The sequence below is a fragment of the Triticum aestivum genome, chromosome 3A, assembly GCF_018294505.1.
Source record: "Triticum aestivum cultivar Chinese Spring chromosome 3A, IWGSC CS RefSeq v2.1, whole genome shotgun sequence".
Classification (NCBI taxonomy): Eukaryota; Viridiplantae; Streptophyta; class Magnoliopsida; order Poales; family Poaceae; genus Triticum; species Triticum aestivum.
In genome coordinates, this window is record NC_057800.1 from 741,572,346 (window position 1) to 741,716,524 (window position 144,179).

The 144,179-nt window shown below is 45.0% G+C and overlaps 2 protein-coding genes, 3 long non-coding RNA genes and 1 other non-coding gene across 6 annotated transcripts; 1 reads left to right on the plus strand and 5 right to left on the minus strand.

The window, feature by feature from the left end:
- Nucleotides 1-20,137: 20,137 nt before the first annotated feature.
- On the minus strand, nucleotides 20,138-20,208 carry TRNAG-CCC (transfer RNA glycine (anticodon CCC)). Its single transcript has one exon. It is a non-coding gene; the product is annotated as a tRNA-Gly (tRNA).
- A 725-nt stretch (nucleotides 20,209-20,933) lies between these two features.
- On the minus strand, nucleotides 20,934-25,231 carry LOC123063673 (protein FLX-like 3). The gene is made up of 4 exons (XM_044487558.1): nucleotides 24,933-25,231; nucleotides 21,674-22,202; nucleotides 21,376-21,515; nucleotides 20,934-21,295 (listed from the first exon to the last, which is right to left on the minus strand). Exons 2-4 carry the CDS (start codon nucleotides 22,192-22,194, stop codon nucleotides 21,153-21,155), a joined length of 804 nt encoding a protein of 267 aa, XP_044343493.1. The 5' UTR covers nucleotides 22,195-22,202; nucleotides 24,933-25,231; the 3' UTR covers nucleotides 20,934-21,152.
- A 1,696-nt stretch (nucleotides 25,232-26,927) lies between these two features.
- LOC123059648 (uncharacterized) lies at nucleotides 26,928-28,735 on the minus strand. Its single transcript, XM_044482161.1, has 2 exons — nucleotides 27,425-28,735; nucleotides 26,928-27,213 (listed from the first exon to the last, which is right to left on the minus strand). Exons 1-2 carry the CDS (start codon nucleotides 28,627-28,629, stop codon nucleotides 27,096-27,098), a joined length of 1,323 nt encoding a protein of 440 aa, XP_044338096.1. The 5' UTR covers nucleotides 28,630-28,735; the 3' UTR covers nucleotides 26,928-27,095.
- A 20,339-nt stretch (nucleotides 28,736-49,074) lies between these two features.
- On the minus strand, nucleotides 49,075-57,530 carry LOC123059649 (uncharacterized). The gene is made up of 5 exons (XR_006427521.1): nucleotides 56,649-57,530; nucleotides 55,791-55,946; nucleotides 49,888-50,280; nucleotides 49,733-49,795; nucleotides 49,075-49,302 (listed from the first exon to the last, which is right to left on the minus strand). It is a non-coding gene; the product is annotated as an uncharacterized lncRNA (long non-coding RNA).
- A 14,364-nt stretch (nucleotides 57,531-71,894) lies between these two features.
- Nucleotides 71,895-74,459, minus strand: LOC123059650 (uncharacterized). Its single transcript, XR_006427522.1, has 6 exons — nucleotides 74,170-74,459; nucleotides 74,001-74,083; nucleotides 73,809-73,919; nucleotides 73,500-73,654; nucleotides 73,031-73,167; nucleotides 71,895-72,707 (listed from the first exon to the last, which is right to left on the minus strand). It is a non-coding gene; the product is annotated as an uncharacterized lncRNA (long non-coding RNA).
- A 29,507-nt stretch (nucleotides 74,460-103,966) lies between these two features.
- Nucleotides 103,967-106,980, plus strand: LOC123059651 (uncharacterized). Its single transcript, XR_006427523.1, has 5 exons — nucleotides 103,967-104,321; nucleotides 104,608-104,851; nucleotides 105,629-105,877; nucleotides 106,143-106,192; nucleotides 106,695-106,980. It is a non-coding gene; the product is annotated as an uncharacterized lncRNA (long non-coding RNA).
- Nucleotides 106,981-144,179: the final 37,199 nt, after the last annotated feature.

Consider the following 144,179-nt stretch of genomic DNA (forward strand, 5'->3'; position numbering starts at 1 on the left):
TCCTACCCAGCCGAGGAGGTGAGATGCATCATCTTCTTCTTTATTTTGGATCACGTTTCATCTGCTCTTGGCAGAGTTCAGTAGAGTGGTGAGGATGACAAACTGCACGTGAGATCCATCTTCCTTCTTCATTTGATTTTGGGTTGAGAGTGCAAGCGATTTTGGCCTGGTGATAAGGAGTGGATCAACAATTGAAGGGGCTCACGAGAGGGGATTAAATTTGTGGAAACTGACGAAGAAGCTGAGAAGAAAGAGGTGACGCCATCTTCAATGCAGACTCCTGTTTGTGCGCTTGCACCATAATATAATAAACAAAAAATTAATAAACATGCAGTGCCTTTCCAACGCAGGAGTGCCTCCGTTATGTTTGCTGGTAAGGCAGTAACGGAAGCTGATGTGGCAGTGATGTGGTGGTAGTCGGGCCCATCCGTAAGCCGGTAATGTAATGTTGATGTGGCAGGCCTGCTGATGTGGATAAATTGCATATCAAGAGAAATAAGATAATGGGGATGAACTATTTAGGTATTATAGATTATAGATACAATATACAACTACGTCAACCCTTGTAACGGAGGAGGAGCACTTTGTGTTGCAGAGAGATACCAAAACAAGTTGAAGTTTCACTCCCTAGAGCCGCCCTCATAGTCCATGTTCACTTTCATGTTGTGAGGTTCACTTGCATTCTAGATGTACATAGTCCGCCCTTCTTCTTTCATGGCATCTTTAAGGTGGACCCACAAACCGCCCGCATCCATTCGGATCGCGCTGACCGGACCAAGCAAGCCATCCAATGCGGTTCTGTATCAATCCGCGGTGCGGTCTGGACATGATTTCTCCCGTAAATTGGAGAAAAAATGGTGGACGTTTGCCGGAGTCCAGACCGACCCATGCCCTCTTCTGACCGCCCTAGCCCACCAAAAACCCATCTCCCGCCCCTGCCGCTTTCGTTCCGATGCACGCCCCATTTACCGCGCCGCATTCATGCAGAACCAGAGCACGCGGAGGCCGGCATCAATGCCGTGATTTGACCCGAGGGAGGGCGGCCTGTCTGACGTGACCTCTCGGCGGACGCCGCTTCAATGCGGACGCAGGTTCCCGAGGAACCAACTCCGGCCGCTACACCGTATTGAAGCGGCTTACCAGCCGTTCGCATGGCCTATCCACGACTATTTAAGCCATGCTCCGTCACCGTCCAAATCGCATCCTCCTCCTTCTTCTGCTCCTCCTCTCCTCGCCCATCTCCCTCCACATCTCCGGTGATGGGCAAGTTTTAGGCGCGGGCGTCGACATGTGGTTCTGGGGCAGGATCTAGAGGATCGTGGTGACAGCCCTGATGCTAACTATAAAGCTAAGAAAGGAGTGCTAACCAATCCACCACCAAGCATATCATCCTGGTGTCCCATGAGGCGGCAACGAGGTCAGCCTACCAGCTCCAGCATTGTGCTGGATTCAAGGTCTGCGACATACATGCGCATGTCATTGATGTGGTGGACTCTTATCATACCTTACTCTGAAATCAATAATTGTGTGTGTTTCTTGTCAGGACATTTTAGCTTAGGTGTCTGAGTGCAGAGTTGAAGAACCGTCCACATTATTTCCAAATCATTAGCTTGGGCCCTTTCCTTTGCATACAAAGCAGTAAAAGGGTCTCATCGGTGGCGAGGGTATGGTGGCACATGGTGCCTTCAATCAGGAAGGGTATCCTCAAGGAGACATTGGCAGTCTTTGAGTTCACAACAACGAAACACATCGTACCTAAATCATAACCGATGCTCACATGCCTGCCCTATCTACGAAAACCGAGGGCAGCATAAATAGCAATTTCTTAAATAACAAGGATAGAAATTCCCCCAAATGATAATGCTCTTACATAAGATGAATGAGAAATCAGTGGTGCAACGGGGTTGTCTAAGAAATACTCTGTTGGTTAAAAATCTGGTGGCAGAAGCCACAAGCAATCTCGCACATCGATGTAGTGATGATATCCTTTTGATGTGATCCTCTCTGAGGAGGACGGATGCACACCATCGTCCTTTTCGCAGCAGTGGTACACGTGGCAATTACCAAGGTCCAACCTTCTCAAGAACTGGCGGGTGAACCCCGGCACACCTTCCTTTTTACAATGGTCGCCAAGGCGGCATTGCTTGGAGTGGTAGATGTGGTTCTTCTCCACCGTGCCACGCCGCGTCGACACATGTACCACCCTGCAACACATTTCTCCTACAAATAAGGTGCAGTCTCCCAAGCTCGTCACCTCTACCCACACAGAGCGATGCGGTGCTTTGTGGACAAGCTGGTACACCCTAACAAAATGTGTTTCCTTATCGTTGTAGTATGAATTGAACTCGACCGCCATCGCTAGCTTGCCGTGCAGCTCGAAGATGTGGCTGGCCCAGTTGTACTGTGCAGCGGTGCGCTATGAGGGCGGCCAAGCTTCAGGAGGCTGCTTTGTCTTCTGGTATGTCCGTCAATCTATCTAATTCCTTATTGCATTTTTCTAATGAGGAGATTATGAATAATGCAAACCAATTAGGAGTTTCACTAGGGGCTACGGATAGTGAGATTTCCAATTCGGTGAATGATTTATTAGATTTGGAGGCGGAACGTGCCTTAGAGACTATTCGTAACCTTGCAGCCGTTAATCCAATGAAGGATGATGAGATTGATGCGTTAGGGGTCAGAGTGCTAGATAATCTATGTGCGGATTTAGCACCACCCATTCATGACTCTGACGAAGATGATGTACCCCTAGAGATTGATGATGGTAATATTTATGAACCCGGTTATGAGGACCGGGCGACAGCACCTAGTAAACCTAAGCGTAAGTGGAATCGGAAGATCTATCCCGATTCCGCAGTTCGTAGGAGTGCTAGGATTCGTACCACTAAAAAATTCCATGATGAATTATGAGAGGAATATTTTGGAATAGCAGAGGTCTTAAGGACTTGGCTAAAAGAAGATTCCTTGCTGAGGCAGCTTTAGAGCAGAGGTTAGATTTTGTTGCTCTATCGGAGACGGGTAGAGATAACTTTGCACCCCAGTTTCTCTCTTCTTTGGTGGGTGGTATTGATTTTGATTGGCATTGCCTCCCTCCGCGAGGAAGGTCGGGTGGTATCTTACTGGGTGTGAGATGCGATTCGCTTGAAGTCCGAAGTGTAGTGATGGGCGACTTCGCGGTGAAGTTTCGAGTCAGGACTAGGATATATGGTTTTAACTGGGCTTTGGTGGCGGTGTATGGTGCCGCACAGCCCGAGCTTAAAGCGGAGTTTCTGGCGGACCTGATTCGTATCTGTGGGTCAGAACAGCTTCCAATTTTAGTTGGGGGTGATTTCAATATCATCAGGAGGAGAGAGGAGAAGAACAATGATAATTTTGACGGCAGATGGTCATTCATGTTCAATACCATTATTGAAAGCTTGGATCTGAGAGAGATAGAGCTTTCGGGTAGAAAGTTCACCTGGGCTAATGCTCTGCCACACCCAACCTATGAAAAACTTGATCGAGTGCTTGCGAGCGTGGAGTGGGAACAAAAGTTCCCTCTGGTGACGGTGCAAGCTCTTTCAAGGGGCATATCTGATCATACCCCATTGTTCGTGGACTCAGGTGAGCCGAACCATGTGGGTAACAAGAACACCTTCTCCTTCGAGATGTCATGGTTTGAACATGAGGGCTTCTTGGATTTGATTGCCCGGGAGTGGGATAGAGGTCTTGGAGGCAAGACTGTGTTAGAGCGTTGGCAGAATAAAATTAGGCATTTAAGGAGTTTCTTACGGGGCTGGGCTAAGAACCTCAGTGGTGTGTATAAGATGGAAAAGGATAGACTCCTTGCTCTTATACAGGCCCTGGACATACAGGCCGAATCCAATATCCTAACGCCAACTGAGCTTCAGGCTAAAAATGAAGCGGAGACGAGGTTGAAAAAACTGCTCCGCGAAGAAGAATTGAAGTGGGCTTTGCGTGCTAAAGTCTGCAAAGTAGTCCAAGGGGACGCGAATACTCAGTTCTTCCACTTGATAGCCAATGGCAAGCACAGAAAGAAACGTATCTTTCAGCTTGAGCAAGACGAGGGTACCATTTTAGGCCAGGACAACCTAAAAACATATATTACCGACTATTATAAGCAGTTGTTTGGACCTCCGAAGGATAATTGTGTGTCCCTCGATGAGTCCAGGACTGAGGATGTGCCTCAGCTATCGGCTGCCGATAATGATATTCTGGTTGCCCCGTTCTCGGAGAAGAAGGTGTTTGATGCTATTGCACAGATAAAAAACAATAAGGCTCCCGCACCTGATGGATTCCTGGCAGAGTTCTATAAAAAGTGCTGGCACATTATTAAGGGGGATTTACTACCTATGTTCAATGATCTGTTTTGTGGCCAGCTTCAATTATTTCACTTGAATTTTGGGACTATCACACTGCTTCCTAAGAAGACGGACGCAGTGAGGATTGAGCAATTCAGGCCGATCTGTCTCCTCAATGTTAGTTTCAAAATTTTCACCAAGGTCGGGACAAACAGACTCACACAGATTGCGCATTCTGTGGTGCAGCAGTCTCAAACTGCCTTCATGCCGGACAGAAATATCCTTGAAGGGGTGGTCGTCCTGCATGAAACACTCCATGAAATCCATTCCAAAAAATTAGATGGAGTAATTTTTAAGGTGGATTTCGAGAAAGCGTACGATAAGGTCAAATGGCCATTCCTCCAACAGTCATTGCGTATGAAAGGTTTTGATGAAGCCTGGCGCCGACAGGTTGAATCATTTACGCAAAAAGGTAGTGTGGGAATTAAAGTTAATGATGACATAGGTCATTACTTCCAGACACATAAAGGCCTAAGACAAGGAGATCCGATGTCCCCTATCTTGTTCAACATTGTGGTGGACATGTTAGCAATTTTGATAGGAAGAGCTAAGGAAAATGGTCAAGTAGGTGGATTGGTACCTCATCTAATTGATGGAGGTGTATCCATCCTTCAGTACGCTGATGATACAATCATCTTTATGGAGCATGACTTGGCCAAGGCGAGAAATATGAAGCTGGTGCTATGCCTATTTGAACAATTGACCGGGTTAAAGATTAACTTTCATAAGAGCGAGCTGTTCTGCTTTGGTAGGGCCAAAGATGAACAGGAGGCTTATAGGCAATTGTTTGGGTGTGAGTTGGGCGAGTTACCATTCTCTTACCTGGGGATTCCAATCCACCATCGTAGGCTGACTAACATAGAGTGGAAGTGCATCGAGGATCGGTTTGAGAAAAAAATGAGTTGTTGGAAGGGTAAGCTCATGTCATACGGAGGCCGATTAATCCTGATTAACTCGGTGCTCACGAGTATGCCAATGTTTCTCCTATCGTTCTTTGAGGTCCCAGTTGGGGTTAGAAAGAGACTGGACTTCTATCGATCGCGCTTCTTTTGGCAGGGTGATGAGCTTAAAAGAAAATATCGGCTTGCTAAATGGGACATCATCTATAGACCGAAAGACCAAGGGGGCCTAGGTATTGAGAATCTAGAAGTTAAGAATAAATGCCTTCTTAGCAAGTGGCTGTGGAAGCTCTCATTGGAGAATGACGCTATGTGGGCTCAAATCCTTCGCAGCAAGTACCTCCAGACAAAAACTTTGTCCCAGGTCACTGTCAGGCCGACCGATTCGCCTTTCTGGAAAGGCTTGATGAAAGTCAAACAGTCGTTGTTTAATAGGACGAAGTTTGTTATTGGAAACGGCACGAGTACACGTTTCTGGGAGGATACTTGGCTCGGCGAGACACCCTTGGCCATCCAATATCCGTCGTTATACCGTATTGCGCAACGACGTGAGGTGTTCGTTGCACCGGTCTTTCAATCGATCCCCCTTCATATTCAGTTCCGATGAACGCTAGCGGGCAATCGTTGGGAACAATGGCTCCTTCTAGTTAGGAGACTGATGGAAGTCCAGCTTTCACAACAACCCGATGAATTACGCTGGAAACTGACTAAATCTGGAGTATTTACGGTTAAATCAATGTATGTTGATGTTATTAACTCAAACTCCATCCCTACGTCCAAGCATGTTTGGGATGTCAAAGTTCCTTTGAAAATAAAAGTGTTTATGTGGTTTGTTCATAAACAAGTTATTTTAACTAAGGACAACCTCATGAAGCGTAATTGGACAGGACCTACTAGGTGTAGTTTCTGTGATCGGGACGAGACTATCAAACATCTCTTTTTTGATTGCCCGTTAGCCAAGGTACTTTGGCAGACGATCTACATTGCTTTTAGTATCAATCCACCGAATTCTGTTTATGCGTTATTTGGGACATGGCTTAATGAGATTGAGCCTAACTTAGCGAGACATATTCGGGTTGGAGTTTGTGCTTTGCTGTGGACTATCTGGACTTGTAGAAATGATTTGTTTTTTAACAGACTATCATGTATACATTTTTTGCAGGTCATATTCCAAACTACGGCATTGATCCGCTCGTGGTCGCCACTCACCCAGACGGAGGCCAGGGAGCATTTGGTTACTGGGTCTTTCTGATGGAAGATGGTAGCTCGGGATATTTTCAACCGGTTTGGATGGCGGTCATGTAATAGGATAGGCACTTAGATTTCCTATCTATTTTTTAGCCAGCCGGTTGTGGCGTCTTTTCTTGGCTAGTTGGTGTTTCTAGCCCCTTTTTTGGCTCTGTGTGAGCTGTCTGTGCTTTATTATTATTTTGAAATCTTTGGAACCATGTTGACACTACTTTTTTGGTTAATAAGAGGGCCGTATGCATCTTTCTGATGCAGAGGTCGGGGAATCACCCCTTTTCAAAAAAAAGACACCGGATAGTCATGTCGATGTTGGCTAGCCAGTGGACGGAGGTGACCTTCAGAGCCCCATCCTTGTTCAGGCCGGTGTCGAACTTAAGCAGCCGCATGTAGCCGAGGTAACATTTGTGGCCATATAGCTCACCGTTGTAGACCAAGATGTCGTCGAGGTCGTCGTCGTCGTGCCCGTCTGGATAATCGGCTAATTCTCGAGCCATCCACCCAAGCTCCGGGCAGTCAATTCTACATAGGCCGACTGCGCAGTCGCCGATGATGGCGGCAGCGATGCATCCGCTCGAAGTGGGGTCGTCCGAGAAGATGATTTTCCTAAATTCTATGAATTCATCCGCTACGGAGAGGGGGAGCCGAACCTGGGCGCCGGAGAAAGGGTTCACGATCAGGATCTCGCTGTCGACCTTGCTGGCAGCGATGATGCAGCTGCCGTGGTGGGATGCAAGGAGCTTCCAGTGGCAGCCCAGTGCGAACAACCGCGGCAGCGGCACGCGCAGCGCCCTGCCGTCCTCGGGGCTGTACGCCCGCGCCTCCCGATCTCGGTCGCCGTTGCCCGTGAACGGGAGAAGTAGCGGCAGAGCCGGCAGCGGCGGGTGCCATGACGCGACGGCCCGCCAGGAAGCGCAGACGGCGGCGAAGCGCGCGCGTTCGTACGCCGTGAAACAGCTGAGGTACACCGTGTCCAGGAGGTCGTCGGGGAGGTCGGACCACCCGCGCTGGATGCCGCCGTCGCTGGCCATCGCTTCTCGTTGTAACAGAAATATAGTTTTAAATAGCGCGCTAAGCATCTTAGCGGCGGACCTCTTCCAAATACTATAGCGTGCTATAGCGGAGCTATAGCGCGCTATTTGAAATGTTTGTTCATTTGTTTGGATCAAAGTCTCTTAGCGCAAGCTTTTTTGTAAACGCTATAGCGTGCTATAGTGAAGCTATAGCGGGCTATTTAAAACAGTGAACAGAATCGTAGCGTCGATCGAGTTGTACGTCGGGACTCAGGACGATCGGATCGGCTGTATGTGTACTGTATATGGCAACAAACCAAACATACTAGTAGTACTACTAATAGTTTTTTCCCTTGAAAAAGGAACTATCTGAGTACTAGTATTTTTGGGTCTCTCACTTGTTGTTCGCAGATGACAGCTTAATCTTTATCAATGCAAACGCCCTGAGTGCGGAACGACCGAACGAGATCATGCAGATATATGGTGTCGCCTTGGGTCAGTGCATTAACCGAGAGAAGAGCTCGGTATATTTCAGCACTAATACTCTGGATACGGTGAGGCAAATCTTGAAATCAACTCTGAACATCAGCGAGAAATACCTGGGGTTCAATGAGAAATACCTGGGGCTCCCCACTGCTGTTGGACGGATCACTAGTGGTACCTTTGACCACATCAGCGAGAGAGCTTATGGGAAGATGCAAGGGTGGTTCGAAAAGTTGCTTGCATGTGCAGGACGGGAAACTTTGCTCAAGTCTGTGATTCAATCTATTCCGACCTACCCTGCTTTTCTACTCACCAAGAAAGTTTGTAAGAGCTTGACTTCTCCCATGGCAAAATATTTTTGGAGCAGCTCCCTTGACAAAAAAACAATGCATTAGGTGTCCTGGAAAGACTTGGCTACACCAAAGTGCAAGGGAGGGATGGGGTTTCGCGACCCGCATCTCTTTAATCTGGCCATGTTGGGCAAGCATGGCTGGCGCTTCATCACCAACTCAAACTCGCTTTGTGCTCGAGTTCTAAAGGGTCGGTATTTCCCGGATACGGACTTCATGCATGCTACAATTCCCAAACCTGCATCGGCCACTTGGAGGGCAATAGTAGCAGGAAGAAGTGCCCTAAAGACAAGTTTGATATCCAGGGTAGGAGATGGATCCACCATCTCACTATGGGAGGACAAATGGATTCCGGGGACGGTCTCCATGACACCTACCTTGAGGCCTGTGGATACAGTCATTGACCGAATATTGGACCTAATTGATACTGATCATTGGACTTGGAAACATGACGTGATTACGGACAATTTCACCATCCAGGATGCCGCCGCCATCCTTAACATTCCAATCAGGCAAGGTGGATGGTGAAGATTTTCTCGCATGGGCTTTTGAAAAATCAGGAAACTACACTGTAAAGACGGTGTACCGCGCTCTAGTGACTCAAAACGAGCATTTGGCTCAAGAGGAAGGGACGGCTACCGAAACTTCAACGGACGATCAACAGTTGTGGAAATCCTTGTGGAAATTGAAAGTTATTCCCAAAGTGAGGGTATTCTGGTGGAGAGTTTTGCGTGGCATTCTCCCGAACGAGGCCACCTTAAACTACAGGCATCTCGCAGATGTTCGACAATGCAAGGTGTGTTGTTCCATGGAGGAGGATCTGAAGCACGCACTAATTCACTGTCCACATGCTCAGCGCTTCTGGGAAGAGGCGTGGACTTGGCTAGGTCTTCGCCTGACTCCTCTTCATTCGGATACGTGGGCACGCAATATAACATGTCACCCACAGTTCACCTCAGATGATCGTGCTAAGATCACTACTACTATGTGGTCCATCTGGCACTCCAGGAATCACATTAAGCATGGAGACGAGGGGAAGGATCCCACAGCAACCATGAGATCTATCAAGGAAGCTATTTCCCTCTTACAGCTGCCAAGGAAAGACACCCTGACTCTTCCAGGGCACAGCTGGCGGCCGCCTGATTTGGGCACAATCAAAATCACGACCGACGGAGCCCTAAACTTTGATGAAGGGCGAGGTGGTGCGGGCGGAGTGGCCCGCTCCTCTACGGCCCTTTTGGGCTCATGGTGCAAACCATATGTGGGGGTTTCAGACCCCTTGATGATGGAGTGCTTGTCCCTGCGAGATGGAGTCGGGTTTGCTTGTCTTCGAGGATTCCCGCATGTGATTATGGAAGTCGGCTGCTTGGAGCTAGTGAAGCTCTGGCAAACTCGCCACAATGCTCGGTCTATTGTGGCTCCTTTACTTCTAGAAATAGGAGAGCTATGTAATACTTTTACTTCTTTTGATATTCAGCATGTAAATCGGTCGGCGAACCTCCCGGCGCATCTATGTGCTAAGCGTGATTGCACATTGAATGTTACGGAAAGCTGGCTCGATGAAACCCCCAGCTTCTTGGTGACCAGCCTTTTCGCTGATTGTCCCAAGAATGTGTATATTGAATAAGAAGCTCTTTGATTTTTCTGCAAAAAAAAGAGTACTAGTATTTTCGGCTAAAAAAATACCCAATATATACTTTCCATATACTGATTTTATTACCATACTAGTTGGATGCCCGTGCGTTGCTATGAAACAACAAAAATATATACAAAGATCAATGAAATAATTATTGAACTGTCTAAATGCACATGCCAAACATGACCAATGTGTTGTTTCTGACCATAACGTGATAAAACAATGGCATCTTCCCATGTTGCATTTTTCATCGAGCACTACATATCCGTTAAATATCTTCACCCAAACCCCCACCCAGGAGGAGATAAGTCATTGCCATTTACATGGAGCGAGGCGATATGGTGGACGAGCTCCCATGCTCCCGCTAAGTGGACCAATGGGACAGTTTGGTGCTAGAGTTGTCATTTACTGCTTGGTAACGGAGAGTTGACGAAGCCGTGAGTGAACGTTTGGGTGGGCTGCACATGACAGGTGTACAGTTGGTAGACGCTGCTATTTTGTGGGTACTTTTTCGTGAGTAAAAAGGGCTAGCAACATACTTCCTTTATTTCACAAAATAAAAAAGCAACATGCATCCTTTATTTCACAAAAAAAGAAGCAACATAGTTCCTCTAAAACAGATAAAGTTAGCAGGACACTCTCGTAAAAATGCTAGTGGGGTGAACACTCTATTATCATTATTTTCCTTTGGTTCTCTTTACATTTTATTTCCAGCTTTACTATTCTATTGTGTAAAATACAAGAGCTAAAAAAATAAGTGTTCATGTACATCGAAGGAATGTTCGCGGATATAACAAAAGTTCTTGTGTATTACAAAAAAGTGTGGTAAAAAATGTTCATCATGTTAAAAAATCATGTTGTATTTAAAATCTTATCTGCCATACACTAAAAATTATTCATACCATAGTTCAAACATGTTTATCATGTGATATAAAAATACCCATCATGCGTTAACACTCTTTATTATAGTTACATGAATTTTTTTTCTTAAATGTGTGAACAATTTTTAAAAAGTGTTCATCCTGTAATAATAAAATTCATCAGCTAATTTAAAAATTGTGCCTCATGTATTTAAAAAATTCATTGTGTTTGTCAAAATTGCCCATAGTATAATTCAAAACCTTTAACAATACATTGAAAAGTGTTCATTTTGTATTAAAAATGTTCAGCCTGTATTTAAAAAATATTCACCGTGTATTGAAAATGTGCATGATATATCTTTAAAAAACATAATGTACTAAAATATATCTGTTGTGCATCTTAAAAAAGAATCATCATGCATTAAAAGTTTATTATTTGTGTATCATAAAATGTGTGTACTTTAAAAATGATTTGCTCGGTGCGTAAACCATGTCATGAGTGCGACACACGCCACACAGGGCCCACACACATCTATCCCGAATCTTCTCCCCACTCTCGTCTTCTCTGAATCCTCATATATCGACGCGCTCTAGTCTCTCCACCTCCTTCTTCCAACCACCTTCTCTAGCATCTGTGCGCATTGCTGTGGCCCAGATGTCGCCGCCGACGGAGCTCCAATGCAATGCCGCCGGTGCTGCGACCCGGGCCTCGCCACCGGTCAAGCTCCAATGCAACGCCGCCGGTGCTGCGAACCAGGGCCTCCCCGCCGATGGAGCTCCAATGCAACGCACTGCTGTGACCCGGATGCCTATATGTCGCCGCCGGCGGAGCTCCAATGCAACACTGTCGGTGCTGCAATCCGAGGCCTCACCGCCAAACGGAGCTACAATGCAACACGATGCTGTGATTCAAATGCCCAGATGTCACCGTCGGCGAAGCTCCAATGCAACGCCACCGGTGCTGCGACCTGGGCCTCGCCGCCAACGGAGTTCCAATGCAACGCTGCCGGTGCTGTGACCCGGACCTCGCTGCCGATGGAGCTCCAATGCAACGTGTTGTTCAATGTTTAATGTTTGTTTGCAAAATGTTTGCCATGTCTTTGAAAAATGTTCAATGTTTGTTTAAAAAATGTTCAATGTGTATTTAAAAAATGTTTGCCATGACTTTGAAAATTGTTCAATGTTTGTTTAAAAATGTTACTGTGTATTTTAAAAATGAAAGGTAGTTGAGTGTGCAACTGTAGTTGCACGTGACCAATCGATATACAGTTGTGCGTCACGGACGTGCAACTTCAGTTTTGCTCACGCAAGATGACTTGTTGTGCGGTGTGTGGATAAAATAAAATCAAACTCAAATAGATATAAATCAATCAAACGAAAAAGATTCTTATAAACCTTCACGCAAAACCAAATGGCATAAGAGTTGGATAGACTTTGTTAATTCATTTCTAGGTTAGAATTAGTAAATGATGTTTAAAACTACACGAGGATATTTTCACAGCGATGAAGATTTGTTTCCGTTAAATGGAGGATTTGCTTTCAAAATGATTTACGAAGCACTGAACCATCAATAGAAAAAAGAACAATACAAATCATAGTTCGTCCATTCATTCAGAATGAATTAATGATATGTGCAACTCAACAGAAAAAGAGTAATGATACATGGAATCCAGTTCCAAACTGATGCATTAGTCAAGACTTCATATGTGCTTCACGCTTGTCACCTACGTGAGAAACTTTCCTTGTGGGCCAACGGTACATGATGGAATGAGTCACCTGTACTAGGACGGTCTCATACGACCATGCACTGCGCAATGGGCCCCATGATTCCTAACATTAATAGTATACTCCTGCCAGTTCAGATCTAGAGACGAACATGCATCGGGGATAAAGTGTGCAGGCGAGGACGAGCGCTCCTTTCAATTTTCGCATTTACATGTTCTTTTCTTCCCTTTACTCTATTATCGTTGCTTCATCACTTTGCAATAACATTACTGCAGGTCGTATTTGATTTGTTCTTGAACTCCAGCTATGGGCAATATAAAGATTAACACAGTTGTCGTACTTCGGACTCTGGGTTCACCGTCCCACACTCCTTGACCGCCTCTCCGCTTCATAGCCACTGCATTGTCACTTTGCTTTGTAAGTCCCTATAAGTCCCTATAAGTCCCATCTAAACCAAACAGGAAGAACTTATAGGGACTTAAAGTGGGCATTTGGGACTTATTAAATAAGACTCTCAATGAGGGACTAATAGGGACTTATAGTTGTAATATGGTCAAACAAGAGACTTATAAGTCCCAGGAACCAAACAGATAGAGACTTTTTAGGGACTTGGGACTTATAAGTTAGGATTAAAAAAAGTCCTAGGACTTATGAACCAAACAGGGCCTTAGTTGCTTACCTGAAAAGTGGCACTTTAAGCCCATTTAACTTTTTTAGAAAAGGAGGATGCACCCCAGCCTCTGCATCTGGGTGATGCATGCGGCCATTTTATTTATTATTCACAAGGAGTTACAAAGTAATACAACAGTAAGCCCGTAGCCACCATCTAGACGACACATGCCGCTACTCCTATCCTCTTGATGAAGAGGTGCCTCAGTGTGCCACCACTGGAGCTTGGGAGGAGGGCTCCCACCCCACCTCGCCAAACCGCGAGAGCCGTCGAGATGGATCCCCCACGCTCGGCACCGTCTCTGATCTGCCAATCCATAGCAAAAACCACGAGATCGCTGACACATATCCACCTTGGACAGGGGCTACACCACGCCATGTCGCCGCGGGAAGCCCGAGCTTCACCCACCGCCACCTTCCAGGGCCACCGCTCCGGGATCCAGACAGAACATCACCGCTGCCACCAGCCATGTTCCGCCGTCGCCGACAGGCCGAAGCGCCGGCCACCGCGACCAAGGCCGCCATGACCCTGCGAGCCCACCGAGCGGCCGGTGCAACCAGATCTTCCACGAAGCCCCGCAACTCTGCCGCCTCCTCCCATCACCATGCCATCACCTTGCGTCATCGCCAAAGACGAACAATCGCGCCGCCGTGACGTAGATCAGGGAAGAAAATGCCCCGGCGCCATGGGTGACCCGCCTCACCAGATCCAGCGCAAGAGGGAAGAAGGACTCTGCCGCCGCCGTCAGCCACCCGGGGCTTCGCCCGGCAACCTCCTCCAGCGGCGGCGGAGCGGAGGATGGGGATGGATGTTACCGGCGGCGGGGGTTAGGGTTTCCGCCCGAGCCGCCTTAGCGGGGGCGACGCAGGGGATGGGCCAGTAATCCTTTAAGCCCATTTCATAAATATGAATAATTTAGAAGGACATGCGATCAGGTTATAAAAAAAGACGTGTAGCAGCAACTTCCACACCCATTTGTACCAGAACACATTTCACATGTATTTTACACTTTCTTTGTGAAATCATTTGGAGCATCATTAAACACAACATAAAATCTAATATATGTAAGATGAAAATTGAAAGTGTTTTACTGCACTAAATTGGACAAAACCACACCTGGATGGAGGATATTGATAGGTTGGAACAGTGTGAAGTCTCACCATATTGATCTGCCTTGATTTCCCTTTGCCTTACCATATAGTCCCTCATTGATCTGAACGGAGATATTTACCAACCTAGCCAGAATAGTGATGGAACTGGGGAGCTTTGTCTAGTAACATTAGAATAATTGTAAATTGTTGAAAATTAGTATCCTTTGTATGCATGAGAACATATAAGACATGTGGACTAAATTTCATATATGGACTATACCTTGATTTCTGTTATGACCATTCATTCGTTCACACAATGATTGTAACAATGATCTTATGAGGAATGTAGCACTATCGACTACATGCATCAAAGATTCATACTTGTACCAGTGGCAGACTGGCAATTCAACCTCTTCAGCTCCCATGTCATCTTGGACATCCATCTCCTTCTCATCGAGACAATGCCCTCGTTGCTTCACTGGGGATCGCAGTAACACCACCATGGTTCGGGGATACTATGGAACACCCTCAAGAGCATAAGTTATACAGGGCATTCATTAATCCAAAAAAAAATAGCATAGCCCCTAATATATTGAACCACGTTGGTTGTTCAAGCCACAGAACTGAGCTGTACAATAGTCTAATCCAGCACAAAAATGATCCAAACTCACACAAGAACCAATATTTAGGCTGTAAAAAATACAGAAAGATCCACCACAACTGGAATGTTTTCTTCAGCTAGGCCCTGACTGCAAAACTCCAGGACCAAAAAATGATGCAAAATACCCGTGCATTGCTACAGAGCAACAAGAGACATGTACCATTCATGCATACATTCATCTAAATTTCATTTTACTGTACAAACTTGTGTCTTTTATCCCCTTTGACAATTTTCATGTTCAAGAGAGAAAGGAGAGTAGAGTGGGATGTCTTGACATGAGCAAACAGAAAATAACTTCACATACAATTGTCAAGTCACAGGCTGGATGAAACAATGATTTTGTCTTATCCAGCTCCATTAGATTTGCAAAAATACGAGGGTTTGAGGAGTAACACATAATACTTGTGTACAGGAAATGGAAAATAAATATTAATATGATTCAATGGTACGATGTTGTGTAGCAGCCATATAAATGGACCTGGAATTATTACATGTTGTGTTGCCTTATCCATATTCCTGCATTTCTCACTGTAAGAACTGGGCGGCTAACTCAAAACTTGTTACTTATATATTTTTGCAAGGAAACAAAGCTCTAGATTACGCTATCAAAGAATAAAGGAAGCAACATCATACCATCAGCATTCCCAATGGTTCACCCCAGCAAATCTTCCGTGACCTAGAAATATTACAGCTAGGTTTAAAGCCAGGCAATTGCTTATTTCTCAACATGTATGAAACCAAATGACAGTCTGATTTACGTATCCTGAAAGTACAATGTTAGCCTCGGATTAGCTAACTGGTAAGTAACATATCAAGATTAGTTACAGAAAATTTCCCTAAATTTATGTTACAGAAACAAGTAATAAATTATTGCCTGGTCACTGCCTTTTTGCAGTCGGAAGAGTTGTCATCTTTACTCCTTAATCAGGTGCATCTCCATGAGCAAAACCATGGCAGCCCAGAATTTATGGGATATGCCATATGAGATGTATATAAACGTTCTAGAATATATTGACTTTCTTGCAGAAACTGAATATTGGCCTATGAACTAAAAACTCGAAACATTACCAAAATGAGTTAGCAGTAATGTAGCAAACATATATACTGTTGTGAGAGGGAGACATGTGTAATACATAGGATTGTAAATTATATTATGTATATAATTTTCTTTCGAGATGTTAGAATAAATTCGAGGCGCTCCGTCGATCTACCGAGGACGAAACAATCACACGAGCACGACACCGAGATTTGTTAACGAGGTTCACCGATATGGCTACATCTCCGGGGCCTGACTATGGGCGCTCCTCCCCATGACACCGCTACAATACCGCACCCCAGCCGCCTGGACGCCGGCTCCCCCTGCGTGCATGTGCTATTATGTTGGCATAGGTTACATCGTGTGCCTACCCCCGATATATGTGAGAGGCCTAGAACTCTTACCATGTCTACACACAGTCCAAACCAAGTCCAACTGTAACCTACCTTGTACAATAATATTCGACACAACTCTAACATGAGAGATGTATATGGTTTATGAAAACAAGTCACCAAATGAGATAGAAAGAATCGTGTAGTCTTAGAAAAATGCAATACACAAATTTGCAACATAGAACCGGAAATCCTTGTAGTCCTGGAAGTTTGTCTATATACACATATATATGTTATTTTTTTTGCAAATGGTAGTCATTATTGATAGAATCTTGTCTATATAAGTCAATGGTTAGGCATAATGATCATCCCAAACACAAAATTTAACTTGAGAGATAATTAGCTCAATCAGATTACCCTTTCTTCTCTGGAAATTCTAGAAGATCCGCAACAAGATGCATAGCTGCATAAGGTTACAACTTACAACCTGATACTTTTACTCCATTACCTACACAATTAGAAGAAGGGTTTGTCAAAAAGTAACATAAAAATGTGCTAAGTTGGATGCTAATGAGTTATAAGAGGGAATAAATATAAGGATACATTTACTCGAACAGGGGACATGCATGCACCAAGCGACCAAGCCTAGATACAAACATTGGATTGGCGCCATTGTTGTCGCTATGTTCTCGTCGTCCTATCAATCCCATCAGATCAACATGCACTGTAATTCATGATTGTTGAACCCACAGCTTTCCCACCAACCACATGCCACAGCTGGAGTCGTCACCTCACTGCCTTTGTCTCCGCTTCCTCTCACCTCTCAGGACATGCCACACCTTGCCATCCTGTGAGAAGATCACGGACCGTATATGTCTGATGTATATATAAACTAGGGCTTCAAGCTGTTGCCGATGATGTTCCCGCTGGTGAGTGGAATTAGGGGTGGTGTAGCAACCTGAAGGAGGCGGGGGAGCTCCTGCATCACTTCCCATCTTAGTGGTACAGCCAGGGCGGCGCCGCCATCGCCTTGGTCACCTGGCCCCACATGACATGCCACATTGTCTTAGATCTCGGCGAGGAGCTCCTCATCCCACCACCACATCGTGGGTTCCTCAGTTCCATGCAACAAGGAAGAAGAAAACCCCAGTGCAAAAGAAACCATGGAGACGTGGGTAAGCCAATGGTCTCTGTGGGTAAATTCACGTGAGGGAGGAGCGGGCAGCTTGAGCATCTGCCCAGCGCCATCCAATCTCAACGGGGGAGGAGCTGCAGTGTCGCTAGCGATGCCCGCCTCCGGGGCCGCCGCGGCCAGACGGGCCTTCTCCTTCTATGGCGACGGGGTGTACGGGTGCTGAGACGAGGCGGAGACACTGACACGAACGAGGGGGAGGAAAGGATGAGTTGTCGATGGAGGGGGGGAGCGAGGGATGAGCCGAAGATTTGGACGAGTAACGGTGGCGGTGGTCAGAGGCGGGCACCATGAGCACCATGGTCCATGGGGAGGCGCGAGAGGATAGGAGGGGAAGGGGAACGAGAAGGGAGGGGCGCTCGGCTACGAGGCGGACGAGGAAACTGCTTCCCTAGCCCTGCAATCGGGTGGGTTGAGAAAGGAGAGATCGTGGATGGTGAGGGAGCGACGGGTTTGGGAGAAGAGGGGGGCCTTTATATACTACCAGCTGAATGCCCGTGCGTTGCCACGGAGCAACAAATTTAGGCAATGCTAGCATCCTCTACTGATGGCAGTGATAGCAACAAATTTAGGCTCCACACCACAATCGTGCCCATCACCATAGAACCTACACTCTTCTAATCTGACAACATTTTCTCTGCCTCTACCACTATCGATAATGCATGAATTAGTGAATCTAATGATAGCTATTGCTTTGGAATATATTTACCATCGAAAAGATTATTTCCCTCTGAAAAGAAAGAATTTGAATACTGTTGAACATACATATACTATTCGGAAACATATAGTACATATACTATTCAAAAACATATTGCAGAAACATATCGAGGGGTGGGATGCGTCGTACGAGGCGGGGGGTCGAACGGGGTGGTCGAACCACGAGGGGAGGTCGAACCATCACGACGTTCGATCCCCCTTTAATAGTAGAGATTGCAGAAACATATCGAGGGGTGGGATGCGTCGTACGAGGCGGGGGGATTGAACGGGGTGGTCGAACCACGAGGGGAGGTCGAACCATCACGACGTTCGATCCCCCTTTAATAGTAGAGATTGCAGAAACATATCGAGGGATGGGATGCGTCGTACGAGGCGGGGGGATCGAACGGGGTGGTCGAACCACGAGGGGAGGTCGAACCATCACGACGTTCGATCCCCCTTTAATAGTAGAGATTGCAGAAACATATCGAGGGATGGGATGCGTCGTACGAGGCGGGGGGATCGAACGGGGTGGTCGAACCACGAGGGGAGGTCGAACCATCACGACTTCGATCCCCCTTTAATAATAGAGATATATAAGGATGTGCAACCGTAAAGGTCCTTGTTTTTAAATTAAAAATACAAAGAATCCACGTGAAAAAACTGAAAACTCAAAGAAAATAGAAAACATTAGGAAAAATATAAGAAATATGGTATGACATGCGCTAGGCAGCAGCCGGCCGATTTAAATGGGAAATTGTCGGATTGCTTCACACATAGCCGTCCGATACTTCCCCACATAGCCGTCTGATTTGGTTGCTGGCTTGCAGCAAACGGGTTCCCCCTCCTCCATCTCATTGCTTCGCATCCCCTCGCGTCACAGCCTCCCGCGAGAGCCACTCACAGCAGCGCCGTCCACTCACAACGCACACCACCGTCATTCTTCTTGATGTTGCTGCTCTTGGTGGGTCCATCCCAGCGACTGCATGCATGACCGTGTTGGAGATCAGGCCTCTAGAGCCATGCCCTTTCTGATCCTGCACCAGGAGAAAAGCGATAAGGGTTTTTTTCGACCGTCTTCGCACGATTGTTCAATTCCGTCTGCGTGAACTGCAACTTCTTCGACGACTTTGACTACTTCCTTGATTATGCCATGGGTGACAACAGTGGTGCCACGAAGAAGGTTGTTGCAGCCGTCACGGCCCTGACCTTCCCGACTGGAAGGTATGATATGTGCATCCTTCAACTGGTTCATGCATGTGCACTACTTGTATATCCTAGTTTCACACGCTCTATGTCTAGTACACAATAGTTTTTTTGAAACGGAATCTAGTACGCAATAGTATGTATAGCTTAAAGTGTGTCATTGATCTTGCAAGTATTTTTTGTCGTGTTTTTCGTCAGGATTAAAATAATCAAGAAAATGATAATATATCCAACAGTATCCTCGCTGCTTCTCCACTTTCCATGACAAAGGTGCATGCATGAGAAACTATCTTGTGCCGTGACTGAGCCTGAACTCCAATGGAACTTAACAAAAATGCAGTGTGGCCCTTTCAAGGAGTAGAGATGGCGAACTCGAATGGAACTTAACAAAAATGCAGTGTGGCCCTTTCAAGGAGTAGAGATGGCGAACTCGAATGTAACTTAACAAAAATGCAGTGTGGCCCTTTCAAGGAGTAGAGATGGCGAACTCGAATGGAACTTAACAAAAATGCAGTGTGGCCCTTTCAAGGAGTAGAGATGGCACTGTGGCCTTGTACAGCCTCCACGACAAATAATGCATGAGAAACTATTACTATGTGTATGTGTTGTGCTCCATAATTCATTATATTTTTAGTTAAAACCTTCGCAAGGAACATAAGGAAAAAGAAAAAAAAAATTAAATGCGCATCCAGGGAATCGAACCCTGGTCAGTACCGTGGGAGGGTACTATGATACCACTACACCAGATGCGCTGCTCTGTCTTTGCTGAACAGGGTATACTTGTTATAGTTTCAGGTGAGCAATACAATATGAGACATTTTTTTTTTGAGCATTACAATATGAGACATAGGAAGGTACGAACTTGACTCAGCTTTGTTTATACCTGTCTGTAAATTTTAATGAAAAGGTATACTCTGGAAATAAAAAAAATCCTAGTGTCCTAGAACAAAGGTAACTTTTTTAAGTATCATTTCTCTTAAGAAGCTACATAACTTGACTTTGCCTTTTCTTCATGAAAACCATACATGATACATGTACATAGATTCAGATTTTGACATCAAGAAAATCAAAGTTTCACTTCGGGCGCGTGGGGCTTTAGTTGATAGCTCGCATTAGGGCTTATCCATATAGATGCATACATGAGAAACTTGCACTACCGGATCGCATTGAGAGTAACAAACCTAACTACTCCATATCGCACGCAATTCTGAGGCATCCAGAGCATCTTGTGCTTCAACACCTGAAGCAGGGCACCTCCACCAAGAAAACTTGTGCTGTGTACTACAAAAATTCTCCATTCGAATTTGTATAAGAAACAAAAACAGCGCAAGACCGGTGAATGCAAGACACTAGGTTGCTGTTATCCTTATTCACCACCTTCAGCATTAAGAAAGCAGCAATGCAGGCTTGCAGCAGCCCTCGCTTTTGGCAGGCAATAATGTTCACCAATCAAAACGATTAGCAACAGAGTCAAACAGTATCAAAAGGGTGCACAGCCTGTTAAGTACAATCTTAGAGTTTACATTATATTTTCCTAATACGCCAGCCATGATGAATTGCTTCCTAAAGTGGCCAATGCGCATCCAGGGTTACAATCTTCTGAACAAGGTACCAGCACCCACAAGCTTCAGTACCAGAGATATCAGGTAATTTGTCCCGACAATGAACGCCGACTGACAAGAACAAAAAGCCCAAATCAAGGGCGTGGGTAGCTAGGGGGGTCCCATGGTCCAGCCCCCGTACCGTGGCGCCTGTCTGTGTAGGTATTATAGCCGCTGTCGTACATGCCTTGCAGGCCCATCCCAGGAGGTGGTCCGTAAGCTCCATAGCCGCTGACCCCTAAAAGTGTGTATTAAACATACCGGTTAGCCACAACTGATTTTCAGTGACTTGGATGCAAGTGAGGGAATGAAACCTACTAGGTGGTTGTGCCCTTCTCTTCTCAATTTCAGCCCTAAGCTTCTCAGACTCCTGAGCCATACTCACAAGATCCTTCTCCACTGCCTGCACCTGTGCCATCAGCTCTGGCTTTGCATTCTTCTCATAATCAAGAGCCGCCCTGCAGTGATCTTAATAGTTAGCTGCTACTCCACTAAAATAAAATAAAAGGGGGGGAATTCATCGAAATACTAAAATAAATTCCTCGTGGGGCCACCAACTTAGACTCAACATGCTGTGTCTACTGTAGCAGAAACATAAACCAGGATGGTTCAATACCTAGCACGAATTAGTTCCTGCCGCAGATCATCACGTTCAGCTATCATGGCAGGTATGCGCTGGTTTTCAGAGCTCTGTTGCTCAAGCTCCTTTGTCAGACCCTGCACCTTTGCGTTGAGCTCTTGCCTCAAAGACTCTAGCGAGCCTGCTTCAGATCGTAGCTGAAGGGCATCCTGCCTAAGGGGTTCTAAAGAGCGTAGCTCAGCTTCCAGCTTCAGATTCCTCTGAGTCAGCTCCCTCGATTCAAGTTCTTTCTCAGCACGGAGCTTAGGTATAACCTGACTTGAGGAATGGAGATCTTCTTTCAAACGAGACATTGCTTGCCTGAGTCCAACAATTTCATCCACCAGATGTTGGTTGTCGTCACGGATTCTGCGGAGCTCACCACGGCGGCTAGACAGCTCTCCCTCGAAGCGCCGTGGTGAGACAGACCTTTCTCGTGCAAGACGAGGAGGAGGGCCATCACGAAACACTCGTGGTTCCTCATAGTACTCGCGACCTATGCGCTGTCTCCCTGCCATTTATAGCCCTGTAAAGAATAACCAGAATGTTAGACAAGAGAATAAGAGCTCAAGCGCCAGAACTGATTTTTAAAACCACATAAGTGGCTGGTTTACTGTTTGGTTTGTTTAGTGAAACATGACGTATTCCACTACGTATTTGTCCAATGATTTCGTTTTCTGATGTTATTACTTAAAAAAGAACATCCGACACACAAGTGTGTTGCCATAAATGAAACAACTTACACACAGTCCCTCAGTCGCCTGTCTCAATTTCAAACTGTGAATGGTTGTCAACTTGGCACTAAGAATGCCGCTAATTGATATTTTAACATTTCGGCACAAGCCTGGCAAATCCGAGAAGTGTTGGCCGTTGGATATTCTCTTCACTATATCAGGTGTTGCCACGTGTACGTACTATCTAGAATATTCCACGCTTTGTCTTAAGCACAATACATAATATGCACAAACCTCAGAAAAGACACTTCTCCTTTGTTCTAGAATCCGGTACTTTAATTATCCAACATTTTCTCCTCTTAAAGAATCGAGTTTTGTTTTCAGTTTAATATTTAATGCAAAGTATGCACAAGACACATACACTTCTCATTTATTCAAGACTCTTCCATACCTTAGTTCTCCTATGTTTTCCTTCCAAAAGAATTAGCATTATTTTTACTTTCTGATTTTTGATTTGGTCCACGCAATGGTAGAATCTCCTGAAGTACATTCACTTTTGCAGATGGAGTACATAGGTATTTTTATATATTTCAAATGTCTTTTTCTTGTTAAACAAACCGGAATGTTAGACAAGAGAATACAAACTCAAGCGCAGGAAATGATTTTTAGAACCACGTAAGTGGTTGGTTTCCCCTTCGATAAACTACTTGTCTCATTGGGAAAACCCTCTTATGGAGAACTAGATTCCATATTGGAGTTGACTTGGCTAAATTAGCGATTTTATCGATCTGCTGCGGCTTTTCAAATCCACTCTAACCGATCTATGTTAATTATGGAATACCGCCTACCCTTAGAAAATAATATTGTCCTTGTACTTGCTCTCTCATTCCTGGGAGTCCTTTAAGGGTACCAGGTCTTGAAACCCCTCCATTTTAGGTCGAGCTCAGGAAAGAATTTATGGAAGTCATATCTGCGAGATAAGCCTCTGACAGCTCCATATTGATTTTTTCCAAGTTTTCTTTCAGAAGAAGTGGGACCATTTTGCATTGAAACTTGGTATGGTTTGTTTGGTGAAACTTAACATATTCCACTACGTATTTGTCCTTAACTAAGAAGCACCTATACGGGGATACAGACACAGTTATACAAGTACAGGGACACGAGGTACGGCAATTTTAAAAAACAACCATTCGGGGATACAGCAGGATATACAAGTATTAAGAAAAATAAACAGCATATAGTAAAGATATGGTAATAAATTTTAGATGAAAGATTGTTTAGTTGCTGCGGGACATATGTTGCCTCATTTTTAGATGCAAGTTTAGTTAGTACAGGACCCTCCACTCAGAGCCCACATAAGGCCCAATTCCAGAAAACCCTACCTACACAAGTCAGCACCTCCAGCCGTTCCCCATCCCGTGCCCCTCTTTCCTCCAGCCACCTAAGAATTGTAGAGAGGAGATGAGACGACCGCTCCGCCACCTGTACCTTCTTGCTCATCGGCGGCTAACCTTCCAATCCACCCAAATCTTCTTCCTTGCCAGCGGCTGCAGTCTCCACCGTCCTCCCTGCCCGGAGCTTTTTCCTCGTCGGCGGCCGTCTTGCCTTCTACCTTTCTGCCTGGATCTTCTTCCTTGCTAGCAACCATTGTGGTTGCCTGCTCGAGCATGGTAGCCGAGAGCTAGGCAGTGGTGTGGTCGCTGGAGGCTGGCTCCCGAGTGCCCACCATACTGCGACATATCCCAATTTGTTTCTCTTTTTTTTATTGAGAGAAGATGGGATACTGCAGGATACGTGTATCCCGGCGTATCCATGCATGTCCCCGTGCCCCCCATACTAGGAAACCAATATGGCAGTTTCTGCCATATCCATGCTTTGTAGGTCCTTAATTATTTGGTTTCCTGATTATCATTTTTCAAAAAATAACATCCGACACACCAGTGCATTGCCATAAATGGAACAACTGACACACAGAGTAAGTGCCTGTCTCGATTTCAAATTGTTAATGGTTATCGACTTGGTAGTAAGATTGGCATTAACTGCATTGACATTTTTAATGTGTCTGCACAAGACAGATACCGCTCGCTTCTGAAGAATGCATAACTAGCGGACATTTAAGGAAACTTAACCTCCACCTCATCCAACCTCTGAAGACAGCAACGATTACTTCTTCTGAGCTTAGTGATCACTAGAAACAGGCTTATGGATTGCAGCGGAAATAAGCTACAACGGGGGATAGCTCCGAGGAGTTGTTTTTCATATTCTTTTCGTCTTACTGAATTTGGAGCTTCTTTTCCGTGCTAACTAGTGTACAGTCTACAATGTTCCTGAACTTAAATCACATTCGTCTGTTAGATAATTTCGTTTTTTCCACTGTTCAGCCACAGAAATAAGAAATAATAACTAAATTCTGAGCAAAGCAGATCATCAATTGTTTCCTGTTTTGAGATAAACAACATGGCAGACAGCATCAGTAGCTCGGCGACATCCCGGCATCGACGACATCTCAAAATCACACGCAGCAGAACAGCTCTGCATCGACGAAAACTGAAGGGAGGGGGGAGGGATCTGGCGGAGGTCACCTTGGGAGAAGGGGAGCGCGACGGCGGGGTCGAGGAAGGGGGCGACTGTCGGCTCGGAGTAGGTGGCCGCGGGGACGGCGGACTCGGGGGAGGGCGACGGTGAGCTCGTGGCAGTGGACGGCGGTGGGGTCGGAGTCGGGAGGGCGGTGATCTCGTGGGAGCAGCCGCTGGGCGCGGCGGGGGGGCGGGGGCGAGAACGACGGCGACGGCGGAGCGGCGTCGTGTGGCGGCTAGGGTTAGGGTGTGTGGGTGCGGGGAGCTCTCAGGGGAATGGGCCGTCTCTCTGCTCACCTCGAGGACGCGTATTTCCGTTTTCTTTTCCCCTCATGTCAAGAAAAAAAATACTGCTTCCTCCGGGTTTTTTTTATGTTAATACATGTCTCATTTATATCATATAACAATCTTTTTTATCATAAGGATCATAGTACAAGTCACGTATATACCGACCTGATAAAACTGAAAAGGCAGTAGAATACTACCCTTTGCACACAGGAACATCAGCCAAGAAGTAAAATTACAAACAAGATTGAAGAATTCTCCGAGCTTGACACCAACGTCTGTCACCTGCCACTGGTACCACCATAGCAGCCACCAAAGGAGAAAATGACGGATCACCTCCACACCCGAGCTCGATGTGGCCCCATCGCTGATATGCAGCTTTGCTGACCTCCAAGGTGACTCGATAATAAAGACGAAGCCATTGCCGTTGAACGAATCAGACCGGGGCAACACCCGGACACGCCATAAAACTTCAGATCTAGCATCCCGTCCAAATAGGACGTTGGAGGAGGAAACCATACCTGCCTGCCACAAACCACGAACCCATATCCACCATCTTCCAGTTGCCGCCGATGCAGACCACAATCTGCATCCGCTCCTGGACTACCTCCCAAGCTCCGGCGCTGGAGCAAACACCGATGCAATGGCGAAGCCCGAGGACACAGGTCCACCACGAGAATGCCGCCGCCACACCATCCTTACTTGAACAATCTGGGTTCCAAATCCACCATAAAAGCGGATCGCCTTGTTGGAGAAGGATCTGAAGATTTATTAGTTGGCGCCCCCATCGCCATCATCGAAGCCATGACAATGAACAGCCCAAAACCCTGAGAAACTAATGCCTAAAACAATCCACACACGTGGATCCGGCGACCACCCTCACCACCGACGACCGAGGTCGTCAGCGGAGGGGAGCCGCTAGAGGACGGCGGCGGAGGAAGGCGCCCTGGCGACAGGAGGCAAGATCGCCTTTCTTTCTTCTCCTGGAAGAAAGAAAGCTCACGTAACTTGAGTTGCTGCCTCATTGACTTGAGAAATCTACTGCCTCCTCCGTTTCATAATATAAAAGCGTCTTTGCAGAGAAAATACTTGATTTTTATTTTTATTTTAAAATACTACTTTATCTCAATAAAAATTTAATACAATGCAAATCCATGTTTTGCAATATCCTTTTCTTTCTTTCTAAAACAACATTTTGCAATTCCTGGGATCCCCAAAACATCAGTTTCAATATTATTTTCTGGCTGCAATCAGGACAACAAGGCTGGCTCCGGCCCCGGATTCGGCTGATCTCAAAGATGAGGATGATGTGAGGAGCTGCCCAACATGTCCTGAGTATGAGCAGCTTCCCGATCTCGACAATTTGTTTGGCAGTGAGGAGGTAAGAAAAGAAACGGATGCTTTTAGTGCATGAACAACATGAGTTCTAATGAATGATATAGTTGTAAGACCCGACTACGAACTCGTTGTGAAGAAAGGTCCTATGCTAAATTTCCATGTATCCATTGTTCTTGCCGACAATCATCATGCCATACTAACACGGATATATTTGATATTCCTAAGGTGTGCTTTTTGCCACTTATATGTCTCGTTCGCATTTTCCTAGATCACTACCTCCGGACATTCCCATTGCATATAGATAAGCAAAAGCGCCCCATCTATGGCAAGCATATTTATTGAGACTGCCTTGGACAAACCGACAAAGGGTATGCCAAAACGCCATTACAAAACCGGCATGTTTGTGAGAAATGCGGTTACAACTTGGTGATACACTAGTTTGAAATAGTACTACCAACTTTTTTTTTACTGGTACCCATAATGAGCTTCTACATAAGAAAACATAGACAATCTAATAGTATCTCCATGTGGAGCTAGTATCTCGTTTCATCCATCTGTCACCTCGCCGCAGTCACGAGTCTTTCCGCCGCCTCCTCCGCCGCATTGCCCTCTTTTTCTTGAACTTCCCTCTCCACTTGGAGATGACACAGGAATGTCGGAGTTGCTAATGAAAACACAAAGGCAAAAAACAAAACCCAGACATTAGATATACTTTGTTGGGGAGGAAGCATCAAATACATGAACATGGTAAAATAAAACAGCATTGACTTTGAGTCATCTAACCATAGAAGAAACGCTTAATCATCCTAGATAGCTGATGATACCATCAGTTGTGCAACACAAACGAAGAAAGATGAATATCAGGCTGGCTATACCTAATGGTACCGAGACGAGAAACAAAGAAGGCCGCCCAATCCAACTCCAAGGGCATGACATTCGGAGTGCTGGTGTGGCGTGTGCGAGGCCAGTCTACCACCTCCTCCATTGCCCCAGTCTGAAGGTCACCGGTGTACACACGTTCGCGCGTGTCCTTGACAAGCAATTTGCCACACTTCTCTGCGAGTATGTAGAATCTTTCTCCTCCTTGAGTGTCCTTCCTAGGATGCATTAGCTCGATCCTCTGTGTGAAGAGCCATTCTGAGGTAGTATCCGCACTCTGTTGGTCCTTTTGTAGTTTCCATATCTCTAGCTGGGAACTTGTCTCTTTCATCTGTAGCACCGAGAGCGTGCCATCAGTGGCTAAGCTAAGGCACGGGTAACCTACTCCAGTCATCAACGAGACAGGGAGCCTCGTGATCGCGAGGGAGACATGGTCGTCCTGGTTCTTCAGTTTAAGAAGACAGAAATTCCGTGCTCTCCCATCACGAAATAACCAGTGCGCGGTTCCGTGGCGCATAACTGCATCGCTATGACAAAATGACCCGGTGGCATGTATGGTACCCTTGAAGCACACTGTGCCCATACCCCAACTCGCTTCATGGGAGGAGAACATGTTAACATGGAACGTCAGATTGTCCGTGTAGTTGACGGTGATGATTATCACTTTGAAGAAGGACGAATTTCCCGGTGGTTGCTCGTCGTCGCCGGAACAATAGTCCGTGCCAGTCACGATGGCGTAGCCGCTACGCTCACCGGCACGAGACTGGCAATCTAGCTGTATAGGAAGGAGCACGTCCCATGTGCCGGCAAGCAGGTTGCACACCGCCAAGTGGACGGCGCCCGCGGCACTCTGGGAGGCGAGCCGCACGAGAAGGAGACCACGACTTGAGCACAGCGGCACCGCATGGTGTAATAGGTCTGCGGAGTCACCGGGCACGAAGGAGCTGAGGGCACGGCGCCGAGGGCCCAGCTCCGACGACGGCATCGGGACCAGCACCTTGGCCCCTTGATAACGGCCCCGGTCCTTGATGAACAATCCAGCGAAGGATGGGCGGGCGTGCTCCGGCCACCGGAGACGTAGGAAGGATGGATCGGCGACAAGGCCGCACCATCGCTTGCACGTGGTGGCGCAGCGGAAGAGGTCGGCCGCGTCGTTCAATCGGACCAGGATCTCGCGGAGGACGTCGTCGGAGACCGCCATTGCCGCCGCCAAGTATTCCGTCGATCTTTCCTTTTTCCCTCTTTTGCGAGAAAGAGTCTTCCCTCGATTTGAGGCGAGTATATAGTTCGCGTACGGTTGAGGTGCTGATTTCCATACGCATGTACTGATCTGTACGTGTATATCTAACCCACTTTTTTAAACACATATCTAACCCAATTGCGTGCTGGCCAACATGTACGTATCGTGACATGCATGCAATCAATTAGTACTGGATATGCGAATCAACCTGTGGTTGAGTTGGTTAGGTGGACAATGGTATCCCTAACCCATCAGGGTTCAAATCCTAGTGCTCGCATTATTTCTGGATTTATTTCAGGATTTCCGGCGATACGCTTTCAGTGGAAGGAGACGTTCCCGTCGACGACGAGGCGCCTACGGTGACTTCGTAAATCTCAAGATGATATGCCGGCTCGGTCTCTCGGAGGTGCTCATAGGGGTAGGGTGTGCGTGTGTGCGTTTATAGGGATGAGTGTATGCGCGTGTATATGAGCGCTTGTGTCTGTACTGATGTTCAAAAAAAAATTAGTACTGGATATTAATCACAACTGGTACTTCCCCTAAAAAAAAGTTACTAGTACTCCACCTAGTAATCAACATGATATACTATTTCTTAGTGTTCAAAAAACATGATATATTTCTTTACGGAAGGAGTAGTTTCCCTTTTCATTTTTTTTGTAGCAGGCATGCATGGGACTGTGACAACATTTTTATTTATAACTCACACTTCGTTGGTAAAACTACTGGTCAAAATTCGAAATAAAAAATAGTATTTTTTTTGAAAACTAATATAAAGCGACCTTATATAAATATAAAAACAGAGGGAGTAACCTAACACTACTAGGGAAAAGGCTAGCAGCAGTGCGGGTTTTAGGTGTATCAGTAGCGCGCGGACCGACGCTACTAATAAGGCGCTACAGCTAACACATAGCAGTAGCGCGTGTTCACGAGCGCTGCTGCTACACTTGTGTAGCAGCAGCGCGCTTAGTGGAAGCTCGCTACTGCTAATAGCTATAGCGCGCTTCTTCCGTGCGTGCTGCTGCTACTACCGCGCTGCTGCTAACTTTTCTCCACTCGCTACTGCTAATTTTAGTAGTTTTTTGTTTTTTTTGGCATATTTGTTTTGTATTTGAACATGCTTTATAGAAGAATCTTTAGCACATACAAATGTCATCATGATACACATACAAATGCCTGCGAGACCACAGATGTAATCATAACATATACATACAAATAGTCTCATCATAATCATCATCCAACACAAAGTGGTCTCTCGTCATTATCTCGAAAAAAGCGATACAAGTCTCGATTATTTGCAAATACATCGTCATCCATCTAAACAATGATATACGCGAGAAGAGCTATCACTTTGAGTACATGAGTTCGTATCCCTTTCTCGCATTAGCGTGAACCTAAACTAACTACTGCCTGTCGCTCGAAAAGCGAAAACCGGTACACCTGGGCCTGACACTCCGGCCACTTATCGTATATATACTCCTGGCGTAGCACTTCTTCGCCATCTATGATCTATGCACCTGCATCGTCACATGAGTCGATGATATGCAACATATATATTGAGCAACAGAAAGAGACAGACTTAGCAAAAATAGAAACAACATATCATAAGCATAAATAACAAAGTTCATCGTACCCCAAAATGCCCTAACTAGAGTGATTTTCGCTAGTCGAGGAGGAGGACGGTTTAACTACATCACAAATAAAGTTTCACCATGCATAACTCAAAGTTTTGTCATACAGAAAGTATGGACTATACGGACACATTGTCATATATCGACAATCACTCCAACATGTCATTCCATCCATCCAAGTCAGGGAGATAGTCCTTGAGCTTAGTGAAAGGCCTCATGTCGAGACGCTGAGAGGCTATCCATGTTCGGACGTCTTCCCGCGACATTTGTCCTTCTCCGTAGAACATCCCTGTTTTTCCGACGACCTCCTTCATGATGATTTGGGCAAGTTCGTGTTGGATGTTATAGAACTCAGCTCGAAGTCGATGATCCTCGATATCTTCTATGTCCTTTGCCCATTGCAGAATATGGGCATCGCCGGATCTAGGTGACACGCGAAGGTTCTGGTGATCCCGTCTGTACTCCAGCATGTGGTGTAGGACATAGAATCCATCATTAAGAGAATCGTTCGGTTGCTGGATGCAGCAGAAGTCGGTCTTATGGCCGAAGGCGGCCCTGCCGCCCCTTGTCTTCTTGTCCCTGACCTCTCCACCCCTTACTTGGTAGTAAAACATAGCACTGTCGAGAACATCCTTGATGTGGGTGTAATCCTTTTTGTGAATGTTCTTCGACGAGTCCAAGTAAAGAGCATGGGAGAATCGGGGGTAGAGGATGATGAGGACGGCGCGCCCGCCGCTGCGCAAAATAAGTACACCTCAAATTAATTAGCCTCCACCGTGCAAATGAATGATTGAAATCGAAGGAAGCATAGCGGCGCGGATGACTTACACGGGATGATAAGGCACGAGAATCGCCTCCTTGTCCTTATTGGCGAGCATGAAAGTGACGATGTAATCCCTCGCGTATTCACGGTGCTTTGCGCAGACTCCCAAGAAGCCCCCGTGCATGTAGTACGGGTCAGCGACACAGATATTAGATATCTGCTCAACCTCGATGATGTAGTTCTTGTGCAAGGCATAAAGGCGGACAAACGTAAAATCCAGCTTCTTCACGTGAAACATGTCGAATATGTAATCGAATCGGAGGAAGAACTTATCCGCGGGGAAGCTGTCGACGTACGACATTTGCCGCGGAACGTTAACCACGTAGAGTGGGTATCCTGGATCTTTCGAGGCGATGAGGCCTTTCTCTACCCGTAGCACATCGTCATGAAGTCTCCTTAGATCGTCGAATCTGGCCCGTAGCGCTGTTGCATGTAGGATTGGTTGACCGGGGATATGCCATTTATCTGCATCGGGGATATCTATAGGGTCCTGAAGCCGAGGCTGCTGAGGCAGCTGGATCATAGAATCAGCTTTTTTGCCTTTCCTCGCTCTCTTCCTAGACTTCTTTACTATCGGAAGGTCGTCCATAATATGTTGAGATGGCAATTCAGGCACCGACTCATGACGCTCAAACCCTGAGGAGGCGCCAGTATAGACATACTGTTCAGCGCCATCGTCGTCCTCATCCTCATCCATGGCGACGTCATCAGCGACTAATGGAGCCTCCTCCTTACCCCGTCCGCTATCACCCAACCCGACACCCGACGCTAATTGGGTAGGTGAGGTGTTGATGTTCATACCTTGCTGAGGCTGCGTGCTCGTGGGTGTGCTCCCGGCCGCCTCCAGACGAAGCAGACTCTTTGGCCACAACAGCACCCACCCATTGCAACAATCAGCAAGCCGCCGCGGTGTCTCGTCGTCATCCCCCGCTAGTATTGGAGGAGGCAAATTCTCGTGGCCCGGTTTGACACTGGCCACGGAAACCTTGAAGACGTTCGGGGGGATCGGCCGGCTGTGGAATAATGGTTCCTTCGGCTTCATTATCGTCGCCTTCCCCACATCCACCTTCTGATCGCCGATGGTGTACAATATGGTGCACGGGGTTTCATCGGCCTGCAAAGAAAAGTCTGCGACGTGAGACATCCGAAAGGCAACGAAAACGAGAGATTATACATTTATATTGAAGGGGGCCGGTGTGACAGATACCGTGAGGGCGTCGAGCTCAGCTAAAGATGAAGCACCACCGAGCACGTCCGGTGCGGGAGCCGGTGCGGGAGTAGGTGCGGGAGCCGGTGCGGGAGCAGGTGCTGGTGCAACGCTAGTCGAGCTGCTCCCCAAGAAGTCGGCAAGGGGAAAGTCCTCTGCATTTTTTCTGGAATTTGCCTTGTCCAAGTGATAACACCCGTTACCAAGGAAGTAGAAAAATCTGCAACCACCTGTTTTGTGGCAGCTACTGCTGTTGCGACTGTTTGAGATGATTTCTTCTCAACCGCAATCTCAACCTTCTTGTCGATGTTTTCTTCAGTTAACCTCCGTCTTTCCTTTCTCTCCTCTGTGGTCTCACGGTAGTACTTCTTCCACGTGGCGCCGTCTCCGACACCGTGCACTCGTCCATACGACGGTCGAGTATTCATCGATTGTCGTTTCAATATGTTCAACGCCCGGTTGAATGGAGTGTCCCACTTGGGCCTCGCCAATGCCTCAGACGGCGAGTCGCTTTCGGCCGCAATCCGGTGCTGCTCTCTCTGCAAAAGGCACAAGGATCGTTTACAAATATGACTAACGTGTGCAGTCGAATTGATCAGAAACTAAAATTACCAGCAGTCTCATGAACTCCGCGTCCTCCTTGGCCCATTTGGACCTCTTTCCGCCGTAACCATGGCTTCCGAGGTGGTGGCTCCCAATGTTCCGCCCTTGAAGCCCCTTCATGTACTGAGACTTTTTTTTGGCAGCTTCGGACTCGCAAGCCTCCTTGAATATTTGAAACTGCTCTTCCGTGATTGTCGGATTATCCTTTACAATCTCGGAGTAGGGTTCCTTCTTGTCGATGATATTTGCTTTCACTTGATTTTTCTAGGCGGCTAACGCGTTGCTAAACTTTGTCATGGCGTGTTTGTTTATCTTCTTCATTGCCGGGTCCTCATCTGGATCTTCATAATCCTTCTCATTCTGGCTCGAGAACAAGAATATTTGGTGAAACTTCTTTAGGAGGGAGCTCCTCATATTTTCTATCTTCGGTAGTTTCTCATCGTTGATGGTGGCGGTTGTCTGTACGATGCATCATATTTGATTGCCGTAGCATCAACGCGCTTCCTCGGGCGCCTTTGGCTCAAAATTGCCGTCGTCCACCTCCGTGACCACCAGTCTAGTAGTCTTGAGTTTGTTAGGAAGCCGTTGCCTCTTTGCTTTCTGTTCTACACCGGCTCCGCTCCCCAGGCAGCGCCGGTCTCGATGCCGGTCTGAGTCTCAGCGCCGGTCTCAGTCTCAGCACCGGTCTGAGTCTCAGCGCCGGTCTCAGTCTCAGCACCGGTCTCAGTCTCAGCGCCGGTCTCGATGCCGGTCTGAGTCTCAACACCGGTCTCAGTCTCAGCACCGGTCTGCGTGTCGGTCTCAGTCCCCGATGCCACCGGTTGATCGTCGGCAAGCCTAAAAAATTCGTCTGCCGCCTAGTAGACGTCGTCGCAATCACCATAACCCTATCCTTCATCGTTGCTAGCCATGTTTCCTACGATTAAATCTAGTAAATTCATTCTAGACCTAATAAAATGAATAATGACATACAAAAGGCCTATGTTTTGTAGGAACGTTGACTCCTTCCTGGTGCGGCAAATCACGGGCACTTGATATGTCCTAGTTTGTAGCACAAGTCATGCCGAAATTCACGGAAAATTTCGACATGACCTTTGCTAAAAAGTGGACAAATCGAGAACCTGAAATTTGCCAGAATGGAAATGAATCAACATTCCGGCAAAACATATATAGGCCACTCAGCTTCATTCAAACAACAAAGCCACTTGGGCACAAACAACATGACCACTTCAATGAAAAGATATAATCAACAATAAAAGTCTAGGAAGGGATCATCTTTAAAATAAAACTTGCCTAAATAACGTAGATAATTAACCTAATTAAACTAGTTAACCTGACTAGTTCTCTGTCAAAGCCCTAACTAAATTTTTGTACTAACCTAGGTAATTAACCTAATTAAACTAGTTAACCAAACTACTTCTCTGTCAAAGCCCTAACTAAATTTTTGCCCTAACCTAGATAATTAACATAATTAAACTAGATAACCTATGCATGAGAGAGAGAGGAGGGGTGGGGGCTTACAGAGGATGGCTCCGGTGCTGGCGAGGGAGGCAGTGGTGGCGAGGGAGGCAGGGGCGTCTCCGGTGACGGCGAGGGAGGCAGTTGTGGCGAGGGAGGATCCGGTGGCGTCGACGGCGGCTCCGGTGGCGCTGATGAGGCCGCGCGGCTCCGTGGCGTTGGGGGCGGCTCCGGTGGCGTCGACGGCGCATGGCTCTGGTGGCTCCGGGGGCGTCGACGTCGGCAGGAGACGGCGGCGAAGTGGGGCGACGGCGAATCGGGGAGATGGCGACGGGTTGGGTCGAGAGATTTGGGGGGGCAAGTGGTGGCGGGGGGGGGGGGGGACAGTTTTTTGGTTAAGTCAAAACTAGCGGTAGCGCGTTTCGCAGAACGCGCTATAGCTAAGGTAGCTATAGTGCTTTTTCCAAAACGCGCTACTGCTATACATATGTAATTTTCTCTCTTTTTTATTTCCTTTTCTGTTTCTATAGTGGGGGTCCTGGAAACGCGCTGCAGCTGCGTTAGCTACAGCGCCTCTTACTAACACACGCTACATCTAAGCCTTTCTCTGTTTTTTCGCTTTTTCATTTATTTTGCTTTACATTTTATTTTATTTTCTTTCTCCTTTTTCTGTTTCTTTCATTTTCATTTACTTTTCTATTTGTTTTTCATTTTATTTTCTTTCCATTAGCAGTAGCGCTGCTACTCATGCCCTAGCGGTAGCGCGCTTCCTGCAAGGCCGCTACTGATATGCGTAGCCCATCGATCCAGCAATGGGAATATTAGTAGTAGCGCTTTTACGGGCACACGCGCTACTACTAGGATCGTATCTGCAGCGCGGTTTATTCTGAACCGCTACTGCTATCTAGCACTAGCGCCCTTTTTTAACCCGCGCTGTTGCTAAATTTCTGTGTATAAGGTTTTCTCTAGTAGTATAAATTAATCTGTGTAAGGTTTAGGTGAGAGGTTGGATCAAGAACCAACTAGTTGGATGGTTAGGATTTAGAAGGATAGTGGTATCCCTGCCCATCAAAGATCAAATATCATCTTCGATGCTTTGATGCCTCGTTAATACGGATTATATTCAGTGTGATGCAATCCTTCCACAGACAGAGAGGCGCCCGTGATGGCTTCATCAATCTTCAAACTCTGCAACTTCGACGCGGTCTTCAGTAGATGCTACGTGAGTACGTGTGTGATGTTGTGAGGGAGAGACTAGCTGATTAGACTTACAAATAATCGACATTGATAACCGCCCAATGGAGTTCTTTCACACCTTTTTCAACGAGAAATAATCTTTTCTTTGAATCGGAAAATTCTTCTTCTTTTTTCCTTTCAGAAAAATGCTCATAAGGGCAAAGCATGCCTAACATAATGAAAATTACATCAAGGTCTCTAGACCAATGAACTACTAATGTCGGCGCCAGAACGAGCCACCGATGCACCGACCAGATCTAGCGGATCGCACCTTGGGAGATAGGACAGGTGATGGCGGGCTCGATGGAAGGAGGCGACGGCCGCCTCGGGGTAGGTGGCGACGGCGACGACGACTCGAGGAAGGGCGATAGTGAGCTCGTAGCAGCGGGCGGCGGTGAGGCTGGGCACGAATTGTCGTTGATCTCGTGGGTGCGGCGAGGGAGGAGGGGAGGGCGGACTGAGGATGAGGGCGATGGCGGGGCGGCGGCTAGGGTTAGGGTGTGTGGCTGCACGACGCGATGAGCTCGGGGGGAATGGGCCGACTGCCCCCCTTTTTGCTAAACAACACTAGTCTATATTTTCTTTTTCTTTCCCTCCTTAAGAAAAAATTACTGCAAGCTCCATGTTTTGTAATTCCTTTTTTTAGAACAACGTTTTGCAATATCTGGGATCCCCAAGACATCAACCTCTCGTATTATTTTCTCACTACGATCCTCCTCCGCTTCTTCTTCATGGACCGGGCCTGCTTCCGGCCACGGGTTCGAAGAATCTCAAAACTGAGGAGCTAAGACACATGTCCACCTTCCCGGGTTCAACAATTTGTTCAACAGTGAGAAGATAAGAAAAGAGGAGGATGCCCTTAATGCGTGACCAATGTGAGTTCTAAGCGATGATATAGTCATAAGACCCGACAATAAACTCGTTATGAAGAAAGGTCCTAGGCTAAATTTTCAATGACCCAATTATAGTTTTTTTAGGCAACACACAATTATTAGTCTTTTTAGGCGATACACAATCATTGGTATTGTAAGAGTAGATTGCTACTAAGATGTAAAGAACATCGAAAGAATTATCTCAACAAAGCAGTACTTCCAGAATTAAGCATTGATTATCACTAAATCACCATGATACTCTAAATATTTCATAAATCACATGGATTTTTCTTATCGTAACAAAAACATATTCGTTGTATGTGGGGCTATTTTGGCTAATCTGTGATGCCAATATAGTTAGACATATCAGTGGCATCTTTCGCAACTCGCATTGCAATTTTATTCATGACATGTCTCTCTTAGTGCATAGGGCTTAAGCTAAGTTTAGAGATAGGTGCACAAGTATATTGGTTTTCTCCCACCCAAGATTACTCTTCGATCCCATGTACTCCCTCCATTCCTAAATGTGTCTTTCTAGCGATTTCACTATGGACTACATACGGATGTATATAGACGTATTTTAAAGTGTAGATTCACTCATTTTGCTCTGTATATACTTCATACTGAAATCTCCAAAAAGACTTATCTTTAGGAACGGAGGGAGTATATTCTAACTTCCATGTTCTTTGTACATACTTGGCGCTTTTGCCCTTTTATAATACCAACTGGTGTTTATGAACTTTGTAGTATATAAGAAATTACACTGACTTTGCTAATTAAGCATTGATTATCACAAGAATTGCACGAAAGAATGATGGAACTCTCAATGTTGTTTGTACCTTTTGGGCGATAAGATTGATAACAACATATCTTGAATCAACCTAAAACATATTGTGACATGTGTGTGTACTTGATTGGTCCAGCGCATTCACAATTCATCATAACCATCACACAAATTTTATTTCAACTCAACCAGCTGTAGGCAGTGTCTCTCAACGTCATCTCTTGATATCGACAACCAAGCCAAGAAAAGGAAGAGTGCCAACCAATCCAACTTCAATGGCATGGCCTCCACACGGCTAATATGTCGTTGAGACCTCTCAAGCAGCTCCTTCGCTGTCTAATTTCCGGGGTCAGTGGTGTGCATGTGTCCGCTGTTCTGACGGACAATCATTGTGCCATACTAATATATACTAGTAGAATGCCCGTGCATTGCCACGGGCAATGGATACATTTTTTGCTGGTTGCATATATAAATATTTTAGTGGTTCAACACTTGTCGTGTACTTGCAATTCTTATACACATCAACTGGTATTGTCGAACTTTTTTACAACACTATATCCACACCCAGCCTCTACTATCACAGTAGGTAAGTTGCTACTTAGTAAACAAATAAAAATAATCATTTTAACTCTACAACATACCGTAAATTTTTGTTAATGATGGGGAATCTACTTGGTTTTTGCTTGTTTGGTGGCATGGGGCCGGCATGGGGCCACCCCTTTATGTTCTTCCTTCCCTCTTCTTTTTTTCCTTCTGTGGCAATTCTGAGATAACTATTTATCATCTTGCCTACTTTGGTTGCCATTTGGCCTTCCGTTGCTCCCTTTCTCATGCAGATTTGGAACAGTGGCATCAGCTTGCTTCCACCTTCCCCTCGCTCTCGGAGACTTCAGATTCGGTGGTCTAGCCTCATTCCTCCTCGGGGTGTTTTATTGGTGAAGTCGCTTTACCACAAGCTCATTTTGGGTTCTATTACTCTGAAGTTCAAGGGTGTTTGGAGGGCTTGTGTTCTGCTTGAAATCTAGATCTTCCTTTGGCAAGCTATTTGTGGGAAGCTCCATGCTGCTGCGTGTTGGGATCAAATTCGGAAGCGTAATGCCCGGGTTGCGGCAACGTACTCTCTTTGTTCTCAGCCAGAAGATTCTAACCATATTTTATCTTCTTATGATTTTGCGGTCCTGTCGTGGAGCTGTACTCGGCGGTCTCCATCTAGTTTCGCTCAGTTATTACTTCTTGTCAGTTCTTTGTTTGGGCAGTTGTGGCGTGTTTTCTGGCCTGACTTTGCTGCAGTCATTTGGGCTCTCTCGATGACCCAAAATAAGTTTACCATTGAACATGTGTTCCCTTCGAAATCAGTTGACATTATTTTTAAATCTCTTAAAGCCTTTGATTAAGACCTGCGATGTGGACGCCACAAATATGCTTATCTCACGCGCCAGGGCTATGGCGATCTCTCTATCTCCAAGGGCGCAACCTACTGCTTAGCAATCGTCAGGTTGTCTTTAGCTAGCTTCTAGTTTTGGTACCTGGTTGTGGCATGTGTGCCTAAAGTTGAACTTGGTCTGTTGGGTTGTGCTTGTTGTTGTGCTGCCATGGCATTTGATTGTATGGGTGTGACAATGTTGTGAACCTTCTATGGCTTTATTTGTAAAGTCAGGCAATGGTCTTTTCTCTAAAAAGAAGTGTTTACCATTGATTTGATGGCACCCAAACTATTCTTTTAAACGATATATCTCTGCAACCCCATACAATAAATAAAGGCATTTCTTTGCAAATGGAACTAAATCCCAAGGAATATTTTTCTGCAAAGATGCTTTTGAACATTGTAACATAATAGCGACAAATAAGTCTGATATGCTGCTTGCTTCTGTATGATTAAAATATCCACCTTTCAAATGAGAACGGGTGTCCCCACCACCGTTGCTGACCACAAACTCCCATTCGTAATATTGCTAAGACTAGTAAAGATTACATGAACCCATCCTAGCAGTTAGTAAAGAGTAGTAAAGAAATAGTCTGATGTAAAAGGAAGTACTGCAGAGGGGCATTGATGCATTTAACCCATTCCTTGCGCTTCCGACAACAGGAGGTGGAGCCTGTGGAAACACACAGAAGGATCAACCCAAAAGCATGATGCAACCCAATCCAATGTAAGGGAGAGGGAAAGTGGCACTCCAGCTCTGAAAAAAGACCTCCTTTCTAGAATTCACCTACACTCGCCATCGTCGTTTGCTCGCCAAAGGAGGGCTCGGCATGGACTCGCTGTTTCCATTCGCACGTTCGGCACGCCCATCCCCACAGTTGTGATCGACTACATCATACCACACCATCAAGACCGATCTCAAACAATATTGGTCTTGTCCTCTGTGATGCCACTGCCCTAGCGCATGCCAGACATGTCCTACTATCGGCTTCAGGACACCGGCCATGACCTCCAAGAGGAGGAGCACAAGTCCGGCTCCAAGGCCTCATGGCAATAGCCGCCAGACCACCGGTTTCACAAGGAGAAGCAATGGTAGCACCGGCGGATGAGGTTAGAGCATCTCCAATAAACGGTCCATATGTAAAAATAACCAACTTTTGGATTTTTTAGGCAAAAAACAGCTCTCCAACATATGATCCATATGCAAAAAAGAATTACATCTCCGCCTCCAGGTAATGCAAAATTCAACACCTCGAGGTGCAAATTTACATCTCCGGAGGCAGGAGATGTAAAAAACCACGGTCGCGCGCCAACGCCCAACCGCTCTTCATTTCCTTTCCCCCTCCCCACTTCTTCCTCCCGCTCGACGCCACCCCACCACAGCTCCCGTCACGGCCGCCACCCCGCCGCAGCTCCCGACGCTGGCCCACTGTATATCCAGCCACCCACCGCCAATTCCACCCCGCTTGGGCCGCCGCCTACCGCCGTGCCGCCCATCGCGTCCGCCTCCGCCCCGCCCCGACCCCGTCCGCCTCCGCCTCCGGTCCGGCCTTCGCCCGGCCCCGCTCGCACCGCACGCCGCCGTCCGCCCTCGCCCACACCGCACGCCGCCGCCCCGCTCCATTCGCCTCCGCCCCGCACGACACGCCGCCGCCCCACTCTGTCCGCCCTCGCCCGCACCGCACGCCGCCGCCACGCTCCTTCCGCCTCCGCCCCACACAACACGCCGCCCGCTGCCCCACTGCATTTATTTGACATTATTTAGCATAAAATAATATGGCAAATTGCTGGAAGATGTCCATTTAAATTTGGCCACAGCCACAAGACAATAATGCACTGAAAGTACATCGAGTCTCTATATCTCACCATGATTGCCCGCCGTCTCACCGCTCCATATCCACCTCTGCCCCGCACGACACGCCGTCGCCCCACTCTGCCCGCCTCCGCCCCGCGCCGCACGCCGCCACCCCGCTCCCCGCTCGGCCGCCGCCCGCACCGCACACATGCCAACGCAGCAAAAAACATCTTCTCGACAGAAGTTGTTGTACTACATATAGAAAGTGATAATCAACATCAAGGCAGGGAAGAAATTGAAAAGAAAACGCATGCTACTTGCATCCAATTAGGATAAAGAACATGGCAAGTATCACCTGTGGACCCACTGGGATAGAGATACATAAAGGATCCATCAACACCCAAGCATTTTACAATTAACTGCATTTATTTGACATTATTTAGCATAGAATAAATTGGAAAGTACTGCAGAGGGGCATTGATGCGGATCCGGCTTGCCTGCTCCCTTCCCATGCTCCCATCCGTGCTCCCACTTCATCCTACGGCTGTCATTTTCTCTTTTTCTTTTCTAATCTAATCATCTCCCCCCCTGATTTTCAGGGGGTGGGGCCGGGCCTTATTTTCTTCCAATCAAATCAAGCCACATACGCAGGAGCACGGATGGGAGCACGGGAAGGGAGCAGGCAAGTCTCGTCCCATTGATGCATGTAACCCATTCTTTACGCGTCCGACAACAGGAGGTAATTGCTCGTGTGTTGCCACGGGAGCACAAATATTCTAATGGTTCAAAATGAATGGTGTCGATGATATACCATATCCTCAAGCACATCAAGCAACATTGTCATCCGACAATGTTTATTCACCTCAAAACTATAGTTCATATCCACAAATAAAGCATTTACATATAATGAAAGTAAAGCATTTGCAAATAATGACAACTCCTTTGTTATGAAAACTTCCATGCAGGTTCATCTCTCAACTGTTGAAGATCGTGAACCAACCTATGGTTGCATGATTACAGGGACAGTGGTATCCCCATCCCACAGGAGTTCAAATCCAGGTGCTAGCATTTATCCTGAATTTATTTCAGGATTTCTGGTTTAGTGGGAGGAGACATTCCCGTCGTCTACGAGGCGCCTATTGTGACTTCGTAAAATTTTAAGATGACATGTCGGCTCAGTCTCTCGGAGGTGCTCGTAGGAATAGGGTGTGTGTGCGTGTTCATAGGAGTGAATGCATGCAAGTATATATGAATGCTTGCATTTGTATTGTGTTTAAAAAAACCGTTGAAGGTCCGATGATAATCTACAAATAACTTTAAAGTACTTATAAAAAATAAACAATGAAAATAATAATGATGTGATACTATCCAAGTCCGCTACAATACAACATGCCAACCTCCACATCAGGAATGAGAAAAGTAGGAATAATTATGTCTGATGGTAACACACGTGAGAAGCTTCCAGCCGCAACCAAACACCAAACAAGATGATTCCTACACCAGCTTGTTTTCCCTAAAGTAAAAATCTGGTTAGCCATGTCATAGAAAATTCACAGTTGGTAAATTAAAGAGAAGAAGATGTAACATACAATTATGCGGTAGACATTTCCAAAAACACGAAAAGATCAAGGTAGTGCATTCTTTTGTAGATAGAAAAATGTGTTGTATTCTTTGTAGATAGATACACATGCTCTCAAATGGCTTGATATACTTCACGGCATGATAACACTTCGGGTGAAAAAGATCCGCCACCACGGAGTTAACTGCGCTAGTCTTTGTACCACGGAGAATAAGCATCTTTTTGCCTTTCTTAACCTAGAACAAATATTAGAGCAACAGTCTAATGTGGAGCCAGGGAGAGAAACACATACATGCTATTGCTAATTTCACAACATACAAGTTTCCTAAGCATCAGAGCCTTGCAATAGCAACTAAATAACCTAGAACGAATATTAGAGCAACAGTCTGATGTGGAGCCAGGGAGAGAAACACATACATGCCGTTGCTAATTTCACAACATACAAGGTTCCTAAGCATCAGAGCCTTCCAATAGCAACTAAATTAAGATTTACAGGTTGTTATATGTACAAAACATCGACTATGTGACATCAGGCCCATTTGTGTGTGACTTGGTTCCTATTACGAAAATGCAATGTTACAATACACTACTCAAAAAATAATATGGCAAATTGCTGGAAGATGTCCGTTTACATTTGGCCACAGCCACAAGACAATAATGCACTGATAGTACATCGAGTCTCTATATCTCACCATGATTGTCTGCCGTCTCACCGCTCCATCGGTACCAACGACCGGTACAGTGGCGGCTCAAACAAATAGGTCAGCAGCAATAGCCAAGACCTCGTCGACTCGCTTCAGCTGCTCGATTGCATCTCAAATTAGACCTGATCTATTTATTAGACCTGATTACAGTGGCGGTTCGTACAGATTTCTCTTTGAACATACTGGCATGAATTAATCATAATGAGCAAGCCTGCAAGTTATCATGTATTCATGCGATTGATATACACCCATGTGAGAATTGTTTTCGCCCATCACCAATTTAGCCAGAGAAGCAAACTTGCAGCTTCTGCTAATTGATAATTGCAGCAGTAAGAAGGCCTGCCAATTACCTCTTGCGATTTTTCTCTGAACAAAGAGGGAAAAACCGGTGCCACACTTTCAAGCATCGCCGTTGTCCGGATCGATGTGATCGGTTCTACACTTTCGCCCCTGTGCACAATTCACAAATTAAACACATGTTCCAGAAGACATGAATGCTTGGACATATAAGCAATGGGATGAACGCTGGTGCGAGGGGGTGTGGTCGGTGGCCGCTGACCGGGTGCGTCGAGGGGTACAGATGGCGGCGGCGGACCAGGGCAGCGAGGTCCGGCAAAGGACTCCGAGTGGCCGCCAAGTAGGAGGGGCTGCGATTGGCGACGGGGCTAACCCTAGCACTTCTGTTCGAGGTTTGGAACGAGAGAAACAGAGCATGCGTGTGAGTTGAGTTGACGGGCCTGGCAGGGTTTTGATGGGCTTCGCCCATGTGCTTGTCAGACGCGAGAGGAGCGGAGGCGAACGGCGGATGGACGAAGCGCAGGGCAGGACGGGGTCCCTCGGCAGGAAGATGCCAATCGCCAGTGCCGGATCAGTCGGGTGGTGACGCGAGAGGATGCAGTCCTACTGGGTGACGACCCTCTGACGCTAATAGCCGCATCACCAGGGCGAGGAGGCATGCACTTACGCAGGCAGATGGATGGTGCCACAACCTCCACCTGACCTTGAATGACGCAGGGGAGTCGATGGCAACCCAGAACTGGAGGGAAGGCGGCGGCTTATGGGATGTCGCGGCCGTCGCAGCGCCGGTGGAGAGCTTGGGGCGGCAGCGACGCAAGGGAGCCGGACGGTGCGTGGAGAGAAGATCGGTGAGTTCTGGTGGGAGGTCGCGCTCCTTTTACGGTGCATCATGTCAAACAATCAAATCATATCGCGATCTGATTTTGTAGGACAGGGAAAATGCAAAGGTGTCATGCAATCAAATCATATCGAAACTTGCCTTTCGTAAACCGAACAGAACGGGAAAAGGGGGTTGGACGAGACAAACGAACGATACAATGACCTACCACAGTCTCCTTTTTTAGGAGTAGAGATAGCCTTTCGGGTAATTTAAATTTATTACCATATAATTACCATATTCGAAATTTCCTGAGTTATGGCCTTACCATACCTGGATTGATAGCCTTTGGGGTAATTTAAATTTATTACCATATAATGACCATATTTGAAATTTCCTGAGTTATGGCCTTACCATACCTGGATTGATTTCTTACTATAATTATCATATTTGAGATTTCTGAGTTTATAGCCTTATCATACGTATATTAATTGTGATTGATTACCATAAATACGTTGGGTATTGCCGGCCAGACGAGAAAAGAGGAAAAACCAGTGGGAGGGGGATGGTGGGTGATGGGACGAAAAAAACCAGACGAAAAAAGCCAGACGAAAATAAACCATACGAAAATGATGGGACTATTCAACCAACTCGTCCATTAGAAATAGAGATATAGTGTTATTATTCATCACCCATGGTGTAGAATAAGTTATTCTTCACCCAAGGTAATCTTACGATCATTTCATAATTAAATGACGTTTGGAATTCAAATAGTTACATTTCTATTAATTCACTACGTAAAATTTGACATAAGAAAATAAAAATATAGGTCATAAGACAAGAAAATTTACAGTTTATGTGTATTTTAGACTATGTTTTTACGTTTGTAATTTTACATAACATAAAATATTTTGTACGACGATTATATATTTTCTTACGGTCTCTTTTTACGTCGGAAATAAGACAAAACTTACGGAACGTAAAATTACGGTGTATTGATGGTAAAATAGAGGGGGGTGAAGAATAACTATTCCTTACCCCGGGTGACGAATAGCGCGACCCTATATATCTCGTTAGCATTTCCTAGACCGCTATGTCGGGACCTTCACATTGCATATGCAGAAGTGCCACATGGATGGCGAGAGTATACCAAACGTTGTTGCAAAACCAGCATGTTTGTGAGACATGCAACGATAACCTGGTGATACACTAGTTTGGGATAGTACTATCAACTTTTCTTTTACTCATACCCATAATGTACTTCTACGTGAACATTTCCAAAAACAGGAATATTTTCTAAATTTCTAAAAAAAATTCGGAATTGGAACATTTTCTGAAATTCCCAAACATATCTTAATCTTTGATTTTTTTAAAAAGAACATTTATTCAATTTCTGTACAAATCTGGAAAACAGGAACATTTTGTAAATTCCCAGATTCTTCTGAATATGCGAACAAAATAGAAAAACGTGAAAGTTTTCTGAATTTAGGAAGAAATTTTGAAAACGGGAACATTTTTTATACTTCCTGAACAATTTTCGAAAATAAGAATATTTTTTGAAATTCCTGAGCATTTTCTAATTCGTCAACAAAATTTAAAAACGCAAACACTTTTTGGATTTGTGAACAAAATTTTAAACGTGAATATTTTTTAAAAAATTTGAACAAAATTTGAAGACGGGAACATATTCCTTCAATCGAATATTTTGTAGTTTGTGAACAAACTTAAAAAATACGAACACTTCTTGAAATTTTGAGCAGTTTTTGAAACAAAACCAACAATTTTTTATATTCTACACTTTTATGAAATTTCTGTACAAAAATGTGAAAACAGGGAAAAATTCTGAAAATTAAAGAAAATCTGGAAATTTCAATTTTAAAAAAAAATCTGAAAAATTCGTTGAAAATACAAACAAATTGCAAAAAGAGAAGACCAGGAAGTAAGAAAAAGAAAAAACCGGTTCTGGAGCTTTTAAAAGGTTTCCAAAACCGAAAAAAAACCCGGCTAGGAACATTCATAGAAGGTTCCCAAAACCGATAGGGTTGGAACGGTTAACGGGCCGGCCCGCCCTCCAGCGGTCGATAGGCAGTGCGAAACCCTGTCTGTTTGCGGCTGAGCACGGCAAATAGGGCGTTTCCTCGCGTTCGCGTCGAGGCAGCTGCACATGGCCGGCCCAGGTCGCTGGAGGGCACATTCTAAGTTTTATTTATACGTTTTCTGATTTTTATTCTTTTATTTTTCTACTATTGTTTATACTTGAAAATAAAAATAGTCTAAATGTATATATTACAGAAAACACTCTCCAAAAAACATTTGAAAAATGCTGAACGAGTATTTAAAAAATGTTAAACATGTATTTGAAAAAATGTTGTGCACGTATTTGAAGAAATGTTGATCATGTACATAAAAATATTGAATAATTATTTAAAAATATTGAAAAAATATTTAAAAATGTTGAAAAATTATTTAAAAATGTTGGACAAGTATTTCAAAAATGTTGTCAAATATTTGAAAAATAGTATTGATCATTTATATAAGTATGTTGAGCAAATATTTGAAAATGTGGAACAATTATTTGAAAAAATATTGATAGTTATATGAAAACATGTTGATCATGTATACAAAAATGTTGAGCAAGTATTTAAAAAATGTTAAACAAAGATTTGCAAAGTGTTGAGCAAATATTTACAGGAGAAACCGAAAAAGAAACAAAAACCCGAAGAAGAAACAACAAAAGAAAGCAAAAAATGGAAAAGGAAAAAGGAAACTAAACAAAAAGTGAAGAAGAAAAAAGAAAACGAAGAAAAAAATGTGAAAACAAATGGAAAGCCAGCTTCCCTCGCCTCAACTACGAAACACGTCTGAAAATTATCACTAGCGAAACTTGGGCAAAGTGGCTAGCAGCGCTAGCTCTCCCCAAGGAGACCCGCGGTGATTATCTCCTTCGAGTCAAGGCAGGGGTTGGCCGTTGGCCCAGTTAACAACCGAGATCATCATCCTTGCCACCTGCGGCAGCGGAACCTCGTCCACCTCATTGGCTATTGTCGGCACTAGAAAGAGCTTCTCATGGTCTACGAGTGCATGCCCAAGGTAGCGCCTGCCATGCTCTCCTGGACGCAGAGGCTTCACATCATCAAAGGCGTCGCGTCTGGGCTCCTGTACTATTAGGCTGGTTGTAATGGGGATTATCATATACTAGTATCATGCATATGATACTAGTCTATGATACTACATCCCTAATGCATAGTATCATAAGTTGGTACTCCCTTCGTTTTTATTTAGTCTGCATATTAGCTTTGGTCAAAGTCAATCTTTGTAAACTTTGACTAAGTTTATAAACAAAAATATTAATATATACATTAACAAATCAATACTATTAGATTCATTATTGAATGTACTAACACATCATATAGATTTGTTATGGTAAATGCTTATAATTTTTTCTATAAAGTTGGTCAAACTTTATGAAGTTTGACTTCAGTCAAACCTAATATGCAGACTAAATAAAAACGGAGGGAGTATCATAAAGGACTACATTTATTATCATGCATGACATAAAATAGTACATCATTTAATAGGATATGGTATCATGATATGATACTCAAGCCTCTCTTTCTTCATTTAATTCTATGCCACCTCATCAAAATTGCTTAGTTGACATGCATGATACTACGTATGATACTCCCATTACGGGCAGCCTTAGGGCATTGCCCGCCTTTGTGTTTTGGTGATAATAACAACTCACTTTGTGGTCTCGAAAAACACCCTACTATTATTGGGTTCCATATTGACGTCTCCAATATGATAACATGTTGTGTCGCCTAACCAACAACCATAACAAGGAGAAGGCATGTGAAAAATGATAGGCATTAAATCTCCTTGCATAAAATAATGAATTATTCGTGGCTTGAGCCCTTGATCATTTGTTTAGTTGTTTGAGCCCGCAGGTTCGCCCTCCTTCTGTGATCTTTGCGGCTTGTAAGTGGTGGGGTACCTTGGTGCCTTGGCGTTGGCTCGTAGATAGGTTGCGTATTTGATGGTTGCGGCGGCATGTTCTTATCAAATCATTTTTTTTTCATTCATGCATGCATATATAGTGTCGTACAATGTGATCACTTTCTTGTTAAATTTATCATGTGTCAATTTTTATTGGTACTCAGTTATATATTTTTCGTTTTATTCAGAGAGAGAGAGAGAGAGAGAGAGAGAGAGAGAGAGAGAGAGAGAGAGCATGTGCAGGTACATACTTGTATTTTTATCACCCCATCAAGAAAAAAGAAATAAGTCGTTTCTTTCTTTTCTTCCTTCGATTAGATTTTTCTTCTTTTCTTGGTTAGACTAGATTGAGATTGAGAAGAAGTCATTTCACATTTAGAAAAAGGAGTTTGGACTTGTCCTCTCCGCAAATTAAAAAAAAGAAATGAAAAAGGTGATGGGTTGATCGTAAGAAAGAGGAGCCAACGCCGGCCGGGAGAGAGAGGTGAATTCGTGGAGTCACCCATAATGCGGTCGCCGGTCTGTCTATCTATTTTATACGCGCACACGAAAACGTATATATAAATGGACCTGTGATGAGCATCCCATCCGATCCCTCCTCACATCAGCTTTAGGCAAGACGTCGTTAACGCAAGTCAAGACGACCAACCTGCTCACATACACATAGTATCTGGCACTCCCAAGTACGTTGAGATTCAAACACATCTCGGTTGCTGCCTTTCTTCATTCACTGGGGCAAGGCAACGCAAACACATGCATGGAGATGGAGGGTCATCATTAAACGCCAACAAGTGAGTAGAGCACTACACTAGCTAGAGGCAGAGTAAATTAGGGTGCATTTGGTTGTATTCTCATCTCAGCATAGTCGTTCCCTCTTCATGCATGCTCTCCTCATGCATGTTTCTAGTGTATTTGTGTTAAACTAGTGTGGACTCATGCATAGATATGTAATCAGATTGGATCGGATAATGCCTTTACCATATCCTTTACCATTTTTTTGTCGGATTCCGAGGGGAGCAGATATTGATCGAATGCGGATTATATCGGACTACGGATTCGGAATGGACTCCGACCGGAAACGAACAAAAAATATCAGGTGATATGTACAAAGAAACATGAACTTCTTTCTACTTTGCAAACAATATGAAAACATGTTTTTATCCAACCACATTACACTAGAGAGTGGCCAAGCTTTTAAAAGTCATAACTCACACCAATATCGCAACAACAAACAGTACTGGCTGTACTTAAAAAATACTTAATCCAAAGGTCTGTTGAAGTTTTTATTTATTGTAAAAGGCAAGTAGTCGATCAAGTAGAAGCCCATAACACGTCCTTGAATTCTCTTCAACGTGGTGTTTCAACCAGTCCACTTGCAACACCATGTGAGAATGATATAAGATATTTAGATGCTGCACTTGATAATCAAAGAAATTTTTTCTAATTAGTTGTGGTGAACTAAGTAGTTCAAACACACACACACATTAATTCTGAGGTAGTGAGGTGTATGCGTACACATGATTTAATATGCAAAATTTTAGTGTGTGTGTGTGTGTGTGTGTATATATAGAGAGAGAAGAGAAACATGAGGCATCACATATTATATGCATGTACTATATACATGTATTGATGTATGCGCACAACATGCATGTACTTATGGCTTTTATATTCGCATGGATAATTAAATTATATTAGTAAAATATGATCGGTAACTAGCAACACACATATTCAAGGAACAAGTAGATCATATACTAGTAAAATTAATCTATATGTGCAAAGAAGATATAAGCTAGGTAAGTATATACTAATATACATTAGCGAATTGCTGGTATAACTGCATACCTAAATTACTTGCTCCTGAAGTAGTTGATCAGCCACTTATTCAATATCCGTTCCTTAATTGTCCTATGTACCAACAGAATGGAAATTTGTGAAAAAAATTGTTGTCACTTTACATAAATAAAATACCAGTAATGACCAAGAGGAATCAAACATACTTTATTTCTCTATGCATCTTAATATGGTTCAAGAAGACTGATGTTCCATTCTTGCTATTTCTCTTTGCTTCATAAGTGCAGTACTTGCATTTGGCCCATGCTTCCTTAATTTTCTGTCCATTTGTCACCACCCTCTTGTAAGTTTTATCAAAATGGTCCCAACATTCAGATGTGAGATCTTCTTCGGTTTCTTCCTTGCAGGCTCATCTACTATTTTGTCCTGATTCTCACCCTCCAGATCAATCACTTCATTTGCAACTTGATTTTCACTGCCCAAATTCAGAGGCTCTTCATTTTGACTTCCAGCAGGGGCTGATACAACCATACTTTGTACTGCACTTGCACTTATTCTTGTAAATGTAGATCTTTTCCCCTATATCTTTCTCAGAGAATCTAAAAAGAATACAATGCATGAGTAATCTGTCACTTTTTACTGATCTAAGGAAGTAAGACATTAAACATCATAAATTCGTAGTGTTTAAGTTTGCCTGCAACTGAAGCCAACTTACGCATGTGCCACAATGTTTTTCTATCCTGCTGAGTTGAACCAGCTGGGTGTGTCGGTTCAGTGTTTAAGTCAGGTTCTGTTGGCAACTAGATCTTGTACAAATGTTAAGGACTTTGTTGTACAGAAAAGGCTAACTAAAAATAGAAGAAGAAAAGGCATGTGTTGCCCGGAACCAAATACTACTGTCTCTGGCTGTCTCCCCTGTTTTTCTCTGAAACTCTAAAGCAGACAATCTTTCTGAATCACAGCATGTGTGTGAGTCCAAAGAAAACAGACAGAGACGAGAGAGACTGAGGGTCTGACCATAGCTCATCGATTCGGCGAGACGTGCAAGCGCAAGAAGCTAACCCAAGACCCTAGCAAGCAAGAAGTTGGATTGATTTTTGAGCTAGCTACTAGATTCGTTGCTTTCAATCTGGTGAGTTTAGAGGAGTACGTGCGTACGTGCTAGTAGTAAAGTTCCTATCGGAGTTACGGCCGAGTCGACAAAAACCCATGTCAGATCCATGGCAGACCACTGTCCTGACGTACGTGCGCCGCACAGGCTGACGCTACCCGTAGTCGTGTCCGGGTTGCCGATCATGGCTGTAAGAAGCGTCGGCCATGCACGTCGAGGCTCTACGATGTTGGTGTGCCTGGTGTCGTGCTGTGGGCGGGCGGCTGCTCACGACGTCCACTGACAGCTGGACTCTGCATCACAGATCATCGGTGCTCTAAACTTGCGCAGGACTTTGCATCTACGAATTCACTTGCCTCCATTGTTGGGACCGACTGGTTGGCCACGGGTATCTTTGACCATTGTTGAACCGCCAGACTATTGGAGAGATTGGGATGCAACTTTTGCTCTCATGCACCCTTCATACACTCTATCACACACACCCTTACATTACATGCATGCTACAATGTCGTTTAACAGCTACGTAGTATAAGTCATCTGAATGGAATGAGTCAAGTTGTTCAACAGTCAGCTTTTTTTTTTCTTTTGTAAGGAAAGGCCATCATGACTAGCTTTATTGAATTGAAAAAAAAAATAACCAAACGGTTAGGACACTTATCCAACCAACTAAGAGAGTACTTATTACAGAAACTAAAATTCACTAGCATATAAGCTGCTTGATTACAAGAACGTAAACAATGCTTAAAGACAACCTTTTGAGCAGCTACACCTCAAATCTAAATGTCGTCTAAGCTACACCTCTGTTTCCGACCGAATCAGATGAACCACCAACATTCTCGATGCATACTTTCTTTCGAAGAGACACACATCTCCAAACTTTAGGCGGTTGCCCTTAACAAACATCTCGCACTTGTCGTAAATCCAACTTGTTCCGTCTTTTTTTTTTAGCATACTTGAACTTGACAGGATACGGCTCTGTTTCGCCCGCTACCTGAAGGTCAATTTCTGTGTCAAAGTTGGGAGACATTTGGAATTAATTTCTTGGCAAAAGATCTGTTCAGAAATGCACAAGTTCACAGTTAATTTGAATAAGATCATTACAACACTTCTCACAAATGGTTAATTTGCATAATCAACAACAAAGTACAAATAAAGCCGAGAATGTGACTGGATAAATGATTACGTAAACTCACCGCAACAAGACATGTTTCACTTCTCTATCACGCATAAGGTGTTAGTCATAGAGGATATGTTCATTGTTTTGACATAAATACAAAAATGAGGCGGAATTTCTCCAACTTCTCTGCAACTCTATTTTTCATTTCCGTAAGTAGAATTGCCCTCTTAGCTAAAATATAGGTATGCTCATGTCCTAAAAAACATACAATATGATATTCTCATACGTATTAAAATTTGTCGACATACTTCTTGTCATTACGTGCTCACCATATTGTATGTTTTGTAGGACACGAGCATACCTATATTTTAGCTAAGAGGGATATTCTACCTACGGAAATGAAAAATAGAGTTGCAAAGAAGGTCGGAGAAATTGCATGTCATTTCCTTATCTATGTCAAAACAATGACCATATCCTTTACGACTGGCATCAGGATGCGTGATAGAGAAAGTAAAACATGTCCTGTTGCAGTGAGTTTACGTACTCATTTATCCAGCTACATTCTCGGCTATATTTGTACTTTGTTGTTGGTTATGCAAATTAACCATTTGTTAGAAGTGTCATAATGATCTCCCTCAAATTAACTGTGAACTTATGCATTTCTGAACAAACATTTTGCCAACAATTTACTTCGAAATTTCTCCCCTACTTTGACACAGAAATTGGCCTTCAGGTAGCAAACGAAACAGAGTCGTATCCTGTCCAGTTCAGGTACGCTAAAAAAACGAAGAAACGAGTTGAATTTACGACAAGTGGGAGATATTTGTAAGAGCAACCGCCTGAATTTAGGAGATGTGTTCTTTTTGAAAAGAAGTATGGCCCAAGGATGTCGGTGGTCCATCTGATTCGGTCGGAAACATAGGTGTAGCTTAGACGACATTTAGATTTGAGGTGTAGCTGCCGAAAAAGTTATCTTTAAGCATTGTTTACGTTCTTGTAATGAAGCAACTCATGTGCTAGCGAATTTTAGTTTATGTAACATATACTCTCTTGGTTGGATGAGCCTCCTGACCGTTTGGTTATTTTTTTTCTACTCAATAACGCTAGTCAACTCCGCCTATGTTGTCTCAACATAGCCGGTCCCAAGCCCGGGTGAAGGAGGAGGGTTGTGATAGGCTTGGCGAGCCAACGTAAAAACTCAGCCACTCTTATGGAGATGCAATCCAAAATATTTTCGTTGGGGCGTAACCCTCTCAGCGAGGCGCCACATCGAAACCGGGGTATGGTGGAAAATGGGCAAGGGCCGGGCCGTCACCCCCTAGTGGCGCACCGTATCTTGATCCGGATACGGTGGCAAGTGAGCGAGGATCGGGTCGTCGCATCTTAGTGGCGCGCTACATCGACGCCCAGATGTAGTGGAAAATGAGCAAGAGTAGCAAGGGTCTTCGCATTTGACTCGACGAGTGCGAAGGGTAAGGAAGCTAGCCGAGCGTAGGAGGATTCATTTAGGTAGCTGGAACATAGGGTCTCTGACAGGGAAGCTTCAGGAGCTAGTTGATGCAGCGGTGAGGAGAGGTGTTGATATCCTTTGCGTCCAAGAAACCAAATGGAGGGGACATAAGGCGAAGGAGGTGGAGGATACCGGCTTCAAGCTATGGTACACGGGGACGGCTGCAAACAGAAACGGCGTAGGCATCTTGATCAACAAGAGCCTCAAGTATGGAGTGGAAGACGTCAAGAGACGCGGGGACCGGATTATCCTGGTCAAGCTGGTAGTTGAGGACTTAGTTCTCAATGTTATCAGCGTGTATGCCCCACAAGTAGGACACAATGAGAACACCAAGAGGGAGTTCTGGGAAGGCCTGGAAGACGTGGTTAGGAGTGTACTGATTGGCGAGAAGCTCTTCATAGGAGGAGACCTCAATGGCCATGTAGGTACATCTAACACAGGTTTTGAAGGGGCGCATGGGGCTTTGGCTATGGCATCACGAATCAAGAAGGCGAAGATGTCTTAAGCTTTGCTCTAGCCTACGACATGATTGTAGCTAACACCCTCTTTAGAAAGAGAGAGTCACATCTGGCGACTTTTAGTAGTGGCCAACACTCTAGCCAGATTGATTTCATCCTCTCGACAAGAGAAGATAGGCGTGCATGCCTAGACTATAAGGTAATACCTGAAGAGAGTGTTGTACCTCAGCATAAGCTGGTGGTTGCTGACTTCCACTTTCGGATTCGTGTCCAGCGGGATAAGCTTGCCAAAGTCACTAGAACGAAGTGGTGAAAGCTAAATGGGGAGGTAGCTCAGGCGTTCAAGGAGAGGGTCATTAAGGAGAGCCCTTGGGAGGAAGGAGGGGACGCATACAATGTGCAGATGAAGATGGCGACTTGCATTCGTAAGGTGGCCTCGGGGGAGTTTGGAGTGTCCAGGGGAAGAAGAAGCGAAGATAAGGATACCTGGTGGTGGAATGATAATGTCCAAAAGGCAATTAAAGAGAAAAAAGATTGCTTCAGACGCTTATACCTAGATAGGATTGCAGACAACATGGAGAAGTACAAGATGGCGAAGAAGACCGCAAAGCGAGCTGTGAATGACGCAAGGGCATATGAGGACATCTACCAACGGTTAGGCATGAAGGAAGGCGAAAGGGACATCTATAAGATGGCCAAGATCCGAGAGAGAAAGACGAGTGATATTGGTCAAGTCAAATGCATCAAGGATGGAGCAGGTCAACTCTTGCTGAAGGACGATGAGATTAAGCATAGATGGCGGGTGTACTTCGACAAGTTGTTCAATGGGGAGAATGAGAGTTCTATCATTGAACTGGATGACTCCTTTGGTGAGACCAACATGCGTTTTGTGCGGAGAATCCAGGAGTCTGAGGTCATGGAGGCTTTAAAAATGATGAAAGGAGGCAAGGCGATGGGCCCTGATTGTATCCCCATTAAGGTGTGGAAAAGCCCCGGGGACATAGCGATAGTATGGCTAACCAAGTTTTTCAACCTTATTTTTGGGCAAACAAGATGCCAAAAGAATGGAGACGAAGTATATTAGTACCAATTTTCAAGAACAAAGGGGATGTTCAGAGTTGTACTAATTACCGTGGAATTAAGCTGATGAGCCATACAATGAAGCTATGGGAGAGAGTCATTGAGCACCTCTTAAGAAGAATGACAACCATAACCAAAAATCAGTTTGGTTTCATGCCTGGGAGGTTGACCATGGAAGCCATTTTCTTGGTACGACAACTTATGGAGAGATACAAGGAGCAAAAGGACTTGTATATGATGTTCATTGACTTGGAGAAGGCCTATAATAAGATACTGAGGAATGTCATGTGGCGGGCCTTAAAGAAACACAAAGTCCCAACAAAGTACATTACCCTCATCAAGGACATGTACGATAATGTTGTGACAAGTGTTCGAACAAGTGATATCGACACTGATGACTTCCCGATTAAGATAGGACTACATCAGGGGTGCTGCAACCCAAGTTAATTAACCACCCATAAACGAGCTGAGATTTTCAAATTACTGGACAGATATTTACAAAAACGCTCAAAGATAAATGGACTGAGCTAATATCAAAAGGAAATATTTCAAGGCATGCAGATTTCAGGTTGTACGTTCATTCAGAATAATTATGTTGGCGTCAGCATAACCACAAAAACTTTGAAGGCAAAATATATTGGATCTGGGAGCTCATGAGAACCCCTCAGGCTGGACTATTTGGCCGTATATCTATCATCAAACCCGATTGAAGCACTTGTGACTAGCTATTCAGTTTACACTTTACACGTGAGGTGAGATAATAGAATGACACTTTGAATTGTGGTACTAGAACCGTGACTCGGATTGTACTGTATTAGTGTATTTGTGTTTACCTTGAAGCTGATGCATTATGACATTTATAAACTCATTTGTCCTAGCCCACTGATCCAAGAGCAAGCTCCTGAGCTGCGGTCGTTATAGTGACCAGCATTCAAAATCAACTCGCTGGTTGGTGAGCTGACATTCCAATCCTGTCTTTATTAGTTGGCCTGCAGAGATAGTTTACAAGAATTCAGCATTGCATGAAATAGAAACAGAAGACACAGAGAACAATATGAAATCAAACATTGGTCGCACAGTTCATGAACTGACCATTCATCATAAGAAAAAGCAAGTACAGTATAACATACATATATCCCATTTCTGCAAAGTGAACAAAGGTGTTAAGCTTTGTCGTCATCGAAAAGTGGACAGACAGGACAGTCGGTAAGACTATCACGTTCAGTTTTAACAACAGATAGTGCTGCAACCCAAGTTAACTAATCGACCAAAAACAAGCTGAGATTTTTAAAGTACTGGACAGAGATTTGCAAAGCCACCCATAAGATAATTCATTTGACTGAGCTGAATAGCTAAAACATGGTACTGTGTAGCGTAACCTTGAGACATTACTCACGTGTGTGCACCAAAAGGAAATGTATCAAGGCATGTAGATTTCAGGTTGTGCGTTCAATCAAAATAATAATGTTGGCGTCCGCATAAGCAGAACAACTTCAAGGGCAGAATATAATAGATCTAGGAGCTCAAAAGAACCCCTCAGACTGGACAATTTGGGCGTACATCTATCTTTAAACCCAACTGAAGCACTTGTAACTAGCTATTCAGTTTGGACTTTACACGTGAGGTGAGATAATGACATGACACTTTGAATTGTTGTACTAGAACCATGACTTGGATTGTAAAAAAATTACCTTCGAAGCTGTTGCGTTCTGACACTTTGCAAACTCAGTTCTCCTAGCCCACTGATCCATGTTCAAGCTGCTCCTTAGCTGCTGTCGTTGTACTGGCCAGCATTTAAAATCAATTCATTGGTGAGCTTCCTCTCTTTGGTTGGGCTGCAGAGATAGTAGTTCACAAGAAGAATTCAGCTTGCATGAAATACAAACAGAGGACACGGAGATCAATATGAAATCAAGCATTTGTCACATAGTTGATGAACTGAAGAATGCATGATTAGCAAACATTGAAGGAAACATAACATCCATTAAAGAGAAAGACAGCAATGATTACTTCTTTTGAGCTTAAGCATCTCTAGAAACAGGCTTTGGATTGCGGTGGAAATAAATATAATTTGGAGCTTCTTTTACGTGTTAACTAGTGTAAAGTCTACAACATCCCTGAGCTTAAATCACATCCTAAGATACAAGAAACCCATCCAATGAACCAAGATACCCATCCAACGTACATAAGTTTGCAGCGACAGAAGGAAAACATAAGTGCTGTTGAAGGAAGAGGGGAAAAAAAGATCACAGGACTGTACAAGTAGTTCCAAAAGCAATGTACATCAGGAAATGCAGGAAAGATTCCAGGAGCTCATAATATCATTTTTTACATGAAAAAACATCATCAGTAGTGCTTGCAGACCTACAAAGTAAAGATCATAAAAGACCCATAGGAAAATTATTTCTACGCATTGTTTTGGATGCTGACAACAGACCATTTGGAGCCTATGAGAAGGGTATGAAACATAACCCATACAAAAAAGGGAACCACTATATGTATATGCATCGGACAAATATCTGAATATCACAGTAAGATGTACCTTGGATGTTCTTCCTGACGTCAAGGCCACCGGGTACATGGATCTTCGATTTTTTTTTGAAACTATGATGATTTTTATAGCAAATTCGGAAACTATACACCCTAATGTAGAAAAATCAAAAGTATCACCCTGTCGGCCTCCTGTTGGCCGAAGAGGGACTTTTCGGCCAACCGCTAGCCAAAAAGGACTTTTCGGCCAACAGTTGGCCAAAGAGTCCCTCTTCGGCCAACACCGGCTCTACTGTTTTAGAAAATTCATATCAATTAGGATTTTTAGTATTTTAATTTGATTATTTTTGCATTATATTAGAAATTTTATGAAGTTTCTGTAGATATCAAGTTTGACTAGATTTGAAAGTTTGAATTTGAATTTTATGAATTTGCTCAAATCACTAGATTGCCTATAATTTGAGCTAGGAGTATTCTTTTTAGATGGTTCTTTTTTCTACTGTGTCTTTGTGACTTTGTTTATTAGTTGTAATTAATTAGTGAATTTTAGGATTATTTAGAATTAGGTTTTCATGGAAACAGTTCTGTTTTAGTGTTTTATAGGTTTTGTGCTATTTCTTTTAATTTTAATTGCTTTACATTGTTTTTTTTTATTTTTTGACATATTCTTTTAGTTTCTGTTAAGTTATTAGTAGATATTTTATTTATAGTATTTTTTGTATTTTATTTCTTTTATCCTCCATTTTCTTTCCCGTCGTTCTTTCCCTCCATTTTCTCCCGCTATTTTCTTTGCCGCCATTTTTTCCCGCCATTGTTTGCCGCCATCACTAGTAGAAAACAGGGCTTTGGTCCAGGCCAGGTCAGCCCATTAGTCTTGGTTCAGTCCAGAACCGGGACCAATGTGGGCATTGGTCCCGGTTCGTGAGCCCAGGGGGCCGGCCGGGCCACGTGGGCCATTGGTCCCGGTTCATCTGGACCTTTTGGTCTCGGTTGGTGGGATGAACCGGGACCAATGGGCCTCGCTCCTGGCCCACCACCATTGGTCCCGGTTGGTGGCTTGAACCGGGACCAAAGGCTCCCCTTTAGTCCCGGCTCATGCCACCAACCGGGACCAATGAGGTGCCTATATATACCCCTCGCTCGCGAGCAGAGCACCCCAGTGCTCTGTTTTTCTCTGGCCGAGGGGGAGAGGGCTTGGTGGTGCTCTAGCTCACCTCCTATGCACACAAGGTGTTCGATGGAATGCCCGAGCCACACTACTTAAGCTTTCTCCTCTTCAAGCTCCATTTTCCATAATATTTGTCTAGGTTTAGCGGTCCGTCACGCCCCGTCCCCGTCTTCACCGCCGTCGATCACCCGCGCCGAACTCATCGCTAGCACCACCGTGGTGAGCCTCTTGTTCTTATCTTCTTTCTGAAAGGAAAAATATTCTTACTTGTATGTTTACATAGATACTTGTATTATTTTCTTACTTTTATTATTGCATCTTATATAGTGTGATGGTTTTGGTATCCGCCCCCATCGTCCCTCGTCCTGTCTATGATTCGGATGTGGTATATATATTATCTTTATAACTATTGGTTCATTTATTGTTTATGAAAATTATGCCGACCAACGTGACATAGATTTTATTTATGTAGGATGTATGTGAATCGGAAATGCCAACCGATCCTATTGTCGAGAGGTTAAATTTAGTTGAAGAAGAAAACAATTTGTTGAAGGAAAAAATAAAAAAAATTGAGGAGGAGAAGATGATATTGGAGTTGCATGTTGCGGATGTCATCGATGATCACAAGATCAAGATGGATGCAATGCGCTTGAAGATTAGAAAGATTAGAAAATATGCCATTCATACCGAGGCTTGGTATCATTATGCCGTTGGATCAATTGTTACCTTAGTTGCGATTATGATCGCATTTGTTTTTGCATTGAAATGTTTTACATAGTTTCAATGTATGGTTTAATTAATTAGATGCTCTGGAGAGCTATATGTTGTTAGATGAGAACTATGTATGCACTTTGCTTTTAATGTGATGATGAACTTCTATTAATTTGGACACTTAATTGTATATAATGCACGCAGATGAACCGACAATGAATGTATGGTGACAGACACACCCGCGAGTACATTAAGGGCGTGCATGAGTTTCTCGATGCAGCTGAGGCAAACAAGCAGAATGGTTTTATGTGTTGTCCATGCACTGAATGTGGGAATACGAGGTCTTACTCTAACCGGAAAATCCTTCACTCCCACCTGCTTTACAAGGGTTTCATGCCACACTATAATGTTTGGACGAGGCACGGAGAAATAGGGATTATGATGGAAGACAGCGAAGAAGAAGAGTACGATGACAACTATGTGCCCCCTGAATACGGTGATGCTGCAACGGGGGGAGCTGGTGAAGATCAAGAGGAACCAGACGATGTGCCCAATGATGCTGCAACGGGTTATACCCCAATTACGAAGATGGCATGTTAGAGGATCACAAAAAAGGGTTATACCCCAATTACGAAGATGGCAACACAAAGCTCGGTACCGTACTGGAATTGCTGCAGTGGAAGGCAGAGAATGCTGTGGCTGACAAAGGATTTGAGAAGCTACTGAAAATATTGAAGAAGAAGCTTCCAAAGGATAACGTATTGCCCGACAGTACATACGCAGCAAAGGAGGTCGTATGCCCTCTAGGATTAGAGGTGGAGAAGATACATGCATGCCCTAATGACTGCATCCTCTACCGTGGTGCATACAAGGATCTGAACGCATGCCCGGTATGCGGTGCATTGCGGTATAAGATCAGACGAGATGACCCTGGTGATGTTGACGGTGAGCCCCCCAGGAAGAGGGTTCCTACGAAGGTGATGTGGTATGCTCCTATAATACCACGGTTGAAACGTCTGTTCAGAAACGAAGAGCATGCCGAGTTGATGCGATGGCACAGTGAGAACTGAAAGAAAGATGGGAAGTTGAGAGCACCCGCTGACGGGTCGCAGTGGAGAAAAATCGAGAGAAAGTACTGGGATGAGTTTGCAAATGACCCAAGGAATGTATGGTTTGCTTTAAGCACGGATGGCATTAATCCTTTCGGGGAGCAGAGCAGCAATCACAGCACCTGGCCCATGACTCTATGTATGTATAACCTTCCTCATTGGATGTGCATGAAGCGAAAGTTCATTATGATGCCAGTTCTCATCCAAGGCCCTAAGCAACCCGGCAACGAAATTGATGTGTACCTAAGGCCAGTTGAAGAACTTTTACAGCTGTGGAATGGAAACGGTGTACGTACGTGGGATGAGCACAGACAGGAGGAATTTAACCTTAAGGCGTTGCTGTTCGTGACCATCAACGATTGGCCCGCTCTCAGTAACCTTTCAGGACAGACAAACAAAGGATACCACGCATGCACGCACTGTTTAGATGACACTGAAAGTATATACCTGGACAAATGCAGGAAGAATGTGTACCTAGGCCATCGTCGATTTCTTCCGACCAACCATCAATGTCGAAAGAAACGCAAGCATTTAAAAGGCGAGGCAGATCACCGGAAGAAGCCCGTCATGCGCACCGGTGATCACGTGCTTGGTATGGTCAACGATTTAAAATACGTAATCTTTGGAAAGGGTCCTGATGGACTAGCTGTTCTGAATGACGCTGAGGGACGTGCACCCATGTGGAAGAAGAAATCTATATTTTGGGACCTACCCTACTGGAAAGACCTAGAGGTCCGCTCTTCAATCGACGTGATGCACGTGACGAAGAACCTTTGCGTGAACCCGCTAGGCTTCTTGGGCGTGTATGTGAAGACAAAAGATACACCTGAGGCACGGGAGGACCTGCAACGTTTGCACGAAAAAGACGGCATGCCTCCGAAGCAGTATAAAGGTCCTGCCAGCTACGCTCTTACAAAAGAAGAGAAAGAAATCTTCTTTGAATGCGTGCTCAGTATGAAGGTCACGACTGGCTTCTCGTCGAATATAAAGGGAATAATAAATATGTCAGAGAAAAAGTTTCAAAACCTAAAGTCTCATGACTGCCACATGATTATGACGCAACTGCTTCCGATTGCATTGAGGGGGGTTCTACCGGAAAACGTCTGATTAGCCATTGTGAAGCTATGTGCATTCCTCAATGCAATCTCTAAGAAGGTGATCGATTCAGAAATCGTACCAAGGCTAAGAAGTGATGTGGCGCAATGTTTTGTCAGTTTCGATCTGGTGTTTCCACCATCCTTCTTCAATGTCATGACGCACGTCCTAGTTCATCTAGTCGACGAGATTGTCATCCTGAGGCCCGTATTTCTACACAATATGTTCCCCTTTGAGAGGTTCATGGGAGTCCTAAAGAAATATGTCCGTAACCGCGCTAGGCCAGAAGGAAGCATCTCCATGGGCCATCAAACAGAGGATATTATCGGGTTTTGTGTTGACTTCATTCCTGGCCTTAAGAAGATAGGTCTCCCTAAATCGCGGTATGAGGAGAGACTGACTGGAAAATGCACTCTTGAAAGAGACTTAATAATATGCAGGGACGGATATTCTTGGTCTCAAGCACACTACACAATTCTACAGAACTCTACCTTGGTGACCCCGTATGTCGATGAACACAAGAACAGTCTGCGCTCCAAACACCCGAAGCAGTGCGACAACTGGATTACATGTGAACACATCAGGACTTTCAACAGTTGGTTGAAAACACGTCTCAGAGGTGACAACACTGTTTGTGATGAGTTGTACTTGTTGTCCAAGGGACCATCTTTGACTGTATTGACTTACAAAGGATATGAGATAAATGAGAAATACATTTTACACGATCGCCCAAGATCAAAAGAGCATCAACCAAAACAGCGGTGTCCGCTTTGATGCAGCAACCGAGAGCGGAAAGGACACATATTATGGTTATATAGTGGACATATGGGAACTTGACTACGGACCTGATTTTAAGGTCCCTTTGTTTAAGTGCAAATGGGTCAATCTGTCAGGCAGCGGGGTACAGGTAGACCCACAGTACGAAATGACAACAGTGGATCTGAAAAATCTTGGGTACACTGACGAACCGTTCGTCCTAGCCAATGATGTGGCACAGGTTATTTATGTGAAGGACATGTCTACCAAACCGAAAAAAAGAAAAGATCAGAAAGCGAATACATCATACGATGAGTCAAAGCGCCACATAGTTCTTTCAGGAAAAAGGGACATCCTGAAAGTGGACGGCAAGACAGACATGTCTGAAGATTATGAAAAGTTTTATGAAATTTCTCCCTTCAATGTCAAGGCTGACCCAAGCATCCTGATAAACAATGAAGATTATCCATAATTACGGCGCAATAAACAAATGACACAAGCGAAGAAAAAGTGAAGACTTTCTCCCACAACTATTATGATGATGCCATGCCAACTTTGTAACACACGAACATGCTACCATTGTCCGTTTTGTACATGCACAGGCTATGTGGGTGAAATTATGATACCATCCCAACTTTCAACATTTTCAAAGTTCATTTGAAATGCTTTCATGTCTTATGGTTCGCCCCTGGCCCATGACCATTAGTCCCGATTTGTGCCACAAACCGGGACAAAAGGGTTGGTCCTCGTTGCGGGCAGAGTTTAGTCCCACCTCGCCAACCGAAGGGGCTCACACCAGTTTATAAGCCCTTCTCCCTCTGCCTTGTTGAGCTCCTCTCGAAGTGAAAATAGATGCCCTAATAGAGAAAAGTTTAACCTAAATTCATAGTGAATTTCTCTAAAATTCATAGAAATTTACTAGGAATTTAGGTTAAATTTTCTCTATAAGCGCATCTATTCTCATTTTTTTAGTAAGTTAATCACAAACTTGTGATTCAAACAACTTTCAAAGAATTCAAATTTTAATTATTCAAATTTGAAAACTAATGGCACTAACAAAAAATTTATAATTTTTCTAAAACTAATGGCACTAACAGAATGTTTATAATTTTGCTAACCTAAAAGCAAACAGAATTAAAAATTAAAGCAAAAAACAAAAGAAAATAAATAATGCAAAAAACAAATAAAAAAACAGAAAAAAAAACTATTTTTATAGTAAAGTTAATCACAAAATAAAATAAATAAAGCAACAAAGAAAACAAAAAACTAAAAAAGTGTTTTCAAATTTGAAAACTAATGGCACTAACAGAAAGTTTATGATTTTTCTAAAACTAATGGCACTAACAGAAAGTTTATAATTTTGCTAACCTAAAAGCAAACAGAATTAAAGATGAAAGCAAAAAACAAAAGAAAATAAATAATACAAAAAACAAATCAAAAAAATAGGAAAAAACTATTTTTATAGTAAAGATAATCACAAAATAAAATAAATAAAGCAACAAAGAAAACAAAAAAACTAAAAAAGTGTTTTCAAATTTGAAAACTAATGGCATTAATAAAAAGTTTATAATTTTTCTAAAACTAAAAGCATAAAGAATTAAAAAATAAAAAATAAAGCAAAAAACAAAAGAAAATAAATAAAGCAACAAAAAAACAAAAAAATGCCACCTACTGGGCCACCACGGCCTGAATACGACTAGAAACCCTAACATGGGTCAGCATTCATGCCCGCAGTAGGCCCAGTAGGCCCACAGGCATTGCAGTGACAGATTAGGCCCGAAAGCCTGCAGTTGAGAGGAGCTCGGGAGGGTGGGCGCAACAGCGCTTATAAACCACTTCCGAGCCCTCTCAATTAGCGAGGTGGGACTAAACTTTTGGGCGCGGGGCAGCACAAGGCCATTGGTCCCGGTTGGTGCCACCAACCGGGACTAAAGGGGTGCATTGGTCACGGTTCGTGGCTCCAACCGGGACCAATGCCCCCCTATGGCCCCGGTTCGTGCCACCAACCGGGACCATAGGCCTCTACTTCCCGCCCTTTCGGCTGCTGAAAAGAGACCTACGGTTCCAGTTGATGGCACGAACCAGGACCATAGGGGGGCATTGGTCCCGGTTGGAGCCACGAACCATGACCATTGCTCTGGGTATATAAGGTAGCACTTGTGAAAATTTCGCCAACTGCTCCCATTCCCCCCCGACGCTGCCAGGCCGTTCGTCGTCATCATCGCCGCCCCGAGCCCGTCGTCGCCCGCTCCCTGTCGCCATCGCCCCGCGCTGCCGCAGGCCTTCTCCCCGTCGCTGCGTGCGCCGTCGCCGGCCTCCTCCTCGTCGCTGCGTGCGCCATCTCCGGCCCCCTCTCCGTCGCCCCGCGCCGCATCGCCGGCCTCCCCCGCGCCGTCGCCGGCCTCCTCCCCGTCCCCGGCCTCCTCCCCGTCGCGCCCCCAGTGAGCTCCCCCCTTCCCATCAATCCCTGTCGCTCTGACCATCGCCGCCGCCGCTCTCTGTGTGTGATAAATTTTTTCATATGTGTATGTATATGCTCATATGTATTTGGATTTGGCTATATATATGTATGTATATGCTCATATGTATGTATGTATATGCTCTCTGTATATGGATTTGGCTATGTATATGCTCTCTGTATATGCTCATATGTATGTATGTTCATATAGCATTTTTTCTATATATGAATTAATTTTTTGTTCATGGATATATGCTAAAGAAAACGAGGAGGGTGATAGATGATGATGAGGGGTCGAGAGGGGGACGAGAGGTCGAGGGGAGAAAAAAAATGTTATCAGGGACGAGGGTCGTCGAGGGGTCGAGAGAGGGACGAGGGGTCGAGAGGGGTACGAACCGGGACCAATACTCTGTGTATATAAGCAGGACTTAGAAAGAATAAGAGGAGAGGAAGAAGAGGAGAAATAAATAAGAAGAAGAAAAAAGAAGAAAAAGAAGAGGAGAAGAAGAAAGGAATAGTGGAGAAGAGAAAACAGAATATATTCTATTTTTTCTTCTTCTCCACTATTCCTTTCTTCTTCTCCTCTTTTTTTTTCTTTTTTTTCTTCGATCTTCTCCTCTAGCAATTCCTTTCTTCTTCTCCTCTTTCTTCTTCTTCTTCGTCTTCTTCTTCTTCTTAATTTTTATCGGGAACGACGGTGTCGAGGATCGTCGAGGGTCGAGGGTCAGGAACTAGGGTAGAGGGTCGAGGGTCGTTAAGGGGTCAAGGGTCGAGGGTTTCAGGGTCAAGGGTTCGAGGGTTATATAGGGTCGAGGGATCGAGGGTCGAGGGTTCCAGGGTCGTCTAGGGGTCGAGGGTTCCAGGGTCATCGAGGGTTCGAGGGGTCGAGAGAGGTTTCCTAGTGTCAAAGTATTGAAGAAATCCATGGCTTTATCATTAGCCGGAAGTAACTAGGGCATGACGAAGTCCTTCAACGTTATTTTGGAATGGTGTCCCGAATAGGATAATTTGCCTTTTTGTATGAATTTCAGCAAAGGCCTTCCAAATAACGATATTTGGAAGCTTCTTGCTGAACTTTGTACCAAAAAGTGAATTATCCTATCTAGGACTCCGTTTCAAAATAACTTTGAAGAGCTTCGTACCATCATGCACCTGTTACTTTCGCCTAATGATGAAGACATGGTTTTGTTGAATCCTTTGACACTAGGCAACCTCCCGATCCCTCGGCGATCCTCTCCTTTTTTTTCTTCTTCTTCCTCTTTTTTTTTTATCGGGAACGAGGGTCGTCGAGGGACATAGATGTAGTGTCGTCGTTGTCGATATATACCCCCTCCTGATAGCTTCAACACGTGGGGGGGTCGATATTACCCCCTCCTTGAAGCGTTCTCGAGGCCACCCCAAACCCTTGAAGCGTTGTCGAGGCCACCCCAAACCCTAGAGAAGCAGCATCGAGGCCACTAATTAATATATATGATTCCTTACTACGATTAGGTAGCTAGTTCTACGTTTGCCACTAATATATCCATCTATCATGTTTGAATAATAATTGCCAGGTTGTAAATATTTGTAGAAACTATGGACACCGCCCGAGACGAAGCAAAAGGAGCATTGTTGAGGGACATAATCGCAGAAGGATGATGCTGTCTCGTTGTTTCTCAACGACACCGATGGTCTGGAAGGAGAGGGTGAACAAGCTGGCTACGGTGACCTAATGCCGGTGCAAGAAGAAGAGCATGAGGATGGCTCCGGTGACCCAATGCCGGTGCAAGAAGGAGACCGTGATGACGGCTCCGATGACCGAACCGAGTCCGGCCAGGTATATATATTAGTTAAGCGTGTGCTGACTAGCTGATTGATGCATTCATTGTTTTGGTATGTACACATATTAATTAAGTCTTTATTCTTTTTTCTAGCCCTCCGGATCGAGCACAACTTCGGTAAAGAGACGAGGCCCAAAGAAAAAGTTGAGCTCGGATGAAAAGTATGAGATCATAGCAATCGCACCCGACGGCCAACCGATTGAACCCATCCGAACAAAGAACGCATTTGTTGCTCAGTGCGGGGTTCTGGTTAGGGACAAGATCCCGATAAGCATCTAGCAATGGTTTAAGCCGGCTACAGAAGACCCTGAGGTGTCTTATGTCAATGATATGCAGAAAAATGATCTTTGGACTGAGCTGAAGTCAAATTTCACCCTACCGCCAGAGGATAATCCAGAGAACCCAGTTAAAGAGCAATTAATCAAGTCTTTTGCTCTGAAGAGGATGGCAGAACTATTCAGGAGGTGGAAGAAAGAGCTGAATAAGTTTGTCGAAAATAATGAGACACCAGAATTCAAGGGTAGATATGAGAAGATCAGAGATCACTGGCCCGCATTTATGGCCCACAAGACATCGGAAAAGAGTAAGAAGATGTCAGCGACAAACAAGCAAAATGCTGCGAAGAAGAAGCATCACCATCGGACGGGGTCAGGTGGCTACCTCGTAGCCTGGCCTAAGTGGTCCAAAAATGAGAATGATCTGGTTCATAAAGGGATCGAACCAGAGACAATTAACTGGCCAAACCGTTGCCGAACTTAGTTCTTCGGGGCTGGCGAAACCTTGGACCCTGTAACAGGGAAGTGCATTTGGACGAACGATTGAATGAACATACCAGTCAGAAAGCTTAAGCAGTATATCGAAGCAGCGCAGCAAGGGACGTTTTTACCAGACAGAGAGAACGACGAGCTCACAATGGCCCTCGGGAATCCTGAGCACCCTGGACGGACACGAGGCACGCCAGGCTCCATTCCGTGGAAGGTAGGGTTTCTAGACGCAGGCAGTTACAAATCCCATGAGAGGAGGAAAAAAATGCAGCAGACCCAAATGCAGGCGCTGCAAGCAAGGGTAGACACGATAGAGGAATGAAAAGCAAATCGCAGTAAATGTACTGCCAAAACTTCCCTTGAAGCTACCCCGCCATCTCAGCGCAGAAGCAGCATGGCTTCCACCGAGCTGCTTCAGCCGGAGAATGCCTTGACGGCTCCTGCCAGCTATCCTGTGGATACTATCACGGAGTCTCAAAATTGTCATCTTATGACGCAATGGATGCATTTGAAGGTCAAAGCGGCTGTTGGCTCTATTTATCCTATTGAACCCGGCGCAACTTTTCACTGCCGGCCGATTCCAGAAGGATATGCTAAGGTGATGATGGATGAAATAACGGAGGGATTTGAGGACCTCCAGCTTGACCACCCTACCAGTGAAGGGGAGACTCGGCTGGGGTCTGCTCTGAAGACTCCATGCCTATGGCGGAAGGAGCTCATCAACCTTCCGAACTGAACGCCTCCGCCTCCTCCTCCTCCTCCGGCGAGTCAAGGCACTCCGCCTCCTCCACCACCTCCTCCTCCGGCGAGTGACGATCAGGGCCCTCGGCCGGCTCCTTCTCCGGCGCGTGGCGGCACTCCGCCTGCGCCGGCGCGCCCGAACAGTCAGCCTCCTCCTTCTCCGCCTCGTCAGCAAGGGCGAAAGAGACCCGCCGCCGCTCCGGCAGCTGCTCCGGCGCGTCGTAGTCCTTCTCCTCCGCCTCGTAAGCAAATAAATAAGACAACCGCTCCGTCTGCTCGGCCGGCATCTAGCAGTACAACCAGAGGCGGGAGGACATACAAATTCGGTTCTTCTCTAAAGAGTCCACAGAAGTTACCATACGAGAGGACCCTGGAGGAGAACGCAAAGATCGCGCGAACCGAAGTGGATGACTGGTTTCAAGGGTTGAAAGCAAAGAGACATCCACCTCCGAAGGAGAAGGTAGATCCGATGAAAGTGAAGCGCACTCTGGCTGCGCTGGCAAAACCACCCAAGTCTCCGCCAAAAGGCAACTATGAGCGCATTATTGCGAAGACATGGGCCAAAGCGGAGCGGTGGGGAAGTACAGTCAGTGATCAAAGGCTGAAAGAACGACGAGCAGCTGGGAAACAAATTGCCCAGCTCGGCGAACAAGCAAAGCAATCGTGCCCCCTGCTCAAGGTGCCTAGCGACATCGTCGATCCGAGGATGGTGCCCGGTTATTGCAATGTTGACGATTACCTGCCCGATGATGTACATTATGATACCATGGAGGTGCAGATACACAGATACTAGTACGAGAAGCCTCTCGTCAAAGATGAAAAATCTTTAACAACGATGATGCGAAGATTACATGATTGATACTTGAAAATCTGAAAAGAGTCTGGGGGAAGGAGTACTTTGTATGCGAGAGTTAAACCGGAGCATGACCTCGTTGGAATTGAACTGTTGCCTATTCCATTTGAGGAGTTCTATCAGTTTTTCAATCAATTGGCCCTCGATAAAACAACGGTCACCTGCTACTGTTTGTAAGTACTACTACTTCTGTCATTAAGTCTCTCTATATAGCTCATCTCTTTCATTGCATGTATTTATAATTATCCTCACTATATTATGTAGATTGAAGATCGCCGAATTGAAGAAAAGACAAATCGGTGATATTGGGTTCGTTAACACATATCTCATAGATGCAACTGAGGTTGAACATCATCCCGAAGATACCGAGGCCAACTTGCTACGATCATTCAAAAAAATGAAAACAAAGATATAATACTCTTTCCTTACAACTTCAAGTGAGTGTTACTGTCTTGTGCATATTCGGTTTCCCTTATATATTAGTTCAGGTTATAGTAATGTAATTGATGAGTTATGCATGCGTGCGCAAGTATCACCATATTCTTCTAGAGATTAGGCTTGAGCAGGGAGTAGTAACTGCCTTTGACTCTAAACAAAAAGATCCCCAGGAGTATACGGACATGACTGAAATCCTCAAGAAGTAAGTTATCAATCATTATCCACCATATCAACAACTTTGTTTATTTCCTGATATCAAGTAATTGTTTCCTTTGTCCGGCAGGGTTTGGAGAAAATTCACCAGAAAAGTTCCGGGACTGCCGAAGGAGCTGAAATTTAGACACCCGAAAGTAAGTATTATAGTAGCATGTTCCGCGCATCTCCTAGTGATTCAAGCGCTAGTTTCATCAATACCATTTAGCATTCTTGCTTATCAATTTGATTGACATCTATTTCTTGTAAAGTGGTTGTGGCAGGAATAAGGGAATGATTTCTGTGGATACTACGTCTGTGAGTCCATCCGCCACACGACCTGTGAGCGGGGCGGGTACTCTGACGAACAATATGAAGTACGTAAATAACAACATTCACAATTTTATTTTATTACCATTATTTATGTTGAGTTTCATTCATTCATATATATATATATATATATATATATATATATATATATATATATATGTATGTATTGACCCCCTTCTTCAAATTAGATGTTTCAAAAGCGGGATGAACTCCTAGCACCAGCTCGCATGCGAGCAATTCAAGAGGAATTGGCGGCATTCTTTCTTAACCATGTGATCGCTGAAGACGGAGAATACTATGTGAACCATGAGTCCATATGATTATATTTGTAAGAGATAATTATTGTATATATGTAGCCGATAGTGTCGGATAGATATACGAGAACTTGTTGTTCGACCAATCTCTCGGAGAAGGAGAGGTGGTCGATATCACTTCTCTCTATATGCATATATGTTCATGACGATCTTCTGTTTCCTTCGTTTGCTTACTAGCTAGCTACCGTGTCTAGTCCTCTCTATACGTATGTATACGTACGTAGCATCGACCAAACACGGACATAAGAAAGGACACTTCTCTCTATTAATTATAGCTAGCTAACACAATATATGAAACACCTAAATTAACCCCCCAAAACCCCCAAATCCCCCCTTTTCAAAAAAACAAAAACCCCAGCCACAGAAATGCTGACGCGTGGATGCCTATTGGTCCCGGTTGGTGCCACCAACCGGGACCATAGGGTCTCCTGCCTGGGCTCCGCGCACAGGCCACGTGGAGGCCCATCAGTCCCGGTTCTGGACTGAACCGGGACTAAAGCGCCGTGGCATTAGTACCGACCCTTTAGTCCCGGTTCAGCCCTTACGAACCGGGACAGGCCCTTTTTCTACCAGTGCATTCTCTCCTGCCATTTTCTTTCCCGTCATTTTATTCGCCGCCATTCTCTCCCTCCATTTTCTCCGCCATTTTATTTCCTGCCATTCTCTCTCGCCATTTTCTTTTCCGCCATTCCCTCCCGCCATCTTCTTTCTCGCCATCTTCACTTCTCAACTTATAAAACGAGCCTCATGTTGTCCACGACCGTAGATAACATCGTCTGACACGGTCTGTGTAGTGTGAAACACTGTCTAAGAGAAGTCATAAGTGTTTGCAGCTTCGTCATCATCATCGAAGAGTGTTTCACACCTATGACTTCTCTCACACAGTGTTTCACACTCCACATGAAGGCATCATAGTCATCCTCCGTCGAGGCAGCACTCCTTATTGTGGCGGGAGAGAATGGCGGGAAAGAAAATGGCGGGAGAAAATGGCGGCAAAGAAGATGGCGGGAAAGAAAATGGAGGGAAAAAGATTGCAAAAAAGTTTTTTTTCATTTATAAAACGGAAATGGTTGTATAGGATTTATAAGGAACTTTTAAATATAAACCCATATGAAGCTCAAAACAAGTTTTCTAGCAGGATAAAAGAAATAAAATATAAAACAAATACTACAAATAAAATAGCTACTGATAACTAAACAGAAACATAAAGAATATGTCAAAAAACTAAAGAAAAAATTTAAAGCAATTAAAATTAAAAGAAATGGCATAAAACCTATAAAACACTAAAACAGGACTGTTTTCATAAAAACATAATTTTAAATAATTATAAAATTCGCCAATTAATTACTACTGATAAACAAAGTCACAAAGAACTAGTAGCAAAATGAATCATCTGAAAAAATACTCCTAGCTCAAATTATAGGCAATCTAGTGATTTGAGCAAATTCATGAAAATTCAAATTCAAACTTTCAAATCTAGTCAAACTTGATATCTACAGAAACTTCATAAAATTTCTAATCTAATGCAAAAAGAATCAAATTAAAATACTAAAAATCCTAATTGATATGAATTTTCTAAAACAGTAGAGCAGGTGTTGGCCGAAGAGGGACTCTTTGATCAACTGTTGGCCGAAAAGTCCTTTTTGGCCAACGGTTGGCCGAAAAGTCTCTCTTCGGCCAACACGAAGCCGACAGGGTGATACTTTTGATTTTTCTGCATTAGGGTGTATAGTTTCCGAATTTGCTATAAAAATCATCATAGTTTCAAAAAAATCTGGATCTTCAAGGTCTGATTTTTTTAAGCATATCATGTACTAGATTTCTAAACTAGTAAGATGGCGTGAGTGTCAATCAAAAGCATGTGTGGCCACTAAAGATCACAACTGCCTATTGGTTCCATGTGTACCTAGTTACAGTTCAACAAGATTAAAAATTCACATTGCTATAGGCCTTGATGAAGTACCCATACATTCGGCTTAATCATCTAATAGAGAACATATTTGGTTGCCGTGGACCATTCATAAAAAAAGATTTCATATTAATGTAGAACAATATGGAAGGAAAAGGATGCTTCAATTATCTAGGAAGCTGGTAGGTAATCCTTTGACAATTCCAAAGACCATGCAAGCCTAAGCTTGAGAATGAACCAACAATACATGTGAACCTTGAATTTGAGTAACCATCGGACGAGAGATGGAACATCACAACAAGGTGGAACCTTTCTTCCAATGGAAATGGAAGGGGTAGCATACTTGCAAGTAAAGATAACATATTAAAAGGCAGAGAGTAAGGGTGATGAAGCGAGTGGCTTACCTATACCGGAGTGGAAGAACCGTAGCGCTGGAGGCATCGGAAAGCCTGCTTCGCCGCCCAAGCTCATGACGGCATGGTCCCCAAAGGTGCGCCCAGCAACAACAATGCGGCCCAGACATGGTGTTTTCGTACTGCTTATAGTGGAGCATGCAGAGCTCCCTCCAGGCTGATGTCCCTGTCGCTTCTCGGCCAGATAATCTGAGACGTCCACGATAAGAAAAATAAATCTTTTAAGTTAGTAGACAATAGCTGGCTTGCTATCAAAAGGAAATGTATCAAGGTACGTGTATTGCGGGTTGTGCTTTCAAACAAAATAATCATGTTGGTATCAGCACGAGTAAAAAAACTGCAAGGGCGGAATATATTGGATCTAGGACCTCAAAAGAGGCCGTCAGACTGGGCATACATCTTTAAACCCTACTGGAGCAATTGTAATTAGCTATCAAGTTTGGACTTTACAGGACAATGCAGTAACACTCTGAATTGTTGTGCAAGAATGACTTGGGTTGTAAAAAATATACCTTTGAGCTGTTGTGTTGTGACATTTGCAGACTCATTTCTCCTAGCCCACTGATCCAAGAGCTGATGCCCTTGTAGTGGGCGGCAATAAAAATCAACTCACTGGTGAGCTTACATTCTGATCCTCTCTTTAGTTGGGCTGCAGAGATATTTTACAAGAATTCAGCCTAGCATGAAATGCAAATAGAAGCAGGTACAGTATAATATATATCCCATTCCCGCAAAGTGAACATTCCTTCTTAAAATAACGGAGAATTTCCCCTAAAAAAAAGTGGACAATCATGTTAAGGCGCAGAATATTATTGGATCTAAGAGTTCAAAAGAGCCCCTCAGGCTGGGCGTATATCTTTAAACCCAACTAACACACTTGTAATTAGCTATTAAGTGTGGATTCTACAGGTCAGGTGAGACAATACAGTAACACTGAATTTGTTTGTGCGAGAACCAAGACTTGGGTTGTAAAAAAATGACCTTTGAGCTGTTGCGTTATGACATTTGAAGACACGTTTCTCCAAGCCCACTGAACCAAGAGCAAGCTCGTGAGCTGCTGTCCTTGTAGTGGGCGGCAATCAAAATCAACTTGGTGGTGAGCTTACATTGTGATCCTCTCTTTATCTTTAGTTGGGCTGCAGAGACAGTAATTTACAAGAACTCAGGCTTGCCTGAAATGCAAAAAGAAGCAGGGGTGCAGTATAATGTAGATCCCATTCCCGCAAAGTGAACATTCCTTGTTGAAACAGCGGAGAACTTGCCCTAAAAACAGGGGAGAATTGTTCGTACTTATGGCTGTCATGAGCAAAAACCTGCTGCTGTTGCTGCTGCAAGTTGCCGGTCCTCCGCGCCGCTACGCCGACGGCCGGCAAGGGAGGTCTGTACACGGTGATAAACAACCTGCGAAATCAAATCGAATGGGTTAAGAAGCCTGCAGTACAGAGGAAGAGAAAAGGAGGAGCGAGCAGAGGAAGCACGGACACGGAGGAAGCTGGCGATCTTGATGGTGGTGGTGATGCTGAGCAGCTTCTCCTCCTTGACACCCGGAGCAGCCTGGTGATGGCCTGCGCAAACCAAACGCACGGATCAGACCAGATCCAGAAGAAGAAGATATGCGGCTAGGGTTTCGGGCGCTGGGAGGGAGGGAGACCTTGGCGCGTTCATCTCCATGGCTGCGTGGTTGAGGAGGAAGAGGAAGAGGAGGAGCTCCATCTCCATGGCTGCGTGGTTGAGGAGGAGGTGCTCCATCTCCATGGCACGCGACATCCCACCAACTCCTCCTCTCCCGGCGGGCGGGTGGTTGTGCAGCCGAACCCTTCCTCCTCCGTGGTGGCAAAGCTCGACGCCGGCGCGCGGATCCGGAAGCCCCGCTATGGCCTGGGCTTTCCCTTGGGACAGAAGGTGAGGGTGGGGTAGAGGCCGCCGGCGGCGGGGTTGGGGTTGGGGGAGAGAGATTTGGGGGAAGGACGGTGGCGTTTGGGTTCGGGATTGCTTTGATTTGGTTTTGTTTGGTTTGGTGGGTTGGATTTCAATCTCATTTCGTAACCGCCAGCCCCAAAATTTTCGCTTGCAGAGGCCGGAAGATTCGATATTTCGCAGGGAGTTCACGCGGATCGCTTACGGCTGACTGGTGGATCTCCGATTCCCACGGATCCCTCTTCAAATCCAACGGCGCCGTGAGATGGCCCTGCATTCTCATTGGCCAACCTCGCCCTCCCACGAATTGCCCCCTCGAGCCTCACTCCTCTTCTCTCTCAAATCTGACAGGCGTTACTACGGATGGAGGCCTCACATAACGCAGATCGTGTTCTCTATAAAACCCATTAAATTTGTGTTTGTACTGATGCTCAAAAAAAAACCATCAAAGCATCAAATCTATATATATAGGGTCGCGCTATTCGTCACCCTGGGTGAGAAATTATTCCTCACCTCAGCCACCCCGTACGAGCCACACATACAACCAAACAACAACCACCGTATAAGAAACAATAGTTATTTAGGACAGTATAACCGAGCCTAATCCGAGTCCTCTCACGCATCCTTGCTCGTGAGCCGTTAGATTTCGTGTCTGAAACGTCTATGGCCGTCTGATCTAGGTTCAACTCGCGCACTGGGCCCGCTGTCCTAATGGGCTGCTATTCCCGTAGCTATTTTGAAAAAAAAACCCAAGTCTCGGCGAGACACCACCTGCACCCCTCGTTGGACGAGACGTTCCACCCCCGCTTAAGCCGCCACGGATCCCTTCCCTCAGGCCTTCACCCTCCTCATCCGGCGGCTCCAGGAGGGGCACCACAACAGCAGGCCAGTCACGCCATCCAAACGCGCCCGAACCCAACTAGCCTCCATCGGCCGCGGCGGCCAGGCCGCGCCTCTCCTTCCACCGGTCACGAGATCCGCCGATATCAACTCCGTCCTCCAGCGCTGGGTGCCCAGGATCAACATGCCTCCTCCTGATGTGAGTTTCGCTTGATATCTTTCTCTACTGTTGGTACTTGGTAGGGATGAAAGTGAAGCGTATTTGCCTGAATTGACGTGCCAATTTTCTGTGCAATGGTTGCAGCAGAAGTCACAAAAAAAGAGATCACGGTGATGGTGGTGGCAATGGGTGCCTACTTCCTCCGATGATGTCCCCATCACCTGGGTTTCAATATCAGTTCCATCCTCTACAAGTAGGTCTGTGTCTCTTCCCCTTCCGTGCATCCCCTGATTTTTTATTGATTCGCCTACTTGATCCGGTCTCGTGTTGGTAGAAGGGGAGATGAGAGGATGAGCACCAGAGGGTCACAGGATTGGATGACAGAGTCAAACTGGGAGAAAGCAGAGGCTTGAAATCTATTCTTCCTCGAGGAACAGCACCCCTTGCAGGACCTGGACCTTGAGGGGCTCCGCTCACGGCAACCTATCAGTTTGCCGGCTGCAGCCCGCCGGTTGAACCAGAGTCCAGGGCATGCTACCGTCAAGATAGCCTCTGCGCTGCTTTCGTACACCCACTCTAGCCATGTCTTCCCCTAGACCTGTGAGGAGGAGTAAGCAGGAGGACAAGGAGCAGCACGCCCCTATCATCTACTTTTCACTTTACAAAATTGAAAGTAGAATACCGTGCAAAGTCAGATCTACCTTTTGATGTTTCTGGTTTCCATCATTTTAGTGTTGCTTTTATAGTGTGAAGTTACCAATCCTTCTCCATATATGTAGTTGTGGAGTTCTACAACCGGAAATATACAAGTTATTCTGTATTTGATTCGCGCATAAATATTCAGAGATAGTTCAGTACTTCATTCAGGAGTTAGATGTGTGATAATCAGGTTTTAGTTTGGTGCCCGTCATGCCACCTTTGGCTTTTAGGTGAAGCTGAACCAAAAGTACTTGATTAGCATGTTTCTTTCTAACTTTATTCTTGTTTTTTTTGCCCCTTTTCTACGCATAACAATTATTTGTAAATCTACAAAAAAATGTCGGGAGAATCCTACAGGTTCGGTCCAAGGAAAAAACATGTGTATTAATGTTCTTATCATTAGTCCCCAACTTGCATATTCTACTGACATTTAAAATTCTTGCATAACTGTGGAGTTTACGGATGTAATATGTAGACACTCTCTTTTTCGCCTTTCCTTTTTTCGAGGTCAGTTTGGAGGCTAAAGTGATTACATCTCAAGGATTGCAAGAACACTCACCCAGGAAGCTATCTTATTTTCACCCTTTAATGTGGAGTTGTACTCACATTAAAACTTCTTGCAAGTTCTGTGCTGTGTACTGTCTCCGGAAATGCATTAACTAATGCAACTTCCTAATTGTTGGAAGATCAAGAAATACATATCTGAGGTGATCTTAGCAACCTCTTGAAAAGTAAAAAAAAAAAACTTCCTTATTCATATTCAAATGTTTAACAAAAATTTTAAAGTTCGCATTGTGGCTGATTTAGTATGTAGTTTATCTATGCATCTCAATGTGAACTGTTTATGCCCTAAACCTCAACCATACCATGTGTAATTGATGATTGTGTTAGCATGCATAGCAATATTCTTGATGATTGTAATTGATGATTAGTATGTATGCATAGCAAAATTGAGTATAATGACGTTGACCATCCGTCAGGTTAAAGACTCACTGAATTTTTAATTCTGAGAAAATGAGTTAGTAATCTGAAGGAATTTGCGCTACTGTACTACTCTTTAACGAGTATTAAAAAGTATGAAAATAATGATACGAGTTTAAGGAGTATATTGTAGGAAATGATACGAGCGGGATAGTACTTGTATTCTTTGGTGCTGGACAATAAAAAAGGGCACGGGTATAAATAAAACGCCTTAACCAAGATTCTGTGTTTTGCCTTTTATAGAGTATACTGTAATGCGATTCTCTATATTGTCAGTTGAGCTACTGGAGATGTGCAAATATGTTTATAATTTTATGTAACATGTTTCTAATTGTACGCCACATTCATCATGTTCTAAGCACCAAACATGCATGCAATGCATGATGCTTAAAGTAGAAAAGACAAAGTCCTCTATCAAGCCAACATGATTTGTGCAATATAATGTTTACTGTTGAGTTAAGGTACACTTATCTACTGCTAGCCAGATTTAATTTGGAGTTTGTCATTCTATAAATTAGAAAAGTGAATTTGATTGTCAAAGATTTCTTTTCTGGTTGTCATGACCATTACTTCATGCTTTTTATATATTTACGTAATTCCTACCATTTTCATTGCCAAAATGACGGGCGCAGCAACGCGCGCCATCATGATCTAGTCCAGCATAAAAACATAACACTTGTGAGGTAAAGTTACGACATGGAGCAGAGGAAACTGTCCTGCTCTCCACTCGCCAGGCGTGTGCGAGGTAAAGTTACGGCGTGGATGGGGAGAGAAGGTAAGCAGATAATTGTTTTTGAACCTGACTCGTAATTCTATTAAAGAACCATGAGACGAATTTTCAGCGTCATAAAGCTGCAATTCTCGGTGAAATCAAGGAGATTAGCATAATCTTTCCGGTTATTGGTACGACAGCAAATGCAGTTGTGCGCATGGCTGAGCTATGCCCCTGCTTTCCAGTGTACTAGCTCTGCAGCAGAAGTATACTGTTAAGGAATGAAATAGCTCCTTACGGTTATAGTCTTTTTTGACAATTAAGGTTCTATAGGAATGTGTCCGGAGCCTGCCAGGTAATGATATTACTAGCCAACTATGCAAATACACAATGTAAATTTCTGAGCACAAATTACCTACAGCATCATGCAAAATACTGATGGTTGGGGTAACACATACGGATAAGGCGACCTATAATTACAAAAACAAACTGACTTGATAATGTTATACTGCGCTATATGCACGGAAACATCAGATCTTGCTAAAACAGCCTCAAAATGGTTGATACCTAGCATCTTCCAGTCTTCCTGGAAGCTCCCTTGCACCCATTGTTCAGACTCGATAAATCGTCATGGTGAATAAAGTCTACAAAACTATGAGACAAAACTGCGCTTACCACATCCTTTGCTCACATGCAGGATCATGAACTTTAGAATGAGCAACCTAGCAATTAAGTGGAACTCTTAGTCAAAGCCAATGGGATAATTTCAGTCGACTGTGTCAAACCCAAGTTGGTCTGAACTCTGAAGATCAAGATTCAGAAACTGAGACTGAATCCACTCGAACTAGCTATCTTTATTGGATGAATTAGAGAGTTTGAGCGCAATACAAGAGGAACCTAAGGTCAACCAGGAACACTTGCGGCTAAGGGGGAAACCCTAATACTACATGAAATGGTTTTCCAGCGATCTAGAAACTGGGTTTTATAGCCTTACAAAATGAAGGAACAGTAAGAAAGTAAAAAACAGAAGCTGGTAGACACTGTTCTCTTTGCCCGAAAGGTGAACAGCGACGCGCCCCCGATCTTCAGCCGTCCGATGAGGGATGGACACTATCCAGAGCTTGAGGAGGCGAAGCGGTATGGGCGTCGGAGGAGCATCTCAGATTGCAGATGGATGGTACTAGGAGGTTTGCGCCAACGGCTTCGAGTTCAAACTGAACTGAATCTTTGTCTGCAGTGTTCTAACTTCAGATGCTCGCAGTTGGGTCCTCACAGACTGCACTTGAATGAAGCTTGCAGAGTGAACTGTTGAAGCTTAATGACAGATTTTACAACTACAAACTGTAGTCACAAAAACATTAAAACATGGATAGATTCTTACCAACAACCAGTGAATGAGATATGATGGTCCAAGATAAATAGAGCAATGCTCTTTGCTAGAGGAACACACGCATGCAGATTTTTACTTCTAACGTTATACGTACAGAGAATTAAATTAGATGATAACAGAAATAGAGGAATGCTCTTTCCTAGAGGAAAAAACGCATGCATAAATTTACTTACAACATATACATACAGAGAATTAAACTAGATGATAACAGAAATTGCGCAAGCATCAGGCAGAAATAATACCTTTTAATATAGGACTTTATGGTAATTGAAGTTCAAAGTCTCTGGCTATTGTGCTCCCATTTTATGTCCACATTTTTTTTTGTCTCAAATGCTATGTGTAGTTGTTGTCATACTGTTAATTATAGATCAAGCTAATGTCAGGCTTATTTGAAGTATGAGCCTAAAAGTGTCTACATTTTATCTCTTCTGTTATGCTTGCATAATGTAAAAATGGCTCCAGGAATCTGTAGATTAAGAGCACTCGCCAAGACTCCTGCCATCTGTTTAGTGGTTTTCTTTGTCTGGATCACTAGCTACTTATGCTTGTTACACTACCTTCTGCTAGATGGATGAATACATTTTTCCAAATCTATGTCACATTAAAGGAACTAACTTCTGGATGATTGCTGACAATCTAGTAAACCACAGCAGAAGGACCATCTAATTACTTTATGTGCTGAGCTGAAACATGTTGGCATATCACTGAGGAGAAGAAAGAAACTACAAAATTGACTACTTGGTAGAATGACAGAATGAGAGGCATAGATGCATAGTTCTTTATTTCCACATATACCATTTCCAAAGACCAACTAGAGCGTAAATTATTAGGGGCCCAGGTAAATAAAATAGGAGCATCGTAGGTGCTTGTTACTATACCATTAACTACAGCTGAAACTATATTAGGGGCCCAGGTAAAAACAAATAGAGACATCGTAGGTACTTACTCCCTCCGTTCCCAAATATAATGCCTCCTTTGGTTTAGAGGAATTTCATAGGAATTCTAGAGGATATGATTCTTATAGAATTTTTTCCTTTAGAGCCCTTTGGTTCATACGAATGGATTCCTATTCCTACATAGAATTGGTTCCTATCCTCCATATTTCATAGGAAAATAAAAAAGAGCCTAGACTCAATGGAAAAATTCATTTGGTGTCAACCAAATGACATCTTGTTTCCTATTCCTACTCATAGGATTTGAGATACATGTCATCTCATTTCCTACAAGATTCCTATTCCTATGATAATCCTATCCTATGAACCAAAAGAGGCCTAAGTCTTTTTAGAGATTTCAACAAGGGACTACACACCAAGCAAAATGAGTGAATCTACACTCTAAAATATGTTTATATACATCCGTATGTTGTAGTCCATTTGAAACTTCTAAAAAGACTTATATTTAGGAACGGAGGGAGTACTTGTTAGTATACCATAAACTACAGCTGAAATCACAGTAGGGGCATGGTAGGTGCTTGTCAGTATACTATTTTCTGTTCCTGCATGTAAGTAGCATTTTCGAAGCATTTTTGAAACATTTTGAAACTAGTTAATGGCAAACTATAGTTAAGTTATTAAAAAAATTTACATCTCAGTGATCCACGGAGAGGTATATGAACTACAATGCGAAAAGATTTCAAATAAGCATGACTGAATGCTTTCAATTGATAGAAGAGCATACGAGATAGAGCTAGGCTCCGAGAATCTAATTAATTACTACACTGGCATTCGTGATTCAAGTCATAACACCTTCAGAGGATAGAAAAAATATTCACAATATTTGCATAAAGTCTGAAGAAGTGTTGAACTATTGGGGGAATTTATTTTTCTTCTTCTTCTTTTGATGCGTGATTTTTTTAGTCCATAGGTTTGATGATGTGACAGTGAAATCTAGCAGAAAAGTAGTCGTAGCAGAGTAGTACTAGCTGGTAGTTCTCCATGATCTCATTACAAAGAGTAAAAATGATTATCTAACAAGCGTTGGGACACACACTGACCTGCGAAAGAAAAAGAAAAAGTCATGCGAATTAACCAAATCAAGTTATCAATATGTAGCACAAACAAATTAACCTACAATCAAAGTAAATCTATTATCATGCATGATACAACGATTGCATTTCTTATTCTCTAAAAATATCCATAATCTAGTGTTCTTATTCAGAAAAGAGGAAACACCAAATCTTGGGAAAAAACAAAAAGAAGAAAGAACACATCAGTGCAACGTAATGCAGCGACTTGAGTCTGCAGAGGTAGTGTTTCTATGTTGCACTGCCCACTGAAACAAACATGGTCTACACAAGCGACTACCAAAACATCAACGCAAATATCCTTTGCCATCAATTCCTTGATAAAAAAACAAAAAGACACCTTTCTACATATAAGCAACTGACTACGACCAATCTGCTTCTTTTAGCCTGAAAAAACAAATTTAGCTCGCTATTGATAACTGACGAAGCAAGCAATAGTACGTTCTCTATTAATAAGTGAGGATGAACCGCGTACAAAATAAGGGCTTTTTGTTGTCGGATAGAATGAGGGTTCTTGTTGGGGCTGAATCCCAAATTTTGCGCTTGAGATCAACGAGGAGCTCCACTCTTCCCGTCCACTGCCTTCTCATTGTGCGGCGGCAACCGGAGGAGAAGCTTGTTGGGAAACCCGTGCTTCCTTTGCCCCGCTCCTAAGAAATAAGAACCCTCACCCTAAAAAATCAGAAATTAAATGATGAGAAAAGGGGAAGAGGAGGAGGGAGTTCTTACCGGCGAGAAGACGGACAGCGGTGGGGAGGGATGCCGGAGAAGGCCGCTGTCGCCGCCGAACTCGCGTCGATCGGATCTTTGCACTGCCGCCACTTCGACTCCTGGTCGCATGAGAGAGGGAACGGGGGAGTACTCCACACGCCAGGGTGGGGAGTAGCCCTCGCCTCCAGGTCGTCCCTCCGGCACAGTTGTCGTCACTGCTGCCGCCTCCGCAATCGGAGGATGGATAGGGGAGAGAAACGGCATCGACCCAGCCGCCGCTTGCTATTCATGCTCGAAAATTAACCGCTCACAGCTGGTTAGAAAAGATACAGGTACCGGACCCCAACTAACGACGGGGTGGGCTTCTTGAACGACCAGCGAACCCCTCCCATCGACGTAATTTTACAGGGCTGAAACATAATTTTAAAGCGATCGAGGTGTCAAGGTTTGCTTAAGCCAGACCGTGGCTCGGTGGATGCACCAGGGTGAAGAATTACTTATTCTTCACCCTAGGTCTTAAATAGAGTTTCTAGCTTAAGCAATCCGTCCAACATCGTCGATCTTTTTGTTCATTGTAATGTATATATAATTGAGTATTACAATCGATGGACCAGCCACAAGCTCTCCGCCCTGCTTACAAGAGAAGGTCAGAGCATCTGCAGTCGGGCACTCCAAACCGTCCCCAAACGCTCAGATGGACGTCCCGTTCACTGGTCGGTTGGGGAAAAGGGTCAAGTGGGGCGCCTTAAACCGGCCTCAAACATCTAGGCTGTCCGGCGCTCCTCATATCCAGCCAAAATATAGGCCAGATATGGGGCGGCACGGTGTGTCTGGGTGAGTCCGCCACGGTGGCTAGGCCTAGACTGGCCCACCCGTGGCCCACAAATATCCCCACCCAGAAAAACCCTAGACAACAGTCAATCCGAATCGATGGCCGGCGATGGAAGCAGCACTGGCTTCGGTGGAGAATCTGGCGGCTCCGATGACTGGGCGAGCCTACTGCGCCAAGTGGAGCCTGACAATGTGAAGGAGGTCGCCCTCGACATCGCGTTGAGGCGATCGCGGCTCAAGCTCGACCAAGGCGGCACTGACAGTGGCGGCTCATCTTCCTCAGCGCCCGTCGACGGAACACCAGTGACATTGTCGGCCCGTCCTGCCCATCGCGCAGCTCCGGCCACTTCGTTCCCAACGTCCTTCAGGTATGCCACTCACCACCAACAATGCGGGTTCCCTCTGCTCCGGAAGTGGTATCCAGGCACCGCTGGGTCCCCGTGCCTGCGCCGGCGCTAGTGCACGAGGACGCCCTAGTCCGAGTCATCTTTCTTTTTCTTTTTCTTTTTTGACGTGAAAACAAAGAGAGAGATGGAACTAACAACCCCGTGTACGTCGTGAGGCTGACGTCAAGCAGCGTGGTCAACGGAAGACGGAACTACCAGGAGCGTGACCGATCCATCAATTCAGTCCTTCTCGAAAGATCAATCAAGAAAAAAGACAGGAAAAACTAACGCCCACACGCGTGGCATCTTGCATATCGCCCACATGCATCCTTTACCACTCATTTCGCCACATCAAAACAAATGACATCAGCAGGAATCTTTTTAGTTTTCGGCTTAAAATGTTTTATTTCCTAATTAAAAAATCGAATTAAAAATCCATTTTCACCATTAAATCCGTCTCGACGAGATCTTCAAAACTAGATCCCATGTTGATATGTTTTGATGAATTTTTTTTGTCCAAAAGTTGCCATGATGTTTACATTGTAGTTGCCATAGTGCTTAAACTAAAGTTGCCATGTGGCAATTTCAGTTTGTAGAGCATGGCAATTTTAGTATTTTGATGATGGCAACTTCAGTCTTTGACCATGAAAACTATTATTTTTATGAACCATAGCAATTTTAAGTGCATGTATCATGGCAAATTTAGTTTATAGTTCATGGCAAGTCTACTTTCTTAATTCCCCATTTTATAAATATTAGAATAAGTTCGACGCGCTCCGTCGATCTACCGGGGATCAAGCAATCACACAAGCACGACACCGAGATTTGTTAACGAGGTTCACCGATAAGGCTACATCTCCGGAGCATGACTACGGGCGCTCCTTCCCATGACACCGTCACAATACCGCACCCCGGCCGCCCGGGCGCCGGCACACGCCGCCGGCTTCCCCGCGTGCCCGTGCTATTATGTTGGCATAGGTTACATCGTGTGTCTATCCTCGCTATATATGAGAGGTCTAGGATACAAGTGTCCTACTTGGACACGACTCCATATCCTGTCCACACACCGTACGACTCCAAGTCCAACTGTAACATAACTTGTACAATAATATTCGACACAACTCTAACAAACTCCACCTTGGCGAATATTCTCCACCACCTTGAATTCATCCATGCGTCGAACCTCCATGTACATTGGACTTGAGATACGCCATGAGCACCGCTGCTACTCCCAAACTCCATATGACTCCACCTGCAACTGTAGTCCCTTCTCGTCTTTTTCACAGTCAATACTCAAGCAAAATTAAGTTCCTCAATACTCTACTTTGTGCTCCCAACTTTCGAAGAATCCGTTCAACACCATCACACACCGACCACTGTCTGCGTGAGAATGAACAACTCATGTATTGGACGCCACAAATAAGAGTTACCTGAACTCAACATCACCACTCTTTCTTGACCGTCTGTCTGAAACTTGAAGGAATTTCACCGTCGCCCTGTGTCACCCTGAGTCAAATTCACAGTTGTCTCATCTTTTTTTGCCGGATAGCCTATGACATGTCCCATAGCTATAGCACTCCGCCTCTTTCTGTACATGTCATCCACACTTTGCCATGTGCACTGAACACCACAGAATATACGGCCATGTACTCTTCTAGCTTTTGACAATTTCAGACTTTCCGCCACTTTCTCAGATTCTCCATGGTCAACTCCTGTCCATCAACCGACACCGATAGACTCAGTCACCAACTTAAATCCGGTACTCGTCAACACTGCTTCAGCACCCCTTGCACACTTTGTCTAACAACAGACCACCAGTGCCCTGGCCTGTCGCTGTGTCCCGTGCATACCGCATGCCTCGCCGCTATCACTGCGTCGAGCCTCTGCTGTCCTGGTCGAGTCTCCTGGGTAGCTAGCCCCCACTGCCTCAACTCCTACTGCAGAGAACCATCGATCATCACCGACCGATGCCGAGTATCACGCCTCCATCAGATCACTGGCGCCCAGTCCGATCCACGTGTCTCTCGCTATACCGCTGAAATAGGCTTCGACTCTCCGAATTCTTACGCCGTAGCCCCTCCATCAGCACAGAGTGAAGTCGTCCATCAGACTCCAACTCCATCTTCAACATGACTCTATGTAGCTGGCCGCGCTACCCTGCGCCCTGTCGACTTCAAGCTCTCTCATGTGTACACCGCCTTGAATCAACCCTGCGCCATAGTCTTGTCGAAGCCGCACAAGCCCTTAGACCTGCACCACGTGTCTCCATGCCCCAGAAGTCGGTCACCATCAACATCACGCTCCTATGTCGTCGTCGCTGAAATCACCACCGTCTTTTGCTTTGACCAACATCCACGTCGATCCGCCAGACTGTCCAGTCCAACCCAGCCGAAATTATCCGACTGCAACCATGCTCCATCCTGCGTCGTGTCCGCCCGCACATCTCCGTGCATTGCTTGACGCCTTGTGTTTGCATGGTCCTGCCACGATGCACTCCAGACTCCTAAGCCTTATACGTACGCCGCCATCCTCGCCACGCGCACCATAGACCATCATGCTACCATCCATGTACACAACCCGCGTACGAAGAAATAAAGACAAACTCTACCATAAGCCTTCCCTGTGCACTTAGCCGTGGAGATCACAAAAAAAAAGTTTCCAAACTCCATCACGTGCCCTTGTAGGATGTATGTCAAGTAGCTTTTTCTATCTCTTCCCGCCGATGGATGCTTCAATCTGTTGCGTAGCTCCCTTTTGTTTTACAAACAAATCTCTCCTCTAATCAGCACATCAGCAGCAAACAACAAGCAAACAAGGCATATGTCTCGCTCATCAGCTCCACCGCGACGCCATACCAGCTCCTGGAAGTTTGCACGGTAGCTTCTTGCTGCCACCAGCCGCCTTGCGCATGACTTGGGCCTTGGCCTGCTAGGCCAGCTGCCACCCGGGCCTCGGCGCCTCAGCCCACCACCACCACGCTCCGTCCGCCTCCGTTGTAGGCCAGATCACCATGCGGAATCGATCTGAGTCGCCGCCGCTTGTTCTACTGCATCCCGCCGAGACGCGCCAGATCGATCTGGTACCGACCCGATCTGCAAGACTCCTGACGCCATCGCCTGCTTCCGATCGCTATCTCCAGCAGATATATTCGCCACACCGTCGAATTGTTGTTCGATCAACTCGATGGGACGAATTCTTCCGCTCCTTCCTCAAGATCAACAGTCCACAGCCTTCGAATAACCTACCTTTGATACCACTTGTTAGAATAAGTTCGAGGCGCTCCGTCGATCTACCGGGGACCAAGCAATCACACAAGCACGACACCGAGATTTGTTAACAAGGTTCACCGATAAGACTACATCCCCGGGGTATGACTACGGGCGCTCCTTCTCATGACACCGTCACAATACCGCACCCCGGCCGCCCGGGCGCCGGCACACGCCGCCGGCTCCCCCACGTGCCCGTGCTATTATGTTGGCATATGTTACATCGTGTGTCTACCCTCGCTATATATGAGAGGTCTAGAATACAAGTGTCTTACTTGGACACGACTCCATATCCTGTCCATACACCGTACGACTCCAAGTCCAACTGTAACATAACTTGTACAATAATATTCGACACAACTCTAACAATAAATGTCAAAATTTACTTTTAAATGTAGAAGAAAATAGCTGAAACATATTATGTCAACTTCAGTGTAAACACCATGGCAATTCATGTGCAATAGACATCGCATCTTTTAACTCAAGAAAAATGTCGAAATATATTGATATGAGATCTAGTTTCGAAGATCTCGTCGTGAGGGATTTAGTGGTTAAAACTGATCTTCAATCGGATTTTTTATCTAAGAGATAAAACATTTTAAAAACTGAAAATCTAAAAAGATTGCCACATGCATGCGGTGACGTGGCGCAGTCTATGTGTTATAGGGCGTATGGGCGGGTGTCGCTCCCACCATACGTGTGGACATTAGCGTTGTCCAAAAAGAGAAAGTTTAGTAGGTAGCATTGAAGCCAACTGGCTCGCAAACAACAAGGTGCACGTTCACGGTCCTTGATGAACAATCCGGCGAAGGATGGGCGCGCTTGCTCGGGCCACCGGAGCCGTAGGAAGGATGGATCGGTGACGAGGCCGTACCATCACTTGCATGTCGGCCGCATCGTTCAGTCGGACCAGGATCTTGTCGAGGACGTCGTCGGAGACCGCCATTGCCGCCGCCTAGTAATCCGGCCATCTTTCCTTTTTTTCTTTTGCGAGAAAGAATCCTCCCTCGATCCGAGGCGAATATATTTAGTTTGCGTACGGTTGGGCTGCTGATTTGCATAGGGTTTCCGAACATTCGTCTGAACTCCGTACGTATATTTCGAGATCGTGTTTTTTTAGCATTAGTACAAACATAAGCGTTCATATACACGCGCATACACTCATCCCTATAAAAGTATACACGTACATCCTACCCCTATGAGCACCTCCGAGAGACTGAGCCGACATATCATCTTGAGATTTACGAAGTCACCGTAGGCGTCTCGTCGTCGACCGGAACGTCTCCTCCCACTGAAAACGCATCGTGGGAAATCCTGAAATAAATCCAGAAATAATGAAAGCACCAGGATTTAAACCCTGATGGGCTGAGAATACCACTGTCCACCTCACCATCTCAACCACAGGTTGGTTCGCTTTGAGATTGTACTTAACACGATATCTAACCCAATTGCATGCTCCCCTTGAAAAAGAAAAAAAAACAACAATTGCATGCCACTGCAACATGTACGTATTGTGACATGCATGCAATCAGTTACTAGGAGTAGATGTTAATTACTCCATCCGTTCCCTAATATAAGACCTTTTATTTTTTTCTTGATTCGTATGTATTTAGACACATTTTAGTATGTATGTTCACTCATTTAAGTATGTATCTAGTCAATATTTCAAAATAGCTAAAAGGTCTTATATTAGGGAACGGAGGGAGTATATTATACTAATTTGTGAACCAACATGTGCTTCGATGATTAGGAGGATAGTGGTATCCCCAGTCAACCAGGGTTCATAGGGGTGAGTTTACGCGCGTATATATGAGCATATTCTAACTTTTTAAACTAATTTCCTTCCCATTTTATTTTGCAACATGCATGCGTTGCAACATGCATGCGTGGGACCATGACAAATTGATTTTTGTGGCATATAACTCATATTTTGTTGATAAAATTAGTGTTCAAATTTAGACATAAAAAATATAAAGTAATCTCGTATATAAACATCGGAGGGAGTAACCATGATCTATGTAAGGTTTAGATGAGAGGTTGGATCAAGAACCAACTTGTTGGATGGTTAGGATTTAGGAGGATAGAGATACCCAGCCCATCAGAGGTCAAAAGTATCATGTTTGATGCTTTGGTGCCTCGTTACTGCGGATTATATGCATTTGGGAGGTTATGTTTCCGTCGATGTTGAGGCGTCTGTGATAACTTCGTCAATCTTCAAACACTGCAACCTCAACCCGGTCTTCAGTAGGCGCAACGTGTGTGTGTGTGGGGGGGGGGGGGTGATTGGTGGTGGTGTGAGGGTGTGCGTCGCAGTTGTATGGTGTTTCTCAAAAAAGGCTCATAAGAAAGCAAAAGTGTCTATATTTTTTATGCCTCGGTTATTTGCAAAAGTCCAACTTCGGTCTCTTGAATTTTAATATCATATATTCTTGTCCATAATTGTCAAAACTGTCTAGGTTTGGCCCCTCATGTTAAGCTAAATATATTGGGAGTGACTAGCTGATTAGACTTAGAAATAATCCACAATAATTGAAAATCGCCCTATGGAGTTCTTTCCAACCCATTTTTTACTAGAAGGAATCTTGTCTATGAAATGGAATACTGATAATTTTTCTTTCAAAAAATACTCATATCTATTATAAAGATTCATCATAAGTACAAAGCATGCCTAACATAATAAAAATTACATCAAAGTCTATAGACCAACGAACTACCACCGCGGCCGCTAGAACGAGCCATCGATGCACTGACTTCACTGCTGCCATACCAGAGTCGCCTGACCTTGCCAATGACAACCGGGAAGTCGTCATGCATGTCCCCTTAAGGACCGGCGTCTTTGAACCCTTGAATCAGTCTCAAACATACCTGACACCCAATCTTGCCGTTTGATAAGCACGGAGAGAACCCTAACGTCACCGCCCCATGAAGCCTACAGGAATTTGTGCCAAACGGAGTCTGGAAGACCGATTGAGAGAAGAGTCATTGCCCCTGTGAGGACTAAATCCCTAACATATCTACTAACTGGAGCCAGGCACTCGGGATCCCCTCACCGCCACTGGCCGCCGAAGTGGCAGGCATAGGGGAGGTGAATCTACGGGCTCACCAACGAAGAGGAATAATTTGCACTAGTCGCCCTTTTTTAGGGGGAGGAAAGAGTCCCATATGTTCTGAATCATAATGTTTTGAACCAGATAGTTAGCATTGACTTATAAATAGTTATTTCTCGGTGATTATAAATAACAAACTAAAATGTGTGTGTGTGTGTGTGTGTGTGTGTGTGTGTGTGTGTGTGTGTGTGTGTGTGTGTGTGTGTGTGTGTGTGTGTGTAAACATTTATACTAATGTTATTTGGTTATTTGTCAAGGAGTGTGTTGTATACTAAACAATTATCAAGCATATCAAGCATGGAGTTTTAGAAAAATCCTTCAGCAATCGTAGGACAGGGCAATGCCGGCAACACCAACGCATGCATGTGTCTTGAGCAACGTACGCAAATAGATTTGGAGGTTGTTTGTCTACAGCAAAAAATGGGGAGAGACTTGTGAGATCTCACATCAGGCCAGATCTATGAGATCGATTTTTTTTGAAAAAAAAGATACATGTTCAAACATTCTCAATTTAAAATTGTCCCCAACGTCTCTTGTTACTGTACCAATGGCTAGAGAATTTTAATTTTTGAAATTCATTGAATAACATCCAACAATTTTTCCACAGTATTTCCTTTTCCTATTTCTTAAACTAGTAAGGTGGCCCTCACATTTGTGAGTGTATCATTTTAACATATTGAAAGTGTATGATATATACAATAATGATACATAGAAACTATGAAGTTCTAAACAATATGGTTCTATTGTCATTTCAAATATTATGTTAAATAAAATATAACCTATGCATAAATTATTTTTATAAACTATGATTTTTGGATGAAACTTTATTATAAAATTTCAAAAAACACCATGTCAGCATATCCTAGAATATCGTCTACTTTAGGTAGGTAGTGGTAATGCAATATACTCTTACTTGTTTCCTGCTATTCGCTGCTCTCGATCCAAAATTCCTATGCATGTGTTGTGTTGTGTAATTGTTACCATCTCAATCATTTTCCTAGTAAAATATCCTAGTTTAGTTTCGGCCACTTTGCCAATGTGTTAAAGTTTCTCGTGCATGTCATGTTACGGTGACACTGCTGCTGTTACCATCTCAATCTTTATTCATGATTGCTTTACTAAATCTCTCTCTCTGGATGACCCGTTCGACGGAATCTAGAAATCTAACTTGTTGAGACCGCTCGAAATGGTCGGAGGGACCAGGCGGGTATCGATCGACTGCGAGACCAGTTTTCGTTGGCACACATGAAGAATCACCCAAAAGGGATATTCACACCGCGGTGGTTGGCCAAGGGGGGGGGGGGGGGTCTTGTCCTATGAGTTTATGTTTGAGTAGTCCTACGGAATTCATGGGTCGTCGCACATTTAGCAGAAATAGAAAATTTTGCCCCAACTGAAACCGAAAACTTCACGGCTTTCAGATTCCCCAGAACACAGTGGTTTGACTATTGATGTTGCAGTGGAGGCTGGAGTTTCTCTACGAGCCAAGGTATGTCAACATATCAGCGAACACTTGAATCTTACATATTCCCGCTAGACGAATTCATGTTAAATGGGTCTTACATCCTTATCATGGGGGAGGGGGGCATTGCCCCCCCTCCTCCCCATGAATAAATTATTTTTGGATGGGTCTATTGTCACTTCAAATATTATGTTAAATAAAATATAACCTATGCATAAATTATTTTTATAAACTATAATTTTTGGATGAAACTTTATTATAAAATTTCAAAAAACACCATGTTAGCATATCCTAGAATATCGTCTACTTTAGGTAGGTAGTGGTAATGCAATATGCTCTTACTTGTTTCCCGCAATTCGCTGCTCTCGATCCAAAATTCCTATGCATGTGTTGTGTTGTGTAATTGTTACCATCTCAATCATTTGCCTAGTAAAATATTCTAGTTTTGTTTCGGCCACTTTGCCAATGTGTTAAAGTTTCTCGTGCATGCCATATGTTACGGTGACACTGCTGCTGTTACCATCTCAATCTTTATTCATGATTGCTTTGTCATCAAAATGCCTAGTTTGCATAGCTACATTACTAATCACATGGCTTTACTAAATCTCTCTCTCTCTCTCTCTCTCTCTCTCTCTCTCTCTCTCTCTCTCTCTCTGGATGACCCGTTCAACGGAATCTAGAAATCTAACTTGTTGAGACCACTCGAAATGGTCGGAGGGACCAGGCGGGTATCTACTGCGAGATATTTTTTCCAGTTGTTGACTTTTTTGGAGATACCGAACCACTCATGCCAAGCGGTTACTGTGAGATCATTTTTTGTTGGCACACGTGAAGAACCACCCCAAAGGAATAATTTGGCATACATACAATCAATCAACATTACGTTAGTTCCAGAAGGACGATTGGACAATCAGTAATGAGCGTTGCTGCCGTCGGTCATCTCCTACTTCACTCCTCACTCGAGTGATGGACATCTAAGCTAAGATGATGAGGGCTACTACTATTACTCTAGAGTTGCAACAACAAGTGCAATACCTCTGCTTATACACCTGCTGCTGAGAAAACACTACTAGCGACATGCTGCACAGTACCTGCAGGCTTCGTCGCCGCACGTGGAGTACTCGGGGATTTCCTACTCGTAGTGTTGTTACAAAATGCTCAACAAAGGTCCAATTAACTGCTACCTCCTCCTCTCCCTCCTGGTGCTCCACTGCAATTCGTCCGACCTGTCAAAGAAAAAGTACACATTATATTGCCTGTAAAAAGAGCACACAATGTAAGGGAGGAAAAACACACTATAGTACTCTTGCATGATACTCCATAAAAAATATTCAACAAGTGTTTTAAAATCTCACCTCAACTATTTTTAAAACTAGAGAGCGTTTTTGTGCATAACAATATTTAAAATCCAATACAGTCATAGCAAAATAACTATTCACACAACTACACATCCAATTGGTCTTTAATTTGCACCAGGTGGGCATTTTTGCCAAATATGTCACCTGTCGTGGAATTGTCACGGCAGATGTTCTCTTGCAAGGACTTGATCGTGGAGCCATCGCGACTAGGAAGCTTAAAGGGGTTAATCGGGACAAAGGACACGCTAGGTTTATACTAGTTCAGCCCCTTACGGTGAAGGAAGGCCTACGTCTAGTTGGGTTGGTATTGCTTGAGGTTTCGATGACCAGGGAGCGAGATACACTATGCCCGGTTTTCGATCTCTTGTTTCCTCTCCCTAAGCCGCCAGCGGGTCGTCCCCTTATATACACGGGTTGACGCCCTACGGCTTACAGAGTCCCGGCCGGCTCATAAATAGTGTCCGGCTCGGTGACTAGTTATTTCTACCTTACAATACAAGTTGTGCCCTTATGGTGGCTTATCACCATGGGCCCTAAATCGTCTATGGGCTTTTAGACCCTTTACTGAACCGCCATCTTCACATCTTGGTCTTGGGCTTCTCTTTGCGTAACCCGGCCCCTCTTGGCTGGCTTACGTACATAATTATATTCCCAACATCACCCTTGTTTTAAATTTTGGTCCATATAATGGTAATCTAGGGAATATCTAGAGGAAAATAAGAAATACTAATAATTTGAGTGTCTCCCAAAAGACTAGGCACTGAAACAGGTAGATTATAGGGATTTGAGAAAACATCTATTTTTGTCATTTAAAAGATGACCCCCTGCTCTTCTATTTATTGTTCAAACATCACAGGATGACACAAATACTTCACACCACAATAAAAATGCAAAGAAATCAATTGTCATTTGCCTGGGCTCACTTGGTGAAGTGCTGCATCAAGTTACCAGCGGGGAGCTACAAATAAATAAAACTCAGTTGAAGCAAATGTTTTACAAAGTTAAAAAACAAAGCTAGTATTTATATCCATGTAAATGAAGTCAACTACACATATAAATATAGTTTTATATGCACATTGTTTCTCTAGTGTAGGAGGATGATAGTTTGGCAACTGCTCAAGAAAATCTTCAAGCTATGGCAACTTATTTCTACAGTAACCTTTTCCAAGCCGATCTTCGTCCATAGTTGGTGATCCAGTACATCCCAAGAAAATTCATAGCTGATATGAATGCCTTTCAGTGTGCTTTGTTCTCAGAAGAAGAGGTGAAAAAGGTTCTGTTTATGATGGGCCCAACAGGATCACGGGCATTGATGGTTTTACATTAGGCTTTACCAAGAGCACTGGTGCCTAATTGGTGACACCATCACTAAGGAAGTTCTTGGCTTTCTAAATGGCGTTCTCGTGCCACAAGAGGTGATAGAGGAGTGTAGGTCCTCATCCCAAAGGTAAAAATATCCTCTGTCTCTTACTCAATTTCAGTAAATTACTTTGTGCAATGTAATATGTAAGATCTGTTAGGAAGCTCATACAGATAGACTGGCCGATTCTGGATGATATTAATTGAGGAGGAACAGAGTGCATTAGTGCCAATCACGTTAATTCCGATAACGTTGTCATGGCATATCCGAAGCTTGTGATATCAAAGATTTAATAATACCAAAGCATATGATTGGGTTGAATGGGATTATCTCAAGTAGTTAATGACAAAGATGTACTTGAAACATGGAACAAACAATATAGCTCATCTTTAAATAAGACTTGGCCGAGACAAAATGCATACGTGTTGCATATATGGTTCACAATATTCACTGTCTTCAGATACATTCACCGTTAGTACGTTGATTCTCCGAAGTTCTGTACGCGTGAAGTATACCTGAATCTGTAAAGCCAACGAGACATATTTCTTAGTGACAAAATTGTGCTAATCACGGTTCCGTATAAAGCACGAATGCACATATCAAGTAAATCACTATTAAAATAAAATTACCTCCAAATCCAGATCAGAATTAATGTTATCTCCACTCTTCTCCATTATGCTCAGCAACATGTTTTCCAACTGATAAACAACAGCAATAATTTAAAGAGAAGAATAGCATAAAGTAATACTCCCAACATTTGAAAATAGATAACATTTTAGAGTTGCGCACAAGATTAAGTGTGAGCTGGCATACAAATTAATTGTGAGTGAAATGTTAATATTTCCAGCAAACGGTATCAAGAAAGTTTCAGGTGATGTTGACGACAGTGTCTGAGAGAAGGAAACCAGAGACCAAGTAACTCCATATGAAGATAGACATGATCAAGAAACTGAAAGATGCAGATGGGAATTGGGTGGACAATGCAGAAACATCTGAACAGCTGGTCTCAGATATCTTCAAGGTGATGTACACCAAAGACTGCACAAAGTCAAGGAGTATAGGAACACATCCTTGTAAAGAGAATTGGGTGATGGTGAAATACGTGATGCTCTGTTTGAAATAGGTCCCATCAAGACACCCAGCCCTTCCAGCGAGATTTTCCAAAGTGAGACACACCGAGAGAAAATGTCATCAATGCAGCCAAGGAATTCTTCAGATCAGGGATTATGTTGGCTGGGTTGGACAACACATTTATTGCCTTTCCTAAAAGGTAATTAACCAGAAAGAACTCACAGATTTCAGACCTATTAACCATGTGATGTGATTTACAAAGTTGTGGCCGAATGCTTAATCCATTGCATGATTCTCTTGAAGCTTCACTCTAAAGCTTAGAGTGCTTCGTACACGGGTGGATGATTTGGATAATGCCATCATGTCCATTGACTAAGTGCTTTCATGTTATCCAATTCAACAGTGCAAGAAACCTGATGACAACTGCTCTACTTACAAGTTTGATCTGACAAAGGCATAAGAAAGTTGACTTTTTGTTCTTGGAGGTAGTTCTGAATAAGATGGGCTTTGAGCAGCATTGGGTGTTATGGATTACAGCGTGCGTTTGCTCCACCCGGTATGTTTTCGTGCAGTCTTGATTTTTTCCAAACAAAGACACTAAGTTACCTCTTTTGCATCGCAAAGCAAGGCACTCAAGCACAAGAAGTGTTAATTGGGAAGCACAAGCATCAACCAGAGTTAATTAGTCCTTTTCATGATGAAATCAATGAAGGGCAATATAGGAACAAAGTGACCTAAACTGGAATAGGAATTGGAGGGAAAATATTTTGAATAAAAATGGAGAGGCTAAAGACATGTATTCTGAAACAATGATAGTAGAATGCAAATGTCATGTAAATATCATATATCTATTCATTCTACTTAAACCTAACAATAATAAACATATAATGCACTAACCTCCACAGTATTAGAAATACGTTTTCCATTGAGACATTCAATAACGTCCCCGTTTCGAATTCCACATTTTTCGGCAGGAGACTCCTCAGACACCTGAGGTTGAATTGCAATAACTAATACTTAGTATGAACGATCAAACAAGAAAACTTACAAAAGCAACAACAAACAATATCTACCACCGTAATAACAAGACAACCATCAATCTCACACTCGACCAATATATGCTCAACATGAGCAGGGTTTAGAAGGCTGATGGCATTAAATTTCGATCGAGGGATGCGCCTGTAGAAAAAAATAAATTAAATACATTTCAATTATGTAAACATGAGCACATAAGGCATCCTAAATGAACAATTCTTGTTAAAACCATCTACCCAACATGTTTATAAATAGCCAATACCACACTAGATAAAATAATTTGACATAAATAGCATTCTAAGAAGCTCAAAGAGGACATGCCATAACCTTATATACAAATAAGAAACATATTTTGCTAGAATCAACACCAATAAAGTTACGACAAAACCTTTGTCCGTTACATATTAGAGTAGATACACCACATACCTAGAAATATGATTGTGGTACATGGAAAATGATTATCGAAGTTAAGAGGAAACTTGGCTTTGCACCTAATTTTATGTGTGTGTCCTTTTGGAATGCATGCCACTCAACATTTTAAGATCTAGGCATTAATATCGAGAAAAATGACATCACCTTAAAATATACTTGCATAATAAATAATCGTTTTTATGAAAAGACACGCATTTTAGGAAACATATGATCAAAGTGTAACCTTGAAGTCCATATAAATGTCCAAAACAACACATAATGAGACATAAAAGGAGTAACGATAACACATGAAAGCCAATAGAGTGTTAACCACCCATTTCCTCCATAAAGATTTCACGATGAATCATTCACAATCTTGGTTGGTGTGGTTCTTTTTTGATCCTTTCCACTTACGCCTCATCAAGATTCCACCCCTGGCCTCACTTGTACATGATATTTGCTATATGTGTTATTTAACAGAAATCTATTCAAACATACTCATTGTAAACATATAAGATGACAACCTAGGACTCATCAAGTTTATGTCCCTAGCCTTACTTATACATGATTTTTACTACATAAGTATTTATGGATTCAAATATAGCAATTGTAAAATATGAAGAAAAAAATGAATGGGAAAAGAGAAGCAAAAGAGATAAAACAGACAACTCCAAATGCAATTTTCCGAACTTATTCTTCTTAGAATAAGAAATAATCAAAGGAATAAATCATGTTGAGAGTAGAATAGAGCTGAAAAGGAAACATACTGGAAGTCCCTCCATAGATGAAAGCACTTGAGTAAAGTTGAAGAAGGTATAAAAGACCCTCCTGAACAACTGCCGATCATTTCCACAACCTTCCCATCTAAGTCAAAAACAGGACCTCCTAGATCATACTAGAACATTTTAATTGATAATATTAGAAGTTACATTCAAATAAAGCATTAAAAATACACTAGATACGATTCGAGTGGAGTATATGTGTACCATACGATCTCGTTGTGGACCTTGAATGTACATATGGTGATGCCGCTCATCATTGGTTGGATTTGAATATTCCACTCTACCATGATTTATGAGCAGATTGAAACATTCATCCCTTCCAAGCTCAAAAATGTCTTGAGCACATTTCACTTTATCACTAAAAGAGGGTAACTGAACAGATGGATCCACTCCCACCCTGAAGAAAGCAAGATTATAGTGCTTCTGGTAATAGAGCAGGTAGCCCTCTGCAGCGATGTAACCCTTGTAACCCCGCAAGTCAACATAAGCCTAAAAAGACATTTGTAAGAGAATGATTACTAAAGAGACCATCTGCACACCATAACAATCCATTGGACAAAACTTGTAAAAAAGTTCCTAGACAAGTAAACATAATGATACATGTAAATTGCAACTAGTGATGATACATGAAACCATAGTAGAGAGTTATTTGAGATAACTTAAGATGGAACAAAGTTAGGTTAGATTAGAAGCAAAGTCAACCAGAACACTGGCGAGGCAAATAAATAGAAAATGCATTTGCCTATCAGCTCACCTTAGCAAGCATACTGATCTTTGCAATGCCAAGCACCATTGGATGTGTGCTTTGTGCGGATCACAAGTGCATTCATCACAACGGTACCGGTTTTGTTCTCATTATCAAAATCAATCCAGAAACCAGAGCACCACGTTAGCGGCTCACCATCTGCAAATCCATGGATATATATAGTAGCAAATAAACATCAAGTTTTCCACAACAATATACAAAATAAAAGAGACCGGATGATGTTACAGTACCTATCGAGGATGAAACCCCAACAACGAATTGAGTGGCACGAAGCACCGTCTTCCTTGCGGGTTCACGGATGTGAAGAAGCATTGGATCATCAACGAGGCAACTTGGAGGCATATCTTCAAAAAGCATGGGCAACTCCATCTGCCGAACTACAAGAAGACCAACACACGCAAAGTAAACACCAGCATCCATAAAAAGAAGGATTTATGCAGTATTGCACTACAATTTGGAGATGTATATTCATATTTTTGGACCTGAAATACTCTGTTTTGTTGGTTAGATAAGATGGTATGTGATGAGCAGAGAAGAGAAACTTGGGAATATGACGAGAGATGATTTCATATTATCAATAAAACACTACCTTCCCAAGAGTATATGATTTCATATTATGAATATTGTTGATGTAAAATAAAACTTAAAAAATATATAATTATACACATTATTCAAAGAAAAAAGTCTATCATATATTAAATCAACGGGTGGGATAATCCCCATCTATTTGTTTTCAAATCACCGGCACCTAGATTCCTAGCCGTACGACTCTTAGCCATGACTCTGGGTTTCCACTGGTTTTTCGTTTTTCTGTTTTTTCTTTATCAGATTTGATTCTGGTTTTTTGCTTTGCCCGATCAGGCTGTGGACCGTAGTTGCAGCATTTTGGGGAGGGGGGCAAAGCAGCGGTGACGCGAGGGAGAGCAGGGTCTTCGAGCGGTGGCGGCGCGGCTTAGGGTTCCCCCGTGTTGCGTGGAGTGGGATAACCCCAAAAATTCTACACCCCCATAGGTAGCCTGTTCATGGGTGTGTGCCAGATAAATATCTTGATTTCCTTAGGAAACTACACGCTGAAGATACTCTTCTTGCTATTTGTCCACTCCCCTCGGTCAATTAACTGCCTATAATCCGAGCTAGTGGTAGACTGGCCAGAGTCGTTCAGCTCAGCTCAGCCTCCCCAAAGAGAAGTTTTATGACTCATATATTAGTTCGTCCCACACAGGCGTTCTTCAGCCCCAAAGTTCCCCCTGACCTAGAAGCTTCACATACCTTGATCTTAGGATCACCAGATTTATTGAATGGTGGGGAATCTTGTAGCAAGTATCATTCCCCCACCATAGGTTCTTCTTGAACGGTAGTCCTCTCCCCATTTCCAACTTGTTGTCTTGTATCCATTTTCAAGAGATATTTCACTTTGACATACCCTCTCCGGTACTAAGAAACTAGTAGATGATACCCCAGGGCCCACCTGTTGCTAGTAGCGCCGTATGCATGGGGCAGGGAGCTAAACAGGGTTAGCGGTGCCAAAACCCTAGAGATGAGGTTCGAGAGGTGATATCAGTTAAACGAAGAGGGCCATACGGTTTGGGGCGGAAAAGGAAATCGTATCTAAGCGGCGGCGTAGCAATTGATCCAAATTATTAATTGGCTTACCAAGGATCGGTTACCATAATTGCTCCTTTAGGAAATTTAAAACCGGGTGTGGGTATAGAGGTGTAAAACCAGGTGAGGGGTCGAGGGCAAACTTATGTGGGAGAGGGGTGCGAGGGAATCCGACAAAAGGAAAGCCTTAAGACATGAGTTAGATTCTTTTGAAGTAAAAAACTAGATAATTGCATTTGGGTTTTAATGCGATATTCGCATCATCCCTTGATTTACCTACCCATATAATTAATGTGATTGTGTAAAATAATATGTTTCTTGGTAAACATTTAGTGGCTACCAACAAAATATAATTTCTATTTAGTAGGTAAATAAGATGCGGTGTAGCTGAGATGGTTTCATGGGAATCCGATGGGAGAAAAAAAATATTAAAACAAAGGGGGGGGGTGTACGTAAAGTTGGATGAAGGATGAGCGGTCGAGTCTTTTTAAAGTAGGACAGATGAGTAAACATCTGGCGTGTAGGAGATGGGAACAACATCTGGATGCCAAGCAGTCCCAATAGAAGGATTATGACTAGGAGAGGCAACATTGTGCTCACAAAAGTAGCTGAACTAATTGACAATGAAGCTCGTTTGTGGGATGAAGCACTAGTGAGAGAGCTCTTTTGGCTGGCGGATGCCGAAAGAATCCTCAAAATACTTCTAGCGATTGGGATGATGGAAGACTTTGTCTCATGACATTATAACAAGAATGGGGTCTACACAGTTAAATCAGCATATTACCTAGAGTGGGATCATCAGCACTGTCGGAAGCTTAGAATCACGAGTCCATATGATTCATCTATGCTTAATGCGGTCTGGGAGGCACTGTGGGACTTAAGGACACCGATAAAGGTGGAAATTCATTGTTGTGGATCACTATATGGTGCGATTCCTTGCTATGGTGTCCTGGCTAATCGCCATATCTAGAGTTGGAGCCAATTCCCTATATGATTCATTGATTGTGGAAGTATAAACCATATGTTCTTCTCATGTCCAAGGGTAAAGAAATCTGGTCGCGCCTGAGGATCATAGAAATCATCGACGAGGCTTGCTTTGCGGTGGTCGACGGGATCGGTCCCCTAGAGAGGCTACTGTTAGATAATAACAATGCTCCTTTGTTGGTAGGAGTCCAAAGGTACGACCTGGTGGCTGTTGTATCCTGATACACATGGTGAGGACGATGAAAATTTATTCGGCGCGAGTCTTTGCAAGCATCCGTTAGATCTGCTCAAGCAATTTCGGTGTTGGCATTGATTTACCCCAAAGTGAAAAAAATCAAAGACGGCGCAAGTCATCAGGCATGGTTGGAAGAAGCCACAAGAGGGTTTTGTCAAACTGAACGTGGATGCAACATTTGATGTGGACACGGGCTCAGGGAACACGGGTGCTATTATACGTGATAGAACTCGTAGCTGGAGCATCCTTACAATCGATACACCGTCAACCGCTGAAGCATGTGCACTTCGTGATGGCCTGATTATTGCAGGAAACGTCGGATGCAATAAGATCCTGGTCGAATGTGATTGCATGGAAGTGGTGGAAGTCATGCAGAATGGCGGAAATTCTCTAGGTGTGGCGGTAGCCATCTATGAGAAATACTTTCCTTTGTCACAATTTTACTCGTGTAATCTTTTTGCACTGTCCTAGAGAGGCTAATAGAGCAGCTCATAGTCTAGCTCAGCTTAGGGTGAGGAAACATATGTGGCAAGAATCCCCAGGTTTTATTCGAGCTGTTCTAGCAAACGATGTAACTCTTATTCCTGGTAAATAAAAACCGCCATGATGGCTTTCCTAGAAAAAAGAAGTAGGAGAGATGAATAAAATTAGAGATAGAGGCTAGATCACCATGAGTGAGAATTCACAGTCGTGTCAGCCCTAACATCACTTTCATTGATCACTAAAGAGAACTCACTTTTCATTGATGCGAGGACCAAACCTAGACAGTTTTCACCATTGAGGGACAAAATAAATTTCCGGTATGTAGATAGAGTTTAGACACCAAACTTAGACATTCAGTCATTATGGACGAGTCTTCTTGTTGTTTGTTTGTTCATTTCGAAAAAACTGACATACTGGAGAGATCAATATTAAACTCACTTTTTCCTTGCTAGCCCTTTTGCACTCCAGAACTAAATTTATACTGTGTAGAACTTCTCTAATTAATTTAGTGAAAATTAGAGACGATTGGCTTCGAACAGGGCATATAACAATTTCAGGAAAAATTAGTGATAACATCACAAATTGGTAAAAAAAAAACAATGGTGAATACGCTGGATGTGTATCTTTGCATTGATAGAAGGGTAGAAATTACATAGTGCGATCATTAGGCAACATACACAATGAGGCGTCGCCGAGGATGCAAGATGAGCAGGGAGCTGGGTGTTCTCAGATGCACAGATCGGTAATTGTCAGTTTGAAAGCGTATTGGATGCAAGATGGCAAGTGGCGAGATCCATATTTTGATCCAAATCAGCAGCAATTATTAACAAAAAATAAAGGTGTAGTACTAATACCATATATATATAGTGCGTACTTTTTTTTTTGCATGGTCATATAGTGCGCATTACTACTTACGTTGGATACTTGGACGGGAGAGCGAGTCGACAACCTAATACTACCTATAAATACCTAATAAGACCTAGGGTCAGTTTGGTTCGCGTCCACATCCATAAGTGCCTGTGCCTGAATGGTGCCTGGAACTGGCCTGGTCGTTGTTTGGTTCGTGCCCTGGGAGAGAAAGCACGTGTCTGGGCCTGGTTGTTTCACCATGTGATTAGCCTGGTGAGAATAAAAAAACAATGGAAAAACCCCAGGCAAAGTAATCAGCCTGGACCAGGCGTCCGGTTCCAGCTACCTGGACATTCTGCAGCGTAGCCTGGCATTAATTAAACACAGGGAAGGACACACTATTGTTTGGAGAAATATTCTAATCGCTAAAAGATAAAAGGGGCCGGCCAGGGTAGAAACAAACACGTCGGTGCGTGGCTGGCCTGGCCAGGCAAAAATCTTGGATACCTGGACTCGAGAGCGAGTCGCCGACCCAAAAACCCAAATTAATCATCCCCTGATCTGTCCAACATAGGTTTCACGCAGCCACGCGCTCCCTTCATAGAATTGGCGGCGCGGTCATGGTGGCAGTCTTGCTCCCGGACGACCTCTTCCTTGAGATCCTCATCCGCGTGAAGGATGCTGCTGCCCTGTTCCGATGTGGCACGACGTGCAAGCAGTGGTGCCATCTCATCGCCGATCTGTCCTTTCTTCGACGCCGCTGGCCACAAGACGCCAGCCACTCATCCTCCACCTTCGTCGGCTTCCTCGCCATGGGCGACAGCGGAGGGCCTTTTCCTGGCCGGGAGCCGTGGTTTGTCCCGACGCCGCGATCGGCTCTGAGCTCCTTCGTGCCCGCTGTCCGTGCAAGCCTATTTGACCATGCGGCGCCGCTCGTATCGCGCCATGGCCTTGTTGTCGTTCTCCTTGAACAGCGCGACGCCCATGACCGCGTGGACCAGACCATCGTCCAATTGGCGGTATGCAATCCGCTTGTCGGCACGTGCGACATGCTCCCTGCTCTAAAGTTCAGCTCGCCCTTCGATCACATGAACAACGGCTATGCCATTCTAACCGGTGCGGATTGTTGGTCCGACTGTGAGTCATCGCAGCCGGTTGAGCCGCGCAACTCGTCTTTCTTCAAAGTGGTAATCGTCGGCTGTGGCTGCCAAGACGTAAGTATAGTGTCTATGTGTTCTCGTCTGACAAAGGAAGCTGGAGTGTCCTGCATACCAATTTCTTGGACATTACTCGAGAACCGGGCCACTACGGGCTGTTTAGCGATGCCATTGTGTGCCGTGGCATGGCACAATGGGTATTTATTTATACCTCAGATCAATATTTTTGTGTCATCTTTCCCTAATAATAAAGCACGGACTGGGTCTCCAGGTTCACCGTCGCGGCGTTTTACACAAAGGCCCCTCTGATTTTATGAATTGAACCCGCCGTCCCTTTTTAAGTAAATTTGAAAAAAAAACGCTTCATTTTTTCATAAAACACCCTGTCGTTTGGACTATTCAACCCGCGGTCCGAGCTGATTTGTAAAGAAAAAAAGAACACGACACGGGCTCGCCTCCTCTGCCTCTCGCGAAGTCCCACTAAGTCATCGCCGCCGCCGCCACCACCCACGCCGGCCGCTTCCGGCGACCTCCGGCGCCGCGCAGCGCGCCCCCGAGCTCCCCACGGTCCGCGTATCCTTCCCCTCCGGCCAGATTCTCTGCTCCCGTCCTCTGCCGCTTGCTCGCAACGGGAGCCCCCGATTCGACCTCCCCTGCTGCGCCACCGCTCCCCAATGGTCGCGCCGCCCAAGATTCTCGCCGGGGACCGGGGCCTCTCGCAGCCGCACCCTTCCCCTTCACGCGCCCCCATGCCATCGTTTCTATGGGTGCTCAAATCCATGGCTCTGGCGGCAAGCCGTAGGCCGGATGAGCCGGCGGCATACAAAGAAGGGGAAGGAGGTGGAGGTGGAGGTGGAGGTAGCGGCGGCGGCAGCGGCGGTGGAGGTGGATGGGGACAAATTCGACTACAACATAGAGGATTGCCGCCGCAGGTTCCAGGCCGTCTACCCTGGTGAATCGTTCAAGCACGACGCCTAGGGTTCCCCATCGCTATCCTTTGGTTCGCCTCTGGTGTCTACCACGACGTTCCAATCGCCAGAGTCGGAGCCCCGCCATCGTCCAATCCTCGACTTGGGGCCGTCTCTCATCAATTCCAGCCATTAGAGCACTGCACCAACAAAGGGAACCCAAGAGCAGCTCCTCGCGAAAATCCTCCATCGCATCGAATTTTTGAGTTCTTCCAGAACTTCGGTGAGATTGCTTCTGCACTGTTCGTCACAGGACGGTGAGTTCCTTCTCGCTGAAACATCTCGGTATATTATGTTTGGCATCAATTTTTTAGCCCCCTACCAATTGTTGTCAAAAGTAGGCCTGGCATTGTCAAAATAGCTTTTGAGGGATTTTTTTTAGAAACAAACTTCTGCGAGGCACAACCATAATCTGTGTGTTAGAAATAAGCTTTGTTCATGTATATTATTATGCCCAATTTAAAACTGAGTATGATCAGAATGGTTTCATTATGGTTATTGTGACTTGTGACTGAAGGACTATGCCATTGTTGCCCCGTAAAGATTTGTGCAGGTCCATACTTCCTTTTTCCAATGTGGTCGAGGTCTCTAGCAAGGATACCCTCCATGGGGTGTTCCGCAACTTCGTGGACTGCGTCTGCTCACCCAACGCCAGTGGAGATCCGCTGCTGCAACACCTCAAGGAAGCGTCCTGCAACACAGCGCAACGGCCGCAGGATTGTCCTTCAGGAACTCGGCACCTGGACCTAGGCAGGGCAACGTCGTCTGTGCTATCCTTGTCTTCCTGGTGAGCCATACTTTCCTTTTCCGATCCGTCCGTTTGGAAACGGAAAAGCTTTATTACTTTGTTCGTTCACCTATCTGGAGGTCCTAGAAATTGGGGCATGTTGGATGAAGTATTAGCGGCTGGATTAACTGTGCTCAATACCACCAATGTTTTTCTTGAAAATGTGTTTTACATGCTTCTGTACAGTTAAATGATGTGCTTGCTTGTTACATAGTTTTTTTTAGCTACCTTTCTGGGTGTGATTTCCCTCAAATTCAGGGGCGATCGGCAATATCAATGGATGATACTTTGAAGGCTGTTGCATCTAGGTAATTTGGACCTAGAAGGGCCAATTAGTATGCAGATGATGCCTTGTTAATGTACAAGCAGAAAAATACTCGAACACTCATGCTATGCTGTTCATTAATCTGTTTTTGCAAGTAAACTGGAGCTGGTTCTTTATAGTTGCAGATTTTTTAGCTTGCAAGATCACTAGAAGTTGAAACAAATTATATGTATGTGATGGATCAGCGAAAGTATATCAATCAAAGTAATGTTCAACTCCATGGACCAGAGAAAGTATATCAACTGGCAAAACAAATTAATCAAAGATAGGCGACCCTTGTATTTGTACAAATCTTTTGTGAGGCACTACTATAATCTGTGTGTTAGAAAAAAGCTTTGTTCATGGATATTATTATGTTCAATTTGAAACTGAGTATGATCATAAAGGTTTCATTATGGTTGTTGTGAGTTGACTTAAGGACGATGTCATTGATGTCGTAAAGATTTGTGCAGGTCCATGCTTCCTTTTTTTGAAGTCTGCGCGGTCGAGGTCTATGGCAAGGACGCCCTCCCTGGGGTATTCCGCAACTTCATGGACTGCATCTGCTCACCCGACGTCAGTGGAGATCCACTGCTGCGACGCGTCAAGGAAGCGTCCTGCACAGCGTAGCGGCCGCGGGGTCATCCTTCAGGAACTTGGCGTGCGACCTGCTCACCTAGACTTGGCGGGGCAGCGGCGTCTGTGCTATTCTCGTCATCCTGGTGAGCCATACTTTTCCCATCCATCTGTTTGGAAACGGAAAAGTTGTATTACTTCGTTCGTTCATCTATCTGGAGATCCTAGAAATTGAGGCATATTGGATACAGTATTAGCGGCTGGATTAATTGTGCTCAGCACCACCAATGTTTTTCTTGAAAATATGTTTACATGCTTATGTACAGTTAAATGATGTGCTTGCTTGTTACATAGTTGTTTTTAACTACCTTTCTGGGTGTTATCTAAGCATAAGTTTTCTCTCAAATTCAGGGGCGATCGGCAATATCAACGGATGATTCTTTGAAGGTTGTTGCATCCAGGTAATTTTGACCTAGCAGGACCAATTAGTATGCAGATGATGCTTGTTATTGCTATGTGCAGTACTATTGCCAAATAATTTAGCTATGTGCAATACTATTGCCAATCATCTGTTTAGATGCTTTTCACATCAAAGGGGTGATTTTATACTAATTTAGTAATTTTCATATGTGGTTGCGATGATGGATAACATAAAAAGACATGTAGTTCAAATCGCCATCAAGCACATCAGTCCTTTGAACGTTAAGCACATCAAATGTGTTAAGTTCCTGCATCAGCTCCAAGCAAGCCACTTCATGACAGGAGTCAGGAGGCTACAAGTCCTTAATAATAGAAAAAAAAAATACTAGAAACCTTATGTGTTCTATTTTTTTAGATCAGAATCCTAGACGATGGCAGTTTATAAAATATTTCCAGAACCTCTGTTCTTTATATATATATTTCTCAAACTAATTCTGCCATTGATTAGCAGTGACATTTCCAAGCCTTGTCTTCCATTCTCAGGTCGATGATACCTGAAATTCTTCGGAGTTCTTTTGAATCGAAAGATCAGGAAATAAGCTTGTGGTGACTTTCTGAGGTTTTCGCATTGGACCGTTTGGAACTTCGGATTGGCAGAGAGCTAGAGACCCCGGTGCTCTGAAGGATGTTGAATTTGAGAACAGAATTTATTGTTGTTAAATAATATTTGCTTCTTTCATATGGAAAAGTTAGCGTTGTTGGGAGCTCGATGTTGCAGTGGGCCTTGACAGTGGCTAGCTGGGAGTTGGCGAGGTAGATGTCGTCGTCGACAAGGGCCGTGACCTTATCTCCTTTGGCCCCAAGTCCGACTACCACCACAACCAGACATGCTCCTCCATAGGTAAGGAACTTTTTATACAGATTGCTTCAACACATTTGTGATGACACTGCAGAGCTTAATAAGTTAGTATATGCAAGTTCTGTACTTTGTGGTTGTATCAGCGTAATGAATTTGATGTTCCAGACTGTTGCATGTACCACTCAAACTCACTACATTGATCCTTTTTTGTTTTTCCCCATGGCTCTCGCTTTGTCCTTGCACATATAGTTCAAAGAGTAAAACAGGAACACTACGCCATCACTGAATACACAAGTATGATATCCATATCATTTTCGGTAAAAAGGGGTTGAGATATTTAGCTCCCTTACAATCAGTATGATTTTATATCTATATGTCAACAAATAATTTCAGGCTGAAAAATATCACTAGAACCAGCATGAAAATTTGACCTCTTGGAACATGAAAACAGTGGCTTACTTCAGCAGGCAAGCTTAAGAGATGGTTCACAATTAACATCTGAGTTCACAATTATGGCTCCTGATTTCCATCTCAGAGGTTGATAAATACATATGTTGTTATGTTGATTACATCTGCGTGTGCACTCAGTGGTCATGGTGAATTAAAAAATAACAGAAACAGAGGGCCCACTTTTAAAGTGCTTGCAATTATTTTTTAGTTTGATATGTCTCCACAATATGGTTGTGTGCATTTCTCGAACTATGATCTTAACTTATCTGAAAAATATTATTCGACATTTTAGGCCTTGGATTACTGTCAGCTACAAGATAAAGTTCGGAGAAAGGAGCTAAAACTTGACTCACCAGGTCTGCTCTATATTGTACCATATAGTTCATATTTTGGTAGTCTTGCTTCTTCGGAAATTTCTGAAATTCAAAGTTACCCTCAAAGTGGTAGAGAATGGACAGAACTAGAGCATGGGCTGTCAGCTTCTGTGTTGGTAGGGCAATTCTTAGGCCCACCAAGATACTGGTCCTGGACAAAGCCACTGCTTCGGTGGACAGTGCAACCATTAACCTGATCCAGAACACACTAGAACATCATTTCTCAGGGTCAATTGTCATCACGACTGTGCATCGAACATTAAAACAAAACATTGATCCCCATGTGGGTAGTGGGTACACAAACATTGTCCTTTTGATTTATTTTTCCAGTAAATGATTGTGGACCATGTTTTTTTTACTCCATGCCCTTTTGCTGTACTACATAAGACAATAGAAAGCTGGTTCATACAAGAATGTATGAACATCTGGGTGCCTTCATCAACAAAGGAAAAAATAAACCAAAAAGTAGAGGTTGTGAAACTTCACTTATATAGAGAAGATAGTTTGAGAGTAGTACTCAATGAATTTCTACTTAAGATGAAGTTATAATTTAGGAAATCTACTTCCTAATACACCTAACCATTTCTAAGTTGTACAAATTCCAAAAAAATGTTAACTCCAGCTTCACTCTGGTTGCCCTTTTGCTAAGGCCACATAAGATATATTGCTATACTGAAGTGTTGATATTAGTATATGTAGCAATAGCCTCTGCCAACATTCTGAAAATTGTAGCATCCTTTATACTAACATTAAATGTTTTGGATGGTTCTGTTTCTTGAGCGGCTGCTCCCGTCCACGGCCTCCTTGATCTCAGGATCTGCTCCTTCCCCACGTCTGCCCACGAGGACAAGGAAGCACAGCGGTGGCCACTATCACCGCCAGAAGGACCGTCCATTAAGGCAGGATGGTGTACAAGTTCCTCTTTTTTCCTAAGCTCAGGTTCCTCTTTCTTGCATGAGTTATTCTTAAGTAGGATTTACATTAGTTGGTGGAATCTGATTAACTTGAATTTTTTTATGGTGGCCACTATAATTTTTGTGACTTTTTGTTGTTCGCCCGTTGCAACGCACGGGCACTTTTACTAGTAAGTCTAAAAGCACCGTTTCAAAATTAACTACAACTTCCTCCAGACTAACCCGTGCCTTACTCTAGCCATGGATGAGAGACTATCACTGCTAAGTACTCAATGGAAAATTCCCCAACTGGATATCTGGCAACAAAAAGAAAACCAACAAAATATTAACTCTACATCCGAATGGCTATGCACCCGGACCATCGAGCTAAAACTACTTGAGAAGATGACTCGAGGAAGAGAGCTACATGTCTTGGGGGAGAAGTGCGGCACACTGCTCATCAGCGACGACGACCGCAAGCTCATTTACACCATCGCCCTCGAAACTGGGACGATTGAGGAGGTGGAGGATTGGCCACGTGGTGTCCACATATCCTCGTCGGATGCCATAGCCATGGAGATTGAGTGGCCTGCAATGTTCGTTTCTCGGCTTACAAGGTAGTAATGCTTACCATTTTGGCATGTATGCATTCATCATTTTTGTTTTCTTTTCACAAAGTATTCTTGATAATTTATCTTGTTGTGGTTCAGGGTTACTACTCAGCTTGCTCACTCATCTAATGCAAGTGTATTAATAGTATTTTCTGTTTTGAATAGGGAGTTCAAGTGTGCCCTGCCACCTCCAAATGACGAGACAACATCACACTGGTAGAAAAAGGGCCTTTAGTCCCGGTTCTGAAACCGGGACTAAAGGGTCGGTACTAAAGGCCCTTCACGTGGCCGGTCCATCTTTATTCCCGGTTGGTAACACCAACCGGTACTAAAGAAAATTTTCTGTTTTTTTTGAATTTTTTTTGATTTTTTTATTTTCAAATTTCTGAATTATTTTAACCTCTAATCTCTAATCACCCCTCATCACTGCTCAATTTAATCTCTAATCACCCCTCATCATTCCAAATCATCTAACTTCCCGAACGGTCACCCACCCTCTCACTACTCCAGACTGAGCACGCTTAACTTCCGGGTTATATTCTCCCTCGTTTCCAAGTCTGCACTTGTTTTCCTGACAATAGTAAGATGTCAATCCTATTAACCCTCAGGAATTTAGCTTGAGCATGAAGTCACATATTTCACTGTTTGAGTTTGAAACTATTGTTCTAAAAAACAATAATTTTTTAGTAACACTAATATTTCTTGAATAAGTAGTTTGACCATTGTTTGACCACAGTTTGACCATAGTTTGACCAGATTTGACCAAAATTCAAAAAAGGTGACATAATTATTTAATAACACTAATATTCTTGAATAATTATTTAGTAACACTAATACTTCTTGAATAAGTAGTTTGACCATAGTTTGACCAGATTTACTGAAAATTAAAAAAAAACTGAAATTTGAGCATAACTTTTTTTCCTTTTGGAATTTGAGGATTCTACAAATTTGCAAACAGGCCATAGGCCGTCTCCATCGGATGTAACTTTTCGAGTAGATGATTTTTCATATAAAAACTTTTTAATCCGAGTTCGTATGCAAAAGTTATGCCCATTTTACAAATTCCAGAGAGATTTTGTAAATAAAGTCGAAATTCATATTTGTAAATTTTCCCAACAACTAGACCGCATATCACATGGGAAACTTATTTTATTTTATTTTTATTGACATTTCCATCATTTTCTTTTGTTTTTTCTAAAACTGAAAAGGCGGTCCAGGGGGGGGGGTTGAAAATGGGACCTTTAGTACCGGTTCGTGCCATTAGTCCCGGTTGGTGGCACCAACCGGGACTAAAGGTCTAACCTTTAGTACCGGTTGGTGCCACCAACCGGGACCAATGGGCATCGCACCCTTTAGTCCCGGTTCGTGGCACGAACCGGGTCTAAAGGGCCCAGGTGAACTGGGACTAATGTCTTAGCCGCACGAACCGGGATAAATGCACCCATTGGTCCCGGTTCTAGACTGAACCGGGACTAATGGGCTTACCCGGCCTGGACCAAAGCCCCCTTTTCTACTAGTGCCAATGATTAAAAGGCGGCATCGAAAAAGAAGCAGCAATATGAAGGGTATGGTCCACATCAGCATATCCAAGAAGGTGAAGCAGCATGGCACGGCGGCATAAGGAACTGGATTCGTTCTTTATTATTATTATTTAGAGCTCACTCCTTAAAAGAGGCACTCCCTCCGTCCGAGTAAGTGTACACCTAGGTTTTGTCCTAAGTCAAAGTTTTAAAACTTTGATCAACTTTATAGGAAAATGTAACAACATTTATGGCACTAAATTAGTACCACTCGACTCATTTTGAAATGTAGTTTCATAATATATCAATTTCATGTTATACATGCATGCTATTACTTTTTTATATAAAGTTGTTCAAACTTTTAAAAACTTTAACTTAAAACAAAAGGTAGAAGTACATTTATTCCCGGACGGAGGGAGTATATACTTGGCACAACTTCACTTATGGTGCTCTCCATATGATTGAAGTGTTGTTTGCCTGATACGTTTGCAATCTCACAGGAAATTCTGTAAGGCTGGTCATAGTGGATAAATAAAACCATCTATGATACTACTTATATATTACTTTGCACTATGAAGATATTACATATATTAGTGTCCTGCGCATGACACTAGTCAAAGTTACTCCTCACTACGACTAGCCTAAGCGAAAACCGCCCTGCACCAGGTGTTCGGGAAGGGCCCCATAATGTGCTGACATGGCTGGATGACAGACGGTGTCCCATCTGAAGCCAGTCTTGCAGTTCAGGATTTTTGTTTGCTACATATATAATTGAGGAGTGGGAAACTGAGTATACAGGATTTTGTTAGAAGGTGTCGGCGTTGGCAGGTTTGTTGGTTTTGATGTACAGGCAGCAAGCAATGTCTGGTTGTCTTTGCAGAATCAGCCGCTGTTCTTGGGCCCTTTTCTTTAGGCACGTGCAAGACGCTGGCACCAGGCGGACTGAGGGGGTCCGACAAGTTTGGTCAACGCCTCCGAGGCACAAGGAATGAAGCCCTAGCTAGCCTGGCGCTGCATGTGTTGACATTCCTCCGAAGCAACTGGCGGCCGAGCACTTGAGGACTTGACTCGGCAACCCGTGGGCGGCGGTACTCTTGGGAAAGAAGAAAAGGGAAGGATTGTTTAGGTATAATCAATGCATATGCAGCATGCGTGCATATGCATTTGAGCTTACTAGGACTGGCATCTACTCCCTCCTTTACGGTTTAAAGGGCTCATCTCAAAATTTTCAAATCTTCATTATATTAGGCTCATTTTGAGTCCAATTGAGTTAAAAAGCTTTGAGTCTCATGTCACATTTAATGAGAGGGAGAGAATAGTGGTCATGCATGCATCTTTTTGTTTGAGGGGTAGTCATGCATGCATCTTATTCCATAATACATGCATCATGCAAGTCCAATGTGAGGAAGGGTGCTGCACTTATTGCTTGGAGAGTTGAATAACTGGTTGATATCTCATTGGGCAGTTTTGTATTCATAAAACTCATGCCATCTCGTCACAATTTACCTTGGTTCATGAGATTTCAGATTTGAAACCAAAAGAGATGGCGTAGTAAGTACGCTCTCTGTAAAGAAATATAAAAGTGTTTACATCACTAAAGGGGATTAGCTAGCTAGTGTATTGGTATTTAGCTCCGCCATGCTGCAGCAGCCACTAAAGGTAGCAAGGATGGGTGGTCACACAAAAGTTCCGTTTTTATTTTCAAACTCTCCCTTGTTTAAAGAAGGGAAAAGTATATTTTTCATCCCTCAACTTTATCGATGGTTTAGAAATGGCCCCCCAACTTTAAAAGGGGAAAACCTAATCCCTCAATTGTTGAAACCAGATATTTTTCGTCCCTCAAACTGCTTCAAGTGGTTTTGTGCTAACATGGCATTGTTTTGACCGCTGACTTCACCACGTCATCGTCCACCTCACATTTTTCTTCTTCCTCTCTATTCTCTCGGTCACACTCTTTTTCCACCCTTTGAGCTTGTGCAGCCGGCCAAGATAAAAATCTGACACGTAGTTGCCATGGGCTCGTGGCCTCAAGGCGCTCCACACAGGAGCAGTGGTTACTACTGCTCGCACACTCCATTGACGACATGTTCAGCTGCGCGGAGGATAAAGTAGTCCACGGTGGCCACACCCTCAGACACTAGCATTTGTGCATCCACCGCATGCACAATCCATGGCATGCACATCCCGAAGGGCACCATCGCGCATGACACTCCCGACTCCAGCGTGTGCGGCAGCAGTAGGCTAAGCACGACTGGACGGCTCGCCTGACCCATCGCCACTGCCGGTGGCACGGCAAGGTGTAAGATGTTGGAATAAGCCACGACGTGTGTGGTCGGGTTCGTCGGGCGCGTCGGGTGCGCGCGGGACGGGCGGGACATACTGGTGCCGTCGGGCTCGTCGGGTTTGTCGGGCGTGTCGGTGACGCGCGGGACGGACGGGACGTGCGGGACGCAGCAGCGTGGCGTGTGTGTGTATGGGCAGTGTATGGCAAAGTGTGCGTGCGTGTGTGACGTGGTGGTGTGAGTTAGCTAACTAGACGGGCGTGCATGCATGAATTAGTTGCTGTGTAGTAGTCTGGCTGTTAGCAGCGGCGGCCGCGTCGTGCGCGAAGACCGAGTGGATCGCCTGCATGTAGTTGGGCACGTTCGTGCATGCGTAGGAAGCGTAGGCGTTGCGTTGCTGCTGGGCTACAAAGCCAGCCGGTTTGTATGTGTTTGAAATGAGCTAGTGTAGTGAGAAGAAAAGAAAAGACGCCGGGGCACTGAACGCCGGGGCGTTGGTCACTAGAAAGTGTTTCTTTCTTCTACCTCCATCTATCCGTGTGAGAGAGCTGCAACAACAATTGGTATCAGAGCTTCGGTTCGGGCGATCACCGGCGACCATGGCGCTCGTCCCACACGGCGGTGGCGCGGGCGGATCGGCGACGATGGCGATGCCGATGCTGACCGCGGACAACTACACGGTCTGGGCCATCAAGGCGCAGGCGATCCTCGACGTCCACACCGTATGGGAGGCGGTGGCGCCGGGCGACGCGGCGGTGAACGCGCGGAAGGACAAGATGGCGCGTGCGTTGCTTCTCGGGGCGTTGCCGGAGGATGTGCTGCTGCAGGTGTCGACGAAGCTCACCGCCAGGGAGGTATGGGACTCCCTGAAGGTGAGGTTCGTCGGCGCCGATCGGGTCCGTGCGGCGAGGCTGGGGACGCTGCGCGGCGAATTCGACCGGATGAAGATGGCGGACGGCGAGGAGCTCGATGTGTACGGCGGGAGGCTCGCGGCGATGGCGGCGAGGTATGCCAACCTCGGGGAGACGCTGGGCGACGCAGCACTTGTCAAGAAGTTGCTGGATACGGTGCCGGATCGCCTCTTCCCCGTCGTCGCCGGCATCGAGCAGTTCCACGACGTGACGACGATGGCGTTCGACGAAGCGCTCGGGCGGCTGCGTGCGTTCGACGAGCGGGTTCGGCGCCGTGGACAAGACGGTGGCGAGCGCGGGGGTGAGCAGCTGCTCATGACGGCGGCGCAGTGGGCAGCGCGGGAGCGTCGACATGGCGGTGCTCGGGACGACGACGACGGGCGCAGCGTGGCGTCGGGGAGCGGCGGCAACAGGCGCAGGCGCTGCTACAAGTGCGGGGAGCACGGGCACTTCCGGCGCGAGTGCCTGCAGCTGCGGAAAGGACCGGCGGCGGAGCAGGCTCTCTTGGCCGGTGCCAACGTCGACGACGACGGACTCCTCTAGGCCGTGGCTTAGGGGGTGTGTGTTGGAATAAGCCACGACGTGTGTGGTCGGGTTCGTCGGGCGCGTCGGGTGCGCGCGGGACGGGCGGGACATACTGGTGCCGTCGGGCTCGTCGGGTTTGTCGGGCGTGTCGGTGACGCGCGGGACGGACGGGACGTGCGGGACGCAGCAGCGTGGCGTGTGTGTGTATGGGCAGTGTATGGCAAAGTGTGCGTGCGTGTGTGACGTGGTGGTGTGAGTTAGCTAACTAGACGGGCGTGCATGCATGAATTAGTTGCTGTGTAGTAGTCTGGCTGTTAGCAGCGGCGGCCGCGTCGTGCGCGAAGACCGAGTGGATCGCCTGCATGTAGTTGGGCACGTTCGTGCATGCGTAGGAAGCGTAGGCGTTGCGTTGCTGCTGGGCTACAAAGCCAGCCGGTTTGTATGTGTTTGAAATGAGCTAGTGTAGTGAGAAGAAAAGAAAAGACGCCGGGGCACTGAACGCCGGGGCGTTGGTCACTAGAAAGTGTTTCTTTCTTCTACCTCCATCTATCCGTGTGAGAGAGCTGCAACAACATAAGACAATAAGTTTTGGGAACCAGCACAACCCTCTAGGGGTGGCTTATCTCATTATATATAATGGTTCTGTTACAATACGTACATAGGTATAGAAGTTATACATAGTCTAACACCCTCCCTCAATCTTAGCCACTTTCTAAAGAACTGAGAAGGGTAAGATTGCGCCTACCAGCCTCAAACTGTGGCAGTGGTAAAGGCTTAGTGAAGATGTCTGCAAGTTGATCCTTAGATGAGATAAACTTGATCTGGAGTTGCTTCTGTGATACACGTTCCCGTACAAAGTGATAGTCAACTTCAATGTGTTTCGTTCGGGCATGAAATACTGGATTTGCAGAAAGGTATGTAGCACCGATGTTATCACACCAAAGAATAGGAGGCTGTGGTTGAGACAAACCCAACTCCTGAAGCAAAGACTGCACCCAAATAATCTCTGCAGTAGCATTAGCCACGGCCTTGTACTCAGCTTCAGTACTGCTACGTGACACAGTAGCCTGTTTCCGAGCACTCCAGGCGATCAAATTAGGGCCAAAGAATACTGCATAACCCCCCGTGGATCGCCTGTCATCTGGGCTACCAGCCCAATCTGCATCAGAGAAGGCCGAAAGGACCCGAGAGGAAGTCGGCCGAATATGCATACCAAATGTCAGGGTGAACTGAACATAACGAAGAATGCGTTTAACAGCAGCCCAATGAGTATCTCTGGGAGCCTGAAGATACTGACAAACCCTGTTAACAGCATAAGAGATATCTGGTCTCGTGATCGTCAAGTACTGAAGTCCACCAACAATGCTCCTGTACTCTGTGGCATCCGCAGGAGACAAAAGCTCACCATCAACAGCTGTTATCTTGTCAGTAGACGACATGGGTGTGGTGGTCGGTTTGCACTTCAGCATGCCCGCTCTTTGTAACAACTCCAAGGAGTACTTCTTCTGCGTAAGGACAAGACCAGTAGCACGAGAAGTGACCTCAACTCCAAGAAAGTAGTGAAGCTTCCCAAGATCTTTGACCGCAAAATCAGCACCAAGAGAGCAGACAAGAGCATCAGCAGCATACTGAGAAGAGCTGACAAGGATAATATCATCGACATATACCAAAAGATACATAGTGACTTCTGGCTTCTGTAGAAGAAATAATGAAGTGTCAGCAGTGGACGGCACAAACCCATGAGCACGAAGGGCAGAGGCAAGGCGGGCATGCCAGGCATGAGGAGCTTGCTTCAAACCATATAGTGCTTTGGAGAGACAACAGATATAGTCAGGACGATCAGGATCAGAGAAACCAGGCGGCTGTTTCATATAAACCTCTTCCTCCAAAAAACCATGTAGAAAAGCATTCTGCACATCAAGTTGACGAAGTGACCAACCACGAGAAACAGCAATGGAGAGAAGAAGCCGAATAGTGGTAGGCTTGACGACAGGACTGAAGGTGTCCTCATAGTCAAGACCATGGCGCTGCCGAAAACCGCGAGCAACAAGTCGCGCTTTGTAACGCTCAATAGATCCATCCGAATGCTTCTTCACTTTGAATACCCATTTTGAGTCAATAATATTTACCCGTGGTGGTGGAGGAACGAGAGTCCATGTCTTGTTACGAAGGAGAGCATGAAACTCCTGCTCCATAGCCTCTCGCCAATGTGGAATGCGCAGGGCAGCCTGATATGAGCGAGGCTCAGAAGATGCATCCGCAACAGCAGCAGCCAAACAAGCAGCCAACCAAGCAACCGTACCATCCTTACGTTCCTTAGGTTTGAAAATGCCACTGCGACTGCGTGTATGTGGTCGGGACACAGGAACCACCGAGGTCGACGGAGCAGCCTGCAACGGGCTGGAGGACGGCGACGTTGACGAGTCAGCCGGTGACGAGGAGCCAGACACAGTAGCCTCGGGCTCGGTCGGCGAAGAAGGTCGGCCCACCGGCGAAACCGGCAGAGCGGACGAAGCAGCTGGCGACGCCGGCGTCACAGACCGGGCCGATGGCGAGCCCGGCATAGTGGGCCGTGGCGCGGCCGATGTCGCGGGCCGATCCGCGGATGAAGGCGACGTGAGGACAGCGTCGTGGACCCGAGCTGCAGGCGAAGACGGCGTGACGGGCCGAGCCGCGGGCGAAGACGGCATGACAGGCCGAGCCGCTGAAGACTCGGCGGCCGCTGGCGAAGAGGGCCGAGCCGCTGGAGACTCGGCAGTCGCTGGCGTAACGGACCGAGCAGTGGAGATGCTCGGCGCGACGGGCTCTTCGGGTGACCATGCATGGGCACGCAAATCGATGCCATGCAACATTTGTAACCTTTATGAAGACATTTGTAACCTTTATGAAGAGAGCTATAGCCAAGAAAAACACACTTCTTAGAACGAAACTCAAGCTTGCGCTTATTATATGGACGAAGATGCGGCCAGCAAGCACACCCAAATACCTTGAAAAAGGTATAATCAGGTTGTTCATTAAGGAGAACCTCAATGGGAGTCTTCATGTTTAAAACACGAGTGGGAGTACGGTTGATGAGAAAGCATGCAGTGGTGAAAGCATCACTCCAAAACCGAAACGGAACAGATGCATGGGCCAAAAGAGTAAGACCAGCTTCAACAATATGACGATGCTTACGTTCGACTGAACCATTCTGCTGATGTGTATGTGGACATGCTAAACGATGAGCTATCCCAAGCGACTGAAAGAAGGAGTTGAGGTTGCGATACTCGCCCCCCCAGTCCGACTGGACATGAACAATTTTGTGCTTGAGAAGACGTTCAACATGTTTTTGAAACTGAACAAAAATATCAAACACATCAGATTTGCGTTTAATAAGGTAAAGCCAGGTAAAGCGACTATAAGCATCAACGAAACTGATATAGTAATTATGACCACTGACAGAAGTCTGAGCAGGACCCCATACATCTGAAAACACAAGTTCTAAAGGATGTTTCACCTCACGACTGGACTCCGAAAAAGGAAGTTGATGACTCTTCCCCTGCTGACAAGCATCACACACTGCTACATCTTTATTACTAGACAAACTAAGACAATAAGTTTTGGGAACCAGCACAACCCTCTAGGGGTGGCTTATCTCATTATATATAATGGTTCTGTTACAATACGTACATAGGTACAGAAGCTATACATAGTCTAACACAAGGCAAGAGCGGGAGCCTAGCATCAGGGTCGGAGCAAGCAAGGGAGCTTCTGTAAACAACAACCGTGAAGAACCAATAGACCAACAAGAGTCATAGCCAGCCTACGTGTGCATGCGTGTGTTGTGTTTCTAGCCGGTTGGCTTCAACGAACGTGCGCGAGAGTTCCGCGTTTTCTGAGCGGTGGCATAATCAATTAGCTTGGCTAGCTTCGCACAGCAGGATCGATCAAGTTACTTGATGCTTTGAATGCGTATGGCTGTCAATCAGAACTACTTATCATTGTGCAAGATCATCAGGAGCGAAGGAAGAGACAGAGCAGCACGGAGGTGAGGCCACAGGCTGCCGGGTGCGGCGGAGCAGATGTGCGGCCAGGTGCTTCTGTGGGCACAGAGAGAGGAATAAGACAAAGGTGAGGTGGACGATGATGTGGCAAGGTCAACGGTCAAAACCATGCCATGTCAGCCCAAAACCACCTGAAGCGGGTTGAGGGACTAAAAGTATCCGGTTTTGACAATTAAGGGACTAGGTTTTTTCGGTTTTGGAGTTGAAGGATCCTTTCTAAACTTTTGATAAAGTTGAGGGACGAAAAATATACAAATAAGTATATTTTTTGTCCCTCAACTTTTTTGATAGTATACAAATGGTCCCTTAATTGTAAAACCAGCAAATTTTAGTGCCTCAACATTCAAAACCGAATAAGTTTAGTCCCTTAACTTTTAAAACTGGATAAGCTTAGTCCCTCATACCGCTCCGGATGGTTTTCTGCCCGAGGTGCAGTGGTTTTGACTCTGCGCGGTGGCTGTCTACCATGACGCCACCCCTTCCGGCCGAGGCAGCACCCAACTAACGGTCATTCTGCTGTACAAAGCTAGCTTCGTACTGAACTCTCCACCAAAATACCCGAACTCTGAAAAATGCCTGTTCCCCTCCCGAAACCTGCAACGGGCGACTTCCTCGTCCCCTCTAGGAATCGCGGATGGCTGATCCCTGAAAACAGAGAATCCACGAAAATCAATCCCGATATTCTCCCCTACAATCCTACCCAATCAGGCCCTAGGCGCTCAGCCAGTATCAAAAGCCATCTCAGAGTATCCGCCGCGACCGTCGAGAACTTGAAGAACCGCATCGCGGATCTGAAGTTTCATTTGGAGATCGTTAAGGCCAATCTTCTTGTATTCCGTTTCTCTCTTGATGACAGAAAGGGGCCGCCGGATCCGGGACATGGGCAATCAACAGAGGAAAAATCTAATTCAAGCATTAAGGGACTTGAAGAGCAGGACGATTCATGGAGGCCGTTTCTGCTTAAGGAGATGGAAGGGCTCCCATTCACGGGGAGTAATTTGGGGCACAATGAAGGTATTAATAAGGCCATGGAGGATTTGCTATTTAGAGGAGGCTCTGCTCTGTATAATCCATCACCAGTCCCTCGTATCCAGTGTTGTGCTATTCTGTGGCACGGTAGGTGTTCGTACTTTTGCCTCATGGCTGAAAAGGAAGTCCATCAGGAAAAGGGTCTCGGGGAGACGTCGGGAGATGTTGATGCAGCGGCGTTGGGGGCTATCGGGGCTGGGTATGCTGCTGGTACCTCGGTCGGCCTGCATGTCGACCTTCCCCTAGGCACCAAGATCCAGAGGCCGGGGAAGGAGATTGCCAAGGCCGAGAAGGGTCCATTGAAGAAGACCCTGGTCATCAACATGACTGGAGCCTGGAAGGCGGTGAAGGCTCGCTTCCTAGCGGTCGGACTTTTCCTGTCTGTTATGCTGGTGAATTCCAAGCAATTGATCGATCACATGAAGAAGGTCTGGAAGGTGAGAGGGGAGCTTGGTGACCATGAACTGGTTGCAGTGGAAGGGCGAAAATTTGTCCTCGAATTCTATGAAGATGGAGACCGGCAGCACGTCATCAAGGGGGAGAGGGCGTGGCAGTACAGGGGCGATGCGTTCCTAGTCGTTGGCATGGAGAATGGAGTTGATCCTGCTTCGGTTAGTTTTTCTCATGTGCCGATGTGGGTACAGTTCAGAGGCATCCCATTCTATCTTCTCACCAAGGAGCTTGCTCGTAGCCTGGGTGATCAGGTAGGAACAGTGGTAATGATTGACAATCATGCGAGAGGCAATATTTGCGACAAGTTCCTCAGAGTGAGAGTGTTGCTGCCTTTGTACTCTGCTTTGCAGAAGGAGATCATGCTTGCTGATGAAATATCAGATGAAGAGGTAACAGTTTACCTGAGGTACGAGAGATTGCCAAATTTCTGTTTATTTTGTGGATTCATAGGACACATGGAAGCGAGGTGCGATTTCCCAAAGGCAGAAAAGAAGCTCAGGTACAGTAAGGAGCTTGGTGTTTTCCCGGTCCATTTTGATGACCCCCGTGTGTGGTTTCTTCCCGAGAAAATGGGGCAAGCTTCGGATCCCCAATCGCCAACCCTCCTTTGGCGTGTCCCCAATCCTGCCAGCCAGGCCATGGCCATGTCAGAAATGGAACAGGTGCGGGACATTGTTGCCCGCCTCTCAGTGGGCGATGAGATGGATACTTACACAAAACAGGAAATTCAAGGCGCAAGTGCACCGGCTGACTCTGAGGCTGGGGCAAAATCCGGTGAGGCACAGAACTTTGAAGGAACAAATACCAGGGTGGACGCAACCTTGACAGAAGACTCCACAAGCCTAAAAGTTCCCGACTGCATCAACACCTTGCCCTCTGTTGTGTGCAACAAATCCATGGCTGATGAGAACAAGGCAGAAATGCCGGATGAGCAAGAGGCGGTGGCTGGAGTGGATGTGTTTGCGTCGGCGTCCAACTCTTCTGCCCCTGCTTCGACCCAGGCAGCTCCGACGATCTTGGAGACAAATACTGCAGTGGATCTCCCTGTGGTTGCTGTTTTACCACTGGCCCATGCTGCAACTGTCTCTACTACATCAATGACAGTGGCAGGGGGGCTGACCCAGCAATGGGTGAGGATGCCTTGACGCCCAGGGAGGAGGATGGCCGGCCCAATGCTTATACTAATGGGCAAAAGGAGGCGGAGCCACAAGGTTCAGAGGTCCAAAAGAAAGGAAATACAGGTAAATATTCAAGTTTAGAGATACTGTAGGGCAAAGGCAAAGTGTGTGAAAAGGGTGGTGGTATGGCCACCTCTGTACTGGGCAAGAGGGGTGGCCGTAGTGAGGTGGGAAGAAACATGCAGCCAGAGGACAGTGCAGGGGAAGAGACAGAACGAAACAAGAAGAAGAAAGGGGTAAAGACAAATGGACAGGGAGATGCCATGGATGGTACAGGTGGAACGAAAGCGACCGGCCCTGGGGCTGCCGGCAAACTGACGTGCGCTAAAGGCGGTGCCCGTCAGGAGTCATGACAGTCCTAAGTTGGAACTGTCGGGGCTTGGGGCAACCCCGGATAGTTTAGGAACTTGTGTGCCTAGTGCACACGTACAAGCCTAAGCTTGTGTTCTTATCAGAAACTCGGCAAAGCAACTCTTATGTCAATAAGTTGAGATGGAGGTTAGGTCTTAAACATTGTATAGCGCAGCCTGGCGTTGGTAAGGGTGCCGGTATTGCGCTCTTTTATGATGAAAGTGTCGAAGTAATAAAGCTTGCCGTTGGCCCGAGGTACATTGATGTGTTAATTCGTTTACATTCCAGTGATATGCAATGGCGAGGTACCTTTATTTACGGTGAACCTAGAGCTCATGAAAGGCACAATATGTGGGAAGTATTGAGAAGAATCAAGGGCCAGTCTAACGCACCATGGTTGATGGTTGGAGACTTTGACGAGACGATGTGGCAATCGGAACATCTCTCGGCTTCAAATAGGTCGGAGAAGCACATGGAGAACTTTAGGAGAGTGCTCTCGGATTGTAACCTATTTGATCTTGGGTATAAGGGTCCCAGCTGGACATACAACAACAAGCAGGGAGGAAGGAAAAATGTAAGGGCCAGGTTGGACAGGGGGGTCGCATCACCTGCTTGGACTGAAAAGTTCAAAAATTCCTCAATGGAACACATCTGTAGCTCGAGGTCAGATCATCTCCCTGTCCTAGTGCGGTTGGGAGGCTGGAAGGAATGGCGACCTGTAAAGGAAAGTGGACAGCAAAAAAAATCCAAGACTTTTAGATATGAACAAATGTGGGAACGGGTTACATCCCTGCAGAACACCATCGCAGTTGGATGGAATGACCTGGGCTCAGTGGTAAAGTTACATGGAGTGGGTACAAAGATTAAACATATGCAACAGGTTCTAAAGGCGTGGGCTGATAGGGATTTTGGATCAGTAATTAAGAAAACTGCAGAACTGAGAAACAAACTCAGTATCCTATGGAGATCCCCTTATTCACCTATGCGAGATCACTAGTAGAAAATAGGGCTTTGGTCCAGGCCGGGTCAGCCCATTAGTCCCGGTTCAGTCCAGAACCGAGACCAATACCCACATTGGTCCCGGTTCGTGAGCCCAGGGGGCCGGCCAGGCCACATGGGCCATTGGAACCGGTTCATCTGAAACCTTTTGGTCCTGGTTGGTGGGATGAACCGGGACCAATGGGCCTCGCTCCTGGCCCACCACCGTTGGTCCCGGTTGGTGGCTTGAACCGGGACCAAAGGCTCCCCTTTAGTCCCGGCTCATGTCACCAACCGGGACCAATGAGGTTCCTATATATACCCCTCACTCGCGAGCAGAGCACCCCAGTGCTCTGTTTTTCTCTGGCCGAGGGGGAGAGGGCTTGGTGGTGCTCTAGCTCACCTCCTATGCACACAAGGTGTTCGATGGAATGCTCGAGCCACACTACTTAAGCTTTCTCCTCTCCAAGCTCGACCTCCAAGCTCCATTTTCCATAATATTTGTCTAGGTTTAGCGGTCTGTCACGCCCCGTCCCCGTCTTCACCGCCGTCGATCGCCCGCGCCGAGCTCATCGCCGGCACCATCGTGGTGAGCCTCTTGTTCTTATCTTCTTTCCGAAAGGAAAAATATTCTTACTTGTATGTTTACATAGATACTTGTATTATTTTCTTACTTTTATTATTGCATCTTATATAGTGCGATGGTTTTGGTATCCGCCCCCGTCGGCCCTCGTCCTGTCTATGATTCGGATGTGGTATATATATTATCTTTATAACTATTGGTTCATTTATTGTTTATGAAAATTATGCCGACCAATGTGGCATAGATTTTATTTATGTAGGATGTATGTGAATCGGAAATGCCAACCGACCCTATTGTCGAGAGGTTAAATTTAGTTGAAGAAGAAAACAATTTGTTGAAGGAAAAAATAAAAAAAATTGAGGAGGAGAAGATGATATTGGAGTTGCATGTTGCAGATGTCGTCGATGATCACAAGATCAAGATGGATGCAATGCGCTTGAAGATTAGAAAGATTAGAAAATATGCCATTCATACCGAGGCTTGGTATCATTATGCCGTTGGATCAATTGTTACCTTGGTTGTGATTATGATAGCATTTGTTTTCACATTGAAATGTTTTACATAGTTTCAATGTATGGTTTAATTAATTAGATGCTCTGGAGAGCTATATGTTGTTAGATGAGAACTATGTATGCACTTTGGTTTTAATGTGATGATGAACTTCTATTAATTTGGACACTTAATTATATATAATGCACGCAGATGAACCGGCAATGGATGTACGGTGACAGACACACCTGCGAGTACATTAAGGGCGTGCATGAGTTTCTCGATGCGGCTGAGGCAAACAAGCAGAATGGTTTTATGTGTTGTCCATGAACTGAATGTGGGAATACGAGGTCTTACTCTAACCAGAAAATCCTTCACTCCCACCTGCTTTACAAGGGTTTCATGCCACACTATAATGTTTGGACGAGGCACGGAGAAATAGGGGTTATGATGGAAGAGGCGAAGAAGAAGAGTACGATGACAACTATGTGCCCCCTGAATACGGTGATGCTGCAACGGGGGGAGCTGGTGAAGATCAAGAGGAACCAGACGATGTGCCCAATGATGCTGCAACGGGTGAAGCTGCTGAAGATCTAGAGGAACCAGACGATGTGCCCGATGATGATGATCTCCGCCGGGTCATTGTTGATGCAAGGACGCAATGCGAAAGTCAAAAGGAGAAGCTGAAGTTCGATCGCATGTTAGAGGATCACAAAAAAGGGTTATACCCCAATTGCGAAGATGGCAACACAAAGCTCGGTACCGTACTGGAATTGCTGCAGTGGAAGGCAGAGAATGCTGTGGCTGACAAAGGATTTGAGAAGCTACTGAAAATATTGAAGAAGAAGCTTCCAAAGGATAACGAATTGCCCGACAGTACATACGCAGCAAAGAAGGTCGTATGCCCTCTAGGATTGGAGGTGGAGAAGATACATGCATGCCCTAATGACTGCATCCTCTACCGCGGTGCATACAAGGATCTGAACGCATGCCCGGTATGCGGTGCATTGTGGTATAAGATCAGACGATATGACCCTGATGATGTTGACGGCGAGCCCCCCAGGAAGAGGGTTCCTGCGAAGGTGATGTGGTATGCTCCTATAATACCACGGTTGAAACGTCTGTTCAGAAACGAAGAGCATGCCAAGTTGATGCGATGGCACAGTGAGAACCGAAAGAAAGATGGGAAGTTGAGAGCACCCGCTGACGGGTCGCAGTGGAGAAAAATCAAGAGAAAGTACTGGTATGAGTTTGCAAAGGACCCAAGGAATGTATGGTTTGCTTTAGTTGAAGAACTTTTACAGTTGTGGAATGGAAACGGTGTACGTACGTGGGATGAGCACAGACAGGAGGAATTTAACCTTAAGGCATTGCTGTTCGTGACCATCAACGATTGGCCCGCTCTCAGTAACCTTTCAGGACAGACAAACAAAGGATACCACACATGCACGCGCTGTTTAGATGACACTGAAAGTATATACCTGGACAAATGCAGGAAGAATGTGTACCTGGGCCATCGTCGATTTCTTCCGACCAACCATCAATGTCGAAAGAAAGGCAAGCATTTCAAAGGCGAGGCAGATCACCGGAAGAAGCCCGCCATGCGTACCAGTGATCACGTACTTGCTATGGTCAATGATTTATACTACGTAATCTTTGGAAAGGGTCCCGGTGGACTAGCTGTTCCGAATGACGCTGAGGGACACGCACCCATGTGGAAGAAGAAATCTATATTTTGGGACCTACCCTACTGGAAAGACCCAGAGGTCCGCTCTTCAATCGACGTGATGCACGTGACGAAGAACCTTTGCGTGAACCCGCTAGGCTTCTTGAGCGTGTATGGGAAGACAAAAGATACACCTGAGGCACGGGAGGACCTGCAACATTTGCACGAAAAAGACGGCATGCCTCCAAAGCAGTATAAAGGTCCTGCCAGCTATGCTCTTACAAAAGAAGAGAAAGAAATCTTCTTTGAATGCGTGCTCAGTATGAAGGTCACGACTGGCTTCTCGTCGAATATGAAGGGAATAATAAATATGCCAGAGAAAAAGTTTCAGAACCTAAAGTCTCATGACTGCCACATGATTATGACGCAACTGCTTCCGGTTGCATTGAGGGGGCTTCTACCGGAAAACGTCCGATTAGCCATTGTGAAGCTATGTGCATTCCTCAATGCAATCTCTCAGAAGGTGATCGATCCAGAAATCGTACCAAGGCTAAGGAGTGATGTGGCGCAATGTCTTGTCAGTTTCGATCTGGTGTTCCCACCATCCTTCTTCAATGTCATGACGCACGTCCTAGTTCATCTAGTCGACGAGATTGTCATCCTGGGGTCCGTATTTCTACACAATATGTTCCCCTTTGAGAGGTTCATGGGAGTCCTAAAGAAATATGTCCGTAACCGCGCTAGGCCAGAAGGAAGCATCTCCATGGGCCATCAAATAGAGGATGTTATCGGGTTTTGTGTTGACTTCATTCCTGGCCTTAAGAAGATAGGTCTCCCTAAATCGCGGTATGAGGGGAGACTAACTGGAAAAGGCACTCTTGGAAGAGACTCAATAATATGCAGGGACAGATATTCTTGGTCTCAAGCACACTACACAGTTCTACATAACTCTACCTTGGTGACCCCGTATGTCGATGAACACAAGAACAGTCTGCGCTCCAAACACCCGGAGCAGTGCGACGACTGGATTACATGTGAACACATCAGGACTTTCAGCAGTTGGTTGGAAACACGTCTCAGAGGTGACAACACTGTTTGTGATGAGTTGTACTTGTTGTCAGGGGACCATCTTTGACTGTATTGACTTACAAAGGATACGAGATAAATGGGAATACATTTTACACGATCGCCCAAGATCAAAAGAGCACCAACCAAAACAGAGGTGTCTGCTTTGATGCAGCAACCGAGAGAGGAAAGGACACATATTATGGTTACATAGTGGACATATGGGAACTTGACTGCGGACCTGATTTTAAGGTCCCTTTGTTTAAGTGCATATGGGTCAATCTGTCAGGCGGCGGGGTACAGGTAGACCCACAGTACGGAATGACAATAGTGGATCTGAAAAATGTTGGGTACACTGACGAACCGTTCGTCCTAGCCAATGATGTGGCACAGGTTATCTATGTGAAGGACATGTCTACCAAACCAAGAAAAAGAAAAGATAAGGAAGCGAATACATCATACGATGAGCCAAAGCGCCACATAGTTCTTTTAGGAAAAAGGGACACCCTGGGAGTGGACAGCAAGACAGACATGTCTGAAGATTATGAAAAGTTTCATGAAATTCCTCCCTTCAATGTCAAGGCTGACCCAAGCATCCTGATAAACAATGAAGATTATCCATGGTTACGGCGCAATAAGAAAATGACACAAGCGAAGAAAAAGTGAAGACTTTCTCCCGCAACTATTATGATGATACCATGCCAACTTTGTAACACACGAACATGCTACCATTGTCCGTTTTGTACATGCACATGCTATGTGGGTGAAATTATGATACCATGCCAACTTTCAACTTTTTCAGAGTTCATTTGAAATGCTTTCATGTCTTATGGTTCGGCCCTCATAATACCATTATTCAAATTTTAACTATTCAAATTTGAAAACTAATGGCACTAACAGAAAGTTTATAATTTTTTCTAAAACTGATGGCACTAACAGAAAGTTTATAATTTTTCTGACCTAAAAGCAAAAAGAATTAAAAAATGCAAAAAACAAAAGAAAATAAATAATGCAAAAAACGAAAAAACTGGAAAAAGTAAAGTTAATCACAAACTTGTGATTGAAACAAATATCAAAGAATTCAAATTTTAACTATTCAAATTTGAAAACTTATGGCACTAACAGAAAGTTTATAATTTTTCTAAAACTAATGGAACTAATAGAAAGTTTATAATTTTGCTCCTCGCCGCTGGCCCATGACCATTAGTCCCGGTTTGTGCCACAAACTGGGACTAAAGGGTTGGTCCTCGTTGCGGGCAGAGTTTAGCCCCACCTCGCCAATCGAAGGGGACTCACACCGGTTTATAAGCCCTTCCCTCTCTGTCTTGTTGAGCTCCTCTCAAAGTGAAAATAGATGCCCTAATAGAGAAAAGTTTAACCTAATTTCATAGTGAATTTCTCTGAAATTCATAGAAATTTAGTATGAATTTAGGTTGAATTTTCTCTATAAGCGCATCTATTCTCATTTTTTAGTAAGTTAATCACAAACTTGTGATTCACACAAATTTCAAAGAATTCAAATTTTAACTATTCAAATTTGTAAACTAATGGCACTAACAAAAATTAAAGCAAAAAACAAAAGAAAATAAATAATGCAAAAAACAAAACAAAAAAACTGGAAAAAATAGTAACAATAAGTATTTTGTTGTAATTAGAAACAAAATAAAATAAATAAAGCAACAAAGAAAACAAAAAAAAAAACAAAAAAAGTGTTTTCAAATTTGAAAACTAATGGCACTAACAGAAATTTTATAGTTTTTCTAAAACTAAAACCAAAAAGAATAAAAAAATAAAGCAAAAAACAAAAGAAAATAAAATAAAGCAACAAAAAACAAAAAAATGCCACCTACTGGGCCCCCACGGCCTGAATACGACTAGAAACCCATCCAAGGGCCAGGATTCAGGCCCGCATGAGGCCCAGTAGGCCCACAGGCATAGCAGTGACAATTAGGCCCGTAAGCCTGCAATGGAGAGAAGCTCGAGAGGGATGCAGCAGTGGGGCTTATAAACCACTGCGCACCCCTCTCAACTAGCGAGGTGGGACTAAACTTTCGACGCAGCAGCCGCACAAGGCCTTTGGTCCCGGTTGGTAGAACCAACCGTGACTAAACGGGGGCATTGGTCACGGTTCGTGACCAATGCCCCCTTTAGTCCCGGTTAGTTCTACCAACTGGGACCAAAGGCTGCCGCTTCCCGCCCTTTGGGCTGCTGAAAATAGGCCTTTGGTCTCGGTTGGTGGCACCAACCGGGACTAAACGGGGGCATTGGGCACGGTTTGTGCCACGAACCGTGACCAATGCCTTTGCTATATAACTAGCACTTGTGAAAATTTCCATTCAGTTTGTCTTCCCCGCCCGACCCCGCTAGGCTGCCCCTCTGCGCCTCGCCGTCGCCGTCGTCGGCCTGCCTCCGACGCCGTCCCGCGCCGCCCAAACACCGTCGCCACCCCGCGCCGCCCCGACTCCGTCGCCGCGCGCCACCCCGCGCCATCGCGGTCACCTCCCCGCACCGTCCCGACGCCGTCGCCGCCCCGCGTCGCGCCCCTACGCCGTCGCCACCCCGCGTCGCCACCCCCGACGCCATCGCTGCCCCGCCTCTGCCTCGCCGTCGCCGCCCCGCGCCGCCGTCGCCTCTTGCTTTGGTCAAGGCCGGCACCGCCCCCCTCTTCCCCCCTGTTATTAATTTTTTTTGCAAATTCATATATGTTTTTTCCTGATTATATGAATATTTATAGTATATGTATGTGTGTATATGTATGCAAAAGATAGATTAACAGAAAAAGATAGTATTTTTTTCTGTTCATAGATTTTTTTGGTGATATTGATTATTGTAAATATGCAAATGTTTGCATATTCATATGAACAATGAATTAGGCAAAACCTTTACTTTTTTTTTCTAAAATTTCTATTTGAACATTATTTAAAAAAAACAAGCAATACTACTTCATGTATTTTTAAGAAGGAATAAGAAGAAAAAGAATGAGAGGAAAAAGGAAATAAGAAGAGGAAGAAAGGAGAAGAAGAGGGGAGAGGAAGACGAGGAGAAATAAATAAGAAGAAGAAAAAAGAAGAAAAATAAGAGGAGAAGAAGAAGAAAGGAATAGAGGAGAAGAATAGAAAAATAGAATAATATTCTATTTTCTCTTTTCTCCTCTATTCCTTTCTTCTTCTCCTCTTTTTTTTCTTCTTTTTTTTCCTCCACACGTGGGGGGGGGGGTCGAGAACGTCGGACATTCATGAGAGAGGCGAGGAAGAAGGGGAAGAAGAGGGAGAAGAAGAGGAGAGGAAGAAGAGGAAGTCTTCTCCTCTATTCTTTCTTCTCTTCTTTTTTCTTCTTCTTCCTATATGTATTAGTTTTTTTATTTAGGTTGTTAATTAGTAGATATTAATTTTGTTCATATATGTATGGATGCATGTGATATGTATGTATGTATGTATGTATGTATCGGGTATGTCGTTGTCGATATACCCCATACCCGATAACTTCGACATGAGGGGGTCGAGAGGGGGTCTAGGGTCGCCGAGGGGTCGAGGTCGTCGAACATGACAGGAAGAAGAGGATAAAAAAAGAAGAGGAAGAGGGGAAAAAAGAGGAGAAGAAAGAATAGAGCAGTTCTTCTCCTCTATTCTTTCTTCTCCTCTTTTTTTTTCTTCTTCCTTCCTCTTTATTTTATCAGGAACGAGGGTCGTCGAGGGTCGCCGAGCGGTAGAGGAGAAACCCTAAATAGGAAGTATCGTCGGTGTGAGATACATATACCGTCGGTGTCGGACAGTACATCCACGTCCCACAAGTGGCGCGGGCTTCGACGCCCACGTCACTTGTGGGACGTGGATGTAGTGTCCGACACCGACGGCCACATGTATCTCACACCCACGATACTTGCTATTTAGGGTTTCCTCTACCGTTCGGCGACCCTGACCCTCGACGACCCTCGTTTCTGATAAAATAAAGAGGAAGAAGAAGAAAAAAAAGATAAGAAGGGAAGAAGAATAAAAAAAAGAGGAGAAGAAATCTTTCTTCTTCTCTTTTTTTTCTTCTTCTTCCTCTTCTTCTCTTTTTTTCTTCTTCTTCCTCTTTATTTTATCGGGAACGAGGGTCGCCGAGCGGTAGAGGAGAAAACCTAAATAGAAAGTATCATCGGTGTGAGATACATGTACCGTTAGTGTCGGACACTACATCCACGTCCCACAAGTGGCGCGGGCTTCGGCGCCCACGTCACTTGTGGGACGTGGATGTAGTGTCCGACACCGACGGCCACATGTATCTCACACCCACGATACTTGCTATTTAGGGTTTCCTCTACCGTTCGGCGACCCTGACCCTCGACGACCCTCGTTCCCGATAAAATAAAGAGGAAGAAGAAGAAAAAAAGAGAAGAAGAGGAAGAAGAAGAAAAAAAGAGGAGAAGAAAATGAGGGTCGTCGAGGGTCGCCGAGCGGTAGAGGAGAAAACCTAAATAGAAAGTATCGTCGGTGTGATATACATGTACCATCGGTGTCGGACACTACATCCACGTCCCACAAGTGGCGCGGGCTTCGACGCCCTCGTCACTTGTGGGACGTGGATGTAGTGTCCGACACCGACGGCCACATGAATCTCACACCCACGATACTTGCTATTTAGGGTTTCCTCTACCGTTCGGCGACCCTGACCCTCGACGACCCTCGTTTCTGATAAAATAAAGACGAAGAAGAAGAAAAAAAGAGAAGAGGGGAAAAAAGAAGACTTCTTTTTCTTCTTCTTCTTCTTCTCTTTTTTTCTTCTTCTTCCTCTTTATTTTATCGGGAACGAGGGTCGTCGAGGGTCGCCGAGCGGTAGAGGAGAAAACCTAAATAGAAAGTATCGTCGGTGTGAGATACACGTACCGTCGGTGTCGGACACTACATCCACGTCCCACAAGTGGCGCGGGCTTCAGCGCCCACGTCACTTGTGGGACGTGGATGTAGTGTCCGACACCGACGGCCACATGTATCTCACACCCACGATACTTGCTATTTAGGGTTTCCTCTACCGTTCGGCGACCCTGACCTCGACGACCCTTTTTTTTTCTTCTTCTTCCCTTCTTCTCTTTTTTTTTCTTCTTCCTCTTTATTTTATCGGGAACGAGGGTCGTCGAGGGTCGCCGAGTGGTAGAGGAGAAAACCTAAATAGAAAGTATCGTCGGTGTGAGATACATGTACCGTCGGTGTCGGACACTACATCCACGTCCCACAAGTGGCGCGAGCTTCGACGCCCACGTCACTTGTGGGACGTGGATGTAGTGTCCGACACCGACGGCCACATGAATCTCACACCCACGATACTTGCTATTTAGGGTTTCCTCTACCGTTCGGCGACCCTGACCCTCGACGACCCTCGTTCTTCTCTTTTTTTTTTCTTCTTCCTCTTTATTTTATCATAAACGAGGGTCGTCGAGGGTCGCTGAGCGGTAGAGGAGAAAACCTAATTAGAAAGTATCGTTGGTGTGAGATACATGTACCGTCGGTGTCGGACACTACATCCACGTCCCACAAGTGGCGCGGGCTTCGGCGCCCACGTCACTTGTGGGACGTGGATGTAGAGTCCGACACCGACGGCCACATGTATCTCACACCCACGATACTTGCTATTTAGGGTTTCCTCTACCGTTCGGTGACCTGACCCTCGACGACCCTCATTTCTGATAAAATAAAGCGGAATAAGAAGAAAAAAAAGAGAAGAAGGGAAGAAGAAGAAAAAAAAAGAGGAGAAGAAAGATTTCTTCTTCTCTTTTTTTTCTTCTTCTTCCTCTTCTTCTCTTTTTTTCTTCTTCTTCCTCTTTATTTTATCGGGAACGAGGGTCGCCGAGTGGTAGAGGAGAAAACCTAAATAGAAAGTATCGTCGGTGTGAGATACATGTACTGTCGGTGTCGGACACTACATCCACGTCCCACAAGTGGCGCGGGCTTCGACGCCCACGTCACTTGTGGGACGTGGATGTCGTGTCCGACACCGACGGCCACATGTATCTCACACCCACGATACTTGCTATTTAGGGTTTCCTCTACCGTTCGCGACCCTGACCCTCGACGACCCTCGTTTCCGATAAAATAAAGAGGAAGAAGAAGAAAAGAAAGAGAAGATCTTCTCCTCTTTTTTTCTTCTTCTTCTTTTTTTTCTTCTTCTTCCTCTTTATTTTATCGGAAACGAGGGTCATCGAGGGTCAGGGTCGCCCAACGGTAGAGGAAACCCTAAATAGAAAGTATCATCGGCGTGACATACATGTGGTCGTCGGTGTCAGACACTACGTCCACGTCCCACAAGTGGCGCGGGCTTCGACGCCCACGTCACTTGTGGGACGTGGATGTAGTGTCCGACACCGACGGCCACATGTATCTCACACCCATGATACTTGCTATTTAGGGTTTCCTCTACCGCTCGGTGACCCTCGACGACCCTCGTTCCCGATAAAAAAAAGAGGAAGAAGGAAAAAAGAGGAGAAGAAAGAATAGAGGAGTAGAAACTCCCCTATTCTTTCTTCTCCTCTTTTTTTCTTCTTCTTCCTCTTTTTTTATCCTTGAAGCGCTGTCGAGGCCACCCCAAACCCTAGAGAAGCAGCGTCGAGGCCACCCCAAACCCTAGAGAAGCAGCATCAAGGCCACCCCAAACCCTAGAGAAGTAGCGTTGAGGCCACTAATTAATATTAGTTCTACGTTTGCCACTAATATATCCATCTGTCATGTTTGAATAATAATTGCCATGTTGTCAATATTTGTAGAAACTACGGACACCGCCCGAGACGAAGTACAAGAAGAGTTGTTGGGGGACATAATCGCACAAGGAAGTGATGCCGTCTGCTCGTTGTTTCTCAACGACACCGATGGTCTGGAAGCAGCTGGCCATGATTATGATGGCTCCGGTGACCTAATGCCGGTGCAAGAAGGAGACCGTGAGGACGGCTCCGGTGACCCAATGCCGGTGCAAGAAGGAGACCGTGATGACGTCTCCGGTGACCGAACCGAGTCCGGCCAGGTATATATATTAGTTAAGCTTCTGCTGACTAGCTAATTGATGCATTCATTGTTTTGGTATGTACACATATTAATTAAGTATTTGTTGTTTTTTCTAGCCCTCCGGATCGAGCACAACTTCGGTAAAGAGACGAGGCCCGAAGAAAAAGTTGAGCTCGGATGAAAAGTTTGAGATCATAGCAATCGCGCCCGACGGCCAACCGATTGAACCCCTCCGGACAAAGAGCGCATTTGTTGCTCAGTGCGGGGTTTTGGTTAGGGACAAGATCCTGATCAGCATCCATCAATGGTTTAAGCCGGGTACAGAAGACCCTGAGGTCTCTTATGTCAATGATATGCAGAAAAATGATCTTTGGACTGAGCTGAAGTCAAATTTCACCCTACCACCAATGGATAATCCAGAGAAGCCAGTTAAAGAGCAATTAATCAAGTCTTTTGCTCTTAAGAGGATGGCAGAACTATTCAGGAGGTGGAAGAAAGAGCTGAATAAGTTTGTCGAAAATAATGAGACACCAGAATTCAAGGGCAGATATGAGAAGATCAGAGATCACTAACCCGCATTTGTGGCCCACAAGATACCGGAAAAGAGTAAGAAGATGTCGGCGACAAACAAGCAAAATGCTGGGAAGAAAAAGCATCACCATCGCACGGGGTCAGGTGGCTACTGTTGGGGAACGTTGCAGAAAACAAAAATTTTCCTACGATTTCACCAAGATCCATCTATGAGTTCATCTAGCAACGAGTAATCAGATTGCATCTACATACCTTTGTAGATCACGCGCGGAAGCGTTCAAAGAACGGGGATGAGGAAGTCGTACTCGACGTGATCCAAATCACCGGAGATCCTAACGCCGAACGGACGGCACCTCCGCGTTCAACACACGTACGGTCAGTGTGACGTCTCCTCCTTCTTGATCCAGCAAGGGGGAAGGAGAGGTTGATGAAGATCCAGCAGCACGACGACGTGGTGGTGGATGCAGGGCGTCACAGCAGCAGGGCTTCGCCGTATACTGCGAGAGAGAGAGGTGTAGCAGGGGAGAGGGAGGCGCCAAGACTCAAGGTATGGCTGCCCCCTCCCTCGCCCCCCCTTTATATAGGCTCCCCTAGGGGGGCGCCGGCCCTAGGAGATGGGATCTCCTAGGGGGGGGGGGCGGCGGCCAAGGGTGGAGTAGCCCCCAAGGCAAGGTGGGGCACCCCCCACCCCTAGGGTTCCAACCCTAGGCGCATGGGGTGGGCCTAGGGAGGCGCACCAGCCCACTATGGGCTGGTTCCCCTTCCCACTTTGGCCCATGGGGCCCTCCGGGATGGGTGGCCCCACCCAGTGGACCCCCCCGGGACCTTTCCGGTGGTCCCGGTACAATACCGGTGACCCCGAAACTCTCCCGATGGCCGAAACTGCACTTCCTATATATAATTCTTCACCTCTGGACCATTCCGGAACTCCTCGTGACTCCAGGATCTCATCCGGGACTCCGAACAACTTTCGGGTTACTGCATATTCATATCTCTACAACCCTAGCGTCACCGAACCTTAAGTGTGTAGACCCTACGGGTTCGGGAGACATGTAGACATGACCGAGATTGCTCTCCGGTCAATAACCAACAGCGGGATCTGGATACCCATGTTGGCTCCCACATGCCCCTCGATGATCTCATCGGATGAACCACGATGTCGAGGATTCAAGCAACCCCATATACAATTCCCTTCGTCAATCGGTATGTTACTTGCCCGAGATTCGATCATCGGTATCCCAATACCTCGTTCAATCTCGTTACCGGCAAGTCACTTTACTCGTACCGTAATGCATGATCCCGTGACCAGACACTTGGTCACTTTGAGCTCATTATGATGATGCATTACCGAGTGGGCCCAGTGATACCTCTCCGTCATACGGAGTGACAAATCCCAGTCTTGATCCGTGTCAACCCAACAGACACTTTCAGAGATACCCGTAGTATACCTTTATAATCACCCAGTTACGTTGTGACGTTTGGTATACCCAGAGCACTCCTACGGTATCCGGGAGTTACACGATCTCATGGTCTAAGGAAAAGATACTTGACATTGGAAAACTCTAGCAAACGAACTATACGATCTTGTGCTATGTTTAGGATTGGGTCTTGTCCATCACATCATTCTCCTAATGATGTGATCCCGTTATCAAAGACATCCCCATGTCCATAGCCAGGAAACCATGACTATCTGTTGATCAACAAGCTAGTCAACTAGAGGCTCACTAGGGACATGTTGGTGTCTATTATTCACACATGTATTACAATTTCCGGATAACACAATTATAGCATGAATAAAGACAATTATCATGAACAAGGAAATATAATAATAATCCTTTTATTATTGCCTCTAGGGCATATTTCCAACAGCTACCTCGTAGCCCGGCCTAAGTGGGCCAAGACTGAGAATGATCTGGTTGATAAAGGGATCGAACCAGAGACAATTAACTGGCCAGACCGTTGCCGAACTTGGTTCTTCGGGGCTGGCGGAACCTTGGACCCTGTAACAGGGAAGTGCATTTGGATGAACGATCAAATGGACATACCAGTCAAGAAGCTTCAGCAGTATATCGAAGCAGCGCAGCAAGGGACGTTCTTTCCAGACAGAGAGAACGACGAGCTCGCAATGACCCTCGGGAATCCTGAGCACCCTGGACGGACACGAGGCACGCCAGGCTCCATTCCGTGGAAGGTTGGGTTTCCGGACGCATGCGATTACAAATCCCATGAGAGCAGGAAAAGAATGCAGCTGACCCAAATGCAGGCGCTGCAAGTAAGGGTACAAGCGATAGAGGAACGAGAAGCAAATCGCAGCAAACGTACTGCCGAAGCTTCCCCCGAAACTACCCCGCCATCTCAGCGGAGAAGCAGCGTGGCTTCCACCAAGCTGCTTCAGCCGGAGCATGCCTTGACGGCTCCTGCCAGCTATCCCGTGGATGCTCTCACGGAGTCTCAAAATTGCCACCTTATGACGCAATGGATGAATTTGAAGGTCAAGGCGGCTGTTGGCTCTGTTTATCCTACTGAACGCGGTGCAACTTTTCACTGCCGCCGATTCCAGAAGGATATGCTAGGGTGATGGTGGATGAAATAACAGAGGGATTTGAGGACCTCCAGCTTGACCACCCTACTGATGAAGGGGAGACTAGGCTGGGGTCTGCTCTAAAGACTCCATGCCTATGGCGGAAGGAGCTCATCAACCTTCCGAACTGGACGCCTCCGCCTCCTCCTCCTCCTCCGGCAAGTCAGGGCACTCTGCCTCCTCCACCACCTCCTCCTCCGGCGAGTCAGGGCACTCCGCCTCCTCCACCGCCTCCTCCTCCGGCGAGTGACATCAGGGCACTCGACCGGCTCCTTCTCCAGCACGTGGCGGCACTCCGCCTCCTTCTCCGCCTGCGCCGATGCGCCCGAGCAGCCAGCCTCCTCCTTCTCCGCCTCGTCAGCAAGGGCGGAAGAGACCTGTCGCCGCTCCGGCTGCTCCGGCGCATTGTAGTCCTTCTCCTCTGCCTCGTAAGCAAGTAAAGAAGACAACCGCTCCATCTTCTCTGCTGGCGTCTAGCAGTACAGCTAGAGGCGGGAGGAAATACAGATTTGGTCCTTCTCTGAAGACTCCAGAGAAGTTACCATACGAGAGGACCCCGGAGGAGAACGCCGAGATCGCACGAGAAGAAGTGAGGAACTACTTTGAAGGGGTGAAAGCAAAGAAACATCCACCTCTGGAGGAGAAGGTAGATCCGGTGAAAGCGAAGCGCACTCTGGCTGCCCTGACAAAACCACCCAAGTCTCCGCCGAAAGGAAACTATGAGCGCATTATTGGAAAGGAATTTGCCGAAGCGGAGCGGTCGGGAAATACTGTCAGTGATCAAAGGCTGAAAGAACGACGAGCTGGGAAACAATTTGCCCTGCTCGGCGAACAAGCGAAGCAATCGTGCCCCCCGCTCAAGGTGCCTAGCGACAACGTCGCTAATGATCCGAGGATGGTGCCCGGTTATAGCAATCTTGGCGATTACCTGCCCGACGATGTACATTATGATTTCATGTAGGTGCAGATACGAAGATACGAGTACGGGAAGCCTCTCGTCAAAGATGAAAGATCTCTATCAACGATGATGCGAAGATTGCATGATTGGTACTTGAAAATTTGCAGAGACTTTGGGGGGAGGAGTACTTTGTATGTGAAAGTTAAAAAGGAGCATGACCTCGTTGGAATTGAACTGTTGCCTGTTCCATTCGAGGAGTTCTTTTAGTTTTTCAATCAATTGGCCCTCGATAAAACAACGGCCGCCTGCTACTGTATGTAAGTAGTACTACTTCTGTCATTAAGTCTCTCTATATAGCTCAGCTCTTTCATTGCATGTATTTATAATCATCCTCAATATATTATGCAGATTGAAGATCGCCGAATTGAAGAAAAGACAAGTTGATGATATTGGGTTCATTAACACATATCTCATAGATGCAACTCAGGTTAAATTTCATGCCGCAGATACCGAGGCCAACTTGCTACGATCGTTGGTAATAAATGAAAACAAAGATATAATACTCTTTCCTTACAACTTCAAGTGAGTGTTACTGTCTTGTGCGTATTCGGTTTCCCTTATATATTAGTCAAGGTTATAGTAATGTAATTGATGAGTTATGCATGCGTGTGCAGTTACCACTATATTCTCCTAGAGATTAAGCTTGAGCAGGGACTAATAACCGTCTTAGACTCAAGACGAAAAGATCCCCAGGACTATGCAGACATGACTCAAATGCTCGAGAAGTAAGTTAAATCGATCATTATCCACCATATCAGCAACTTTGTTCATTTCCTGATATATCAAGTAATTGTTTTCTTTGTCTGGCAGGGTTTGGAAAAAATTCTCCAAAAAAGCTCTAGGACTCCCGAAGAAGCTGCAATTTAGACACCCGAAAGTAAGTACTATAGTAGCATGTTCCGTGCATCTCCTATTGATTCAAGCGCTAGTTTCATCAATACCATTTGGCATTCTTGCTTATCAGTTTGATTGACCTCTATTTCTTGTAAAGTGGTTGTGGCAGGAACAAGGGAATGATTTCTGTGGATACTACGTTTGCGAGTCCATCCGCCACACGACCTATGAGCGGGGCTACACTGACGAACAATATGAAGTACGTAAATAACAACATTCACAATTTTATTTTATTACCATCATTTGTGTTGAGTTTCATTCATTCATATATATATATATATATATATATATATATATATGTATGTATTGACCCCCTTCTTCAAATTAGATGTTTCGGAAGCGGGATGAACTCCTAGCACCAGCTCGCATGCGAGCAATTCAAGAGGAATTGGCGGCATTCTTTCTTGACTACGTGATCGCTGAAGACGGAGAATACTATGTGGACCATGAGTCCATATGATTATATTTGTAAGAGATAATTATTGTATATGTGTAGCCGGTAGTGTCGGATAGATATACGAGAACTTGTTGTTCGACCAATCTCTCGGAGAAGGAGAGGTGGTCGATATCACTTCTCTCTGTATGCATATATGTTCATGACGATCTTCTGTTTCCTTCGTTTGCTTACTAGCTAGCTAGCGTGTCTAGTCCTCTCTATACGTATGTATAGTACGTAGCGTCGACCAAGCACGGACATAAGAGAGGACACTTCTCTCTATTAATTATAGCTAGCTAATGTTGGGGAACGTTGCAGAAAACAAAAAATTTCCTACGGTTTCACCAAGAACCATCTATGAGTTCATCTAGCAACGAGTGATCGGATAGCATCTACATACCTTTGTAGATCACGCGCGGAAGCGTTCAAAGAACGAGGATGAGGAAGTCGTACTCGACGTGATCCAAATCACCGGAGATCCTAGCGCCGAACGGACGGCACCTCCGCGTTCAACACACGTACGGTCAGTGTGACGTCTCCTCCTTCTTGATCCAGCAAGGGGGAAGGACAGGTTGAGGAAGATGGCTCCAGCAACAGCACGACGGCATGGTGGTGGTGGAGCTGCAGTACTCCGGCAGGGCTTCACCAAGCTCTATGGAGGAGGAGGAGGTGTTGGGGAGGGAGAGGGAGGCACCAAAGGCGTGGGGGTGTGAAGCCCTTCCTCCCCCCACTATATATAGGGGGCCTAAGGGGGGCGCCGGCCCTAGGAGATGCAATCTCCTAGGGGGGGCGGCGGCCAAGGGGAGGGGGGCTTGCCCCCAAGCAAGGGGGCGCCCTCCTTAGGGTTTCCCCCCAACCCTAGGCGCATGGGCCCTAGGGGTGTGGCGCCCCAGCCCACTTGGGCTGGTTCCCTTCTCCATACAGCCCATAAGCCCCCCCGGAAGAGGTGGCCCCTCCCGGTGGACCCCCGGAACCCCTCCGGTGGCCCCGGTACAATACCGATATGCCCCCGAACCTTTCCGGCGACCGTATGACAACTTCCAATATATAAATCTTTACCTCCGGACCATTTCGGAACTCCTCATGACGTCCGGGATCTCATCCGGGACTCCGAACAACATTCGGTAATCACATACAAGTCTTCCTAACAACCCTAGCGTCACCGAACCTTAAGTGTGTAGACCCTACGGGTTCGGGAGACATGTAGACATGACCGAGAAGGCTCTCCGGTCAATAACCAACAACGGGATCTGGATACCCATGTTGGCTCCCACATGCTCCTCGATGATCTCATCGGATGAACCACGATGTCGAGGATTCAAGCAACCCCGTATACAATTCCCTTTGTCAGTCAGTACGTTACTTGCCCGAGATTCGATCGTCGGTATCCCAATACCTCGTTTAATCTCGTTACCGGCAAGTCACTTTACTCATACCGTAATGCATGATCCCGTGACCAAACACTTGGTCATTTTGAGCTCATTGTGATGATGCATTACCGAGTGGGCCCAGAGATACCTCTCCGTCATACGGAGTGACAAATCCCAGTCTTGATCCGTGTCAACCCAACAGACACTTTCGGAGATACCCGTAGTATACCTTTATAGTCACCCAGTTACATTGTGACGTTTGGTACACCCAAAGCACTCCTACGGTATCCGGGAGTTACACGATCTCATGGTCTAAGGAAAAGATACTTGACATTGGAAAACTCTAGCAAACGAACTATACGATCTTGTGCTATGTTTAGGATTGGGTCTTGTCCATCACATCATTCTCCTAATGATGTGATCTCGTTATCAATGACATCCAATGTCCATAGTCAGGAAACCATGACTATCTGTTGATCAACGAGCTAGTCAACTAGAGGCTTACTAGGGACATGTTGGTGTCTAAGTATTCACACATGTATTACGATTTCCGGATAACACAATTATAGCATGAATAAAAGACAATTATCATGAACAAGGAAATATAATAATAATCCTTTTATTATTGCCTCTAGGGCATATTTCCAACAGTCTCCCACTTGCACTAGAGTCAATAATCTAGTTACATTGTGATGAATTGGACACCCATGGAATTTTGGTGTTGATCATGTTTTGCTCTAGGGAGAGGTTTAGTCAACGGATCTGCTACATTCAGGTCCATATGTACTTTACAAATATCTATGTCTCCATCTTGAACATTTTCACGAATGGAGTTGAAGCGACGCTTGATGTGCCTTGTCTTCTTGTGAAACCTGGGCTCCTTGGCAAGTGCAATAGCGCCAGTGTTGTCACAGAAGAGCTTGATCGGCCCCGACGCATTGGGTATGACTCCTAGGTCGGTGATGAACTCCTTCACCCAAATTGCTTCATGCGCTGCCTCCGAGGCTGCCATGTACTCCGCTTCACATGTAGATCCTGCCACGACGCTCTGCTTGCAACCGCACCAGCTTACTGCCCCACCATTCAAAATATACACGTATCCGGTTTGTGACTTAGAGTCATCCAGATCTGTGTCGAAGCTAGCGTCGACGTAACCTTTTACGATGAGCTCTTCGTCACCTCCATAAACGAGAAACATTTCCTTAGTCATTTTTAGGTACTTCAGGATATTCTTGACCGCTGTCCAGTGTTCCTTACCGGGATTACTTTGGTACCTTCCTACCAAACTTACGGCAAGGTTTACATCAGGTCTGATACACAGCATGGCATACATAATAGAACCTATGGCTGAGGCATAGGGGATGACACTCATCTCTTCTATATCTTCTGCCGTGGTCGGACATTGAGCTGAGATCAATTTCACACCTTGCAACACAGGCAAGAACCCCTTCTTAGACTAATCCATATTGAACTTCTTCAATATCTTATCAAGGTATGTGCTTTGTGAAAGACCTATGAGGCGTCTTGATCTATCTCTATAGATCTTGATGCCAAATATATAAGCAGCTTCTCCAAGGTCCTTCATTGAAAAACTCTTATTCAAGTAGGACTTAATGCTGTCCAAAAGCTCTATATCATTTCCCATCAAAAGTATGTCATCTACATATAATATGAGAAATGCTACAGAGCTCCCACTCACTTTCTTGTAAACGCAGGCTTCTCCATAAGTCTGCATAAACACAAACGCTTTGATCATCTCATCAAAGCGAATGTTCCAACTCCGAGATGCTTGCACCAGCCCATAAATCGAGCGTTGGAGCTTGCACACCTAGTTAGCATTCTTAGGATCGACAAAACCTTCCGACTGCATCATATACAATTCTTCCTTAAGGAAACCATTAAGGAATGCCGTTTTGACGTCCATTTGCCATATCTCATAATCATAGAATGCGGCAATTGCTAACATGGTTCGGACGGACTTCAGCTTCGCTACCGGTGAGAAAGTCTCATCGTAGTCAGCCCCTTGAACTTGTCGATAACCCTTAGCGACAAGCCGAGCTTTATAGATGGTCACATTACCATCCGCGTTTGTCTTCTTCTTAAAGATCCATTTATTTTCTATGGCTCGCCGCTCAACGGGCAAGTCAGTCAAAGTCCATACTTTGTTTTCATACATGGATCCTATCTCGGATTTTATGGCTTCCAGCCATTTGTCGGAATCCGGGCCCGCCATCGCTTCTTCATAGTTCGAAGGTTCACCGTTGTCTAACAACATGATTTCCAAGACAGGGTTGCCGTACCACTCTGGTGCGGAATGTGTCCTTGTGGACCTACGAAGTTCAGTAGCAACTTGATCTGAAGTTTCATGATCATCATCATTAACTTCCTCTCTAGTCGGTGCAGGCACCTCAGGAACATTTTCTTGAGTTGCGCCATTTTCCGGTTCAAGAGGTAATACTTCATCAAGTTCTACTTTCCTCCCACTTACTTCTTTCGAGAGAAACTCCTTCCCTAGAAAGGATCCATTCTTGGCAAGAAAGATCTTGCCTTCGGATCTGAGGTAGAAGGTATACCCAATAGTTTCTTTAGGGTATCCTATGAAGACGCATTTTTCCGACTTGGGTTCGAGCTTTTCAGCTTGAAGTTTCTTGACATAAGCATCACATCCCCAAACTTTTAGAAACGACAGCTTAGGTTTCTTCCCAAACCATAACTCATACGGTGTCGTCTCAACGGATTTTGACGGAGCCCTATTTAAAGTGAATGCGGCAGTCTCTAAAGCATAGCCCCAAAATGATAGCGGTAAATCGGTAAGAGACATCATAGATCGCACCATATCTAGTAGAGTGCGATTACGATGTTCGGACACACCATTACGCTGAGGTGTTCCAGGCAGCGTGAGTTGTGAAACTATTCCACATTTTCTTAAGTGTGTGCAAAATTCGTGACTCAAGTATTCTCCTCCATGATCTGATCGCAGGAACTTGATTTTCCTGTCACGTTGATTCTCAACCTCACTCTGAAATTCCTTGAACCTTTCAAAGGTCTCAGACTTGTGTTTCATTAAGTAGACATACCCATATCTACTCAAGTCATCAGTGAGGGTGAGAACATAACAATAACCACCGCGAGCCTCAACACTCATTGGACCGCACTCATCAGTATGTATGATTTCCAATAAGTTGGTTGCTCGCTCCATTGTTCCTGAGAATGGAGTCTTGGTTATTTTACCCATGAGGAATGGTTCACACGTGTCAAATGATTCGTAATCAAGAGACTCTAAAAGTCCATCTGCATGGAGCTTCTTCATGCGTTTGACACCTATGTGACCAAGGCGGCAGTGCCACAAGTATGTGGAACTATCATTATCAACCTTACATCTTTTGGTACTCACACTATGAATATGTGTAGCATTACGCTCGAGATTCATTAAGAATAAACCATTCACCATCGGAGCATGACCATAAAACATATCTCTCATATAAATAGAACAACCACTATTCTCGGATTTAAATGAGTAGCCATCTCGAATTAAACGAGATCCTGATACAATGTTCATACTCAAAGCTGGCACTAAATAACAATTATTGAGGTTTAAAACTAATCCTGTAGGTAAATGTAGAGGTAGCGTGCCGACGGCGATCACATTGACCTTGGAACCATTCCCGACGCGCATCGTCACCTCGTCCTTCGCCAGTCTCCGCTTATTCCACAGCTCCTGTTTTGAGTTACAAATGTGAGCAACCGCACCGGTATCAAATACCCAGGAGCTACTGCGAGTACTGGTAAGGTACACATCAATTACATGTATATCACATATACCTTTCGTTTTACCGGCCTTCTTGTCCGCTAAGTATTTGGGACAGTTCCGCTTCCAGTGACCACTTTCCTTGCAATAAAAGCACTCAGTCTCGGGCTTGGGTCCATTCTTTGGCTTCTTCCCAGCAGCTTGCTTACCGGGCGCGGCAACTCCTTTGCCGTCCTTCTTGAAGGTTTTCTTACCCTTGCCTTTTTTGAACTTAGTGGT

Excerpts from the sequence above, each read along its gene's own strand:
- LOC123063673 (XM_044487558.1), bottom strand. The coding sequence starts at position 22,194 with ATGGCAGGGAGACAGCGCATAGGTCGCGAGTACTATGAGGAACCACGA. Across the intron at positions 21,516-21,673 it reads CAGGAACTAATTCGTGCTAG|GGCGGCTCTTGATTATGAGA; the intron begins GTATTGAACCAT and ends AGATCACTGCAG. Across the intron at positions 21,296-21,375 it reads GAGAAGGGCACAACCACCTA|GGGTCAGCGGCTATGGAGCT; the intron begins GTAGGTTTCATT and ends ACACACTTTTAG.
- LOC123059648 (XM_044482161.1), bottom strand. The coding sequence starts at position 28,629 with ATGGCGGTCTCCGACGACGTCCTCCGCGAGATCCTGGTCCGATTGAAC. Across the intron at positions 27,214-27,424 it reads TCTCGTCTCGGTACCATTAG|CAACTCCGACATTCCTGTGT; the intron begins GTATAGCCAGCC and ends TGTTTTCATTAG.